At 41.8% G+C, this 144,179-nt stretch overlaps 4 protein-coding genes, 7 long non-coding RNA genes and 2 pseudogenes across 13 annotated transcripts; 4 read left to right on the top strand and 9 right to left on the bottom strand.

Moving 5' to 3' along the window:
- Positions 1-498: 498 nt before the first annotated feature.
- On the bottom strand, positions 499-6,334 carry LOC146696177 (uncharacterized). Of its 2 annotated transcripts, none has more exons than XM_085474270.1 (7): positions 6,148-6,334; positions 4,315-4,433; positions 4,044-4,232; positions 3,293-3,445; positions 1,697-1,855; positions 1,157-1,252; positions 499-1,078 (listed from the first exon to the last, which is right to left on the bottom strand). In XM_085474270.1, exons 4-7 carry the CDS (start codon positions 3,413-3,415, stop codon positions 758-760), a joined length of 699 nt encoding a protein of 232 aa, XP_085330396.1. In that variant the 5' UTR covers positions 3,416-3,445; positions 4,044-4,232; positions 4,315-4,433; positions 6,148-6,334; the 3' UTR covers positions 499-757. The 2 variants fall into 2 exon arrangements, with proteins under 2 accessions (XP_085330396.1, XP_085330398.1); XM_085474272.1 differs by lacking the exon at positions 6,148-6,334 and adding an exon at positions 5,426-5,725.
- Positions 6,335-8,740: 2,406 nt separating this feature from the next.
- LOC146696176 (ribosomal biogenesis protein LAS1L-like) lies at positions 8,741-10,890 on the bottom strand. The gene has a single exon (XM_085474269.1). It carries the CDS (start codon positions 10,690-10,692, stop codon positions 9,082-9,084), a length of 1,611 nt encoding a protein of 536 aa, XP_085330395.1. The 5' UTR covers positions 10,693-10,890; the 3' UTR covers positions 8,741-9,081.
- A 20,618-nt stretch (positions 10,891-31,508) lies between these two features.
- Positions 31,509-35,014, top strand: LOC146696175 (uncharacterized). The gene is made up of 3 exons (XR_014923176.1): positions 31,509-32,042; positions 32,900-33,027; positions 33,102-35,014. It is a non-coding gene; the product is annotated as an uncharacterized LOC146696175 (long non-coding RNA).
- A 9,446-nt stretch (positions 35,015-44,460) lies between these two features.
- Positions 44,461-45,346, bottom strand: LOC146696174 (uncharacterized). Its single transcript, XR_014923170.1, has 2 exons — positions 44,706-45,346; positions 44,461-44,623 (listed from the first exon to the last, which is right to left on the bottom strand). It is a non-coding gene; the product is annotated as an uncharacterized LOC146696174 (long non-coding RNA).
- A 7,069-nt stretch (positions 45,347-52,415) lies between these two features.
- LOC146696173 (uncharacterized) lies at positions 52,416-56,126 on the bottom strand. The gene is made up of 2 exons (XR_014923169.1): positions 55,885-56,126; positions 52,416-53,562 (listed from the first exon to the last, which is right to left on the bottom strand). It is a non-coding gene; the product is annotated as an uncharacterized LOC146696173 (long non-coding RNA).
- Positions 56,127-76,931: 20,805 nt separating this feature from the next.
- LOC146696172 (kelch-like protein 10) lies at positions 76,932-82,877 on the bottom strand. Its single transcript, XM_085474268.1, has 5 exons — positions 82,562-82,877; positions 81,146-81,632; positions 79,555-80,148; positions 77,514-77,663; positions 76,932-77,279 (listed from the first exon to the last, which is right to left on the bottom strand). The coding sequence occupies exons 1-5, from the start codon at positions 82,693-82,695 to the stop codon at positions 76,980-76,982; spliced, it is 1,665 nt and encodes a 554-aa protein (XP_085330394.1). The 5' UTR covers positions 82,696-82,877; the 3' UTR covers positions 76,932-76,979.
- Positions 82,878-88,712: 5,835 nt separating this feature from the next.
- LOC146696171 (uncharacterized) lies at positions 88,713-89,599 on the bottom strand. The gene is made up of 2 exons (XR_014923168.1): positions 88,958-89,599; positions 88,713-88,875 (listed from the first exon to the last, which is right to left on the bottom strand). It is a non-coding gene; the product is annotated as an uncharacterized LOC146696171 (long non-coding RNA).
- Positions 89,600-94,989: 5,390 nt separating this feature from the next.
- On the top strand, positions 94,990-97,065 carry LOC146696170 (uncharacterized). The gene is made up of 3 exons (XR_014923167.1): positions 94,990-95,642; positions 95,927-95,985; positions 96,165-97,065. It is a non-coding gene; the product is annotated as an uncharacterized LOC146696170 (long non-coding RNA).
- Positions 97,066-101,721: 4,656 nt separating this feature from the next.
- LOC146696169 (uncharacterized) lies at positions 101,722-106,524 on the top strand. The gene is made up of 2 exons (XR_014923166.1): positions 101,722-103,212; positions 106,199-106,524. It is a non-coding gene; the product is annotated as an uncharacterized LOC146696169 (long non-coding RNA).
- Positions 106,525-108,066: 1,542 nt separating this feature from the next.
- On the bottom strand, positions 108,067-110,075 carry LOC146696168 (fatty acid synthase-like). The gene is made up of 4 exons (XM_085474267.1): positions 109,854-110,075; positions 109,625-109,723; positions 108,933-109,184; positions 108,067-108,805 (listed from the first exon to the last, which is right to left on the bottom strand). Exons 1-4 carry the CDS (start codon positions 109,941-109,943, stop codon positions 108,668-108,670), a joined length of 579 nt encoding a protein of 192 aa, XP_085330393.1. The 5' UTR covers positions 109,944-110,075; the 3' UTR covers positions 108,067-108,667.
- Positions 110,076-114,638: 4,563 nt separating this feature from the next.
- Positions 114,639-119,367, bottom strand: LOC146696167 (uncharacterized). Its single transcript, XR_014923165.1, has 2 exons — positions 118,972-119,367; positions 114,639-116,338 (listed from the first exon to the last, which is right to left on the bottom strand). It is a non-coding gene; the product is annotated as an uncharacterized LOC146696167 (long non-coding RNA).
- Positions 119,368-121,269: 1,902 nt separating this feature from the next.
- On the bottom strand, positions 121,270-123,009 carry LOC146696166 (ribosomal biogenesis protein LAS1L-like; annotated as a pseudogene).
- Positions 123,010-126,707: 3,698 nt separating this feature from the next.
- LOC146696165 (glutathione hydrolase 5 proenzyme-like) lies at positions 126,708-140,792 on the top strand (annotated as a pseudogene). Its single transcript, XR_014923164.1, has 10 exons — positions 126,708-126,935; positions 127,010-127,117; positions 133,009-133,379; positions 133,608-133,754; positions 133,889-134,019; positions 134,897-135,072; positions 135,239-135,330; positions 138,490-138,596; positions 138,766-138,876; positions 138,963-140,792. The product of XR_014923164.1 is annotated as a glutathione hydrolase 5 proenzyme-like (transcript).
- The last annotated feature ends 3,387 nt before the right edge of the window (positions 140,793-144,179 follow it).

Below are 144,179 nucleotides of genomic sequence, written 5' to 3'. Positions count from 1 at the left end.
TTCAAATATACTGTTGTGATTGAAGAAGTTAAATAAAAATGTCAGTCATCAATTCATGCATCACCTCATGTCATCATAACAGAGGTCTGTCTTCCAGGAAAGAACAGTTTAAAATTAATGTAATATAGTATTGGCCATACTATATGATGTATTGCTTGTCTTTGTTTAATAATACAGAAGACAAAGACCTTAAAAAATAATCGCATATCGCATCGCAATATTGGGGCAAAAAAATTGCAATTAGATTATTTTCCATAATCGTTCAGCCCTAATAGATAGTCACTAACAAACAGATTCAAAACATCAGATGGCAGGATGTGAACAACTTCCTGGTTTCCATACAGCTAACAACTTTCAAACAAATTTTTCCACCACTTGTCTTTTAATAGTAATGGTATCAACACTCCAATTTCCTGTGAAGTTCAGTATCGCGCCACATTTGTTATAAAACTAATACAAATGTACCTAAAACCAGATTATAAAATTTTTTAAAACAGCTCAAGTTAGAATAAAACCTTTCAACATTTTATAATAACATGTTATACATGAAATCTGCAATCAGCCATGCAAGCTACATTAAGTAAAGTTAGAACAGAAGACATTGATTCAGAACTTTCTGCACCTTACCGTTTTCTTAAAGACAGAAATTAACTTTTTTCAGAGCAACTTGCCACGAAACCCAAAAACAGTAAATCAAAACAAATTGCCATTCTGTTTTACACAAGTTGCATTTGAGTTGAACATGTTGTCAAATAGGTTAGACTTTGGTTAAGAGCTTGGTTTTGAAGCTTCTTATCCTCTGGGAACAGGTAGATGTCAACTCCATAAAAATGTGTTGCACAGCTTCAAATGTGTACTTGAGTTCTTTGGGAAACTCCATGTTGAGCCCATAAAGTAGGCCAAACAAGTAGGCAAAGGCAGTGGGAAGGTCTGGCAGATCATCAAGAATAATGTCCTCTTCCAAAACAATGGCAGTGTTGACCACTGTGGACTGCGAGTTGGGTCCCACGTAGTCCTCCAGAACAGTGAGGATGCCCACCGTAACACCTCGGGTTGCCCTCTCAACTGGATCTGTATCCTATGCAAAATAAAAAACAACAGTACATATAAGTCTCTGAAAACCAAAACTGAAGATTGAGTAGATTTGCATACTCACCAGACATGTTAAGAAGAGTTTGGTCTCGTCGTCGCGAACAAATATCGGTAACCCTTCCAAACTGATGGTTCGTCGATGCTGGACTATGTTTGAGACCTAAAACAAGGAAATCAAATAAGACTCAGTCTCATTTATAAACCTACCATTTTGTTTTTAAAACACATTAAGTGTTGTTGCTCAAAATACAGCCTTAAGAAATAAGATGTTGAAATGAGTTATTACAGATAATTGGTCATGTTTTTGTCAGTTTTTTTTATTTATTTATTTTTTAAGTAATTTTGATGTGCAACAAATGTAGCACACTTATTACAACATTTATAACAAAAAGTGCCATGAGTGGGATGAGAGTTGAACTGTCTGTCATTACCTGCAATCTGCCAAACAGCGCTGCTTGTTAGCTTGTAATCCCATTCAGGACACACTTTTTGAAAACTAACAATTTTTACATCAATTTAGTAAATATTTAATAAAGTATCTTTCGTTACAGTGGGAACTTCAGGTTCCTCATAAACCAGACACAAATACATTTTTATATATTACCTGTTCATCAAACTTCTGCAACAGGGAATCCATGTCATTGCGGAAAGCAGCTTTTCTAATTCGATACAGCTTAATCAGCCGAAGTGAGTAAGTGTCGAGGGCAGTCATGAAGGTCCCCATGAGATCCTTGGTGGTAATGCGTGAGAATTCCGCACAAATCTACAAAGCAACAAAAAAAATATAGAAGAAAACTTTTAAAGGTACATTATATAAAAATCACATTGTTTTCAAATTTGGTTAAAAGAGCTTAATTTCAAAACATTTAGTTAGTCTCGGTTGATCTATTGGTCAGGCCTTGATTGGATTTTTTTTTTTCTTTTAGTGGTAGTGGTGGTACAAATTATAACTGACGTATTAAAAAAAAACAAAAAACAAGAAAAATCTGATCGGCAGATTTTACAGTAAGTCTATAGAATACCTAATCAAATGTTGATAAGACAAAATAATGGTTTCAATTGTTACAGGATGTATTGCAGAAAAGAAATAAATCAATAAATTGTATTTTAAATTCATTGAAAAAATTCCATTAATTTTATAGTTATGTAGAAATGAAGTAAGAATAACATCCTGTGGTCAAATTTGTATACTTTCATAACACGTAAGTGACTTTCTCAATCCTGTTCTGTGAGTTTCATGGCTGTTGCCCGCTAAGGGTCAGCACCAAAAGATTCTAGATGCCCAGTGAAGACAAGTCATTGCGGCGACCGTGGTTCAGGGGGTTGGGAAGCTCATCTGTAACCGGAAGGATGCTGGTTCTATCCCCAGCTCTCTCTGTCCTGGTCGTTGTGTCCTTGGGAAAGACCCTTTACCCCACCGCTTACTGGTGTTGGCCAGAGGGGCCAGTGGCGCGATATGGCAGCGTCACTTCTGTCAGTCTACCCCAGGGCAGCTGTGGCTACAACTGTGGTTTCCCTGCACCGATGTGTGAATGTGAGAGTGAGTGAGTGAGTAGTGGAATTATAAAGCGCTTTGGGTGCCCAGAGAAGAGCGAAATAAAAGCAATCCGTTATTATACACAGCAAGTTGACAAGTAAATAGATTTCACTTCAATAGAGTTCATATTTTTAGAGCCAAGTATTTTTTTATATTTTATTGTTCTGCATTGTTAGCTCAACGGTAGCCTTCAACCTTTTCTACAAGATATTGGAGTGATACAAACAGATGCTTCTCAAGGGCACAAGAAATGGAGCTCACGTTCATTTACTCACCCAGACAAGTTTCGAGGCATTTGGAGTTGTTCAGAAGGAATTGTAAAGGTCCTATATCATGTAAAATCAACTTTTTGGAGCTTTTAAACACATTTTAATGTTATTTCCTTAGATTAAAATCCCTCCAGAGTGGTTTTTGGCTTAATTCAGGCATTTCTTAGTTGTCTCAGTGAATCCTTTCCCCATAACCGTGGCTCAGCTCTCTCTTGCAAAACGACTGACTCGTAACATTGGGATTAAAATTTCTTTCTAACAACTCCAAATGCCTTGAAATTTTTCTGGGTGAATAAATGAACGTTTTCAATTTTAGAAATAAGACCACACTGGGGAAAAAGGGAAGAAGAAAAAAACGGAAGTTTTCCTTTAAATATTTAAGAGATTATCTTACCTGTTCTTTCAAGAAGAGAGCTGGCCATCTGAGCTGCATTTCCTTGACCAAGGGCTGCATCTCCACAACTTCTTTCCTCCTGAGAGAGAATGTGATGTCCATCTTTTGGGTGATGAGTGCCATGTTCTTATCCCTCTTCTTCACCTTTTGGTTCTGTTGAGATAATTAATGGGTTGGTTTTGAAAAGTGCATCATTTATATTTTTAATTACATCATCATCTGCCTCAATGTTCTGTTAAGCAAGCACCTGTTTGATTCTTTGAAATGAATGAACCTGAGAAAATTTTAAAATGTCACTAATTTCCTCAATAATTCTCTGCAAAGCACTTTTAGAAACATGTAACAATGTTTGCATGCATAGAAAAAGTCTAGCTATTTTATGTTCAAGACATTGGTAATCTACAAACTCATTGTCCTCTTTATCACTTGATGCTACACCTGAACCACTTGGTAATGTCTCTGGCTCCTGAGAGGTATTTAAGGATTTATCAGGGGAGCTACTTTCACTAGGACATGCATTTGCATGAGAAATCAGTCTAATACAGTTTTTTATATCTTTTGAGTTTTTGTGCTTTCTGCTTGTGTGTGACGTAAAGGTTGTTAAATTGTTGGTAGCATAGTCACATTTTTGGAAAGGACAGGATACAGTCTGATTTTTTTTAAGTGCCTTAAAATATGTGAAATAAATGTATGCTGTGAGCAGTTTTCCTTAAATTCACAAAAATCACAAAAAAATGTTGAGATCTCCTGCCTTTTCTTAGCCCTGTTGTGTGATCTGCTGAGGTGAGACTTCAATGCCCCTCGTGTCCTGAACGAACAGACGCAGTCACTGTAAACACAGGGCAAATGAAATCCTCTTCTATGTCGTAGCTGGTGATGTCTTAAGAGTACTTCTTGGCTTGAACAGACAAAAGAGCAGAACTGGCACTGCATACAAAAGCTATAATGAGAAGAGAGGAGAGGACAGTGTCAACAATTCAAAAGAAACCTGAATTAATCTCAAATTACCAAAGTTACATTACCTGATAATGTGTTTGGGGCGGGGGGCAGGCACTCCTGTTCTGATTCCTCTCCTTACCAACTCCTCATCAGTCCCTCATAAATCAGGACAAGCAGTGGTCTGGAGTTGGCTTTTAATTCTCTAAATAAATAAAAATAGCAATTAGTTTTAAAATAAAATACCAGCTTCCTGACATTACTTAAGAATTTTTTTGGCTCACTAAAGTGAGCTGATTCTGCCTTGTAAAATGCCATGTGAAACACAGTAAAACAAATAATTTACAAAACATACATTACATCAAATGTTTAATTTATTTAATTTATTATTAACAAATTGTATTCTACATGGAATGCACCAACAGTATACTGGGATGTATTATGTAAGCCAAGGATAATTTTGTGTGATTGGTTTTACAACTTAGAATGACAAACATTGGATTGAGAGTATGAGTGGGATAAAACTCCTGAAGCATCTGTTTAAATTATCAGTGCATTTATTAATGGTGCTCCATAAATAAACCAAAACAATGTTGTTTTGTGCATAACAAAAAGCTCACAATTGTGCAGTCAAAATGTAAAATAAAAGATGCTGAGCATAATAACAAAGACAGATTTTGCAGTTGCTCTGTTTCCAAGTTCTACTGCGCAACTGACAGCCTGGAGTTTGAAATTCTCTTTGTAACCGTGTCTCTTACAGGTGCCATTTATGGTCCTTACACGCATAATATGGTAATATTACGTTGAAGCAGAGTACGTATCACTCTGCGAGGCTCCTCGGTAGCCGTAATGCTCCAACAATCCATCAAGCAGTGCAGCTTCATAGCTTACCAAAGTCGTACCAAAACATTTTTTGACATATTTTTTTAAGCTGTGTACCACATAAAATTGGTTCGAGGTCAGTAAGCACAACCAGAATTCATACATAAGGCAGACTGTCGATTTTTGAGATGAAAGGATTTTAGGCCGTGCGTCAACGCGTTAGCCCGGTTAGCTCACTAACGCCACCCAGCCCCACGCACGGGGTGATCCGCGGTAACTAGTTAACGGAGATTTGCCCCGTTAATGCAGTTATGGCATTAACTTTACGCTGACAGCACTAAAATAGTCATCTTCAAATGTTTTCTTTTTACCGACCAGCTCCTCTTTGATAGCTGCCGTGTCCATCTTGTCGTTGCCTGCAGGTGAAGCGATGGGGGAGGGGGAGTTGTGTTCAGTGAAGGAGAGAGGCGGAGTAACACAGCGTAGAGACAAAAGTGGACGAAAGAGAGGCAAACTTGCGGCTCCACGAGTATAATGATAATGTAGACTATATCGATATAAACTATATTGTCACATCTCATATTTCATTTAGTGGAGCTCGCTGGCCATGAGGACTCCACCACCCCGTTCACACAGAAACTAAAGCACACATTTTATTGGCTAGATGTGATTCGAACAAATTAAATAACATGGCAGCAGGCGCCCCCGAACTTTATTTTATTTTATTTTATTTAAATAGCGGCGGGGGGTTGCTGCCGTTGGTCATGAGTGAGCCAGCCTATTTTGTTTCGTTCGGTGGTATGGCGGCCACAGACTGCACTTCATGAAATACGCATAGGGGGTGTCGCGGAGGCTTGTCAGATATGAGCGCGCCTCTTTAGTAGCGAAGTTTGTCGGATTTTCATTGGTTTGTGACATGGAATCTTAAATGATATAGTAAACACATACCCATAAGCCACAAGGCTTCTTAGCCAAGAAAGTAATGCTATGCTAAGTTTCAGAAAAATACGAAGAACTTCAGTTGTGATATTTCTAACAGACAAATTGAGACTGTTCAAACATATACTGTCTGATATAATAAAAGAAACATTACTTGCCTTTAGAAACTTGAGATGAACGATCTATCCAGCTCCTAGCCTCACGTTCTCATTAAGGCAGACGGGCAGGTGGCTTTCAGTCCTTGCAAAAGCGCAAAGTAGACCCCGTAGCATCCAAAAATATGAGATGCGCATGCGTACTCAGGCACAGAAAGGCGCCAACAGCTTCAACTCATGTAAAACTTGAATTCATTCATTTTGCCAGCAATAAATTTTATCTGAGACCAACTTTTGCTCCAAAACGTTAAATGATTAGTTGAAACCCTTAATGTATTTGAGTTTATGGGCCAACTGAACTTTTATTGTTGAATTGTGAAAGAAATGACTGTAAGCTCAACAACTGCAAGTTTGATTTTTTACAGTGGACAGTCATTCAATTAAAAAATAATATTAAATAAATAAAACTAATAAATAAAAAATACACACATCTTACTGATCTCTGCAGTCAGTAACATTACACATAAAGTGCAAACATAATAGCAATTGTATAAACACACACACAAACACGCCTTTAAAATTTAAAGGCGTGAAATTGGACGGTCTAGCCTTCTGATTAGCGTCACCGCTGTCTCGGTGGAGTTTAATAAACTCGGCCGTCTGCTTCTTGCTATCTAAAATATAACCAGACACTGGTGTAAATTCTCGACTGTCTCATACTTCTGTTTAATAAGTTTTCTGTTTGACGTTTAGTCAGCTGTGTGAAAACCAAGGAGGAACCCACCCGGGGGATTAATAAAGTTTTATTTTATCTAATCTAATAACTTTAATCTCAGCCAAACCGATTTACTCACGAACAAACAAAACACTGAAAAAAGCCCAACAATAACATTTTTAGGTTGTCTAAGTGACTTATATATTACGTTTAACCCGAGCAGCGAAACTCCGCGGTGATCTGAAAATGATGTGCCGGGAGTTGTGCCGTTCTCGGCCGCATCAGTAACCCTCGAGCTCCCGGCTAGCTGTCGAGCTGGTGGGTAGCAGACGCCTCTGAAAACGTTGAAGCACTTTTGCAAATATGGGATATCTTGATAAACCGAGCAGATATTTGATGTTTACACAACTACTTTCTCGCCTGAAAATATGTTAAAAGTTTATTTTGTGACCCAGAAAGATTAGTATGAGTAATTTTAAAACTTAGTAGCGGCCGCCATTGCTGGAAACTGGAGTTTGGCTGGGCCGCGCTATGAATTCTGGGATATGGTAGTAATTTGGACAGCCTTCGGCGCGTCGCTGTGACGTAATCGGTCTACAAATGCGGCCTCAGGAGGATGCAGCCCATGAATTGTATAATATAATCGCAGTATAATCGCAGCCTTTGCGGTTAGAAAATTGCACTTGATCATGTCGCGATATTATCGCAAATGCGATATATCGTTCAGCCCTAATCTAAATGCTCTTTATGTGTGTAAAGAGTTTATCTTCTAACCAGGATTCAGTTCATTTTAATCCTTCAACTTAAACATGAAAATAACAATGTCTGCCTCAGTTTTACCATATCTAAATCATCAAACACCCCAAAAGTCCTAAAATGATCCTAAACCCATTTCAACTTAAACCTTAAATCCCCCCTTTATTTTGACACATTTCATGTGTCAAAATAATGTACAAAACTAAAAATGCTCAGTTTTCCCCACTCATGATCCAATCTATGTCATGAAAATGAACTTAAAACAGAACAGTCATCAGTCATGTGCTTAGCCTTAGTCCAGTCTTTACCTCAGTGTCCAGTTGGTCCAACCTTAGTTCAGTTCGTCCGTCCAGTCACCGTCCATTCATACGTATTCACACCAGGTATTTCCTCTTTCTTGCCGAGACAACAAGAAACTGTTCCTCTTTCACAGTTGCGAGTAAACATAACTAACCTCTCACCTATAAATGATTCTCTCTAACTAAGTGTGTGTGTGTGTATATGTCGTCCTCAAATGCTCTCTCATCTCACCCGTTGCACTTCTGACCTTCCACCAGACCAGAGGCTCATCAAATAGCCTCGTCTAACCTGCTCCTCAGAATAACTTAGACTCTGCTTTCATTAATGCAAACTTTCTGCAACTTAGTCTTTCTGAAAGACACACACTGTTTAAACCTCTGAATGCAATATCAATGCTGCAGATTATATTATTAATGCAATGGTGACGATGACGATTATTTAACAATAGCAGTAAAATAATTTCCCTGCTCCACACTCCCTCTCTCGACCTCTGGTACACCAGAGGTCGCAATACATTGTGTCCTCGCTCTGACCCTCTCTTGTGGTCCATCCGGCCTCGGGCCTCCAGGATCCTCACCCCCTGTGGTCGCCGAGATCTTCTGCAAAGGAAACAAAACACCTTTTCCTGCATCTCCCTAACTTATCATAGTTGGGACTCTTTAATCAAAAGCCTTATCCTAATTATGTTCTTGACTTATAGACTTGTATTTATATATATTCTTCAACGTTACTCATCATTTTACCACTCTCTTAAAACGCTGACACTAACTTCATTTTAAAACCTCACATTTCCTATGTTATAACCTGTTTTTGATATAGCCTTTTATTTCATTTTGCTCCTTTTAATGTAACAATAAATTATAATTCTAGTTTATCAGACTTAATCAAAACCTATGCTTTCCTTCCTTTGGTCCTTCTTTAAATCAGAACATTTTGTCTTCTGAAAGTTTTATTTCTGCTTCTGCCAACATGTTTAGTTAACGAGCTCGACTGGACAGAAACAATCACAACTGCTGAACCTGCACTGTGCTCATGGTTAAAATTCCACAACATTTTGTCTTCTGAATATTGTATTTTTGCTTCAAAACTGCTTCTAGCACAACAAGAGTCAGCGGAGGCTGGAATGACAACAACAACAACAATCTTGTGCTTAACATAAAACAAAAAATAACACAAGTAACAAAAACAACACAAGTAACTTAAAAAAGCTTCAGTCCACATTTCAGTTAGTTGAGCTCGCTGTTGCTCCAGAGGAGGCCCTCAGCTGGCCGGGCTGGAGCCGAGGCCCCGGGGATGCTGCTACGTGTCGCGCTGCTCTCCAGCTCCACTGGCTGGTCAAACACAGTCATTATCGAATAATTGTCCACCATGAGGCACGACGGGTCGTCCGACTGTCCAGGAACTTTACCAAGGGTATAGTTCTTCCATGTGACATTATCAGTGCACACCTGCCACGGAGAACCTCTGAGGGCAAGTGCTCTTTCAGCCTGCACGTCTGCCCATTTGCGGTCCTCACTTCTCTCCGAGTCCATCGGTGAGGAGTGTTGCATCTGGTCCAGCAGCATACTCACAGTATATATGGGCTGCTGCTGCTGCAGAGGTGTGCTGGCCTCTGAGCGCTCTGTCTGTGTGTAGCTGGAGCAGAGCTGGAACAGCTTCTCTCTGGTTTCCTGAGGGGGGGGATGCTCCATGTCATTCAGGACTAGCTGGATCAGGTGAGGTGTGCTGATGCAGGGGGCATCCAGACATGCAGAGAGAAGCTGCTGCCACCTCAGCTTGATGCGGTCGATGAAAATCCTGTCCTTCATTCTGGCTTTCTTCTGCAACCTTGTCTCAAAATGATATTCAAATTTGTTGTTGTTGCAGAGGAAGACTTCTGAAATCCATGCAGAAATATAGAAACACCTGTGACCGTTGGGCTCTTTGCTGAGCAGCTTCAGTTCCACAAAGAGCTTCTCCAGGAAGAGGTGAATGAAAGACGAAGAGTTAAGCATCTTTAGCAGGGGCAGCCAAAAGCGCAGGAAGGTTTGTGGGACTCTGGGCTCAGTGGGACTGGCACTGTCAGATGTTGCACAGCCTAATGCTTCCAGCTGCTCCATGGTAGGAACAAGAAAACCGTCTTCCAGCAGCACATCAATCAACAGCTCCCTGGACCCCAGTGCAAACTGCTTGATCTCACCCAGCAACGAACTCATGTCTGCTAAGGGGGCCTGCCACAAGCTCTTCCCCTTGTCTTCAGGAGACCCATCATCAAAAGCTTGGTACTGGTCCTTCTGAAAAGAGATCAGCAGCTCCCGAGCGTTTCTGCAGGCATCCACTTCTTTCTGCCTGGCAACGAGCTGCTCATCGGGGCCTCCTCCCAGCTGTCTGGACCAAAACTCCTGCTGGAGCCACTCCAGGGCCACCTTACATCCCTTTCGGCACCATTTCAAAGAAGGAAGAGTCCCATGCATGATTTCGTGCCTCAGATCCACCACCCACTCGGGGATGTTCAAGTTTCCAGCCAGTTGCCTCAGCGGCCGGGCCTTTCTCCCCTGCTGGCGATCCGTGATAAGATTAACAAATCTTACCAGGGCCGTCCCGTACATCAGGGTCAAGTCATCTCCGGTAAGCTGTCCGGACCGGTCCCGCACCTGGCAGCGCACGAGGTCTGCTGTGCAGTCCACGCCCACGGGAAAACTATCAGCGCACCTGGCCCTCCAAGCCGATATCCTCTCTAACGCAAACCTCTGCAGAGAGGAGTCCATCGAGTAAAGGTAGTCCCGAACCTGATCCCACTCCGCTTTGTTAAGCCAGGCTACCACATGGCGTGTTTTCTCAGAGCCCTTTTTATTCATTGTGCGCGCTCCGGACCTCACGCTCAATCTCTCACTCACCGGGAAAAGCCGCTCGCCTCACGCAGAGACCACTCGCAGATTTATATGACAGAGGACCGCGTTCAGAGCTTCGAGTTTTACAGTTGCTTGTCGCACAGCAACCAGGAAATGACGCTAACGTTTTCTTCGGCTTCGTTTGTGGCTGACGTTCACCCTGCGGGCACGCTGACGCCACCTGCTGGATTGGAGGATGGAGCGATGGTTCTACAGAGCGCTTATTTACATGATGCTGGTCATAAACGAGCTTTCTTTGGCTATGGTCAATGGCGTGTCCAGCGGGGTGGCCTGGGGGGGCACAGGCCACCCCCCCAACCAGACTGGCCACCCCAGGTGCCACCCCAAAGGCAAAACAATAAAATTCAATCAAATATCAAATGTCCGATTATGTTTTCACGGTGACGCTCAGATATCCGAGTGTAAGTGAATGCAGCATCGGCTTCTGCGCTATGTGCATCACGTTAGCAAAGGTAGGAGAGCCAAGCACGAAAGACGTCACTGCAGGAAACAATTTTTCGGTGAAAGAAAATGAGGACAGAATAAATGTCCCGGTAAGTAATATTAAGTTTGTTGAGTTTAGTAAACTTCGGCGAAATTAGAATACCAAGGAAAAAATAACACTTAAAGAATTATTGCAGCCGTGGAATATTTCAGACAGTATGCTACAGAGGGGAGCTAACATAAGAGTTATGAGTTATAAGATGTAATCTAAGTCGTAACATTGCTGTATGGAGCTGCAGATTTGGTTGCAGGTTAACATAGCTGGACTGGCCATCGGGCTTATTTGACTTATTTTTTATTTATTTTTGTAACGGCATGAACAATGAGAGGTGGTGGATTGGCCAGATGCAGGTCGATGTGTAGAAATAACTCCGTTGTTTGGTGGTGGCTATGGCGGGGCTTCCACAGAGGCAGCAGGTGGATGAGGGAAGGGGAGGCAGGAGGAGAGCCCCGAGGCAGCCGCCAGTCCGAGTGTCAGGTGAACTGAACTTCAGGTAAGAAGTTATGACCTGCAGTCTATCTGGGTCAGATATGAACTAAGTTTAGGTGGAGTTTATTTTCGTTGTGCTGACTTTTTACTGTCAGTTGCAATAACTCATACTGCGTTCTAGCCAGCTTGGAGTTTTTATACAGCTGTTCGGTTGCTATGATGTTACTGATAGTGAACTTTATTTTATTCATAAGGTTAGTTAGTAGAGTTGCCAACGGCTCCTTAAAAAAATGGAATGGTCCCTCAATCAGAGAAAATATTACACGTTTCGTATTGAGCTGAGAAGAGACGCAGTTTGTCCCAAACTTCAGCTAGAATGGAAAAAGACACAAAGCTGGATTTATTCTGTCTTTACGCTGCACAGCTGCCTCTTCTCTCATCCTCCCTCTCCTGTTGCTACTTCAATCATGAAACTGATCGATGATCAGCTGATCGGCTTTTCTCTCTTGTTTGTTTATCACCCACTTTGCGCCAGAAAGACGAAACCAGCAGATGTCGCGCTAAACAACAGCAGCACGTTTAAGCTTGATCGGCTGTTGTTAGAATTTATTTAATATTAATTTCTAGTATCAGCTGATGTTTGCTGGAGCCACAGCTGTAAAGCTGCTGGTCATGATGTCGGTTTGGATATCTGGTGAGAGGGAAACGTGAAGACCACCCACCAGGATCCTTTTTTATGTAGCTGACAGCTGGTAACTGTGCAGGGGCGGGTCTAGCAAAGTTTTGCCAGGGGGCCAGGTAGGGCATTAACAGGGAAAGGGGGCACAAAGAAATACTTTTCTTTCCTATTCTCATTTAAAATATCTAGCTTTTATTAAATAATTATCTAAATCTTACAACCAAAGTTTTTATCTGACGTAAAATGTATAGAAATCATACATATACCAAAAAGACTGTACATCACTGTCACAACAGGGTTTGTTTTCATTCAAAGGCTTTATGGCTTTAATACCTGGTGGGTCGGTCTGTAGTCAAAATGCCCGATTTTCTGTCCCAGTCCAGCCCTGCAGGTTATACTGGCAGTGTCACCATGCCAGCTGAATGTATTTCATCATCAGCCAGTGTTGTTCTTTATCAATATTACCAAAGTTTACCATAAGGCAGCATAGAAAGTATTTACTTGCTTTCAGGTTTTATTCAAATATTAGTCTTTTCAGTTGTTTCTCCACTTTTTTCCTGTTTCAAAATCAAACACCAGTTTGTGAGAAGATTATCTTCTTTTTTTAACAGGCAGAGAAAGTTTTGCATTGGAATGGCTAATTTGTCAATTGTTTGCTACAAATGTTCGTATTTTAATATTCAAAAATGTTTTTGCCCAAAACATATGTGCACTACATGTCAGTAAAAATACTATGCAAATATTGCTGTCCTTGAATGCTGAGTAAACACTGACAAAGCACTGATTGTATCTCTTGTACTTTATCAACGCAGTATCTAAAAACTTTGCACCGTAGTGGTTAAAATCTCATTCTAATAAGAGTTAAAAGTGCATTTGGTTATTAGGTTTATAGGATTATTGAATTATGGTTAAGGGTTGGTAGAATTTTTTTTTTAAAAAACATTATCTGCCAATTAAATCTGCCACCCTTCTCCAAATCTGTGCCCCTACCTGGCCCCCCCAACAAAAATTTTCTAGACACGCCACTGTACCTGTGTAGTTGGTGCACTGTCCCACAACATCACTCATGTTCAAGATTTACACAGGGCCAGATACCTACATTCAAGCTACCTTCTCGTAACAGCACAGTGATACAGAATTTTAGGATTTGTTTTAATAATGCACAAAAGTATTACAACTTAACTCTTAAAAATGTTAATCAAGAAACTGGGTTTTATGACGTGCAGCATGTCATAGCACGTAAAGCACGTGCAGTGCTTTAATTTGCTTCTCTTGCTATCTATGCATTTTTTCTCAGTAGCCGATTTCTGATACCTTCACAGGTGTTGAATAAACAAATGTTTGACCCTCACACAGAGCGGCTGTGCACGTCAAATAATGAGAAGTGCCACAACTTCCAATGTGTTAATAATGGACTGGATTTATATAGCGCTTTTCAAGGCACCCAAAGCGCTTTACAATGCCACTATTCAGTCACTGGTGAAGGCAACTACGGTTGTAGCCACAGCTGCCCTGGGGCAGACTGACAGAAGCGAGGCTGCCATATCGCGCCATCACCAGTAGGCGGTAGGGTAAAGTGTCTTGCCCAAGGACACAACGACCAGGACAGAGAGCCCAGGGATCGAACCGGCAACCTTCCGGTTACAGATGTGCTTCCCAACTCCCTGAGCCACAGTTGCCCTCAACTTCACTTGCAGCACAGGTGGTGGACTTTAAAGAAGGGTAACAAGATTGAATACACGGTTGTGCAACAATGCTGATGAAGTGAAGAAGCTTCTCGGATGAGAGGTGAAACGTCTTCAAGCAACTTAAAGAAGTCCAGACGCTTTTCTTTACAAGCTCCTTTGACTACGATGACCTGAATGACTGAGAACCTTCACAGACAACAATGCTGATTCTGTAGTTTATTGTATGACACCGTTATGTTTCCTTTACATGAACTGTGGGCAGTAGTAGCACTGATGTTGGTCGCTATGGTATTTGTAACTGTGGGTGTTCCTGTAGGGCTACGCGTGAGAATTCACAAATGTGCTGTTGCAACTTCCTCAAAAGCTGCAGTTGCTGCAGCCTCTGAGAAATGCTCACAGATTGATAGGTATGTTATGGAGCCTCGCAAGGCACATTGAAGAAAAAAAATTTGAACATGTATTTTGCGAGATGAAGATAGTGCTCAGTGGCAGGGGAAACACTCGTGGCTAGGTGTACTTTGATCTGGTGGTCTTTGTTGCATTCATTAACAACCAGCTGCAGTACTCTGTACAGCTTTACAGATACTGATGGAAGCATGATAAATGCAAAGAAAAAAACTCTCAAGATCTTGCGAAACATTTGTGGGATCTTGCAAAAGTAAGTTTTGACAGAATTTGTTCTGTTTAGTGTGGTGCACAATAGCAATTTTCTAAGATCACACTTTAGCAATAAATTGACTTTGTGAAGTCCTTTATCATTCTTATTGTCATGGGCATATCCTATTATCTTTTTTCTATACATTAGATTTTATTTGTTGTCCCGTATACCAATTTGTCATTCTTTGTGAAATGCAGATGCATAAAACAATTCTATGCAAAACATGCATGCTACTTTCATGCTGCACATTCTACAACAAACACTTATTTTGTCGTGAATAAAACTTATAACTAAAAAATTAAAAAACAACCCTCTTAAGGTAAGGAAATCACAAAAAGTTTAATCTATGCCTCTGGACATACATATTGTCAGTGGAAGAAACTCATCCATCCTCCTGACCCGCTTCTTGAAGATGGGAATCACCACCTCGGTCCGCCAATCCAGAGGTACCCCTAATCTCCATGCAACATTGTAGAAACGTGTCAACCAGGACAGCCCTATAACATCCAGAGCCTTCAGTTACTCAGGGCAAACCTTTTCCACCCCAAGGAGTTGTAGTTTATTACAATAAAAACAGTCAAAACAGCACTGGTCAGAAGGCAACAAGAATTAAAATATTACAATATAAAAATAAATGCTAAAAATAAAATTCTAGAAAGAATTCATGATGCACGAGAATGTGTGAGAATACAGATGGGGACCTCTGCCAGGCGCTCCAAGTGCACCCTCACGTTTAGGCACCCCAGATCTGTCCAACATCCTTTCCTACGACCTGATCCAACGCACCACCAGGTGTTCATCAGTTGACAGCTCAGCATCTCTCTTCACCCAACTCTCCAGAACATACAGCCACAGATCTGATGATATGATTACAAATTCAATGACTGTTCTCGCCTCTATGCAGATGCTCCATGTTTATCTCTGTAAGAAAGTTGTGGAGGAGAATCTGTTCCTGTGTGGTGTGTGATCGTAAGCTCTGGATTTTCCTGTCGAACTTACCTTTACAATGGAGATTCACCCTATAGCTGTCAGTGATCATGGTCCTGTATCTTTAACACTAATGCACAAGAATAATACTACGCCAAGAAAAAACTGGAGATTTAATATATCACTACTTAAAGATGAAGACTTTATTAAATATTTTAAAAAAGAGTGGACTTCATATTTGGACTATAATGACACTCCCGAAACATCAGCTTCTGTTCTATGGGAAGCAGGGAAAGCTGTGATGAGAGGTAAAATAATTTCTTTCTCATCACATAAAAAGAAAAAAGAAAACAAAAATATTCAGGAAAAAAACATCAAATCACTAGAAGAAGCCTACGCGTCCCACCAAGATCAGGAAACATTGAACAAAATACGCAAAACAAAACTAGAATTAAATGAGATAATTGATAAAAATAAAAATAAATTCTTAGTACAAAGACTACACCTACAAAATTATGAACATGGTAATAAATCCGGTCAATTTCTAGCAAACCAGCTAAAAATAAATAAAGAAAAAACAACTATATGTGCTGTTCAAGATTCATCTGGGAACACAATATATGAACCGATACAAATAAACAGCATTTTCAGGGATTTCTATAAAATGTTGTATTCACCACAAATAAACCCATCTAAAAAAGAAATTGATCAGTTTTTGGACAACATAGCTCTTCCAAAATTATTGGACACTCAAGCAATGGCACTGGATTCACCACTGACACCAGGTGAACTCCAGGAAGTCCTGATAAGTATGCCCAATAATAAGGCTCCAGGTCCAGACGGCTTTCCTGCAGAATTCTACAAAGAATTCTGGTCGATTCTAGCACCAGTTTTCTACAGAACGTTGTTGGAAATTAAAGAAAAGGGCAGACTTCCATCAAATATGAATTCTGCAAACATTAATCTCCTGCTAAAACCAGGCAAAGACCCTGTATATCCCTCAAGCTATCGTCCAATATCCCTTATAAACTTAGACCTTAAAATAATCTGCAAAGCTCTCTCAAAGAGACTGGAGAAAATAACCCCCCTCTTAATTCATCCTGACCAAACTGGTTTCATAAAAGGTAGGCACTCATCAACAAATACACGTAGATTACTTAATTTGATAGACTACTCATACAGTAAAAACCTAGAAACTACAATATTCTCTTTAGACGCAGAAAAAGCATTTGACAGAGTTAACTGGAAATTTCTATTTGCAACTTTACACAAATTTGGTTTTGGATCCTCTTTCATAAACTGGTTAAAATATTATATAATTCCCCAACAGCTTGTGTTAGAACAAATGACCAGACATCCTCCAGCTTCTGTCTCTTGAGGGGCACCAGGCAGGGATGCCCACTCTCCCCTTCACTGATTGCAATTTTTATTGAACCACTAGCAGCAGCAATTAGACAGAATTCAGTAATTAAGGGCATAAAATGCAAGAACGTGGAACATAAAATCAGCCTTTATGCGGATGATGTGTTACTCTTTCTCCAAAATTCACAAACCAATATCTCTGGGGTGATTGAATTGATAAACTCTTTTGCAAGAATATCAGATTACTCAATTAAATGGTCAAAATCTACAGTCCTACCGATTAATTGCTCCCTCCATAATTCCTCTTCTACACCACTGCAATCAGGAAATATAAAATATTTAGGTATTAATGTTTCTCCCAAGCTTGCAGATCTAACTAAATTAAACCATATCCCACTTTTAAAGAAGGTAGAAGATGATCTGGCTAGATGGAAATGTCTACCCATATCACTCATGGGAAGGGTTGCCGCTATAAAAATGATGGTCTTACCAAAAATAAATTATTTATTCTCAATGATCCCAACTAAACCGCCACAAGATCAGGTTCAGATCTCTAGATTCATGTATGTCCAAATTCCTTTGGAAAAATAAACCCCCACGTATAAGCTTAAAAACACTACAAAAGACCAAGGATAAAGGAGGAATAGAACTGCCTAACTTTCAGCTCTACTTCTTAGCCAACAGGCTTCAGTTTATCTCAGGATGGCTAAAACATACCCTCTTAGATGAACCTTGGCTAGATGTAGAACAAGCACTTTGCAATAATCTAGAGATCTCAGACCTACCATTTATCAGCTCAAACATCCAACGACATGAATGCTTTAAAAGCATCAACATCAGCTCTTCTCTGACACCATGGTGGGAGTTTCTAACATTGACGGCGTCTTCATTAATCCCATGCAAACGTACACCTATCTGGAACAACCCTGACATATTACAAAACAATAATATGATAAACTTTTCAGATTGGAGTGGTAAAGGAATCAAATATTTAGAACATATACTAGAAGGAACAGAATTTATTTCATTTGACAGACTAGTTACACAATATGGGATCAACAAGAAAAGATTTTTAGAATATCAACAAATTAAATCCATAGTAAAAAAGAAATTTAAACCGGGTCAAGTTGAACTACAAACACCACCAAGTGTGGTTCAATTTCTTACTCTTAAAACCCCCAAATTACTATCCAAAATATACAGAATGCTTTCTAAAACAGATGAATCAATATCACTTCCTATTGCAAAATGGGAAGCGGATTTATCAGTTAACTTAGACCTAAACTTCTGGTCTCAGATTTGCTTAAAAACCTTTCATCTAATTAGAAATCCCAGTCTTCAATTAATTCAATACAAAATATTACATAGAGTGCACTATACAGGTCATCGGATGTTCAAGATGGGCTTTACGTCTACCAACAACTGCTCACACTGCCAAACCAATTCACCGGACAATTATATCCACGCTCTTTGGTTCTGTCCACCAGTTCAGAAGTTTTGGCGCGAGATATGTGAAGACTTATCGAAGTGTCTGAAATGTAACATTCCAACTTCCCCCTTAGTGTGTTTGTTGGGCAGCTTAGATAATGTCACTTCAGAAAAGAATATCGCCCATATGGTTTTCACTACCCTATGCATAGCCAAGAAAACGGTCCTCATGAACTGGAAAAATAAAAATAATCTTAATTCTAACCAATATAGAAATTATCTATTAGATTACATTAGTCTTGATACAGCCTCTGCCACCACATCAGATCAATTGCTCTGGGCTCCATCACCTAGTGGGGGTGGGGGGGGTCATAGTTTGGTCCCGCCTTCACTGTTGTGATTGGTGTGGGGGTAGGGACAGGCTTAGGGCGTCGGGGGGTTCCCCGGAGGCATCTTCCTTGGGGGGCTCAACCCGGGGTAGCGGTCATGTCCGGTTAGGGGCTCTGTTGGCTCTCAGGTGACTGTTTCCTCGCGGCTGCGTGCAGCGGGGCTAGGGGAGGGTCTGTGCTGACGGACGTGGGTTACTGACCTGGTAGCCTGGCTGCCCCTGGGTGGGTCCGGGATGGGCGTGAGGTTCTGGAGGCGCTCCGTCTCTGGGCTGGGGCCCGGGCCGGGCCTCGGGGGCTTGAGTCCTGGTTGGTGTGTTGCCGGGGTTGTTGGCGGGTGGGTGCATGGGGGCCCATCCCTGGAGCAGGGTGCCGCCGGTGCATCGAGCCACCTGGGGGGCTCTTCAAGTGGTGGGGGAGATTGTCACATCTTGCAGGAGCTTTCCTCTCTTCAGGAACTCTCTCTGCAGGAGGGGGAGATACAGGAGAGGTGGAGGAAGATCTCAGCCTGTGTGTTTATTGTCTTATGTAGTCTGGAAGATGAGTGGATGGTGGGGTGGGTGCAGTTTTCTCTGTGGTGGGGTTGGGTGGACTGTCCCGGGCTCTGTGGGGCCGGGCGGCGCTGCTGCACTGGGCCCCGGTCTGGATGGGCCTGGGCCCCCTTTCCCTGGCGGGTCGCGGAGTATGGGGGTGCCTACTGGGGTCAGCGGGGGAGCTGGCCCCAGGGAGGGGTCACTTGCCCCTCCCTTCCTTCCCTCCCCATCTCCAGCTGCCTCCCTCTTCCCGCTCCACCACAACCACCCACACATGCAGGACCTTGGAGTAGGGGTATGTCACCAGGGTGCAGAGGAGGCTACCCCCCCCCCCCCCCTCTGTCCCCTTCTGGCTGCCTCTGCCTCAATTTTATCCCACAACTTAGACATTCACATTACTCACACTCTCATTACACATACATATAGGATCTTGGGGGTGGGCACGATACACGGAATCCAAATTACCATCAGGGTGTACACCTCACCCCTGGCGTTGTTGCCCACCTCTCAATTTTAAATACACGTAGACATTGAGGGCTAGCAGGAGGGACTATGCGCTTACCTGCTGCTCTCTGGCAGGTAGCTCCATGCCCTCCTGGGTTTTAAATGCACCTTAGAACACACATGCATCAACACTACAATGAGCGGGTGGAGGGAGGTTTGGAGTCGTCTCTCACCCCCGTTCTCTGCGGCCTGCTGGAGCGGGGGGGCTAGGTGGAGGAGTTGGCCTTCCGACTGCGGTCTGGAGTGTGGGGCCTTCCTGCTGCTGCGGAGTCGGGGCGGTCTGCCTCCCCCCACCGCAGGGAAAAGGGTAACACCACCTGGGTCTGGGTGCAGTTCCCCCCTCCAGGGGCAAGGGTACCTAGACCCGGTTCGTAGAGTACGCTTGGGGAGTGTGATCGTGTGTACAGCGTCTCTTCATGTCTGTCTCCACGTTGGTTGAGTGTGGAGTAAGTGCATATGAGAGCATGAGGGTGGGAATGGATGTTTGTTTATTTTATTTATTTTTATTTTATTTAAGTATTTATTGTCATTGTCAGAGAACAATGAAATTGCGTTTGGGGCTTCCGTACAACCCGTAAATAAAATAATGAAGAAAATAATAAATACCCCTTAAAACCCAAGTGTAAATATTTAACCCAGTGTGACTCCAGTGCAATAAGACAATCCTTAGCAACAACATAAGAACATGACAAGTAATGTTCATAAGAAATTCAGACAAAGACCTGAGAAACATGACAAAGTACAACAATGCAACCCATTCAATATTATTGTACTGTGAGATATGATGTCAGATATAATAGTTATCTATTTAAGAAAGAGGCAGGAGGGGGAAAGAGAATAAAGATATGATGCACCAGACCAGTTCAGTGCTATTAAGAAGTTGGATATGGTTATTGTCCGTGAGAGGGGGGCAGAGAGTTCAGGAGCCTCACAGCCTGTGGATACAGGCTGTTGGCCAGGTAAAAAAAAACAACAACAACTAAACTGTATCAGAAGTTTTAGGCCGAAGCCCATCATGTGCAATCCTGACTGTAAACAGCACAGTAATTAATTTACAAACAGGACGTAAACAACACTGGAGTAGCATCAAGTGAGGGTTAGATGTGTTTATTTTTATATATGGTGTATCTGTGTGTGCCTGTATGTCTGTGTCTATATGTCAGGTTGGGTGTCAGACGCCACCTCTCTGAGGACATCTCAGGCCCTCCAAGGTTTGGAGGCCTATCTCCTGTAACATGGTAGACTAATGTGCCTGTGTTAATTCAGCTCCATATTATTGTGTGAAGTTGCACTGGGTTGGGAGTGGTTTTGTGTGTGTGTCACATTTTTGGTGAGCCAATGGCTGGAATGGGGTTGGACTAATTAGACGCAGGTGTACTTGATTGCACTGATACACTGGTCTACTTATAGCCCACACTACAAACACTGCTGTGTCGTTTTGTCTCTCTGTGCAGGTATGTAATGTGATGAAATCAGATATGTTTGGGATGGATGGATTTTGTGCTATGAATTCTATAGTGAAAGTATCGTTTTGTCTCTCTGTGCAGGCCAGGGCCTATTATATGCCACAGCCTAAAGGTAGCAGAGTTGCAGAGGCTGGAGTGACCACTGGCTATATGCTTGCAGGGTGGTGGGTCTCCAAGGACAACTTCTAACCCTGTTACAGGCAACACGTGGAGTGCAACTGGCCGTGTGGCATAGCTGGCTCTAGCCTTGGGACTGTGTGTTTTTTATACAATTCATAAATGGGACACTGGACTGTTTTATCTTTTATCTCTTGATATATTTTTTTGTCAATAAATTATCTTTTAGAATTTTATTGACTGTCATCTTTTTGCCCACGACAGAGATGGTTGGTCAGACCTAGAATCTTTCTTTGGGTGTGTTACATCTCCCCCCCCCACCACCACTTCCCCTGCCGGTGGCGGACTCCCTCAGACATCGGTGCGTTGGTGGTTCTTTGTGTCCGGGGATGGGCGTCCGGGTACACACCGGCTCACTCCTTGGCAGCCGCTTATCGGGGCCTGGAGCCTGGGGCTCGCTCGGGCCACTTCGGAGGTGGGGTGCCCCCGGCCTCTCGGCCTGGGGCTCGGTCACTCAGGCACGGCTGGCTGCCAACTCCCCCTGGCTTCTGCTCCGCGGCTGCTGAGTGAGCCCTCATCTGGGACTCTCCTCAGCTCTTTCTGGGACAGTGGCGCGGCTGCCCCTCTGTTGGTCTTCCTTGGTCTCTTGTATTCTGGGGGCCTCTGGATGTCTGGAGTTTTGATCTCCTCCATACCTGCTTCATGCCCTGGAGGACGGGGCTGTGGCCCCCCCCACACCCTCTAGCAGATCATTACATGAAGGAACCTTTTAAAAAACAAAAAACAAGCGCGTCCATGCTCACAGGTGTACACACGGGTGATCACACCCACGAACTACACCCTTTTTGGCTCCTACCTCAAAGCACACTGTGTTCTGTTGATCTTATGTGCTGCACAATAATGTTTAATATTTAGTATTTACTGTCATATTCCCATATATCATTGTGATGTTGTTTATTCTATTACTCTTGTTCTCTTCTGCTTGTTTTCTTTTTCTTTCTCAGCAGGTGAGCCAGGTGATTGATATATGCATTTTTTTCTTTTTTTTTTTTTTTTCCTGCTCATTCTGTTGGTTTTTGTTTTTTGCCCTTCTCCCCCGTCCCTCTTCTCAGCTGTTTTTCTTTCCCTCTTTCTTTCTCCCCTTCTTTCCCCCAGTCAAGTCTGTCCCGTATTCAGTAAGTGAAAATAAAATAAACAATAAAAGGTGAATCAAATGGACCATTACGGCAAGGCTGGGATGGTCAATTTGGTAAAGTAAATCCGTTGGGCATCTTTCTTTGCCTTTAGACAACAATTCTGATGACAAAAGAGCCAAACGGGACAGGCAAAAAACAAAAAAAACAATGGACTTTGCAAACAAATACTGTAGATTTTCCTTGCTTAAAGATTTTGTAAATAGCTATTTTTTCATATGCACTGTAATTGAGCCTGCCCCCACTGTAAATGAGATCTAGTCAGGTTTCAGAACTCACAGCACAGAAACGGCTTTAGTGAAGGTTACAAATGTTTCCTCTTACAGTGGACTCGGTGTGTACTTGTCCTGCTAGACCTCAGTGCAGCTTTCGATACTGTCGACCATAATATTTTATTAGTACGATTAGAGCGTGCTGTAGGGATTACAGGTACTGCGCTGCAGTGGTTTGTATCACATCTACAATATATTTATGTAAATGAAGAGTCCTCTTCACACACTAGGGTTTATTATGGCATTCCACAGGGTTCTGTGCCAATTCTGTTTACATTATACACGCTTCCCTTAGGCAGTATAATCAAAAGGCATATCATATATTTTCACTGCTATGCAGATGACACACAATTTTATGAATCCATGAAGCCAGATAACACACAGCAATTGTTTAAACTGCAGGAATGTCTTAAAGACATAAATACCTGGAAGACCTCTAACTTTCTGCTTCTAAATGCAAATAAAACTGAGGTTATTGTACTTGGCCCAGAAAATCTTAGAAATATGGTATCTAACCAGATTCTTACTCTGGATGGCATTACCTTGGCCTCCAGTAACACTGTGAGGAACCTTGGAGTCATTTTTGACCAGGAAATGCCCTTCAATATTTCTCCTATATTGGCTTCCTTCATTGGCTCCCTGTTAAATCCAGAATTGGATTCAAAATCCTGCTCCTCACATACAAGGTCTTAAACAATCAGACCCCATCTTATTTCAATAACCTTATAGTACCATATCACCCCATTAGAGCACTTCCTTCTTGCACTGCAGGCTTACTTGTTGTTCCTAAAGTATTTAAAAGTAGAATGGGAGGCAGAGCCTTCAGTTTTCAGGTCCCTCTTCTGTGGAACCAGCTTGGTCAGGTGACCCTGAATCCTTGATTAGTTATGCTGCAGAGCAATACTGGAATAGCACATGGAAAAAGACACAACACATAACAACAATGTCCAGTGGCTAGTGGAGATAAGAGCACATTACAGCGACCTCCCTGAACTAGCTCCAGTGACCATGACAGTGACAGACATCCAAGAAAGAGCCTCGAGCATGAAGTGTTAGACAGCACCAGGCCCTGGTATGATTTCTGCCCAGTGGCTAAAGAAGCTAACTGCACTCCATGAGCACCTGGCTGCACAAATAAACCTGCTGCTGTTGGATGACACACAAGGGCAGACAGGCCTGATCCCCAATCCGATTGTTCAGTCTGACGTTACTAGCCGTGTCTGGGTTTAAACTCCGCTGCAGGTCCATATATCAAACGATCACTATGGCATTACTGAGAGTTGAAAAACTGTCTAAAGTCTTTCATCTTTAATAAAATGATCAGCGTTCTGCTCTACCAGGTGTAACAATTGAGTTTAACATCCAGGCATCCATGAAAACGGAATTTATGACATTTAACGGAGTTAGAAGTTAGCAGGGAGTTAGCTCGCTAGCTTCTATCTAAATACAATATAGCATGTCCTGACTGCGGGGTTTTGGAAACAAATTAAAACGTACAGCTCTGCTATCACTTCCTGTCGTGGTCTGGGTGGTTTTCCACAGCATCGGCTCCTCCCCACTGGGTGGAGTCTTTGTTGTTCCTCACCTGATGGCAATCGTACCAGCAGTATTTATGACCGGCGCACTCAACTGGTCTTCGCCAGATTATCTGCCAACTTTAGTCAGTTCTCGGCCTCATATCCGTTCCTTGGTGACTCATCGTGTGTATTAACCGTATCTCTGTTTTTCTCGTCAGCCTGTGAAACCCACCTACCAAGTTCTCCTGGATACCAGTTTGCTGCCGCCGGTAATCCCTCTCCGTTTTGGAACTGCCATTCTCTCCTGCCTGCCTCCCTGCATTGCATACAGCACCCACCTGGACCTCTCCTGCCTCCCCCCTCCACGCAACCCCACCTGCAAGCTTGTAAGACAGCTCTGTGTACTATCCTTAGATTCACTCGCAACCCTCTGTGGGATTCCCCTGACTGCTCTCTCCTCTGTTTCAGTGCCCTGGCCCGCCACAGTTTCCCCTGCCCAGTACCTGCACCCAGTTATCCCTGCCATCTAGTTATCATCACAGTATTTTCTCTCGCCTCAGACATCTAGTTTATGTTCATTGATTCTAGTCTGCACTTTCTGTTAGCCTCTGAGCATTGTAAAATAAAATCTCTTTTCGTTACACCTCACCCCTGGCCTCCGGTTTTGAATCTGCACTTGAGTCCATCCCATTTCCACGGGCCACTGTGCCATGACAGTGGCCAGATTATACTGGATTACACTTCCAGCATAAATGAAGACAGAAAACTAAACAGCAGTGACGTTTGTAGGATTACTGAAGTTGGGCTAGCTGGTATATAATGATGTGCTACGTGACCGCTAGCGACACAGCTATGTTAGCATAATATAAACAAGCTAACTTTTTTTCCACTCGATAAAAGTTAACATGAGTGTTCTCGGTGGTCAGGAACAAATGTAATCGCATGGCAGGATGCTGTAAAAGGACCAAACTTCAGCCAGGAGAACAACTGAGATAATCCATCCACATATGAGGTTAGTCATTCATATACTGCTGCATGGGATGGGCTGTAGTTACATCCTAAGGTTTTAAAAACTGAGCTTAAATGAATGATTAGTGGTAATAAAAGCCGAGGGAGGTCAACAGTGATCACTGATTGTTTTAGGAGCTTTTTGAGATCAAATAGAAGAAAATACATAACGTTAAACATGTTAACAACACAAAAGCCATATTAAACGCAGACTACTTTAGACCCGGAAGTAGGATTCGTCGCGTCATCACTGAACAACCGGATAATCTCCAGAAGGAATTGGTCCCATCCAGCATCCAGGCAATAACTTGCCTCAGTACAGCTGGAAGCTACTATTAAGTATCATTGCAGTTAAGATGCACACATGAAAACATTACTGTTGGCCACATGTCAACAGAGTTATGTGACATTAGTGATGTTTGTACTTTCAACGTTCACTTTGTTTTAAAGCCTTTACTTTAAAATATACGCCGCTCAATAGTTGATCTTAATCTTACAGAGAATGTGACATTTTATGGATAATTAAAGTCAGTCATATATCCACAAACAAAACAAGCTGAAAGTCAGTGATGCTGCTCGGTTTGCAGTCCTGAATATCACAGCACAAGCAGGATTCACTGCACTGTTAATGTTAGCTATGTTATATTGCTGCCTCTGTTCGCTGGTGTCGAGCCAAAGGGACTTTAACGTGTGTTTGAACGAGCTGACGGTTCACTCGTTAAGCTGAAAGAAAGATGCTTTAATCACAGCAGTCACACGTGTGTCCACTGTACCATCTGGAACTCTTCTTGTTTAGCACTCGTAATAACACAAACACTAAATCCTCCTTCTCTTGTGCTGTTTTGTAGCAGTGTGTACACCTGAGACTGCCACCTGTCTGTCTGTCCTGCACTCTCTCTCTGTTTCTTTCTCTCTGATCGTGGAATAAAAGTATGAACATGTATTTATAAGTTACACTTGTGTTTGAATCCTGCAGCTTATCACACATTTGATTTCCATGTGTGACAACTGCAAGTGTCCAGAGTGAGGACAGACTGAGGGACCCACTGCTGCACATCATCTGTGAGGCTTTGCACCCATGATGATCCACCAGGACAAACTCAGCAGTGTGTGAGGAAGAGGAGGAGGAAGAGCCAGCAGCAGCTGACAGATGGAGAGAATAGACAGACTGTTCCCTGTTTGTGAAGGACTGCTAGAAAAGTTTAAAATCACTAATTGTCTGTCCTGAATCAGTCTTATTAGGTAATGTTCAAATAATGTTATCATCCCAGTGTTTTCAGTGTGGGAGAAAGTACTCAGGGCCTTCAAGTTACACACTATGAAAGGCAGAAACAAGTTTGATATTCAGAAACCTAAAGTGTTTATCATAAATGTCCATGTTTGTTTCAGTTCTATGAAGCTTTGAGTATTTTGGATTAGTAGTACTGCTGTGTTTGTTGCATCATATTGCTGTAATTGATAAATATGCTTTATATATCCTGAGGTAAGTTGATCTATAGTGTTACATCATATTCTATAAGGATGTTATGTGTTTGTTTACTTTCTGCTCAGTTTGACCCATTTAGCAGAAGTCAGCCTGTTTAAGGCTCTGATATCTATTCTGTATGACTTAAAGCAGTTATGACATGGTATGATTTTCTCACCCAATAAAGGAATATTTAATATATCAGTCTACTCTTCATTCTATCAGAAACGGTTATCACAGCTCATAAATTTGCTTTTTACACATATATAAGCATTGAGCCAAATTTAGTAATGCCAACATATTAAAAGAACAATATTTGCCTCTTATAATACATCTATAGATACACTGTCAAAGATACTTGTCTTTGAGTGAAGATTTAAGGTAATAGGACATATAAATAAATGCAACTTGAATCTTTACTGAAGCTCAGTGTTTGACAAGGAGTTCAAACTCACTGCTGTAATAACTAATCATGATTAATATAATAACTATAATATTGGCCATATTATATTTACATTATCACAGTGAGACTTTAAACTCATGAACAACATGAGCTAATTGTTATTTACTAGCTAATCTTAAATGACTGCTCAGTACAGAAATGAAGCCCAACAATCATGTTTTACAGTCCTGTGGTCTCAGCCTCAGATACTTATTAAATCACACAGAGGTCATATAGAAACGAATGTACAAAATATGTTCTCCTTCATTTCTGTCAAACAAAGCTGTATGAAACATTTCCAGCTTTTAGTGTCATGGTTGCTAGGCAACCTGGGCAGCGCGACAGAGGCTTTAACAAGCCTACAAGCCTCTCACTTGAGGACCGTTAAGGCTGCGTACTTTAAGGCTGCAGAACCTGAATTTGGATACAGCCAGAGTAAGGCAATAGCTGAGGAGTCAGCAAATTAGGAAGAACTAGACCCAGGTAATCAACATCTATGCCCTGCCCGCGATCAGATACCCTTTTGAGAGAATAAGCTGGCCAAAAAATGAGACAGAAGCCAGTGACATCCAAACAAGAAATTTATCTACCATGCATCAAAGGGTTTCAATCCAAATCCAGCACCCTGAGACTTTACACTAAGGAGAAGGAAGTAGGCCGAGGACTAGTGAGTGTCAAAAACATTGTCCAAGATGAAACAACAGGGATCATATGTTGCATATATATATATTAGAGATGGCATGATACCACTTTTTTATGTCCGATACCAATATCATAAATTTGGATATCTCAGATGTCCGATACCAATATGAATCCGATATAGTGTGTTTTAATCAATAAAACTGTTTTTTAAATATCTTGCTGCATTTTGTATAAGTTCATACTCAAGTTTAAATAAACAACAACACTAAAGCTATTCTGTTATACTTGTATGTAAAAAATTCACTGCACCCAAAATATTTCATAGCAATACTGATCAATCTAATATACTCGATCCTTCCTATTCTGGTATTTTAAAGAGTATTAAGCAACCTAACTAATAGACTTGCAAACTCCCAGCAAAAAAAAGTAGGGAACCACCCCCCACCCTCCACCTCATGATGCTTAATCGACGTAATCAACTTTAATTTGATGCAGTGTGGGGGAAAAAATGCACAGAAATAAATTATTTTTCAAGAATAATTAAATAGATTCAACATCTTTCTTCAACAGAACTGCAGACTGCAGAGATGGTACCTTCCCAAAGGAAAAAGTAGTATAGCTTACTAGGGCAGCGGTCCCCAACCCCCAGGCCTCGGACAGGTACCGGTCCGTGAGTCGTTTGGTACCGGGCCGCGAGAGTTGAGGTTCAGGTGTGAAATGTATAGTTTTCAGGGTTTTTATTGGTTTTCAGCGTTATTTTGTTATAGTTTTTATCGTTTACTCGGTCTTCCTGGGTCTTTTCATGTGTGTTATGAATAAATTGTCTTTTTTTCGGTACCGGTACTAGTTTTATTTTGTTGTATTTATCCGCGACACCTTAAAGGCCGGTCCATGAAAATATTGTCGGGCATAAACCGGTCGGTGGCGCAAAAAAGGTTGGGGACCGCTGTACTAGCGTATATTAGACTTAACAGTTACCATATACAGTAATGGACTTCTATATATTTTACATAAGATTAAAACATTGGGTGTAAGATTCAGATAATTATTTATTAAAAGCTAGACATTTTAAATGAGAATAAGAAAGAAAAGTATGTTTTTGTGCCCCCTTTTCCCTGTTCATGCCCTATCAGCCCCCCTGGCTACACTTTGCTAGATCCGCCCCTGCACAGTTACCAGCCGTCAGCTACGTAGAAAAAGATCCTGGTGTAGAAAGTAATATTAAATACATTCTAACAACAGCTGATCAAGCTTAAACGTGCTGCTGTTGTTCAGCCGCTGGTTTCCTCTTTCTGGAGCGAAGTGGGCCAAAAACAAACAAGAGAGACGGACTCCGACAGAAAAGCCGATCAGCTGATCATTAATCAGTTTCATGATTGAAGTAGCAGCAAGGAGAGGCACTCGCTCCATATATCGGTTGTTAAGCTTAACGTGGGAATGCTTTACAAACATTCAGAGATGAACTTACACACTTGCTTTACTTCTCTCTGAGATAACTTCATCCCAGATGAAATGCTGGTTTGGTAGCGAGGCTACAAATACACTCAGCCGCTCTATCACGTGAGCATCTCCAATATCCGATTCAGTATTTTACGTCAGTATTGGACCGATACCGTATCGGTCCGAACTTTTCTTGTCCATCTTCCATTGGTTTTAATTTTGCACTCCAGTATGAACACAAATCCCCCAACCCAAGGATCACCACAACATAACCTAACAGACCTACACCTTAGTTCACAGATTCACTTTGTCTAGGGTTCATTTCTGAGATTTCACACAACCCAGGATTCAAATCATGAACACATAATGGGCTTGGATTTACAACATTATGAATGAAATGTGCTCTATTTGGAAGCAGCCGGCCCCCTCCCCTTTCGATGGGTGTGTGTGAGACTTTAAATCATCAAACTGTAAATTTTAAATTGTTATTGATCCCTTTACCCCTGGTCCTAAAGTGTATATTTATTTTCTTACTCTTCTTATATATATTGTTTGTTTACTTGCACTGCTGTAACAGGAGCCTCGTTGTCTCGTCTCTCTATATACTGGACTTTTCTCTCTATATCTCCTACCCTTGGGTCTATTTTCAGGAAACATGGGATTTCTTTCCACTGCTACGCCGATGACTCCCAGATTTATTTCCCACTTAAAAAGATAAATGGCTTCTCAGTAGACCCGCTGCTCAGATGCCTTGATGAAATAAGGACTTGGATGGCTTTGAACTTTTTACATTTTAATGAACAGAAAACAGAAGTGATGGTTTTTGGTGGCGCTTCTGAGGCCACTATTATAGATCTTGGTTCACTGGCACAGTATGTTAAACCAGTCATCACTAATCTGGGAGTTAAAATAGAGGCAAATCTTAAACTTGAAAGCCAGGTCAGAGCTGTTGTAAGATCTAGCTTTTTTCATTTGAGGGAATTAGCCAAAATAAAGCCTATCTTATCGAAACAGCATTTTCAGACAGTAATCCATGCCTTTGTTACTTCTAGGCTGGATTATTGTAACGCACTTTATTTTGGGGTTAGTGATGCGACCATTAGGCGCCTGCAGGTTGTGCAAAATGCTGCAGCACGTCTTTTAACTGGAACAAAAAAGTTTGAGCACATTACCCCTATTTTAATTTCACTCCACTGGCTACCTGTACATTTTAGGATTGTTTTTAAAATTCTCTTATTTGCTTTTAAATCTCTTAATGGCCTGCCCCCCCCCCCCCCCCCACCTCTCGGAGCTACTACAACCATATACACCTGCCCGTTCCCTTAGGTCCGCCAATCAGCAGCTCCTTAAGGTACCGAAAACTAAGTATAAATTTAAAGGTGATCGTGCTTTTGCTGTAGCTGCTCCAAAGTTGTGGAATGATCTGCCCTTGCATGTTAGGCAGGCCTCTTCTCTCTCTGAATTTAAAAGTCTTCTTAAAACATATTTATTCGCTGAAGCCTTTGGCATTGATTAGAGGGGTTGACTCAATTTGTTTTAACATGTTTCAATTTATTGTATCTATTTTATCTCATTTTAATTTTCTTTACGTATGCTATTAACATGTACAGCACTTTGTGAAACTCTGGTTTTATGTTAAAGTGCTTTAGAAATAAAGTTGGTATGGTATAAAGTTTACTTTGACTTCAGCAGCTTTGACTTTGACTTTGACTCGGTGCGCCTGAATTTCGGAAAAACATGCAAATTATAAATCTGTATTATAATGTTTGGTGTTTTCGTGTTTGTTGGTTTGTTTTTATTTAGTTTTATTTTGGTTGGTTATTAGATGCTGCTCCAGCCAGCCAGACACTTCCCCGCCGCCCCGCCCTCTCCTCTCTGCGCCGCAAGCAGCAGGCTCACCTCGCAAACGAAGGGCGTCCTTATTCCCAGGAAATGGGCGATAGAAAACCGATCGGTGCCTGTGCCATTCCCAATATGCGCTGGCTGATGTCGGGGCAGCATGAGTACGACCATTCTTTTTTTATTTTTTTTGCCGATGCCCGTGATGCCGCCCCGGGCAACCGCCCGTGTCGCCCGTATCAAAAACCGCTACTGGCTACCGGACCCCTCTCTGTGTGGAGTGGCCAGAGAGAGAGAAGCAGCGTCAAACGACGTAGCAGATACCTCTGCTTACCAATGAACACGTCTGCGCCACGCTGCGCCTATCAGTGCCCACACAGCGGAAATATGTGCGCAACACGTAGCTGTGCTGTCTGGGGAATCATCAACAAGCGGTAAACTTTCAGAGGAAGTGAACTACTGACGGTTACGCAGAGAAGAAAACAGCGATGTCTGAGTCAGACGAGGAGCGTGGTACTTTCCGCACCAGCAAGAACACTGAGGGGGCAAATACGACTCCTAATAGCCCCAAGGGGGTTATGGTGACACTACCTTGCTTCTCTTGGTGTCCCAAAATATGCAGCCCAAACGGTCACGCCATCTTCTGGATTTGTTTTTTTTTTTTTTTTGGTTGTGCAATAGTTGGTGGTATTTGGTTAGGGGTATGGTTATGTAAAAGTAAAGGTCAGGTTGCCCCGTCGGACGACGAGGACCCTAATTGCCGTTTCTCAAAAGCTGCAGTGGCCGCAGACTCCGAGAATTGTTCGGAGATTGGAAAGTGAGTAACATTTGAAACTTCTGATACATTTTTTTTTCACATTACACATACGATTATGCACTGATCCAAATGCAAACGCTAAAAAATCTCCAAGAACTGCGAACATATGGGCTCAAATTGTGGTCATAAATATTTTGTACTTGTAAATCAGGATTTGTATGTGTAAAAAGAATTTGTGTGTGCCTTAGTGATGTGTCAGTTGTGAACGAAATGGCTCTTAGAGCCGGGTCTTTGACGTGAACGACGCAAGCCGGCTCCTTATCGCGAGCCTCCCAGTCCTACTGCCAGTTTCTGGAAGACACCTTCTTCAAGCAGTGGTACAGGAAGAAGTCTGCATCCTTCAAGAAAAACATGATTTTCATGCAGGACAATGCTCCATCACACGAGTCCAAGTACTCCACAGCGTGGCTGGCAAGAAAGGGTATAAAAGAAGAAAAACTAATGACATAATGACATGGCCACCTTTTTCTTTCTCTCACCCTCTCTCCCTCTTGCACTTTTTTTTTGCTTCATTCCGCATTTGAGCTTTGCGCTGGGATGAGGGGGGAGGGGCGGTAGTTACACTGGCAGTAGCACAGGAACAGAGCAGGAGGGAGAGAGAGAGAAAGAGAGCCAGGGACAACAACGTCAGATTAGAAAGGTATAGTAATCATCCACAACTATTTTCAGTTGCGGATGATAAAGGATTCAGAAAGTTTATTCATGCAGGTCCATATGACAGAGAGTATGCATGTTCTTTTTGTTCTGTCATGACAATTTAATTGTGGGGCATTACAATTTTGATGAAGATTAAAATTAAATTAATTGTGCACACATGATAACAATAACACTAAAGTGATAACGATGAACTCTTTCAGGGACATTCTTCGGAAAAATGGCTCTGCAGTAGATGCTGCCATTGCTGCGCTGCTGTGCACCTCCATCATGAACCCACAGTGCATGGGGATTGGAGGCGGGGTCATATTCACTGTGATGGACAGCTCCGGTAACAAGACACCCTCGCTACTCTTTGCTCAGCTCTGCTGTGGATTAATGTAGTAATATGTCATCTTTTCAAAGGTAAAGTGAAAATCATCACCTCCAGAGAGACTGTCCCCAGCAACGTGACCTCTGACCTGCTTAAGTCGTGTCCTAACACCACAGAGTGGACCGTGGAGTGGCCGCACGGTGGGCTGTTTATCTGGCATAATGCTAATATTTATAAGGTTTTAGTCTAATCTGCTCTTGGACTCACCTTTATGACACAGCTAATTTATTCTGTACAGGTCACTGCTAATGCACACTGTGAGTCATTCCTCATTCAGCTTTCCTCAAAAAAGCAAAACTGGGATACTATAAAAAGAAAAGAAAAAAGATAAAGCAAACCACTACAGAGGGTTTGGCTGTCAGCAGATATTAAAGACAATGAGTCGGTGTCGTATATGACACTATCAGAATAATCTAGCATAAACACCATGAAATACATGCTCCTTAGTTTCAGAAACAACCAGAGAGATTGAAGTAGTCAGGTTTTTCTCCAAACTGGTCTTAACAGGTCTTTCTCCAAATGATACACAAGATGTAACACAAAGGTTTTAAAGGTGTAGTCAGTTATCTGTAGAGATATATTTTAAATTCTGCACCTTAATCTGCAAGTCAAACTCAAGATATGAAGGATCATACCTTTGTTTTATCACCTGAGAGGGTTCTTGTCATCAAAGAAGCGGAGGAAAGAGACAGCATGATTGGTGTCTTGTTAAAATGTCATCCTCCTCCTCACCTCTAACCTCATCTACTGAATTAAAGTCAAGACTCTAATACACTAAAGAGTGCACAACTATTCTTATTTAATTATTGAAAATAATAATTATTGGAAAAAAATAATAATAATAAAGTCAGCAACAAAAACCTAAATGATCTTATACCTCTTCAAAGAAATATATAACAAGACCAGAGAAATTCAAATACTGGGTCAAAAAACCCACATTTTTGTTTGCCAAAGGATAGCTGCTCCACAGTCCTGGGTCCTTTTTGTCATATATGTCATTTCATGATGCACTCGATGTGTTTTTTCTTGGTCAAAGGTTTGAACTGCAGGCAGGCCATTTTAACACCCAGGTACTTCTTCTGTGAAGCCATGCTATTGTAATAGATGCAGCATGCGGTTTAGCGTGGTCTTGCTGAAATAGATGTCAACTCGATGGCAGCACAAGTTGCCTGTGTACACCTTTCAGCACTGGTGCATTGCCAGATGTGCAAGCAGCCAATTCTATAGGCAGTAAAATAATTACATACCTTCAGAGGTTTTGAATTGAGTGTTGATAACAAGCTGCAAAAACAGCAGCACTTAACAACGTTAAAGCCCTTTACTCTTTAGCCCAGAATGCAGGATCCACATTTTCTAAAAAAAAATTTCACTACATATCGTACTGTGTATGACTGTGTACGTGACAAATAAAAATTTGAATTTGAATTTGGTCCATGTGAATCTGAAGAAGAAACACTCAGTGCATCATGGGAATCCCTTAGCAGCCTACACCTATTGCAGCATAACTAAGGGAGGATTCAGGGTCACCTGATCCAGCTCTAACTATATGCTTCAGAAAGGAAAGTTTTAAGACTAATCTTAAAATAGAGATAGTGTCTGTCTCCCAAATCCAAACTGGAAGCTGGTTCCATGGAAGAGGGGCCTGAAAACTGAAGAACTCTCCCTCCCATTCTACTTTTAAATACTCTAGGAACAAAAAGTAAGCTTGCAATGCGAGAGGGAAGTGTTCTAATGGGGTGATTCGGTACTATAAGGTCATTAAGATAAGATGGGGCCTTATTATTTAAGACCTTGTATGCAAAAAGCAGGATTTTGAATTCAATTCTGGATTTAACAGGGAGTCAATGGAGGGAAGCCAATATCGGAGAAATTTGCTCTCTCTTTCTAGTCCCTGCCAGTACTCTTGCTGCAGCATTTTGGATTAACTGAAGGCTTGTCAGGGAGTTTTAGGACATCCTGATAATAATGAATTACAGTCGTCCAGCCTAGAAGTAATAAATGCATGAACTATGTAACCCACCTAAAATTGCATCATGAAATTAACTGTAGTTCCCAAAGAGTGTCAGTAGGTGGCACTCTGAGATTGTGTAGTGCTTGTGAACTTGAATCGTTATCGCGAAGGAGAACAACGTTAAGGCTACAAATGCTGGTCGGAGCAACTCACCAGGAATTTTTCCCTATTTCTTGTAAAAAAAAAAGGATTTTACTCTTCCGCTTGTTGGGAAATGCGGACATTTTTGGTTGATGCCGATGTACCTCTTTTATGATCCCTGTTCATTTCCGGTGAGTTGACTCACTACGTTAGCATAGCAAGCTAATCGTTAGTTAAGTGTAGTGTAAATTCTATGTGTTTTTTAAGTGCTGTATTATCTTTGATACTCTAAGCCAATCGGAGATGTTTTTTTCTGAAAGCTAGGAAGTAAGTTTTATTTCCTGTAAGGAGATGATAATCAATCAATGATAATCAATGATATAAGTGACCATTTACCAGTCTTTGCATCTTATAATTGCCATTATAAAATTAACAGAAATGAACACAAGATTATTTACAAAAGAATTCGAACAGAGAAGACATTTAACTGTCTTAAAAATTAACTTTTAAAGCAAGAAACTTCTTCATGTTCATGTTTATGAACACGAAGAAGTTAATAAACCTTATGAAGCATTTTTAAGAACACATTAAACACACATTAGTAACACATTACTTGGTAAAAAACTGCCAGGTGATTGAAATCAACAGGAAACACAACTATGCAGGAAGACCATGGATGACTAAAGGACTGCAAAATGCCAGGAAAAAAAGAACACCCTATATCTTATATATATATATAATATTTTATTAAAAGGTTAGAACACAATAAAGAAAACACAAAAGGTATATGGAATGTCATAAACAGTACAATCAAAAATGAATCAAGGAACAATGATTACCCTGGGTACTTTATAGAAGGGACAAAAAGCATTAACAAAATGAAAGAGAAAGCAAATGGTTTTAATGAATTCTTCGTAAATATGGGGCCAAAACTGGCAGAGGAAATAAAGGCCGATGGAATAGAAAGGAACACTGGTGAAAATATTGAAAGGAATAGAAGCTCAGTGTTTCTAAGAGCAGTGGAAGAGAATGAAATATATGACATCGTTAGAGGACTTAAGAACAAAACCAGTACAGATTGGAATGACATTGATGTTGTAACAGTAAGAGAGTTGCTGATTATTTATGGTATTGGAAAACCGTTAAAATACGTTTTCAACTTGTCTTTTCAAAAAGGTTTTTTTCCTGAAAAAATGAAAGTTGTTCAAGTTATTCCAATTTACAAAACAGGTAAAAAGCATCACTTTGCAAATTATAGACCAGTGACTATTTATAAAAAGTTTATAAAAATTTATAAAAAGATTTGACAGTTTTGTGGACAAATGTGAATTGCCTACATAATAAGAAGTACACACTTGGAGTTTTTTTAAATTAAAAAAACTGTTCAATACCAGGGCTGCCACGATTAGTCGACTAGTCACGATTACATCGACTATCAAAATCGTCGAAGACTAATTTAATAGTCGACGCGTCGTTTGAAGCTTTGTAAGATCCCAAAAGACACAGGAATAAGTAGTAGGATTTAAGAGTGTAATAACGGACTGAAACAGAAGATTCCAAAAATGGCAGCAGCTAGTTAGTTTTAATATTACTCTTATTATTCTTTCTGGGTCACAAAATAAATGTTTAACATATTTCAGGAGAGAATGTAGCTGTGTAAACTTCAAATATGTGCTCAGTTTATCAAGACACCACATATTTTCAAAAGCGCCCCGACATTTTCGGAGACGTCTGTTACCCACTAGCTCGATAGCTAGCCGGGGTTCAAGGCTCGCTAGAGCCGGTGAGAACACCAGACTCCTGGCAAACCATTTTCAAACCCACCGCCGTCTTTCGCTACTCAGGTTAAACATGATATCCAAGTCACTTAGATAACTTAAAAATGTTATTGTTTGGCTTTTTTCAGTATTTTATTTGTTCCTGAGTAAATTGGTTTGGCTGAGATTAAAGTTATAGTTTTTACACAGCTGAATAAACGTCAAGCAGACAGCTGATCATCAGAAGTGTGAGATGCTTGAGAATTTACTCCGGTGCCCTGTTATATTTTAGATAGCAAGGAGCAGACGGCTGAGTTTATTAAACTTCACCGAAACAATCTGCAAATTTAATTAAAATTTAATAAACTATCATCTTGTCTTTATTTTTTAGTTAGCACATACACTTAAAGCTGTAAGCTAATGATAGTTATATTAGAGCAGATGCATGCTGGTGCAGTAAGCTCTATGTTGCATGATCTGATTAGTGGACTAATCGCAAAAATAATCGGTGACTAGTCGACTATCAAAATAAACGTTTGTGGCAGCCCTATTCGATACTGTCAGTCATGAAATTCTAATAAAAAAAATGGAAAGTATGGGTTTAGGGGAGTGGTTTTGGGCTGATAAAAAGCTATGTAGTGAATATGCAACAATATGTACAAATAAATGAGTAGGAATCTAAATTGATGGATGTTGCTTGTGACATACCTCAAAGATCAGTATTAGGTCCAAAAGAATTCATGGATTCTTTATTGTCATTCGCATCACATGTTTACATGAGGTGTAACGAAAATTACGTGCACGTGGTCCCGGAGCGAAAGAAACAGAGTAACGAAGAAACAGAATAAAAAGAAAACAGAATAACAAGTAATAAGTATTTCAAATAAATTAAGTGCAGCAACCTGAGTATTATAAATGCAAGTATTAAAATAATACAAATAAAATAAATAGAGTGCAACAACCTGAGTACCAGTATGGAGTATAGATATAGAAATGTAGGTATAAATACTTTAGCAGCAAATGGCATGATGTCTAGCATTGATAAAGTGACGATGTCAGTAGTGATTAGGTGCTACAATAACAGTTCTTGTCCATTATTGACTGAGAAGTCTCACAGTTTCTGGAATGAAGCTGTTTCTCTGTCTGGTGGTTTTGCATTTAATGCTCCTGAGCCTCCTGCCTGGGGGGCAGAAGGTTTATTATGTGTAAAAATTATATTTGCCAAGTATCGAAGATTCTAAAGTTTGTAATATTTGCAGATGACACAAATATATTTTGTTCAGGTGTGGAATTGCCACAGGTTTTGGAGGTGATCACACAGGGATTAAAGATATTAAAGAAGTGGTTTGATATAAATAAATTATCATTAAATCTAGATAAAAGCAAATTTATGTTATTTGGAAACCATAAGAAAAATATCGAAGTAGAAATATGTGTTGACAATGTATATTTAGAAAGAGTAAATGAAATAAAATTTCTTGGTGTGATCATTGACCACCATCATTGTTAGGGGGAAATTGGAAAGGAGGCATTGCCGTTCTGGGGAAAACAAAGCAAATCTTGGATCAGAAAGCACTTCACATATTATACTGTGCTTCACTACTACCATATATGAGCTATTGTGTAGAGGTCTGGGGAAACACATGCAGAAGTAATACACAAACAATAACTATAATGCAGAAAAGGGCCATTAGAATAATAAATAATGCAGGGTACAGGGAACATACAAATGCACTCTTTATCAAAATGCATGAAATTCCAAGACTTGGTGAAGTTTGAAACAACGCAAATAATATATAAAGCAAGAAATAAAATGCTTCCAAAAGACATCTGTAAATTGTTTATAGAAAGAGAAGGGGGGTATAACTTAAGAGGAAAATGGAATTTAAAAATACAAAGTCCTAGAACGACAAAGTATGTCTATCTCAATAGCGGGAGTTAAATTACGGAACAGTCAGAACAGAACAAATAAAAGAAAGTAACAACATAAACTAGGGCTGGGCGATATGGCCTAAAATTCATATCGCGATATAATTTGAAGCATGTGCAGTAACGATATATATCGCGATATATTCTTTTCTTCTGTATAACGTATTTTCCGCACTATAAGGCACTTAAAATCCTTTAATTTTCTCAAAAATCGAGAGTGTGCCTTATGTATGAATTCTGGTTGTGCTTACGGACCTCGAACCGATTTTGGCGTGCAGAAATCTGTTAAAAAATGTTTTAGTACAACTTTGGTAAGCAGCACTGCTTGATGGATTGTCAGAGCATTACAGCTGCCGTAGTGAGGAGCCTCGCGGAGTAATCTGGGTCCAAAACTCCGTCTGCTTCAGGTCCCAAAGTCAAACGAACACTGAGAGTTAAAAACGGTCTAAATTCTTTCATCTTTAATAAAATTATCAGCGTTGCTGCTTTATCAGGTGTAACAATTAAGTTTAACATCCATGCGTCCATGAAAACAGAAGTTATTACATTTAACGGAGTTAGAAGTTAACAGGAAGTTAGCTCGCTAGTTTACACCTAAACATGACATACCATGTTCTGACTGAGAGATTTTTGAAACTAATTCAAACGTACAGCTCTGCTACCACTTCCAACATAAATGAAAACAGGAAACTAAACAGCAGTGGCGTTTGTAGGGTTACTGAAGTTGGACTACCTGGTATATAATGTTGTGCTACGTGATTGCTAGCGACACAGCTATTTAAGCATAACATTAGCACAGTGAAGGATGAAGGATGAACGCCAACTTTTTTTTATCACTCATTAAAACTTAACGTGAGGGATTCTGGTGGTCAGGGACAAATGCAATCGCATAGCAGGATGCTATACACGGGCCAAACTTCAGTCAGGAGAACAACTAAGATTATTCATCCACAATACGAGGTTAGTTATTAATATACTGCAACAACATGAGAATAGAACAGCTGCGAGAGAATTCAACATTAATGAATCAATGTTACGGAAGTGGAGGAAGCGCAGTTTTTGGCTTTCCCCATATTTCAAAAGTGCTTCATCTCTTTGCTATGACTGTCGCCCAGCATAATTTGCAGATGATAATGGTTGTAGCCGCTGCGATGCTTTCAACCAAAACAGGCGCAGTTTGATGACATCATCAACATGCGCCATCGCGATAGAGTGATACAGTCAAAATCTCTATCGTTGGCCAAAATTATATCGTTTATATCACCCACCCCTAACATAAACCAGTTTAAAATAAAATATAAAAAACAAATCTTAAACAAATATAAGAATGAAGAAAACGGGGTAAACCCAGGACCGTAATTGAAGTGATGTTTTGGTTTGTTTGTTTCATTATTTGTGAATCTAATTTACATATTCTGTCTTTATTTATATGAAAGAAATGATATTGTCATTTTTTTGTTTGTTTTGCTGTTGTTTCATTTGTTTGTTTGTTTAATTTAAGACTAAAAGAAAATTAAATGAATGAGATGTAAAATTTGAGGGGGTAGGGGCAAATAAGTGTATACTTCTGCCTACTCCTTTTCAAACAAAAGAATTGAATGATATTATGTAATGATGGTGAATGTACATGTTTGAAATAAAAATGAACTGAAGTGAAATAAATATGACCAGTCTTTGAATAAATAGTACTGCGACCACGTTTTGTACTTCTCTCGTGCATCGATGAGGTGCATTCTCACAATTCAGTAAGCGCTGGATTATTGTTACTGCTGTTCACAAAAGAGGAGATGTGAGTTAATTTTGTGTGATAAGTGCCTATGGAAACCGTTTTAAGGTTCTTTAATTCTGTTATTATCGATTGCATTAAGTTGTCATTTACGAAAATGAGAGGTGTATGGTCACTAGTGTTGATTAAGTTGTTTTATAATATTAATGCAAAATGTGTTCACTGCCCTGTGCAGGTTGGTCTTTTTGTTGGAGTGTGAAATTGTGCGAGTGAGACCAGTAAATTCACCTGCAGCGAGCCAGGATTCAGGATCCCAGCTGCGATGGAGGAAGGTTTGCAGCCTACTTAGAAGTGACAGACGCGTTACTTCCTGACAGATAAGCTTATGAGATCTCAAAACAATACACTGCCTGGGTAGTACTACTAACATTAACACTATCCACACACACTTCACACACCTGAACAGAAAAGACTGAAAAGAACTCTGAACTGAGTACACAGGCTGACAAACATGGACTATTGGAATTTTCTCATTGTGAATTGTTGAATGACTATTTATGGTTTTGTTTAAATAAATGTTAACTGTTCTTTTAGCTGTGTGTCACGTGCTCCTTAGTCGATTTCTAGAGAACATAAACCCAAGATCCTAACTTCCTCTACGTTCTGTAGTGGTAAAGTATCATGTGTTACAACTAGGTTTTTAGCGTCACGTTGAGACAGGATATTCCTCATTTCAGAGATATTGCACAAATGGAAGAAAGCAGTCCTACATATTTGTTTAATATGTGCATTGAAGGACATATCCTGGTCAAAAATTACTCCAAAATTACTTTCCTGCAACCAGGAAAGAAATTACTAGCCAGGGAGACGTGGCTAGTCGTTGCTCCATTATTTATTCCAATTCAAGCTCATGCAGTCTTTTGTTACTTTATAGTAGTACAACTGTGTATTTACTTTTTCCAAAAATAGCTCACATTATGATGATGAAGCTTTATTTGTCACTTGCAGTTGCCTGCAGCAAAATTGGACCCCTTCTGACCATACATACATTACACAAACATCACATTGGGGAGACAGGTCAGAACAGGGAGCTTACAGAAAAACAGTGAAATGTACAACACAATAGGGGAGTGGAGGAGGAAAAAAGAGAACTCTACTCAGACTGAGCTCCTGGTAGGGGATCAGTATGAGAACAGAAAACAAAAATTCCTCAGCACAAAAAGCACATGAATCTTCACACTGTAACACCATGAAAACACATGACAAGCAACAGGGATGGGTAAATGGGGTGAGAGGTTGCCAGTGTAGACAGCAGCATGATTCCACGCTGGCCCGGTCAATCGCTGTCTGCATCGGGTGGGTGCAACCATTGGAGGCGTTTGGAGGGGGGAGAGGGGTGAGTGTACATCTGCGTCAGTGTACGTGTGTGTGTCCTGTTCAACTTGAGAGAGAGTGTCCTTTTACCTGGTTAAGCAAAGTCAACAGTCCTGATCCGACGCAGGTGTCCTTGAAGGATACGATCAGAGAGAATTTCTTGTTCAGGAGCCAAATGAGTGAAGGAGATGATTGTTTGGGTTAATGTGAACAACTGCATGCAATTTCACAGTTGGTCTAATGTCCATCACTGGTCACTTGATCTGTCAATTTCCCATTGCAGAGCCGTGAGCTTCTCTAAGATCTTATCCATATTGCGTTCAATAAACGCAGTGTGAGTACTCAGAGACTGCCCATCGTCAATCACGTCGGCCAGCCTTGTGGGACCGCTTTCTTTGTTTTCGATAAGCCAGGTTCAAGCCAGCTCCGATCAGCCAGAACTCTGTTATCATGGTTCCAAATGGGTAGATCTCGTTCAACGTCCTCTATTGAGAGTGTCGCCAGACACACGACGCAACCGACCATCAAGTATCCGGCAGCAAGGGGCTCTGCAGGACAATCAGGCTCTCCCGAGCCCAGGCTTCTCATCAAAAATAGGGTGTCAATTTCGTTAAGGGACCAGTTGATCAAATTCATAATTCTTTAGGTCTTAGAGAACAAGACTGAGAGACTCTCTGAGGGTTAGAAAGTTACACGAGAATACACAAGGACATGAGAAGCCAAGCAGGAAAGATAAGGGAAGGGAGAGGGAAAAGATGCAACTGCTTCCGTCAAGAGCGAGAAAGGATTTCACATATTCTCAATACGTGTTCCGTTATCAGATAGACAAAGAGAATGAACATATTCCACTGTCATAGACAAAGCCGATTTTCTTATGAAACTCGCTTCAAAATGAATGCTAAAAAGATAATCCATGCATTTCGAAAGATTCCGAAAGAATGGTGTAATCACTACCATCTTGATATGTGCACTGAATTTAAGTAAATACTTTATGGCAGAAAACAAACAACTAAAACAACACACTATAAAGGTGGAGCCGATCAGTAACATTACAGAACGTTGAATTTACTAGACTAAACAATGTTTCTGTGCTTTCAGTTTCTGACCTTAATAACTAATCTATGCAATATATCGGGTGTGACTGCTTTTATTTTCTATTTCTGGTACAATACTAGCCTGCAAGCAGGAAAGAAATGATAAGGCAGGGAGTACATGTAACATTATGAGAAAACAGTGCTGAGCATGCTTCTGACTACTAACAACAGGCCAAACCATGGTCTCACACTGCCACCTACTGGTACAAAAATGGAGCATCAGCTACAAATATCCCAGACTAGTTACCAGGTCTATAGTTAAAACTAGTTAATTTAGAGGATTTTCAAAAGAAAATATCACTTACATTTAAAGTAAAATAGCTGAAATATAAGTTAATTCACATAAGTGTGATTAGACGTTAGTGGCTATCACACACACACGTTCATACTGTTGCTCTTTGATTAGATAACTCTATGGCTGCTGTCAATATACAGGCGAAGCTTACGGGTTATGCAGCCAACTTTGTAAGTTGGAACATTAAGTCTATGAATCACCCTGTTAAGCACAAAAAGGTGCTTACACAACTGAAAAAATCTGATATGTCTTTTCCACAGGGGACTCACCTTTGTATAGCAGACCGATATAGATTGAAGACTGGTTGGGTTGGCCAAATAGTCCATTCCAACTTTAACTCTAAGACAGAGGGGTGGCCATCCTTATGGGTAAAAACGTCCCATTTCCTGTATCAACCATTTTATCTGATCCTATGGGTCCTTATTATGGGTCCGTATTACTGTGGTTGGCCAACATTATGGACTTTATGGACAACTTTATGAACTGATTTAAGCCAACATTTATGCCCCCAAATGGGATGATGAAACCTTAATTGTCTATTAATTCTCGTGAATTCTGGATATGACAACACACAATCTCATTTTAGCTGGAGGTACAAGCTGTGTGCTCTCTAACCTAGAAAGAAGCTCTAATAAGGATACTCATCCAGGGCATGCTCCGACTATATTCCTGTCCACAAAATGTTCTATTGGATAAATTCATTTGTCACTGATAAATGTCCTCTTCCACTTATTGAAACTTGCAATTATCAATCTATTGTTATTTCAGATCATACCCCCCTATTGATGAGATGGGGGTTGGATGCCTCACAGCCCTCCGCCTCTGGCAGTGGCCCTTTCTACTAAGGAGGCAAGAGTTCTGCATGTCCTGGTGACCCTCCACCTGTTTCACAGGTGGGTGCAGCCTGATCTATCTAGTGAAAGTCTAGACAGACCAGACCAGCTCAACCACACAGACACTTCCTACCCGATTTGAGGACAAAAGCAGAGTATGCAATATGTGGGACAAACAAACACACACACACACACAAATGGCAAATGTGAGATCATGGGAATCTAAGCAGCTTGAACCGAAAGTGACTAAAAATTGTCAAGGCTGAGCAGGACTCAAGCGCAGACTACGAATCACAATAAACATTTTTTTTATTTACATGACACAGAGTGCACTATATACAAGTGGGGAGAAGGGGTCCAGCGAATCCAGAGGTCCATGGAGGGTGGGGGGCTCCACAGGCTCACTGCAACTGCCACACTCACGAACAGGGTCTCAAGGCGGGGCACGGAAAATCTATATACAAGGACAAAATGTTAAATGCCAAGCAAAGCACAAAGAGAAATCAAAATATTTCCAAAGCTAGAATTGCACTAACGAATGTTACACAGTAGTCCAGCGACAAAGGGCTCCAAGCAACTGCCTTCAGAAGTGGCTGGTAAACAGGATGATGAACCTCAGGTGAGAAATTGCTTGCAGGTGTGAGGACAGCAACCGGGAGCCCATGATTAGGTCCGCCCAGGCATCGCGTTGTGAGCAGGGAAGCAAGAAAGAAAGTGAGAGAAACAAAAACAAATACATATACATGTAGCGTAACTGGACCATGACAGTAATATTTCAGTTTGATCAACCATCTCAACAAGTTCAATTACTTTCTTTCAAGCTGCTTACACTACATTGACTTTTGTTTTTACACAATCTCAGAAGAGGAGAGCCACTGAGGGAACGCCTTCCGCCCTCGGACGCCTCCACCGTGACCTCCACTTCTGAGAGGAATTGCCCACAGATCAAGCATGGAGTGTGCCTGAATGGACATACAGAACTCCAAGGTTCGGCCCAGTGTTGAGGGTTTTCCCAAAGGAGAGGGCCCGGCGGGCGGTGCCTCACAGCCCTCTGCCTCTGGGAGTGGCCCCTTTCTACTAAGGAGGCAAGAGGTGGCCAGGAGTCTGTCAGCGAGTTCTGCATGTCCTGGTGACCCTCCACCTGTTTCACAGGTGGGTGCAGCCTGATCTATCTAGTGAAAGTCTAGACAGACCAGACCAGCTCAACCACACAGACACTTCCTACCTGATTTGAGGACAAAAGCAGAGTATGCAATATGTGGGACACACACACACACACACACACACACACTCACAGATCAGTTGAAAGGGACAGAAGAAATGGCACAAGTGAGAATATCTCACACACACACAACAGAGGGGGAAGAGATAGAGAAATTGGCAAATGTGAGATCATGCTAAGCAGCTTGAACTGAAAGTGACTGGAAATGTTTACGTTTGATCAGCCACCCATCCATTCTCTGCTGTGTTTCTTTTCCAGTGTCACAGGGCAGCTCGAGCCTATCCCAGCTATCTTAGGGCGAGAAGCAGGGTGCACCCTCGACAGGTCACCAGTCTGTTACAGGGCTAACACATAGACGCAGAAAACCATTCGCACCTATCACCAATTTACACTCTTCGATTACCTATTGCCACTAACTGCAGGTCGTTGGACTGTGGCAGGAAGCCGAAGTACTAGGAAAGAACCCACGCAAAAACAGGAAGAACATGCAAACTCCACACAGAGCGACGGTAGAGCTGAACTCAAGACCTTCTTCCTGTGCGGTAACGGTGCTAACCACTGTGCCGCCCGCGTGTGAGCAACCGTCTCCCAGAAATTTAAAAAAGTTCATTTACTTTCTTTCAAGCTGCTTACACTACATTGACTTTTGTTTTTACAGAATCTCAGAAGAGGAGAGCCACTGAGGGAACGCCTTCCGCCCTCCGACGCCTCCACCGTGACCTCCACTTCTGAGAGGAATTGCCCACAGATCAAGCATGGAGTGTGCCTGAATGGACATACAGAACTCCAAGGTTCGGCCCAGTGTTGAGGGTTTTCCCAAAGGAGAGGGCCCGGCGGGCGGTGCCTCACAGCCCTCTGCCTCTGGGAGTGGCCCCTTTCTACTAAGGAGGCAAGAGGTGGCCAGGAGTCTGTCAGCGAGTTCTGCATGTCCTGGTGACCCTCCACCTGTTTCACAGGTGGGTGCAGCCTGATCTATCTAGTGAAAGTCTAGACAGACCAGACCAGCTCAACCACACAGACACTTCCTACCTGATTTGAGGACAAAAGCAGAGTATGCAATATGTGGGACAAACACACACACACACACACACACACACACACACACACACACACACACAGATCAGTTGAAAGGGACAGAAGAAATGGCAAAAGTGAGAATATCTCACACACACACACAACAGAGGGGGAAGAGATAGAGAAATTGGCAAATGTGAGATCATGCTAAGCAGCTTGAACTGAAAGTGACTGGAAATGTTTACGTTTGATCAGCCACCCATCCATTCTCTGCTGTGTTTCTTTTCCAGTGTCACAGGGCAGCTCGAGCCTATCCCAGCTATCTTAGGGCGAGAAGCAGGGTGCACCCTCGACAGGTCACCAGTCTGTTACAGGGCTAACACATAGACGCAGAAAACCATTCGCACCTATCGCCAATTTACACTCTTCGATTACCTATTGCCACTAACTGCAGGTCGTTGGACTGTGGCAGGAAGCCGGAGTACTAGGAAAGAACCCACGCAAAAGCAGGAAGAACATGCAAACTCCACACAGAGCGACGGTAGAGCTGAACTCAAGACCTTCTTCCTGTGCGGTAACGGTGCTAACCACTGTGCCGCCCGCGTGTGAGCAACCGTCTCCCAGAAATTTGAAAAAGTTCAGTTACTTTCTTTCAAGCTGCTTACACTACATTGACTTTTGTTTTTACACAATCTCAGAAGAGGAGAGCCACTGAGGGAACGCCTTCCGCCCTCGGACGCCTCCACCGTGACCTCCACTTCTGAGAGGAATTGCCCACAGATCAAGCATGGAGTGTGCCTGAATGGACATACAGAACTCCAAGGTTCGGCCCAGTGTTGAGGGTTTTCCCAAAGGAGAGGGCCCGGCGGGCGGTGCCTCACAGCCCTCTGCCTCTGGGAGTGGCCCCTTTCTACTAAGGAGGCAAGAGGTGGCCAGGAGTCTGTCAGCAAGTTCTGCATGTCCTGGTGACCCTCCACCTGTTTCACAGGTGGGTGCAGCCTGATCTATCTAGTGAAAGTCTAGACAGACCAGACCAGCTCAACCACACAGACACTTCCTACATGATTTGAGGACAAAAGCAGAGTATGCAATATGTGGGACACACACACACACACACACACACACACACACACACAGATCAGTTGAAAGGGACAGAAGAAATGGCAAAAGTGAGAATATCTCACACACACACAACAGAGGGGGAAGAGATAGAGAAATTGGCAAATGTGAGATCATGCTAAGCAGCTTGAACTGAAAGTGACTGGAAATGTTTACGTTTGATCAGCCACCCATCCATTCTCTGCTGTGTTTCTTTTCCAGTGTCACAGGGCAGCTCGAGCCTATCCCAGCTATCTTAGGGCGAGAAGCAGGGTGCACCCTCGACAGGTCACCAGTCTGTTACAGGGCTAACACATAGACGCAGAAAACCATTCGCACCTATCGCCAATTTACACTCTTCGATTACCTATTGCCACTAACTGCAGGTCGTTGGACTGTGGCAGGAAGCCGAAGTACTAGGAAAGAACCCACGCAAAAGCAGGAAGAACATGCAAACTCCACACAGAGCGACGGTAGAGCTGAACTCAAGACCTTCTTCCTGTGCGGTAACGGTGCTAACCACTGTGCCGCCCGCGTGTGAGCAACCGTCTCCCAGAAATTTAAAAAAGTTCAATTACTTTCTTTCAAGCTGCTTACACTACATTGACTTTTGTTTTTACACAATCTCAGAAGAGGAGAGCCACTGAGGGAACGCCTTCCGCCCTCGGACGCCTCCACCGTGACCTCCACTTCTGAGAGGAATTGCCCACAGATCAAGCATGGAGTGTGCCTGAATGGACATACAGAACTCCAAGGTTCGGCCCAGTGTTGAGGGTTTTCCCAAAGGAGAGGGCCCGGCGGGCGGTGCCTCACAGCCCTCTGCCTCTGGGAGTGGCCCCTTTCTACTAAGGAGGCAAGAGGTGGCCAGGAGTCTGTCAGCAAGTTCTGCATGTCCTGGTGACCCTCCACCTGTTTCACAGGTGGGTGCAGCCTGATCTATCTAGTGAAAGTCTAGACAGACCAGACCAGCTCAACCACACAGACACTTCCTACCTGATTTGAGGACAAAAGCAGAGTATGCAATATGTGGGACAAACACACACACACACACACACACACACACACACACACACACACACACACACACACTCACAGATCAGTTGAAAGGGACAGAAGAAATGGCAAAAGTGAGAATATCTCACACACACACAACAGAGGGGGAAGAGATAGAGAAATTGGCAAATGTGAGATCATGCTAAGCAGCTTGAACTGAAAGTGACTGGAAATGTTTACGTTAGATCAGCCACCCATCCATTCTCTGCTGTGTTTCTTTTCCAGTGTCACAGGGCAGCTCGAGCCTATCCCAGCTATCTTAGGGCGAGAAGCAGGGTGCACCCTCGACAGGTCACCAGTCTGTTACAGGGCTAACACAGATACAGACAACCCTAGACACTTAAGAGCATTTCAGAGTTTCTCCACAAACTAGGATTTTGGAAAGAGGCCGGAGCACGTGGAGTGAACCCCCACAAACACTTTGAGAACATGAGAAATCCATACAGAAAGACCTCAGCCTGATAGTGGAGTTGAACTCAGGACCTTCTTGCTGTGCGGGCAACTATATTAACCACTGTGCCACCGTGTTGCCCTTGTTTGTTCACCCGTCAATGAATTCATTTACTTCATTACTAAGCTTCTTACCTTTACACATGCACCCACACACAGGGGAAAGAGCTAGAGGAAATGGCAAATGTTAGATGATAATCTCTCTCTCACTCACACACACAAGACAAGGGGAGAGAGAAAGAAGAAATGACAAATGTGAGATCATCGCACACACACACACACACACACACACACACACACACGCACACACACACACACTCACAAACACACAAGCACACAAACAGACACACACAGGGGATAGAGATAGAGGAAATGGCAAATGTGAGATCAAGCTAAGCAGGTTGAATCAAAAGTGACTGGACATATTTACGTTTGATCAACGGTCTCCAAAATGTGAGTGAAGTTGGCCCCCCCACCTTCTTCAAATCCAACAAAAGTGGTATCAAACGTTTGTGCTACGTTTGTGCTGCAAAAATTTTCGTTTGTGCCGCTATCATTTTAAAAATATTAATAAAACAACGTCTTGATGCGTGCTTAATCATCCGGGTAAGTAAATTCCAAAAGGTTGATTCTGTTCATCCGGACACTTTCAGTGGGAGAAACGTTTCGTCACTCATCCAAGTGACTTCTTCAGTCTCAGCTGACTGCAGTTTTCCCCAATCTTATAAACAGTACATTTGACCTTTACATTTTCATTAATGTCTTTGAAAACAGAAGCAGCACAAACGACAACTTTAGCAGCACAAACCAGCACAAACATAGCACAACTGATTGACACCAATTTTGTTTGATTCCATTAATATGAGGGGGCTGGTTGACCTCTGATGACCTCTAGAAATTTTTATTAATATCTTTAAAATGATAGCAGCACAAACGAAAATTTTTGCAGCACAAACGCAGCACAAACGTTTGATACCACTTTTGTTGGATTTGAAGAGTGAGTGAAGTTGGCCCCCCCGCTCACGTCTCCAAGACATTTAAATGGATGTGCTGCAGGGATTGTCATAACATAACCTGATTAACATGTTATCTGCTGACTGTTAGGGGTCGACAAGCAAAACGAGCTCCTGGTACAAAATGCCTTACTGTTTCCCATTAACACAAATGATGCAAAGGTTGCTCTCCACAAATGTGGGCATAGTGTGCTATGAGTGCGACATAAAACTGTAGAGATAGAGCTTATGTGAGATGTTTGTGTGATGCTATAACAGAGCCGCAACAAATTTTTTGAAGTGATCAGCAATAGCTGTGAAGCTATTCATTACTGAGTTCATGTTTGGAACTTTGATTTCTGTTTATTTTTCTGTTTGTCTTCAATAAATTGGATGCTCAAAAAATGCTTTTGTCCAATTTCTGCTTGTTGCATGTTGAAGCTCTACTTGGAACCTTGTTAAGATTCAACCATGCAAAATATGACTTTTTTATTTTTTTGTTGCAATTTTTCAAGAGGTCTTAAACTTTTGATCGGGACTGTATCTCTATTCAGACCAGCTTGATTGTGACATCACAGAACAGAACCTCCCTGCAGTCTGTTGTTTTTATTGTGTGTGTGTTTTTTTTTAAATCTGCCATTGCTTTAGATATTTCAACCTTTTTGAAAATTATTTTCTTTTGCAGTTAGGATCCTTATTTGCTTTAAATCCATCACAGTACAGCAAACTAACCTTTTTAAACACAACCGAGTATTTTCCTGCAGCCTTTAAGTAACACAGTCTACCTAAGTTTGATTTGTAGCACGTTTCACACTATGTAAAAAACATAATGTTACCTGTACAGACCCAGTATGTGATTTAAAAACACGAGGACTTACACGTGATCTTTAAATGAGGAGTCCTTACCTTTAAATGTAACGTCTCTTCTTCCTCTCCTGTCTTGTCTTTCTAAACCTTCTTCTTGTCTCAGCTTGATTTCTTGTTTCTTCGTGTCAAACACCGCAGCCGGCGATTTGGCTACCAACGCACTGTGCTACACACTACACACAGTTTGTGTGTGCTGACATTTGTTGAGCTGATAGAAACGCTGCATTTGAAATTATCTGCCAATTAAAAAAAAAAAAGTCACTCCCTTTATGCGTCTTCCTCTTCGGATAGGTAGATCCCAACGTACCGAAGCCGCAACTTAGGGACACATGCCGTTTTTCCGGTCTTGTGGCAAAAAGAAAAAGAAAAAAAGAAGAAAAAACCCCAAGTGTCCCACTCTTAACTCCTGACCTTTTCAAATGTCCACAAAGTCCGCATTGACTCTACAACTTCCTTTATCTTCGTTCCCATGGTAACGAAGGTATACACATATTTATAAAGGAGAATGCGCTTCTATCTGATTCTATCTGAAAAACCGTTGAGAAGTGCTGTGGTTTTTAGCCCCACTTATTTGCGCTCTTCCTCTCCTTCATCGGGTGCAGCTTCACCTAGGGATGGACACACACACACACACCCACTGCTCCACCCCTCCCCTGATGCTGCTCAGCCACAAACCACACCCCGCCACAGGCACGTGCAGAGGGGGGGCTAGAGGGGCTTGAGCACCCGCCCCTTTCCTGATGGGTGCCCAAAGTGCCCTTTTGTTGAGGCAACTTTTTAAAAAAAAATTATTTATTTTTTTATGTGTGTGTGTGTGCGTGCGGAGTCTTGTCTGTGCCCATCAACAATAATATTTAACTATAACATTAAAGTGAGCATGTGCTACACACCTCCTGCATGAATCAATAAATTCAGATATATTTAATCAGTGATGCAAAATCTTACAAAACATGCTTTGGTTTTGTCGAGTGGACTCTTGCTGCCTTTAGCAGAGAGTGCTAATTCTGGGACTGGTGGATGCTTACAGCACACAGTATATGAAGAAAACTATAAAGATGTTTACATACAGCCTATAAACATGGAGTGATGGTAATACAACCACAAATTTGTTTCACAGCTGAAATTAATCAGATAAAAATAAAAACCCATTATTTTTTAATGCTGTGCCACTGGTATTCTATTTGTACTTGTCTAGATTTATACTCCTCTACACCTCTTTAGATGCTGTATTGCTTTAAAACATTGATGTGAAGATACCAGTGCCCATTCTGCTGGTTAAAAAAATAAGAAGGTAATCTTTAAATACACCAAATGTTCAGGTACATCCTGAAGGGTGCAATATTCCACACAGGCAGGAGGGGTCACTGTTTGAAAACAGTTGCAGGTCAGCTAAAGTACATACGATGGCATAACACTGCAAACCAGGGATACTGGTTAAATGACCATAGGGAGATTTTAAATGGAAAAAACTAACAAAAGATCAAAATACATATGTACATATTACTCACAAATCATATCAAGTTTGAACTCTTTTTTTTTTTAGGGAACAGAAGTCAAATTAACCATGGGTTCAATCTGGTTACAAAAAGCTTTCTTCACATTAATAAATACATTACTCATACGTCACCTGCATGTGGGTAAATCCTAGAGTCATACAGGAAGCAGCGGAGCCAGCTTCCTAGGCCTATACTGATATGTGTGTGAGCACATGGCTCCTGACAGTTATTTTGTATCCGTAATCATAATGCAACAATCAAAAAGAGAGGTGTTTGGATAAACTGTTATTTATTTTCAGGCTGTTTTTTCAAGATCCAGTGCATTTAACAGTGCATTGAAACATTTGATGCTGTGACGCAAAATTACCTAAACACCAATGAAAGGGTAATCAGAAACTTACAAAGTAGCCAGTAATCCTGGTGATGACTCGTGTGAACTTAAATCTTCTAGAAAAATATATGTGACCCTAGGACTTGTCATAGGATGCCAATTTAGCCTGCAGCCTGAAAATAGAGCATAAAATGTAAATCATGGATGGAAGGTTACATCGGACACCAAAAAGCATGTATTCATGCACCGCAGACGAGCTTTTCTACACTTCACCCAGACAAGCTGTATTTAAAACCACTAATGTCAGAACCAGTCATAACGTACTGCATGTAATGTGCCTAACACAGATCATCTCCTGTCTTTTGCCATGTGTGTGAAAGGGCCACAATGTCTAGCGTTCATGACAGAAAATGGAATCACACCAATCTTATATTTACCAAATTACATTCAAGCTATAATTTTTGAGAAGGTTCATGACATGTAGGTAAAATATTTTCCTCTACAAAACTCTAAATGTCCTTTGGCATCTTTGCTTTTTTTAAAAAATTAGCATACATCTTTAAATTAAATCAAAAGTAAGAAATATATGAAACTGATGTTAACGAGGCAGCTAGTGACTAGCTGAATAAAAAAAGTGCTGATGAGTCTTTGCGGTCACATGAGGCTCAGCTGAAGGAGATGGTGAGGAAAAGGTAACGGAAGGAGAGATGATGCAGAAAGGCACAGAGTAGGTTTCCTCCATTGTGTCTTCACTCCTGCAGTTTGAACTGGAAAGAACTGGTGCTCCATTTGGGTGTGTCACAGTCAAGCATGGTGCGCTCTGTGAAGATCACATTCCCTTCTGCATCTATCAGGATAATTGTATTGGTTCTGAATGGATAACAATACAGAGAAGAAAACAATTGTAAATTTAATATCTAATAAGTATGACAGTGGTTATGAAAAGTCACTTTTCAGACACTGTTTGCCGCTGCCCTGCTAAATGATGTTTTGATAGCTTTGGAAAGGACTAACCCTCTGACCTTTTGGCTACAAGAGAGTGTCTGTACCCAATAATCCAGTGTTTCATTGCTGTGGAGGATTGATTACACTGGGGATTTTTTGTGTGTGCCAAGAGTTCACTGTTCTGTGATATTGCTGTCTAGCACAGTAGTGTAGGTGGAGTTTGGGTGCCCCCTCGAATCCAAGAAATATATTATTATTTGAGGTCTGTCAATTCAAAGCTGCTTTTTACCTGTCCATTTGGAGACAGTAAAAACTAATATTCTTAAAATTCTATTCCTAAAATTAAAATCACAATTCAATTTCAAGTTAATAATATACAATCTTTTGATTTGACTAAAGCAGAACAATATTTAAAGAAATTTAAAAGGCCTTCTGGGTTTTGTTTGTTTGTTTGTTTGTTTTTTTTGCTGTATTATGCTTTTAAAAACATCAAAATCCACAGTCAGATTACAACAAAAACAAACAAGAAGCACTCTGAGAGCGCAAATTGTATTCAATTCAATTCAATTTTATTTATATAGCGCCAAATCACAACAAAAGTCGCCTCAAGGTGCTTCATAGATATAGAGAAAACCCCAACAATCATATGACCCCCTATGAGCAAGCACTTTGGCGACAGTGGGAAGGAAAAACTCCCTTTTAACAGGAAGAAACCTCTGACAGAACCAGGCTCAGGGAGGGGCGGGGCCATCTGCTGCGACCGGTTGGGCTGAGAGAAGGAAGACAGGATAAAAGATTGTATTTTATCTCTATTAATATTCATTGCAGATGCAGATATGGAAAGCTGGAGTCTGTGTCGGGATCGCCAAGTAGCTGTTCCTGGTTCTTGGTTCTCCGGCTGTTGTACCTGTGTAGTTGGTGCACTGTCCCACAACATCACTCATGCTCAAGATTTACACAGGGCCAGATACCTACATTCAAGCTACCTTCTCGTAACAGCACAGTGATACAGAATTTTAGGATTTGTTTTAATAATGCACAAAAGTATTACAACTTAACTCTTAAAAATGTTAATCAAGAAACTGGGTTTTATGACGTGCAGCATGTCATAGCACGTAAAGCACGTGCAGTGCTTTAATTTGCTTCTCTTGCTATCTATGCATTTTTTCTGATACCTTCACAGGTGTTGAATAAACAAATGTTTGACCCTCACACAGAGCAGCTGTGCACGTCAAATAATGAGAAGTGCCACAACTTTCAATGTGTTAATGCATCAACTTCACTTGCAGCACAGGTAGTGGACTTTAAAGAAGGGTAACAAGATTGAATACACGGTTGTGCAACAATGCTGATGAAGTGAAGAAGCTTCTCGGATGAGAGGTGAAACGTCTTCAAGCAACTTAAAGAAGTCCAGACGCTTTTCTTTACAAGCTCCTTTGACTACGATGACCTGAATGACTGAGAACCTTCACAGACAACAATGCTGATTCTGTAGTTTATTGTATGACACCGTTATGTTTCCTTTACATGAACTGTGGGCAGTAGTAGCACTGATGTTGGTCGCTATGGTATTTGTAACTGTGGGTGTTCCTGTAGGGCTACGCGTGAGAATTCACAAATGTGCTGTTGCAACTCCCTCAAAAGCTGCAGTTGCTGCAGCCTCTGAGAAATGCTCACAGATTGATAGGTATGTTATGGAGCCTCGCAAGGCACATTGAAGAAAAAAAATTTGAACATGTATTTTGCGAGATGAAGATAGTGCTCAGTGGAAGGGGAAACACTCGTGGCTAGGTGTACTTTGATCTGGTGGTCTTTGTTGCATTCATTAACAACCAGCTGCAGTACTCTGTACAGCTTTACAGGTATTGATGGAAGCATGATAAATGCAAAGAAAAAAACTCTCAAGATCTTGCAAAACATTTGTGGGATCTTGCAAAAGTAAGTTTTGACAGAATTTGTTCTGTTTAGTGTGGTGCACAATAGCAATTTTCTAAGATCACACTTTAGCAATAAATTGACTTTGTGAAGTCCTTTATCATTCTTATTGTCATGGGCATATCCTATTATCTTTTTTCTATACATTAGATTTTATTTGTTGTCCCGTATACCAATTTGTCATTCTTTGTGAAATGCAGATGCATAAAACAGTTCTATGCAAAACATGCAGGCTACTTTCATGCTGCACATTCTACAACAAACACTTATTTTGTGTGCATTTGTCTCTTTCAAACAGGTGCCGGTCCTCACCTCTGCAGTGCTGCCGTCTCCTGTAGCGCTGCATGGTTCTAAGCTAAGTTTCCTTTCCTTTTTCTGTTCTCTTAGATTTGTCCTCAGGTTTGAAGTGTCTGTGTTGTGCAGCTGGTCTGGTCTGTCGCTATAACGCGGCCTCGCTGTTTCGCACATTTTTTTTGTGCAAGTTTGCATGCTTTTTTTTTTTTTGCGCACAGCGCTTTGTGTTCTGCGTCCTGATTGGCTTCAGACTATTGTTGATCTCCTCCATGCCGTCTCTCCTGTGCAGTACAGAATCGCTGATTCATTGATTCATTAATGATTCATTGATGTTGAATTATCTCTCAGCTGCTCTGTTCTCATGTGCTGGACCTGAAAACACGGTTTGATCTTTGGTTTCTGTAATACTGGACTTATTTGTCTACGAAGGTTTGAGCTTTGAGAGCTTAAACAGGAGAGAAACGTGTGAAAATGTTCATGTCGGTCTGAGTGTATAAAGTGTGTAGTGACGGGTTTTACAGCCTTAAAACATTGATAATAACTGTGAAAAATAAAGTTGGCTACTTCAGATTTCACCAATCGCAGGTTATTTTTAGAACGTAACTCCCGCGATAAACGAGGGAGCGCTGTTTACAGATACTGAGAAGTATAAAATCTGAATCCTTTCTCTCGTTTGCTCTGAGGCGCGGGGGGGAAATATCGACAAGTCGATCAACATCATCTACAGATACATTCGACATCTCGAAAAATGTAAATTGCCACTTGATTCGTCCATTTGGTTGAAAAACCCGACCGTGAACAAGGAGCGAATATCACACCGGAAACTAAGCGCTATGCGCCGGAAGTAGCATATGCTAAGGCGCACACAGGTCTAAGTTATAGGTCTAAGTTCCCCATAATGCACTGGGTGTTTCTTCTTCACTCAACATGTGTTAGTAGACCTCTCTGCATTCAGCCCGTCTGCCCCTCATCTATCGATGGATGTTTGTTAGAGGCTTTGGTTCCCACTGTCGCTCACAGACGGTCACCTAATGTTTCCCTGTGTAACTGCAGGGTCTTTGCCTTATAACATAGAAGTAGCTTGAGGTAACTGTTGTTATGATTTGATGCTGTGTGTGTGTAATAAAGCTCCCTTACTGACAGTGGGTCACCACAGCTTGTAGCTCCATGTATTTGATGTGGCACGTTTGCCCTCGCTGACACAACCCTAAAGGGATTTGTGTGTATGAATAAAGTTTATTGTTCATACAGTTCATTGCCGTATGTCTATGAAAGGCTGAATGAGGGTTGTAGCTCCCTCAGCAGCTGTGGAGCGATGGCTCGTGGTCACCTGATTCAGCCCTGGAGATGTGGTTGGTTAGACACGCTGCTTTAGTTGGACACTACAAACCACACTCACCTGTTTACACAAACACATACACACCTTTTGTGTTACAACCACCTTGTTACACTCAAACACCAGATGATGCATCTGAGCCAACTAAGGATTCACTGAGACTGAAGCTCGAGATCATAAGAATTTGAGGCTCAGCTGATACAGTATCATAGGACAATCCAACCATTGTATGTCAAGAGACTATAGGCAGTAAAAGCTCCATCTGGAGGAGGAACGACGTGGTTCAGAGCGTTGCCTCCTGCAGCTGGTGACATGTTCAGATTTCAGCTCTGTCGGTTAGAAAGTCTGTTTTTGTTTTTCATCTGTGTGTTGCTCTTTCATCCTTTTGTTCTTCCTCTTTCTTGCATCAAGCTGGCTGACTTCACCACTGATGAGGTAACCATGAGCAGTAAGCCTCGTGTCGCTCACAGTTACATTTAACATAGTGCGATAAACACACTCAGTCATTATAAGGTACATCCTCTAAAGGTTCACATAACAGACAAACAGGATAATAAAAATAATCTGGTTCTCTGCAGCGTCCTCAGATGAACAACACACAACATTATTAGACGTCTCAGTATTTGTTACACTGAACACAAATATAAACACAACACTTTTGTTTCCATGAGCTGAACCGGATCCTGACTGGTTTTGCGACATGTATCATTGTGCTACACATGTACGGCATATTTCAGAGTGGCCTTTTATTGTGGGCAGTCTCAGACACACCTGTGCAATATTCATGCTGTCTAATCAGCACCTTGACATGCCACACCTCACAGGTGTGGCATGTTAGACTACTTTTAATTAACTGCTTCAGCCCACTTACAATGAAAATGTAACAAAAAATCTTGTTCCTGACCTGTGCAGTATGTTAACACTATTGGAAGTAAAAATAACTCTAATTTTGAAAACACAACTTTCTTTCTTTCTTTTTTTTTAATAAAGCTCTGACTTGTATTATGAGTCTGTGGTCTGGGAGAGAGTCTGTAACTCTGTCTGCAAAATACAGGATATAATGACCAATGTTGGGCAATTAATTATATAGTTACTTCTTCAAAAAAGTAACTGAGTTATGCAAACAAAGTTTTTTGCAGCTGTTTACCTAAAAATGTAGCCAAGGCGTTTTTTAATTAAACATTTCAAACTATTTACAGAACAATCAGCTGTTCTGCATCAAATCTGATGCCACACAAATTATTTGTGCCACTCCAAAAAATAATTTGTGTCCACTATGAGATGAAGGAGAACAACAGCCTGATACCTGCAGGACAACAGCAGATGTATCACTGCTGTAACACCTGTAACATTCAGCAGTCGCCTCATTGTTCTGACACACACAACAAAACTGCTGACTACACTACACACTCACTACATAAGATTTGCGCTAAACGTCGCAAATCTCTCACATCTCCTATGGAACGCCAGGACTGCCATAATGAATTAATTAAATACACCATTAAATAATTAATTAAATGTGGCAATAATTAATTAAAATTGGAATTAATTAATTAAATAAATAGTTATGACACATGTAATTAATTAATTATTGACACATTTAATTAATTATTTATGTATTTCACATTTTAATTAATTATTGACACATTTCATTAATTATTGACACATTTAATTAATTATTTAATGATATATTTATTTATTTCATTTTGGCAGTCCTGGCGCCTGGCTCTCGTCATGAAATAATTTTATCTGTCAGCCTCACCCATCAAACTCAGGGGGCGGGGTTAACGCTGCCCATGCAGCTTCTCTAACATTTGATTGGTTGCCGTGCAAAGTAAGTCAAAACAGGTCGATCCTAGATAATCGATTGCTTGTGTAGACTTGGGGCAGCCAGGTATCCCAGAATGCAGATCAAATCACAGGCAGCAATGGTGGTGGTGTAGTTTTAAAATACCCCGTTTTTCTGTCACCAGCTACACTTTTAACAGTGTTTTAGCCGCGAATGTCGCGACGTATGTCTGGTCAGGTTGTCAACATAGAACATGTTTGCAAAAGTGCTCAGATGTTTTCAGAGATTTCACTAGCTCTGCTAACAGTTAGCATGCAGAGTGCACCCAGGGGGTTACGTTAACCGGTTTGTTTACATATTCCACTCTCCGTGTTCTACATGTTGCATTCGCAGATTCTCATTTTCACCGAACGATCGTCTCTTTCCGCCTGGTCTTGTGTCTCTGTGCTTCTGTAACATAAAGAACGAGCTGACATTTTTCTCACGAAACCAGCGATCAGCTCAACAGACCCTCAGTTTACCTGCATGCATCCTCCTCCTCATCTGTCAGCTGTTTAACACCTGCTGCTAATTCAAGAAACACGCCTAGTTACCTGGTGATAGTCACAGTTTAACTGGGCAGCCGGTGCTCGATATAAAGCAATGTCAGCGCATTTTTCTGCACAAGATAAGTAAATATAGTGTTTTCCCCGAGCGCAGAGCTGCTGGAGCTTGTTTCCATACAGAGCACTTTATAGGCGAACAGCTTCATCAGCGGCTGATGTCCAATCACCGGCACACAGCTTTGAAACCTCAGCTGAGTTTTAGCTCTCAGTGGTTAAACGCTGGACTTCATTCACTCAGGTTCTGTCTGTCGGGTCACGTTTACTTCGCTGTTTTATTTACAACTGAGCAAATCGGTTTGGCTGAGGTTAAAGTTACGTTTCATAACTGCATAGTTTCACAGACGTTTAATGGTTCACTGGCACATGTGTTAGACTGAACTATCATCTAAATATCATCTGTTTTTTAATAGTTATTCAACTGTATTCTAAGCACCAGCTGTCTGTTAGAATGTGATTTTTTTTCTCTCTCTGTTGGCAGAGGTATAAAAATGCGCAGGAAAATCTGACGTGCATGGCGAACTTCACCGACAATATTTAGGGAGGAATAAACAGACATCAAACATAAATGAACCATTTGTCTGTCTCCATAATTGAGAGCATTTTCTCTTCTTATGTCAACACTCTCTCTCTCTTTTTTTTTTTTTTTTTTTTCTTTTTTGGTCATGTTATGTTTACCTGTCAAAGGCTTGTTACAAACTATGAAACACATCGTGCAGACTTCTGGATGTTAGAAGAAAACTAATACTGCTCATGAATGAGACTAAAGGCAGGAAGGTGTCCTTTAAAACTAAACATGTCAATAGGACCTCCCTGTTTATATCATAGTTTATGATATAGCACGTGTATTTCAGTAATAGCCTGCTGATTTCAGTGTAGTGGTGACCAGTCACACAGCTCACATAGGGGTTATCTGTGATACTCCTTAACTATAATTTATCCAAGTTAACTTCAGTTAACCATTCAGACGGTTCTTTTGCAATGAAAAACATAAACACCCATGCTGCCGGTAGGTTTCCTCAGTGCCAGCTGTTAACATTATAGCTGCTTATGCAGTAACCATGGTAACCACGGACTCTGAGCGGCTGGATCGACGGAGGTCAGACGACAATTTTACATGTATGATCTTAAAACAGGACACAGCCACTATACGTGCTGGCCTCATATCAAATGTGAAGGCAGACTGAGTCTATGTTTGACGTTTTTTATATCTAATCTTCCTTTTCAAACATTTAAACAGCAGCGAGTCTGCAGCTGAGGGAATACAAACTCAAATTGTCGGAACAGGTTTGCTCGTTTCTTGGATTCATTTGGTGATTTATTAAATGTATAACTGTTATTCTAATCTGCTGCTGAGTCTCTTACACTTTTCTTTATGCTGTATATTTTCACGTCTCTGGAATAATTGGCAGTTAGATAGTCAGCTGGGAAACTCTGTGTTAACTCATGGAGCTGAGGATATCGTGGATATGCTGACCTCGCTGCGTGGTGTACAGAGCGAGGTCAGCATGATTAATATTCACTATAAAAATATTAGCCGAACATCATGAAGTCTGTATGTGTTTCATAGTGTCGAACAACCTTTGTACAGTTAAAGCCAGCAGTTACTACATGACGGAAACACCAACGTTATCTCTTTTATGCGTTTATACACAGGTCACACTGATTACTGAACAAAAACCCAAAGATCAGATGTTAAACAGATTTATTTGCTCTCTCTCCTCCTTAAACATGTTTTTAATGTTAGTTATAATTCAGAATTGGCGACTGAAACACGTAGGACACATAAGAACATCAGGAAATAAAACATCGATAAATATAACCTCAGTAAAAGAAGTCAGCGGGGGTTACTACAGCTGTGTACCGGGGCCTGCGCTTTGTCGGTGGGATTGCTTGCGAGGCGAGCGGGTCTATCCCACGCTTTGCCGTGAGACTGGGCAGACATCTCCGACATCATCGAAGCACTTTTGCAAAGAGGCTGTATCTTGACAAACTGACCAGACACATGAAGATTAAACCACTACATTCTCAGCTAAAAAAAATATTAAAACGGTATTTGGTGACACACAAAGAGGGTTTTTCAAAGTCCGTTCTGTTAGCTTCCACATGCCGGTTGTTGTGTGCTAGAAACAATGGCCACCAGGCCAAAGCAATGGTTTTGACTCGATCAGCGTTAACCCCGCCCCCTGAGTTTGATGGGTGAGGCTGACAGATAAAATTATTTCATGATGAGAGCCAGGCGTCAGGACTGCCAAAATGAAATAAATAAATATATCATTAAATAATTAATTAAATGTGTCAATAATTAATTAAATGTGTCAATAATTAATTAAAATGTGAAATACATAAATAATTAATTTAATGTGTCAATAATTAATTAATTACATGTGTCATAACTATTTATTTAATTAATTAATTCCAATTTTAATTAATTATTGACACATTTAATTAATTATTTAATGGTGTATTTAATTAATTCATTATGGCAGTCCTGGCGTTCCATAAACTAGCAAACATCATCATAGCTACATGCGGCTGTCTTCTTGTTTGATGGCAGATGCTCCCTTCACCCTGGCCAAAAAGGCTAAAATGACCAAAGAAAAAGTGGAAAACAGTTAAACATGAGAGATTTTTGGACAAAGTTTGTGTTTTTTCCATTGTTTAAGCACTGCTTCCAGCCAAGAGTGATACCATATATGCCCCATAGCTGCAGAAAAGGCTAACATTGTTATCTTTTTACAAAAAACAGCTGAACATGAGAGGTTTTTGGACCAATTTTGTGTTCTCTATTCTTTAAGCACCGGTTTGAGCACCGTTTGAGCACCGGCACCGTTTCAAAAGTACCGATTTGGCACCGGTATCGGATAAAACCTAAACGATACCCATCCCTAGCAGTTACTGTTACTGGCATGTCAGTATCAACAAAGCTAGATCTCACACACTGTTAGAGCCAAATAGAAATGTCAGTTTTTTTTATCTGAATATTCTAAGTCACATTTAAATGCTTTTCAATATTAGTTTTGTTTTTCCTTCAGTTTGCATATTAAGATTTTTTTGCACAGTTCATCCTGTTATTGTTTTGCTGTTATAAAGTGTAGGTAATTCTGCTGATGTGCTCAGGGTTAAAGTTAATCAGAAAAGGAGTTTGAAAAGCAACAGTTTTCTTTTTATAGCTGTTTAATGTGTTTTATTGACAGGAATAGATAACCCGGACTTGAACTGAAAATGTTTTATTTTCAAACTGACAGTTTTGTGTACAATAAATTCCTTTCTTCAGTGTTTAATGTCTGCCTTGTTTTCATTATTGGATTACATTTAAGCTGCCTTTTGGAAATCACGAGTCAGAAACTTTATGTTCTGCAGAAGAGACAGAAGCTTATAGAAAACAATTGCTTTCAAAACACACGGGTCATGTGACTGTGACAAAATCTGAAGTTTTGGTGCACTTCACCCCAGTTCCAACACGTGGCGTACCTGCTGCTTCAAGGTACTGCCAGGCGCCAGAATTCACATTTTTGTCAACCGGAGTGATTTGTAATAAAGATTTGTTTTAGATAGTACCGCTTTAATTTATTAAATGTGCATGTGTAAAAGAAAACAATACCCTCTCTCTGACCTGGATTTAAAGTGTAATCAAATAAATATTATATAGATAAATATTCTACTCGAATAATTACTGGCATAGAGATGTGAGAAGGCAAGATACTGCTGGGTGAGCTCATATATGCACTTGTATAAGCAGAGAGAGAGTGGCACACAGAGCTGCAAACTCTTAAAAATATCTCATTAAAAATATCTTCCTCACTACAACCGTATATTCACATACTGTGATCAAAAAATAAAGCAGACCGAGCTCAAAACCAACTGTAAACCTGTGTGGCTATTATAGTAAATGTAGTAATGTTACCCAGAGATATATTTGAGGGCTCACTTGTGACCCATCCCATGTCCATCCAAGAGAGGTGGGTTAGTGCAGCTCGGACAAGCCATTGTATCTCTGCCCAGAAAGCCAGTTAGCGGCTAGCTGACTAAGCTATCAGAGTTAGCTCCAACGACGGACACAAGTTATAGCAAGGACTGCATGGGACATAACACTTTAGACAGGCGAGGCTGCTTGTGACATTATCCACCAAATTTCCCCTTGTGGGACAATTAAAGGATTATTCTATTCTATCCACTCTGCCATAGCCTGGTTATAGACTCAGCACCCGAGTGCCTTCATTGCTATGTATGGGTGACTTCAACCATGTCAGCTTTGACTATACTGCTAACTTTCACACAGGGAGAGAATTGTAGACCTACTGTATGCTAATGTTAAGGATGCATACAGTTCCTCCTTCGTCCCCCGACTGGTACACCATGTCCCAGTGGCCCCCAGAATTACAGGCCTGTGACTTACACGTCATGAAGACACTGGAAAAATTCATCCAGCTCCAGCCTATTGTCATGCCACAACAGGATCCCCTTCAGTTCCCCCACCAGCCCCGCCTCGGAGCTGAGGACGCCATCATGTACCTGCTCAATCATGTCTACGCCCATCTGGACCAGCTCTCTACCCTCTACACCACAGACTTCATCCACTGCACAGAGACCTGCCATCTTCAGAAGTTTTCTGATGACTCTGTGGTGGTTGGATACATGGGTGATGAGAGTGAGGCTGTGAGTAAGTCCTTTGTCACATGGTGCAAGCAGAATCCTTTGCAGCTCAATGTGACAAAGACCAAAGAATTGATTGTAGGGGTCCTCAGGAAGCACAAACTGGACTCCAACCTGCTGCTGACCTTCTACTGCTCGTCTATTGAGAGCCAGCTGACATACTGCATCACAGCATGTTATGACAGTTGCACTAAGGTGGATAGAGGAGTAGTCAAGGCAACACATATGATGACCTGTGGCCCTTTCCCCTCCCTGATGGACATCTATTCCTTCTGCTGCCTCAACAGAGCAACAAACATCAAGGACAGCTCCCACCCTGGTTTTGACCTGTTCAACCTGCTTCCCTCAAGAAAGTGCTACAGGTGCATCGGCACAAAGACTGACAGACTCAAAAATAGTTTCTTCCCAAAAAGCTATAACCACCCAGAACTCACACGTTCACTGACTTCTTCTCTTTGGCTCTAACGGAGGCGGTTGCATCTCTCTCCCTCTCCCTCATCTTATCTTTCCTGCTTGGTTTCTTATGTCCTTGTCTAGTTTTGTCTAACTTTAACCCTCAGAGAGTCTCTCAGTCATGTTCTATAAAACCTAAAGATGGGCTCTGAGTACCCAGACTGTTCTTATTGAACACAGATCATTGACGGACATTTAGATCTGCTGTAAAATTGGATGCAGCTCGATCGCACTAAACCCAAACAACCACCATTTCTCTCATCTAACTACCCAAGTTACTGCTAGAAGGACCTCAAGGCCGAGGGTGGCTGAAAACAACAAATTCTTCTCCCTTATAACGAGACTGTGTTATGGCTCTCTGCGCTACACCCTTCAAGGCGCAGAGAGCCTAAAAGGTTGGCTGTAGGACTGTTTACTTCTGCCCAACCGGGTGAAGGGACACTCTCTCAGCTGAACACAGGATACACATGCGCACACACACACGTATACAGACACAGACATACCCTCATCCCCCTCCTCCCTCCAAACACCTCAGATACTTGCCTCCAGCGCAGAGATGCTGCAGGACTGGATGCTGCTGTCTACACCGGGAAACTCTTACCCCATACCCACCACATGGTTTTTTTGTTTTCTGTTCTCATACTGATCTCCTACTAGAAGCTCAGTCTGAGATAAGTTCTCTTTTTCTCTCCTCCATGGATATTTTAAAAAAAAAATACTGTCCATATGTATATAGCGCAGCAGAAACTTATAATCATAAAACTGGATATTTATAATTGAGCTATTTGTACATATTACATCTATTTCTTATATTTTGTAAACTTTGTACTAAATTAAAAAACAACATATGCAGTCTGTTACTGTTCTCATTGTCTTGGAGCAACTGTAACCTTATAATTTCCTTAGGATTTGATAAAGTATTCTCATTCATTAGAATCAGAATTTAGATTTGAACATTTTTATTTTTATGTACAAATATTATTTTAATATTATTATTGTGTGTGAGGGTGAAAAGCCCAAAGTTTTGGAAGAGGCATACAGGCACTGTGGAAAAAGTAAAAATGTGTGTGAGTTCTCTAAAACCGTTTTTGTGAACACTTTTCTAAGTACCGTATGTTTTAAAATGTGAAACATGATTTTATTGACATGATCATCAAAGAACATGATTTTTACAGGGAGTGCAGAATTATTAGGCAAATGAGTATTTTGTCCACATCATCCTCTTCATGCATGTTGTCTTACTCCAAGCTGTATAGGCTCGAAAGCCTACTACCAATTAAGCATATTAGGTGATGTGCATCTCTGTAATGAGAAGGGGTGTGGTCTAATGACATCAACACCCTATATCAGGTGTGCATAATTATTAGGCAACGTCCTTTCCTTTGGCAAAATGGGTCAAAAGAAGGACTTGACAGGCTCAGAAAAGTCAAAAATAGTGAGATATCTTGCAGAGGGATGCAGCAGTCTCAAAATTGCAAAGCTTCTGAAGCGTGATCATCGAACAATCAAGCGTTTCATTCAAAATAGTCAACAGGGTCGCAAGAAGCATGTGGAAAAACCAAGGCGCAAAATAACTGCCCATGAACTGAGAAAAGTCAAGCGTGCAGCTGCCAAGATGCCACTTGCCACCAGTTTGGCCATATTTCAGAGCTGCAACATCACTGGAGTGCCCAAAAGCACAAGGTGTGCAATACTCAGAGACATGGCCAAGGTAAGAAAGGCTGAAAGACGACCACCACTGAACAAGACACACAAGCTGAAATGTCAAGACTGGGCCAAGAAATATCTCAAGACTGGTTTTTCTAAGGTTTTATGGACTGATGAAATGAGAGTGAGTCTTGATGGGCCAGATGGATGGGCCCGTGGCTGGATTGGTAAAGGGCAGAGAGCTCCAGTCCGACTCAGACGCCAGCAAGGTGGAGGTGGAGTACTGGTTTGGGCTGGTATCATCAAAGATGAGCTTGTGGGGCTTTTTCGGGTTGAGGATGGAGTCAAGCTCAACTCCCAGTCCTACTGCCAGTTTCTGGAAGACACCTTCTTCAAGCAGTGGTACAGGAAGAAGACTGCATCCTTCAAGAAAAACATGATTTTCATGCAGGACAATGCTCCATCACACGCGTCCAAGTACTCCACAGCGTGGCTGGCAAGATATATATATATATATATACATACATATATATATATATATATATATATATATATATATATATATATATATATATATATATATATATATATATATATTTTTTTTTTTTTTTTTTTTTTTTTTTTTTATCTTATTCTTTCCCAGTTAAATTTACCCTTCATTCTAATTTGTGTTGTACAGTTATTTCATTTTTAACCTTAATTTATATTTTATTCCTTCCTAGTTAAATTTACCCTTTTTAATTTTTCATATTTATTTCCTGTCTTATTCATAGCCTTTTCCTTTTTTGTTTTCTTTAGGTCACGAGCAGTTGTCCAAGCATTTCACTACATATCGTACTGTGTATGACTGTGTACGTGACAAATAAAATTTGAATTTGAAAGGGTATAAAAGAAGAAAAACTAATGACATGGCCTCCTTGTTCACCTGATCTGAACCCCATTGAGAACCTGTGGTCCATCATCAAATGTGAGATTTACAAGGAGGGAAAACAGTACACCTCTCTGAACAGTGTCTGGGAGGCTGTGGTTGCTGCTGCACGCAATGTTGATGGTGAACAGATCAAAACACTGACAGAATCCATGGATGGCAGGCTTTTGAGTGTCCTTGCAAAGAAAGGTGGCTATATTGGTCGCTGATTTGTTTTTGTTTTGTTTTTGAATGTCAGAAATGTCTATTTGTGAATGTGGAGATGTTATATTGGTGTCACTGGTAAAAATAAATAATTGAAATGGGTATATATTTGTTTTTTGTTAAGTTGCCTAATAATTATGCACAGTTATAGTCACCTGCACACACAGATATCCCCCTAAAATAGCTAAAACTAAAAACAAACTAAAAACTACTTCCAAAAACATTCAGCTTTGATATTAATGAGTTTTTTGGGTTCATTGAGAACATGGTTGTTGTTCAATAATAAAATTATTCCTCAAAAATACAACTTGCCTAATAATTCTGCACTCCCTGTATAAAACTTTTATTCTTATGCTTTGAATAAACATGTCAGATTTTCATAAAACATTCATTTGTATGTTATAATGTTTTTCTACACCATGTGTAATTTTTATAGAACCTTTCTTTATTCTATGTATAATCATGTATCTGTTTGTTCATGTTGGAGTTTGTGGCTGCAAGCTGGAAAGCTGCAGCCAGTGTGTGAACGACAAGCGTGAATAAAGTGCATGCTGAAAAGCATGGAAACATGGTCGGGTCTGCCGTAGATTAATTACAGCCACATATAAACTGATAAAAACAGATGGCTGAAAGAAATGTTTGATGGAAAAAGGAAAAAGAGTGTTGTGCTGCTAAACTTTGAGGTTCTAAGTCACCAATGTTTAAATAAGAAAATGCCAAGAGGAGACTAGCAGCCCTGAGTCTGCATGCAAAACATGAAAACTCCATAGCAGTGATACTTGTTCTTACATAAGTGCAAACATAGGTGGTATTGTTCAAGTGAAACAAGAACATATCATTTTACAGTACATTTTTGCCATCCTGTGATCTCATTTGCCACATTCTCCTAACATCTTAGAGCTATTTCCAAACAAGAATGTTTATGTTAGATTCTGTTTTAACATGTCACCAATTATAATTCTGACTTTGAAGTAAAGACACTTTTTGTTTTGGCTGTTTTTAATCAGTTCCAGTCGTGTTCAACCCCCATTTAGATTTACTTTCCCAAACTTTGTGGCACTAATGATTCTGTGTCCAGGTTTAAAACACCTGCTCTCTGAATTTGTACAGAAATTCTAGTGTAAGTCTGAGTTTTGGGCTGCTTTGGAGTATTAGTTGTTTTATATTACCCGAGTCCTGAGTAAAGTGTGGTATAAATGCAGGCATGGTCTCAGTGTTTTCTTCAGTGTTCTGGCTGATGTTGTTGAAGCCACAGTGAGCATTTTTGTCCGTTCACCAGTGTGGCGGTATTTGAAAAATATACATCACGGGTGAAATGAAGATGGTTAAACTGTTACATCGCAGCTTTAATTTGAATTAACGTGTTTGTCTGTCTGCAGGCTTCTCAGCCAGACGAGCTGACCATCGAGGAGCAGGAAATCTTGGAGGTCATCGATGATGGCGACATGGAGGACTGGGTCAAGGTACAAAAATAACACAAACACAGTTATGTAGCAGAAGCACTCTCATGTTTGAGGGTTGGTTGTTTTGTGTATTAGTTCACCCTCTGGCTCTTAGACTGTTTGACAAACATTTAGTTTCAGTTTTTATAAGACCTCGCACCGGTACGGACTATCTACTAGACGTTTTAGTGTTTCTCTGGGATCAGCTGGACTGATGTGGCTTCAGGAATTAGAATAATTCAACTAAAATGCGTGCGGTGCATTGGGGCAGGTCAGGTTGGCCTGGGTGGTAGAAGCTCTGCTGAACATAAAGACAAATCAAAAAATGTACAAATACACAGTTCTCTGCTTCTTTTTTTGGCCCCGCAGCTGTAAAGGGCTGATGGGAGATTCTCGTCACCCAGCCGGGCAGGCAGGTGGGCGGGCATGGCTGAGAGTCTGACAGGGGTCAAGTGGTGGAACGACACTTGACCCCCGACTTGAACGACACGTCTCCCTCATGCATGAGCAGTGTTGGTCAAGTTACTTGAAAAAAGTAATCAGTAACTAATTACTGATTACTCCCCCAAAAAAGTAATCCCGTTACTTTACTGATTACTTATTTTCAAAAGTAATTAATTACTTAGTTACTTAGTTACTTTTTAAAAACACGATTTACAACCTGAAGAGATGATAAAGTGATAGATCTTTCAGCCCAATTCTACTTTTTCTACATAATCCATCATACAAAATGTAATCAAATGGAAAAGTCTCTTTTTAAAACTTGTTTTATCAGTTTTAATCTTTTAACTTTATGCATCAAGCAAAACATTTAATTATATGCAACATTCTCTGACTTGAATAAATTAGTTTAACATTTAAACCTATTTTCTACACATTCCAGCACATAAAATAAAATATTTTTTGTGTTTTCACTCACTCTTTCAAACAGATGCAAGTAAAACACAGCAGAAAATAAATAAAGTCAAAGACTCAGCGGTCCTTTTGCTCTATTTTCACCTGTAAAGCAGGAGCAGGGTAGGCGGAGGGTTACCCTGGTGCAGGTGTGCTGCGGTCAGTTGAAGAATCCGCACGAGTTTCTCTGTGAATTTCCCATTACGTCGTAGCTACTCGGTGCTTGCTCGGAAGTTTAGGGGTTTTTTTCGCTGTAAAAAGAAGTTTTCTTCCCACGCACGATGGACGCTAATGTTTTTGTCACTTTTTATGGAATCAAACTCAAAGTAAGGTCAGTACTTCCACACTTTAAACGCTGCACGCTCATACTCTCTCTGCACTCGATATATGATCCATTGTTGATCTGCACACAGCTGCTGTCACCAACGTCGCACTTGCTTACGTCACTGTCATGAGACATTCTCGCAAAAAAAATCACGGTTTTAGTAACGCAGTAACGCAGCGTTCCTACGGGAAAGTAACGGTAATCTAATTACCGATTTTGCAATAGTAATCCCTTACTTTACTCGTTACTTGAAAAAAGTAATCAGATTACAGTAACGCGTTACAAGTAACGCGTTACTGCCCATCTCTGTGCATGAGTAACACGAAGAACTTTGCCTACTTGGTGTTCAATGCTTTTGCTGTGTAATTATATTGTCTTCAACGTTCCAGCGAATAGGTTCAAGCTACAAACCTATCATTAATTGGTCCTTCGAGAGCCGGAGCCCTGGAGTCGACATTCACCGAGGGGAGAAGAGACACGCTGAAAGACTGAGGTCAGCCAGGAAGTTCCTGTAGTAAAGTCCCGAGACGTGAGAATTTGTCATCGGGCAGGTGGATTAGCTGTCTGTTTTCTCTCCTCGATGAATGACGATCGGCGGGATTCGAGGCTGATATTACATGCTAAGCAACACCAAGTAAGTTTAAGTCTTTGCCACTGTGTGCAGCAAAGCACGCAACCACTGTGTGAGTTTGCGTTGAAATTCTTTATCACTGTGTGCGATAAAGTGCATGATCATTGCGTTGTAAGTCTTTGCCACTGTGTGCGGCAAAGCACGCAGTCACTGTGTGAAAACTGCGTTGTAATGGATGATGGAGAAGCTGAATTGAATATGAAAGTGCAAGTCTATGCCACTGTGGGCAAAGCACGCAACCACTGTGTGAGGTTGCGTTGCGGTCTCTTCTGAGCTGATGAGCAAGCTACACATTATCAGATCGAGAGCTGGCTGAGAACTCCTCAAAGAGAGGGAAACAGAACTGTGATAACTGTGATAACTGGAGTGTGCAGCGTTTCCGTGAGCAGTTTTTCTGCATCTTGACTCATGTGTGTAGAGTGTTCATAGCATCAGCATCATGTTTTTGTTATTTGTTTTGTTGGGTTGAAAAATAAATAAACTTGTGATCATACTCATGGATCACCATGGCACATATCACCAGCCATGTGATTTATTTATGCACATGAAAAAAGTGAGTGTGAATGTGTCTGACGTCACAGTGTTTTTGTGCGCTGTGTAAAAGTAATTGCCTCCAATTGTGAGAGCGGTGATTCTGCAGGTCACCAGCTATTGTAAAGAAAAAAAAGAGTGAAAAAGAGACAAAATTTACATTGTAGATGAAAAATAATCATAGGAAAAAGGTTTTGTGTTGATCAGCCAAGAACAACTACAATTTCATTTTCTGCTTTTAAGAAAGGAAACATGCAGGCCAAGTTTCTGGCTGACTTATTTACGGTGCCATGTGTTTCTCAAACTCACAAGCGAGCTCTCACTCCTCCCTGAAGACAAGGAATGCAGCTCCAAAGAGCAATAACATGGCAGATAAAGAGACAGCAGCAAAGTCCTGAGCAAAGAGTCCCAGCAAGCAGCAGCAGTGTGGACGAACAGCATCAGAGAAGAAGAGCAAACCCATCACCCTGCCTGATTGGATGAATGGTACTGTGTTTCCAACAAGCTGCAACTTCACTGTGCATGTGACAAGAACATTTGAGGAGAACTGAGGAGACTGTAGGAGTTTGACATTTGCCACTGTCGCGGTTCGAATTTTTGAGGAAGAGACATAGGACAGAAAGTCCATAGTGGGTCAACACAAATGATTTTATTAAAATACATATGTGGTGAAGATGGGCTCTGCAAAACATCAGGCTCAATCTCCCGCCTGACAATAGGTGGGTGTGATATTTATACTTATGATGACCAGTAACTCCAGTGAGGACATATTCTAAAAAAGGAACCGCTACTTCCTCTGTTCCTCCAGATGCTTCCTGTTATTCTACTCTCTGCACTTCAGAACAGAGCATGAGCATACCGTTTACAAGCAACACAAGTCTGTGTGCAGGCAGACTTATGTCTGTATTTTAACCTCAGTACATGACCTCACTCAACAAACAAAGACATTTTAGAAGTATACTTCCTGACTCCGTTTGAGTCATCTGTTACCAGGCAAACTCCAATGCAGCAGGCTGCTGAATGCACACAGGCAATATGTAGTAAATTATACTGTAAACATGTAGGCAACCTTTCAATAGCTGAACTTTGCTCCATTGATCGGCCAGACATCGCGCTGCCCGTAGCTTCAAACCATTAATTAACTTGACCAAGCTTCAACCCTTTAATTATGCAATATGTGTATAACATGATTACAGTTGCACCTGCAATGAAAGATTATTATGTGCTTATGCTAACACCTGAAATACAGACTTTAATATAACATCATCAGTTTCAATAAATGTGTCAATGAAATGACAATAATGATAAATCATAAATGATGCAACAGTAATAATAAGGATTATGAATAGTAACATAGATTATGAATGTAAAATAATATTTCATCTCTATACTCCTCCTCTTTGGCCTCGAAAAGGCCAACACTCCTCTTATTGTCTCACTCCTCGGGCCACGCAGCCACCTCCTCTTTGAGTGAAATGATGCTCTGCGATCCTTCTCTTCTTTCTTCAACTTCCCAGGTAGACTACTGGTTAGTCGTTGCACGGGTCAGAGGGTTTATTCTGCCTCTGTTTTGCCACCCGTGTTATTTGGAGATGAGCTTGTCTCCACCAAACTCTCATCTGCTACTGCACATTGAGACCAATGGAACTAGGTCCCGCCTGTCCCCTTCAACTGGACTGCTGTTGTGGTACGAGCCGTCACTTTTGGAGCTTGGCACGCTCCCTTCATCCCTCAGGTTCTCATGTTCCAACGCTGCTGAAGATTTAAGGCAGAGCACGTCGTACACCTTAGTTGTCTTCCTCAATGTCCACGATGAATCTCTCATTTTATTTAAAACGTTGCTGTGGGAAGACTCCTCTCAATCTCCTGCAAGCTCAGTAGCACAGCTGCCTGTACTATTTCTGCCATTCCTCAAGATGATCACTGATCCTCCTCAAGCCTCTATCCTGGCCTCCGCTTCCATCCTGTAGGCGCCCTTCCTCACTCACTTCTCGTCATGGCACCTCACGACACCTACAAATTAAAATGACCCTCCTCTTGCACCTGGCTTCCGCCATGTGTCAACTCCCTACTGAGACCTGTACAAGAATGTTACACATTCTCTCTAAAACAATCTCCCGCCAACCTGTAACCCTGTGTAAAAACATTAGTCAGCAGTTACATGTTAAGCTCATTTAACTTCATCTGCTTCTCTCACCCCAACCGGTCGCAGCAGATGGCCGCCCCTCCCTGAGCCTGGTTCTGCCGGAGGTTTCTTCCTGTTAAAAGGGAGTTTTTCCTTCCCACTGTCGCCAAAGTGCTTGCTCATAGGGGGTCATATGATTGTTGGGTTTTTCTCTGTATCTATGAAGCGCCTTGAGGCGACTTTTGTTGTGATTTGGCGCTATATAAATAAAATTGAATTGAATTGAATTGAATTAACTCCCAGCTCCACCTGGAACCTGTATCCTGGAAAACAAATCTGTTAAATCAAACATCTTATTTACAACCAACTATAAATCATGAAAGCGATAAAGTATTCAGCATAACAGACAAGTATCATGTTCAGGATTTCTCAAATCATTAAATCACTATTAGTGCCACAATTTATTTTATCCACAATTTAATCAGTGACTTCCTTAAGCAATGTCACTCCACTTGTTTTATCACTATGAGCCCCCTATTAAACTGTTCCATAAAAACTGCATCTCTTATTTGTTTTCTCATGTCCCTTGTCTGTTTTGTACCGAATCCTCCACATGCACTCTTAACAAAAGCAAAACAAACATTAGCAACACATTGACCATCTCGGGTTAGGCGTCAGCCCTCCACATTCCAGAGGTGCTATAAAAAGATTTCCTGTAAAAAGAATCACACTGTTTTCAAGACCGGATGTGTCTCCCCCCATATTCACTCCCCTGTAGTATTCAACATTTTCCCAAGAACACAGTTTAATAGCATCACCAACTCATAACCTATAAACACAGTTTCTTCACACATAAGCCCAGAAATCCTGTAGTAGGAAAACATTATTAGAAAACATTAACTATTTGTCCAGTTATAAATCACATATTCAAAGCACATTAAGAACTGTAATGCTGTAGAGAAGAAAATGCAAATGTTAACGCTGCACAGGTGTATACACCCTTTCTCACAGTAATCTCTGTGAGCAACACAAACCCCTGAACAACACACCTGTTAGATTCACAAACACAGAAAGTGGCATTTAAAAGTTAAATCGTCATGCAACCTCAGATGTTGCTGTCATCCTTCTGCTCCTGTAAAAAGAAACACACATAAATTCATCCACCCTTTTGGCCTATCTAGGTGGAGGTTAACCTTGAGTCGTGGTCAAGTCTTGTCAGCTTTTACCAGTCAGTCAGTTTGTTTTTATTTCCAGTCTTTCATTCATTCATTCATCCATTCTTTGCTGATAGTGGAAACCATCGCCGCATTTAGATTTCCGCGCTCAGCAAAATGACGTCATTTCAAAAAGAAAAACTCATGACTCATAAAGTCACAAACATGCTGCCAGCTGCTGTTTGCAGTAAAGTCAAGCTGTGTGTCTAGTATATTTGTCATGTGACTCCAGACCTTTATTATAAACATGTAAGTGACTAAACTGGGAAGAAAGTCAGTGTATTTCACCTGTATCTGTGTCACAGATACTAAAAACTTTCTGGTTTCTCAGCAAAAGTAAAGGAATATATTAAATTTCAATTCTATTTAATTTATATAGCAACAAATCACAACAACAGTCACCCCAAGGTGCTTTATATCATAAGGCAAAAACCCAATAATAATACAGACAAAATCCCACCAATTAGATGACCCCCCCCCCCCCCCTTCCTTAGAGCAAGCACTTAGTGACAGTGGGGAGGAAGAACTCCCTTTTAACAGGAATAACACTCCAGGAGTTCCAGGCTCAGGGAGAGACAGCGATCTGCTGTGACTGGTTTGGGGTGAGGGGAGGAAGACGGGAAAAAAGACACACTGTGGAAAAGAGCCAAAGATTAATAATAAATAATGATTAAAAGCAGAGTGGAGCATAAGAAAATAAATCCAATAAAACCACATCATGGGAAGCCTCCGGCAGGCTAGACCTATTGTAGTGTAACTAAGGGAGGATTCAGTCACCTGATCCAGCCCAACTATATGCTTTATGAAAAAAAAACCCCAAAAGGTTTAAGCCTTAACAGTAGAGTGTGTCTGACTCTGGTTGCACAGAAGAGGGCCCCGAAAGCTGAAGGCTCTGCCTCCCTTTCTACTTTTAAAAATCCCTCAGAACCAAAAGTATATTTGATGACTTTATGGTGTACATTTGTGAGTTATACCAGGGAGTCCATTAGCTCTAAATTTGAGGAGCACAGTATGCAGACTTGAACGCACTGAAGATGTAACACTATTAACAAGATAATCAACCTCTGTGGGAGTAGCGTTTAGGTAGCTCCCCTGCACTGTGTTGGCACATGGTTCATTGAAAGCATCAACTTTCCCTCACTGTGATGCACAACAGTTTAACAGTAAGACTTTATGCCTAAAACCAGGACTTTGAAACTTCATTTAACATTTTAGGTGAATTTCTTGTTTAAAAACAGTTGCTTCTGTAGTGTTATAACAACATTTTTGTAAGGACACTGTTTTCATTTCCCCTCCCTTTAGGACCCTGTCATCAAGATACCATTCAGCAATGTGTACCAGCATGTGTGCACATACCGGGACCTGTACTATAAAACATTTGAGCTTCCTGCCTGCCCACCTGGTGTAGACCCGATCGTCACCTACCCTGTGGCTTTGAGTTGCCACTGCGGTCGCTGTGCCATGGACACATCTGACTGCACCTTTGAGAGCCTGCAACCTGACTTCTGCATGAATGACATCCCTTTCTACTACTAAAAGAAGCTCAATCATATTTAAACACATTATACAGAGTATACGGAAGCTGCCCTGTTGTTTAGAATCAACCAGTAATTACAAAAAAAAAAAAAAATGTTTCTGCTATCGAAATAAACACATGATGAATATTTCTCTCAAACAGTGTCTTAAAAAAAGATAAAAGGTAATTGACGCCTGACGTCTGAAAGTTGACGCCACAGCTGGAGTAACTTTAACTTTCCTCATATCTTAAGGCCAGCAGAGATTCAAAATGACATCTGTGTAAAATTTACATGGAAAAAAGTTCTTTCTGTAAAGTGATATATAACCTAATTCAACAGTTTATGAAGAATTTATGTCCCATTGCTAGTTTCAAGTCTTACTGATGTGACACGATGCATTCACTTCATAAACTGTGGATCCGATTACAGTCAGCCTTAGTAACTCTAATTTGTGACTCTAATTGGATTTCATCTACTTTAATTGGACATTAAAGTAGGCAAGAAAACTACATTGAAGATGGTTGAGCTGGCTAAACGCTGGTGGTAGAGATGAAGATGGCGGCTTGAATGGATCACCTATTAGTGAAGAAACGATTTGACTTTTACCAATGGGATCTTAATATCATAGCTGTTAACCTCCCTTGTGGCCATAAAATGTGGAAGCTGCAATGCCCATCATGTTGAAAAGAAAGTTCAAGTTCTCTGTTCAGCTAAAAGAGACTTTTTCACTGGGATGTCAGACCTCAGGATCTTAAGCAGAGAAACAGCCAGTTTTTTATTGATGAAAAATGTATTTCTTTATTTCTTTATGTGAAATAATTATGGAAGATAAGCAGTCAGATCGGGGTGTCGCTTCAGAACGCAACAACTGACAGCACCTTGGGTCATCCCTTTGTCGCTGACAATGTACCACCTGTTGGTCTTTTCATCATAGCACTCCAGATTGCAGAATAAGCCGCCATTGTAGAAACCTCCAACCACATACAGCTGGTCCTCCAGCACTGCAATGCCGAAGTTTTTACGAGGGTGTAACATGGGAGCAACGTTGCGCCAGCGTCTTGTTCTTGGGTCATATGCGATGACACTACGCAACTGAGTGATACCGTTAAAGCCACCAACCTGTGCAGACAAAGGACTTGTTACAGTCTGTAACGTAAAAATGTTCTATTGTAAAAAAGTAAATAGGTCTCCAGATTCCAAAATATCTGATTCTAGGGTAATTATAGAAATCACATTCCAATAACCCAGTACATGGTACTTGGAAAATAATACAGACTCCCAAATACAGGTACAGTAAACATTCCATGTTTGAATTTCTGTCCGTAATAAGAGTATGTTTTAAGCTCTTCTTACTACAAAGATTTCGTTATTGTAGGCGACCACGGCTCCCCCAGTCCTCCCGGTTTCCATGGGTGTGATCAGTGTCCACTGGTTGGTGTCAGGGTTGTAGGACTCAGCACATGACAGAGGTTCATCTTCAGTAAGACCACCACAAATGTACACCTAGAAATTAAAATCAAGTTTAAGTCAAAATTACTAGTTAGTTTGTTTGCTTGCTTGTTTTAATCAATTTTAAATCATGCCTTTTATCTGTTTTTGTTTCTAATGTCTCTGTAAAGCACTTTGAATCACCTTGTTGTTGAATTATGCTATACAAATAAATTTGCCTTGCCTTGCCTTGCCTTACTAGAATTAAATGTTTCAGCTTCCAGAAAAAACTTACAAACACTAAAAATGTCTGTGAAGGTTCTCAGTCATCCAGGTCATCGTATTCTAAGGAGCTTGGAAAGAAAAGCATCTGGACTTCTTTAAGTTGCTTGAAGACTTTTCACCTCTCATCCGAGAAGCTTCTTCAGATCTAAGAGTCAAATGGTGGAGAGTCCCAGATTTAAGCCCTGTGGGAGTTTCCCCCCAAGAGGGACAAAGGACCCCCTGATGATCCTCTACCTAATTACATGAGCCAAGGTGTGGGTCACAATCAGCCAGGGTTTCAGGTGAGCTCATTGTGAAACCTGGCCCCACCTTATCAAGCGAATTCCTGAGATCAGATGGCCCAGGATGTGAGTGGGCGTTAAGACGTCTGGGAAGGGAACTCAAAACTAGATTATAGATGGCAGACAGCTGGTGTCGTAAGCCACCGCCTCTGTTCAAAGATGGTCGCTCACAGTGGTCATAAATGGCTTCTTTCACTCCTCTTTCAAACAATCTGTCCTCCCTGTCCATAATGTGAACATTGGCATCCTCGAAAGAGTGACCTTTGTCCTTTAGATGCAGATGGACTGCTGAGTCTTGTCCCGTGGAGGTGGCTCTTCGATGTTGTGCCATGCGCTTGTGAAAAACTAAAAATGTTTTCATCAGATTTCTGTGTAGCTACTTTGCATAATAGTAGTAAAAATCTAAAAATGATGGTGTTATCCTAAAACATTTAGTTTTAGCAGAGGTTTGCTGCATTTATTTTCTGTATTTTGCAGACTTAAAAAATATGGATGCAGAAATTATAAAATTGCTATTTTTCACGATGTGAGGGTGAAGTAACCATAACCTTCTCCCTGAGCTGTTGGATTAATGGTAATAGAAATATTTAGCTTAAAAATAAAATATTATAAAACTGATACAATTCATAAACTATTCATATTTTCCACAGAAAGGTCCAGTGATGATTAAGCCCTCAAGCTGAAAAGTACATTTGCAAATCAGTGCCATGTTAAGCAAAACAAATAAAACAGGAATAAAGAAATTGCCAAACCATAATATTCTTTTTAAAAAAACATATGTTTACTGAGATTAAATTAACAAAGAGATCCCAACCGAACCAAAAAAAACCAAAACAATCCTTTGCAGGATTGTTATAAGTTTGCAAGAAAAAAAGTACCAACCAAGGAAAGAATGTCTTTCTCAATACTCATGACATAAATCTAAAAAAAATAAATAAATATTCACTTTTTAAAAATTACTCCCATTGGCCAGCTTTATAAGACTATTAAAAAATGTTTTTTGCACAGAAACTCACAGAAAAGTAATATTTTACTGTGCTCTCATGTTCCAGTGCATAAATGCGTTGGTTGGCTGGCTCCAAAAGATAATAAATCCCCATATGTTGTAAATCCAACTACATAGCCTTAAAAATCATTTTTACAGCCAGACACAAAAGGCCAAAAAAAACCTAATCCATATGGATAGTGTCCTGGCTACAATTTGGGTTTGTGACTGCTTTGGGACGTGTACTGACAGATTAAGGCAGTGGCAGGTGCATTTCTAATGGAATTATGTGACTGTACATTTTATTGACGCAGCTTGTTAACCAAGGTTGTTAGCATTACCAGTTAACTTTGTCCACCACTTTCTCCACAAAACCAACATGGCAGAGATCTTCCACTACCTCAATTCCACTTACCTTGCCGTGTAGTGTTGCAGCACCAGCTTCTGCCCTGCGCTTGTGCATCGATGCAATCATAGTCCACTGGTTGGTGTCAGGCTCATATCGTTCTGCAGTTTTCAGTTTCTTTTGGTTTTGGCACCCGCCCATAGCATATATGCAGCCATTCAGTGTGGCCACACTGAGAAAGCCCCGCTCTTCATGCATCGGCCCCACCTCTGTCCAGGTTTGGTTGGTGAGGCTGAACCTTCTCACATGACGTGAATAGCTTATGAAATCAAAACCTCCGATGCAATAGACACATCCATTGAGGTAAGCACAACCGTAGAATCCCAGAGAAGCATACCGTGTCCAGCTCAGCGGCACCCAGTGGTCAGCTCGGACATTGTACAACTCAATCTTGACACTTGGGAAATGACTCACCCATCCACCAACGGCCAATAAGACTTCAGACGGCAGGCGTGTTTGGGGCATAGGTCTCTCCACAATGGACTCATTTAGCATCTTCATGGCAGTGGTTACCATATCCATGCATGCCGGACTACTACTCACCACATCATTTCTGCTCACAGTGCCAACCAAGTACTCAGTGGGTATTAATAGTAGGCGGACCTGGATGAAAACAAGAATCATAAGGGGAAAAGGCAAGAAATACAACATTAGACTGTATATAAGAGTTGGATGTAGCCACCATGCCACCACCCATTAGTGAAGTATAGCACTATCCCTATAATCAAAATGTCATGGAATCACCCAGATAGCTATGGTAGCTCCTGGCATTGCCTCCAATCAGCTGTGGCATTGCCCTTAAAGACCCTAACATTACCTGTAAAGAGCCACAGCATCACCTGCCAAACAGCAATGGCAGGTCATGGCATTACCTCCAAACAAGCAGTGGTGCCACAGTCAAGCTTCAATGCCATTATCTGAGCACTGAGTAACCTCCTGCTGTAGAAACAGGTCCCACAATGAGGGTGTGTCCTGTTGTAAATGCCTAAGGTCCAGTCAGTAAGTTCTGGCAGAACACGATGGGCATAGTCAACTTTTCTGTCAGAAAAGCTAAAGTGCAGTTCAGACACATTATCAATAATGCACTTCTGAAAGTACAAAACAACGGCCAGTTTTATCTGGACGCAAGTGTAAATAATACTTTTACAATTTATTAAGGACTAAATGATGAGCACCTTCTGATGCACACTCCCAAGTGAATTAGAAACAGCCCCCCCACCCCCACCCCCAATGTGATTAAGAATGAAGAAGAATGATTCCCCTACATTAACTCTATTACCAAGCCTTAAGTTTGAGTAATTCTGCCATTGCAATTTTAGCTTTTTACACGTCAGCCATAAAAGGCTGATGGGCGAGCAGGTGGGCGGCCTGGACACCCAACTCTGTAAACACAATAGTGTACAATCAAACTTCTTTTTTTTTTTTTTGCATCAGGCATCAAGCTTATGTTTTATTTTTTATTCCCAATTCAAATTGCTACAGCGGAAGTTGCTTTCTATACTTTCAAACTGTACCATTCATTCAACAGCCCCTCACTGAGTAATAAACAAAATAAATGCACTTAGAGGTGCAATTAAATTGATATCCCATTTTCAGTTACCTGCTTGAGCAGTGCGGGCATGTCACACCCACGTTCCACAGGGGAATAGTTGATCCATCTGAGAATGGCCTCAAACACAGTGCTCTCCTGCTTCACATTGAGCTCATCATTCTCGATAAGATCTGATAGTTGCTGCACAGAGAGCTGAAGGAACTCCAAGGAGAGTGCACCAACCTCTTCAAAGTGATGGAGGATGTAGAGAAAGGCCTTTCCCCTGAGGTCAGGACAGTTGTGTAAGTGTGCCAGATTGTAGATACTGACGCAGTTATTTACACAAAGCTTCCTCTCCAGGAAGTCGCAGCAGGCTTGAATGACGCCAGTCACGATAAAGTGGTCTGCTTCCGCCAACAGCTCCAGTACATTGTCCTCCGTCACCACAACAGATTGGGTGTAGGCATATTCCAAAATGAGGCTCATTGCTTTTGGAGACACAGTGGGGAAGTTGTAGATCTTGTTTGATGGTAGTGGTTTGTAGCAGAAGAGATCCCTGTGCAGATTCAGATCAGCATTTTCACATTGTCTCTCTGTCATGGAACTTAAAAAGTACCTGATGTCGTGCAGCTCATAGTTAAATAGAATTTGTATAATTTTTCAGCTGCATGCTTACTTGAGCAAACTGTGATCAAAGAGATATGAAATTAAAGTAACAAAAATCTAAAATGACTTGATTTCAAATGGGCAATCTCCTATTTAAGGTCATCTATTCAGACGTGCAGAAAAACATTCAGCATTGCTGCTATGTTTAGACAGACAGAAAGATATAGAGTTGTCTAGGCATTGTAGCAAATATTCCTATACAGTAACAGGGTTAGGGCGACAGGGGACAGCAGGCATTAAATAGCTGCAAATATAATAACTGAATTTCACATTATCAAATTTACTGACTAGACAGAATTGGAAAGAGCAGACATGTCCCAATGCAACAGAAATGGCATATCATTGGCCACCTCTCAGTCTGGCCCCAAATTGATTACCTGCCTATTTAGACATACAATTTCAGCTAAACTGGTGAAGGCACAGCTAATATCACCACTGATGTGGTCCTTTTGGTGCAGGCCAGTTTGTGCACAAATTTATTAGAACTGCTGCTGCTGTTGTCGTGCTGATGAAATATAATCAGAAAGCCAGTTTATAGCGTCTGTAATCTTTCAAACTACCTCTTAACGGCTCATTGTGGAGTCAAACACAAACCTACACTATATATGTATCCCAACAAACCTCCCAAAATAAATAACTAAATAAAAATACAGGACTGATTTTTTCCCCCCTAAAAATTGCTCCAGAACATTTCTAGTGGTCAAAAAGTACAGTGTAACATTGAAACCTCCCAATACCTGCTGCACTGTGTTACATGAAAACTTTGAAGTAGGATAAATGCAGAACCAAACCACAGCCAAACAACACAGGCCTGCTCACCTGAAGTATGCACTGCAGTTACAGAGGATGATCCTGTGAATTTTAAACTCAACATCTCCAGCTCGGATCACAGAGTCACAAACCTCTCCATCCAGAAAAAGCTCCCTAAAGACGGTACTACGGGCGCTGGTCATTATTCAGATGTTACTCAAGATGTTTAAACTTCTAAAAAATCTCCTGTTTAGTGTTTTCCTTTAGAGATCTGCCTACAGTTTGTGAGGTACTTTGTCTAAATTACTGATTACGTTAACTTATGCTGCCTGGAAAGTGTCACTACTCTGTTTATATTTGAAAATCATAGTGTATCATTCCGTTAATTGACTGTGTGCACGTTAGCATATGCTACTTCCGGTGCGGAAACGCCTTTGGGGAGCTTTGTTTCCGGTGTCCTATTCGCACCTGGTTTATGGTCCAAAACAAGTTAAGCAAATGAATGAATCAAGCGGCAATTTACATTTCTATAGATGTCTTGGGCATTTACCCAATATATCTGTAAATGATGTTCATCGACTTGTTGATATTTTTTCCCTGCACCTCAGGGCAAAAGAGAAAAGGGATTCAAATGTTATATTTCTCAGCTGTCCCTCGTTTATCGCGGGTGTTATGTTCTAAAAATAACCAGCGATAGGTGAAATCAAGTTGCCAATTTTATTTTTTGACGGTGCAAAACGTTTCGTGGACATCGTGGACATACAGTACTGCACTTCAGAGTCACACTGCAGCGATTCTGTACTGTACAGGAGAGACGTCACGGAGGAGATCGTCTGCAGCGATCAGGACACAATGTGACATAAAAAAAAATAAGCATGCAAACTTGCACTAAAAAAATCTGCGAAACAGCGAGGTGAAAGGTGAACCGCGTTATTAGCGAGGGACCGCTGTAATTTTGAAGGTAAGTCACAACATACTCTTCGTAAATACTAATGTATAGAAACCGTTACCAGCAATCATTCATTTTTTGTGTGGCTTTTTTCAGGGTTTGTTAACATGCTGTGTAGGTGTGTACTTGACTAGCTGATCTCGACATAACGGGGAAACATCTGGTTTGACTATTCTTCACCTGTAGTTTGAATGCTGAACATCTGCCTGTTTAAATCACGAGACCAGTCACTATACAGAGATGTGCTTCTGAATGTGGACGAGGTGTCTTCTGCTGCAGTGATGCAGTTCTGCTTGTGTTGAGTGATGTAAACAACTGATCGATCTAAACTCTTTAAACGTAAAAATTGATCATTAGATTTTTTATGACACAACAGTGGTGAGTGTTCCCACCTTCTGCTCTTTGTAACTTAACGCGATCTTTCCGTTTTCGAGTTTTGGACATGATTTTGGAGTATATCTTCGCAGTAGCGATTGACCGCAAAGTAAAGCTACCGGAAATGTACAACCCCACATCCGGTCTCAAACCAGGAATTTAGCATTTTCTCGTACACAGGGTCAATTTGGTTCCACACATTTGTGAGAGCAAACATTCTCTGTCATGAACTTAAACAAGAACCGATTGAGCTCAAGGATGAGTGACTCCCACTTGCGTGATATTTTATGCATCTCAACCACTTCCCTCAAAGCAGACCTAATTGCTTTACTAAACTCTAGATCTCAGTATCACCCCTCTCATTAGTCCAGGGATGCCCAAATTCTGTACTGGAGAGCTGCTATGCATGTTTTAGTTCTTTCTGGTTTAGCACAGTTGAATCAAATGAAGAGCAGGCCTCCAGGAGTGACATCCCTGCATTACTCATGTGTTTCTGAACAGTAAAAAGCATAAAGCATGCTAATGCAATACACAAAAGGAAACGTATTTTGTTAAACTCTTAAGATTTGGTTTTAACTGTTGATGTTATGCTCTTAATTCATAGTTGAGTGTGTTGTGTACATATTGTGTAAATTTACAAATGTGTTTATTTCTTGCAGCAAGTGAACTTCCAGTTGTGCAATCTTCCAGTATGTGAAAAACTTTGGCTTCCTGAAAGGTCTTGTAAAAGTCAAAGGGCGAAATTCACTTTAAAAAAAACTTTATTGATAACAGAACACTTTTCATTACTTATAAGGCCTGTTTAAATGTTCATTAGGCAAAGATATTGCAAACTCATGGAAATGTAGGGTATTCTATACAGTTTGTTCAATGTTGTCTGACTCTCCAGATATAAATGAAAGGTGGAATTGTGTCTTTAGAGTTGTAAATGCTTGCCTGAGTGTCTTTTATTTAGGTACATTTCTATTTTAAAAATAACGGGTAATTGTGACTATTAAAATTGTTCTTCATTATATTTTCATGTAACTTTGTTATGAAAAAAAAAGTCAAAAGGAACCATTGGCCCCCAGGCATCTTCACTTTATAAAATTTGGCCCTCTTTGCAAAAAGTTTGGACACCCCTGGCCTACATAATAAGAAGTACACACTTGGAGTTTTTTTTTTAAATTAAAAAAACTGTTCGATCGTGGCTCAAGAGTTGGGAGTTCGCCTTGTAATCGGAAGGTTGCCGGTTCGAGTCCCGGCTTGGACAGTCTCGGTCGTTGTGTCCTTGGGCAAGACACTTCACCCGTTGCCTACTGGTGGTGGTCAGAGGGCCAGGTGGCGCTAGTGTCCGGCAGCCTCGCCTCTGTCAGTGCGCCCCAGGGTGGCTGTGGCTACAATGTAGCTTGCCATCACCAGTGTGTGAATGTGTGTGTGAATGGGTGGATGACTGGATATGTAAAGCGCTTTGGGGTCCTTAGGGACTAGTAAAGCGCTATATAAATACAGGCCATTTACCATTTACTAGGGCTGCCACGATTAGTCGACTAGTCACGATTACGTCGACTATCAAAATCGTCGAAGACTAATTTAATAGTCGACGTGTCGTTTGAAGCTTTGTACGGAGCCCCGCAGGGGACATGGGAGAAAAAAAAATTAAGACAGACTTTTGCGAGATCTCGCAAAAGTTGAATTCCAACAATGGCGGCAGCTACTTTGTTGTAATATTACTCTTTCTGGGTCACAAAATACACTTTTAAGATATTTTGAGGCGTGAATGTAGTTGTGTAAACGTCAGATACCTGCTCGGTTTACAAGACATCACATATTTGCAAAAGTGCTCCGACGTTTTTGGAGATCTGACACCCACTAGCTCGAAGCTAACGGGAGGTCGAGACCTACTACAGCCGGGAGGAACACCGCTTTCCCGGCACATCGTGCCTCGACCTCCCGGTCGGCTTCGAGCTGGCGGCCTCCGAAGAATGCGGCTAAAACTTTTGCGAGATCTCGCAAAAGTCTGTCTTAATTTTTTTTTCTCCCATGTCCCCTGCGGGGCTCCGTAGCTTTGTAAGATCCCAAAAGACACATGAATAAGTAGTAGGATTTGAGAGTGTAATAACAGACTGAAACAGAAGATGGCAGCACTGCATGTACAAGGACGCCAGCTGCAGTGTTGCCAACTTAGCGACTTTGTCGCTATATTTAACGAGTTTTCAGACCCCCTTAGCGACTTTTTTTCTAAAAAGCGACTAGCGACAAATCTGGCGACTTTTTCTGGTATTATTGGAGACTTATTTATGACGACTTTTTGACGTGAAAACGCATATCGCTCTTACTCGCAACAGGCAGCGGTGATACCTTGGGCACCTCACCCATGCCAAAGCGCTCACAGGCGGAGGATAGTCCTCCCCCAGCTGCTATCAGGGCAGGAGACCTGTGATATCATGAGACAACACCTGTGCGTCCAAACGGCAAATGAATCGCGCATGAGCGAAGCCGCTGCTCCCGCACTGACTGTAACGCAGTCAGTTCTTCTTTTATCGTTATGCTGTTTTGTGGATCACAAGGTTTAAAACTACTTATCTCTCACACTAGAGCAAGAGCACTAGCTCGATAGCTAGCTGGGGTTCAAGGCTCGCTAGAGCCGGTGAGAACACCGGACTCCCGGCAAATCGTTTTCAAACCCACCGCCGTCTTTCGCTACTCAGGTTAAACATGATATCTAAGTCACTTAGATAACTTAAAAATGTTATTGTTTGGGTTTTTTCATTTGTTCCTGAGTAAATCGGTTTGGCTGAGATTAAAGTTATAATTTATACAGTCATTGGTTTTTACACAGCTGAATAAACATCAAGCAGACAGCTGATCATCAGAAGTGTGAGATGCTCGAGAATATACTCTGGTGTCCTGTTATATTTTAGATAGCAAGGAGCAGACGGCTGAGTTTATTAAACTTCACCGAAACAATCTGCAAATTTAATTAAAATTTAATAAACTATCATCTTGTCTTTATTTTTTAGTTAGCACATACACTTAAAGCTGTAAGCTAATGATAGTTATATTAGAGCAGATGCATGCTGGTGCAGTAAGCTCTATGTTGCATGATCTGATTAGTGGACTAATCGCAAAAATAATCGGTGACTAGTCGACTATCAAAATAAACGTTTGTGGCAGCCCTATTCGATACTGTCAGTCATGAAATTCTAATAAAAAAAATGGAAAGTATGGGTTTAGGGGAGTGGTTTTGGGCTGATAAAAAGCTATGTAGTGAATATGCAACAATATGTACAAATAAATGAGTAGGAATCTAAATTGATGGATGTTGCTTGTGACATACCTCAAAGATCAGTATTAGGTCCAAAAGAATTCATGGATTCTTTATTGTCATTCGCATCACATGTTTACATGAGGTGTAACGAAAATTACGTGCACGTGGTCCCGGAGCGAAAGAAACAGAGTAACGAAGAAACAGAATAAAAAGAAAACAGAATAACAAGTAATAAGTATTTCAAATAAATCTATGCAATATATCGGGTGTGACTGCTTTTATTTTCTATTTCTGGTACAATACTAGCCTGCAAGCAGGAAAGAAATGATAAGGCAGGGAGTACATGTAACATTATGAGAAAACAGTGCTGAGCATGCTTCTGACTACTAACAACAGGCCAAACCATGGTCTCACACTGCCACCTACTGGTACAAAAATGGAGCATCAGCTACAAATATCCCAGACTAGTTACCAGGTCTATAGTTAAAACTAGTTAATTTAGAGGATTTTCAAAAGAAAATATCACTTACATTTAAAGTAAAATAGCTGAAATATAAGTTAATTCACATAAGTGTGATTAGACGTTAGTGGCTATCACACACACACACGTTCATACTGTTGCTCTTTGATTAGATAACTCTATGGCTGCTGTCAATATACAGGCGAAGCTTACGGGTTATGCAGCCAACTTTGTAAGTTGGATCATTAAGTCTATGAATCACCCTGTTAAGCACAAAAAGGTGCTTACACAACTGAAAAAATCTGATATGTCTTTTCCACAGGGGACTCACCTTTGTATAGCAGACCGATATAGATTGAAGACTGGTTGGGTTGGCCAAATAGTCCATTCCAACTTTAACTCTAAGACAGAGGGGTGGCCATCCTTATGGGTAAAAACGTCCCATTTCCTGTATCAACCATTTTATCTGATCCTATGGGTCCTTATTATGGGTCCGTATTACTGTGGTTGGCCAACATTATGGACTTTATGGACAACTTTATGAACTGATTTAAGCCAACATTTACGCCCCCAAATGGGATGATGAAACCTTAATTGTCTATTAATTCTCGTGAATTCTGGATATGACAACACACAATCTCATTTTAGCCGGAGGTACAAGCTGTGTGCTCTCTAACCTAGAAAGAAGCTCTAATAAGGATACTCATCCAGGGCATGCTCCGACTATATTCCTGTCCACAAAATGTTCTATTGGATAAATTCATTTGTCACTGATAAATGTCCTCTTCCACTTATTGAAACTTGCAATTATCAATCTATTGTTATTTCAGATCATACCCCCCTATTGATGAGATGGGGGTTGGATGCCTCACAGCCCTCCGCCTCTGGCAGTGGCCCTTTCTACTAAGGAGGCAAGAGTTCTGCATGTCCTGGTGACCCTCCACCTGTTTCACAGGTGGGTGCAGCCTGATCTATCTAGTGAAAGTCTAGACAGACCAGACCAGCTCAACCACACAGACACTTCCTACCTGATTTGAGGACAAAAGCAGAGTATGCAATATGTGGGACAAACAAACACACACACACACACAAATGGCAAATGTGAGATCATGGGAATCTAAGCAGCTTGAACCGAAAGTGACTAAAAATTGTCAAGGCTGAGCAGGACTCAAGCGCAGACTACGAATCACAATAAACATTTTTTTTATTTACATGACACAGAGTGCACTATATACAAGTGGGGAGAAGGGGTCCAGCGAATCCAGAGGTCCATGGAGGGTGGGGGGCTCCAAAGGCTCACTGCAACTGCCACACTCACGAACAGGGTCTCAAGGCGGGGCACGGAAAATCTATATACAAGGACAAAATGTTAAATGCCAAGCAAAGCACAAAGAGAAATCAAAATATTTCCAAAGCTAGAATTGCACTAACGAATGTTACACAGTAGTCCAGCGACAAAGGGCTCCAAGCAACTGCCTTCAGAAGTGGCTGGTAAACAGGATGATGAACCTCAGGTGAGAAATTGCTTGCAGGTGTGAGGACAGCAACCGGGAGCCCATGATTAGGTCCACCCAGGCATCGCGTTGTGAGCAGGGAAGCAAGAAAGAAAGTGAGAGAAACAAAAACAAATACATATACATGTAGCGTAACTGGACCATGACAGTAATATTTCAGTTTGATCAACCATCTCAACAAGTTCAATTACTTTCTTTTCAAGCTGCTTACACTACATTGACTTTTGTTTTTACACAATCTCAGAAGAGGAGAGCCACTGAGGGAACGCCTTCCGCCCTCCAACGCCTCCACCGTGACCTCCACTTCTGAGAGGAATTGCCTACAGATCAAGCATGGAGTGTGCCTGAATGGACATACAGAACTCCAAGGTTCGGCCCAGTGTTGAGGGTTTTCCCAAAGGAGAGGGCCCGGCGGGCGGTGCCTCACAGCCCTCTGCCTCTGGGAGTGGCCCCTTTCTACTAAGGAGGCAAGAGGTGGCCAGGAGTCTGTCAGCGAGTTCTGCATGTCCTGGTGACCCTCCACCTGTTTCACAGGTGGGTGCAGCCTGATCTATCTAGTGAAAGTCTAGACAGACCAGACCAGCTCAACCACACAGACACTTCCTACCTGATTTGAGGACAAAAGCAGAGTATGCAATATGTGGGACACACACACACACACACACACACACACTCACAGATCAGTTGAAAGGGACAGAAGAAATGGCAAAAGTGAGAATATCTCACACACACACACAACAGAGGGGGAAGAGATAGAGAAATTGGCAAATGTGAGATCATGCTAAGCAGCTTGAACTGAAAGTGACTGGAAATGTTTACGTTAGATCAGCCACCCATCCATTCTCTGCTGTGTTTCTTTTCCAGTGTCACAGGGCAGCTCGAGCCTATCCCAGCTATCTTAGGGCGAGAAGCAGGGTACACCCTCGACAGGTCACCAGTCTGTTACAGGGCTAACACATAGACGCAGAAAACCATTCGCACCTATCGCCAATTTACACTCTTCGATTACCTATTGCCACTAACTGCAGGTCGTTGGACTGTGGCAGGAAGCCGGAGTACAAGGAAAGAACCCACGCAAAAACAGGAAGAACATGCAAACTCCACACAGAGCGACGGTAGAGCTGAACTCAAGACCTTCTTCCTGTGCGGTAACGGTGCTAACCACTGTGCCGCCCGCGTGTGAGCAACCGTCTCCCAGAAATTTAAAAAAGTTCAGTTACTTTCTTTCAAGCTGCTTACACTACATTGACTTTTGTTTTTACACAATCTCAGAAGAGGAGAGCCACTGAGGGAACGCCTTCCGCCCTCCGACGCCTCCACCGTGACCTCCACTTCTGAGAGGAATTGCCCACAGATCAAGCATGGAGTGTGCCTGAATGGACATGCAGAACTCCAAGGTTCGGCCCAGTGTTGAGGGTTTTCCCAAAGGAGAGGGCCCGGCGGGCGGTGCCTCACAGCCCTCTGCCTCTGGGAGTGGCCCCTTTCTACTAAGGAAGCAAGAGGTGGCCAGGAGTCTGTCAGCGAGTTCTGCATGTCCTGGTGACCCTCCACCTGTTTCACAGGTGGGTGCAGCCTGATCTATCTAGTGAAAGTCTAGACAGACCAGACCAGCTCAACCACACAGACAAATCCTACCTGATTTGAGGACAAAAGCAGAGTATGCAATATGTGGGACACACACACACACACACACACACACACACACACACACTCACTCACAGATCAGTTGAAAGGCACAGAAGAAATGGCAAAAGTGAGAATATCTCACACACACACACAACAGAGGGGGAAGAGATAGAGAAATTGGCAAATGTGAGATCATGCTAAGCAGCTCGAACTGAAAGTGACTGGAAATATTTACGTTTGATCAGCCACCCATCCATTCTCTGCTGTGTTTCTTTTCCAGTGTCACAGGGCAGCTCGAGCCTATCCCAGCTATCTTAGGGCGAGAAGCAGGGTGCACCCTCGACAGGTCACCAGTCTGTTACAGGGCTAACACAGATACAGACAACCCTAGACACTTAAGAGCATTTCAGAGTTTCTCCACAAACTAGGATTTTGGAAAGAGGCCGGAGCACGTGGAGTGAACCCCCACAAACACTTTGAGAACATGAGAAATCCATACAGAAAGACCTCAGCCTGATAGTGGAGTTGAACTCAGGACCTTCTTGCTGTGCGGGCAACTATATTAACCACTGTGCCACCGTGTTGCCCTTGTTTGTTCACCCGTCAATGAATTCATTTACTTCATTACTAAGCTTCTTACCTTTACACATGCACCCACACACAGGGGAAAGAGCTAGAGGAAATGGCAAATGTTAGATGATAATCTCTCTCTCACTCACACACACAAGACAAGGGGAGAGAGAAAGAAGAAATGACAAATGTGAGATCATCGCACGCACACACACACACACCCACTGCTCCACCCCTCCCCTGATGCTGCTCAGCCACAAACCACACCCCGCCACAGGCACGTGCAGAGGGGGGGCTAGAGGGGCTTGAGCACCCGCCCCTTTCCTGATGGGTGCCCAAAGTGCCCTTTTGTTGAGGCAACTTTTTAAAAAAAATTATTATTTTTTTTATGTGTGTGTGTGTGCGTGCGGAGTCTTGTCTGTGCCCATCAACAATAATATTTAACTATTAATCACAGTTTTGCTAAATAAAAGGATCTGGCTTGCATCAGTCACATGATCACATTTAACCAATGATCGCCCTTGACGGCAGAACGCGCTGGTTACGAGCCGGGAACGAGCTCACAAAGAGCACGCGCATTTGTTGCGGTCCGGAGCTGTAGGAGAAACACAAGTTAACTCAGAGACACAGACTGATGCGACAAACCCAGTAAGTAGGTGCACAGCGTGCACTGTAGTGTATAGCACCCAGGAGTATTAGCTTATTACGTACACGTTGGTAAGTTGTCTTGTGGCAACTGACGAACTGAAACAAACGAGCGTGCTGTGTGTGCAACAGCGCGACAAACATTACCTGTCCTTTTATTAACTGCACAAGCAGTGCTGGTCACAGCTGCTGGCTACCTGTGTAAGGCTGTCATGGATCTGTAGCTCTGTCACCGTTTTAGGGAACATATTTAGTTTTAAAGTAAGTTTCCGGGCTTTTCCTGCCTTTCTGGAGGGATTATATTTCACTAAAAAACGATCTAATATGCATGTCCACATAATAATTATTATAATTATAATATATTAAAAACACACGCTGTATTTTAAAGAACATACATTAAGAAGCAGATTATATTAGATTTATATTTTAAATAAGACAAAAGTTGGATTTTACAGCAGTAAAATTATTGTATCTCTGCAGTTTAAAAATGTAATAAGCTTTGCCCCTGCACAGAGTGGATAGTGAAACAAATGGAATCATCATAAATACATTATTTCATATTTATTACTTCCCCCTCCTCATTGCGTTATTATTGTAGCTCTAGTAATAAATAATAATGTAAGGATTATGGATCAGCACCGTGATGCCCATAGTATATACAGTATTCTGAAGAAGGTCTAAAATGTCACTGTGTGTGCGTGCATGTGTGTGTTTTATTTAGATGGATTTTTAAAAAAAATATTACTCATGATATAACATTGTCCAGACATGCCTGGTAAGGACATGAGGAGGAAACAGCAGGAGCTGTGTGAGGCTACTAAAGGCAGTGCTATAACATTTTTCTGTCATCATTTTATTATAGATTAAGTGCAAGAGTTGTTAGGTGTGGATAATTAGATTATAGTTTATTGCAATAGCAAGTTGTGCCTTCAAAGGAGCTTGCAAAGACTACGATGACCGGGATGACTGAGAACATTCACAGACAAGTTGTGCCTTGTTCTCACATAGCAAGTGGAGAGTGATATATGAAATGATGGGATGGAAGGAAGAAGAGAAGCAAAGAGTGATTCACAGGCAGAGCCTAATTTATTTCTCACAGTTTTTTGTTGCCTTATGGTTCCAAGCGCTGTCACCAATCTTTGCATTTTGTTATTATCTCATGACACTTGTTTAATCAGCTACCATCTCTCCTATGGACTTTTTAATGTCTACAGTCTCAGATCAACACAGCCCTTCTCTTCCCATATTAGATTCTTGATGAATGTGTGTTGTTGTTATTCAACCTGGTTCAATGTGCCCCTTTTTAACTTTGAGCACCCGTCCCTTTAAACCTCTCTGCACGGCCCTGCCCCGCCACAGTGCTTTTCAGATTTTTAAAATGTAGTTAATGAATTATTCAGTGTGTTTCAAACTAAACTGTTTATAAAACCAACAAAACCCCTAAAAATTAATCTTAACTACGTGTTTTGTCAGTTACTCAAAACATTTTTCTAAATGAGATAATATGTGGTTTGTGGCTCAGCTGCAGGGAGGGCTTTGGCTGGTGGGTTCAGGGTGTGGTGTCAGGGGATGCTGACCCACACGGCTGTTCTGCATCATCTGATCATGTTGGGACTGTGTGCTGCACGGGAAGAAGGTGGCTGGAAAACTGCACAAGCAGAAGAAACCAACGACAAACTGTAAATAAAAGCATCTACGTGCTTGTAACATGCATGCTTTACACCCTAACTGTTTATTAAGCATAACAAGGTTTTAATAAAATAGACATTGATTTCCTTAAACAATTTAGAAGAAAAAATAGCAGTCATCATAAAGCTAACAAAAAAAAACACGGAAAAAATGCCTGAATAGCACAAGTGATTAATGCCATCAAGCTAATGCTAAAGAAGCAGCAGACAATGACAGGTCAACATAAAATAACTAAATCTTAAGGAATGAGTAATAACATAATGTATGATTAACTATATTTCACATTTATGAATGAATTACATTTTTCAGGTTTATTATCATTATGATTCAGACATAATGCAGCTGTAAAGATCACATTTAGTAGCAAATTTCTCATCAATAGAACCCAACTGTCATGGTCCGGGTGAGCACGGGGTTTTTCCACTCCGCTGGGTTCTACCTTCAGGCAGAGACTCCAATCAGCTTCCACACCTGGTTCCAATCAAGTCACCTGCATATAAGACCAGCATTCACAACAGACCTCTGCCAGATCTTCTGCTAACCCATGTCAGTGCTAGGCTGCGAACCCCTTGTGAGAACCCTCAACTACTGCTTTTCCCTCACCGTGTTTTTCTTTGTCATAGGACCCACCTGGCAGTCACGTTTCCCGAACTACTCTCATCTCCGCCTGGACGCTGGTTCTGTCATCTGGTTTCTTCCTCTCCACCATCGGACTACACCTGCCTGCCTCCCTGCCAAGTCCCTCACTCCACGCATATTCTGGATCCTCTCTGGACACTCCTCACCCGGAACCCCCTGGACACCCCTTCCTCGCATGACACTTTAAACCTGCAACGCGTAAGCCCTAACCTCCATAGCCTAATCCTGCAGCTGTGATTCACTGGACTGCCACTGACTACTTGTCTCTTCTCATTATAGTGACTGCGTACCTCCATCCAAGCCGCTGCCCCTTTTTCCATCCGTGAAATCCAGCACCTAGCCATAGCACTCAGTTTCATGTTCACAGTTTGGCCTCACAGTTCACAGTTCATAGCATTTCATAATTCATAGCATTCATAGTCTCCTGTTGTGTAATTTCACTAGACACTTGTAAATAAAGCACTGTGTTCACGCCCGTTTGCCTCCCTCTGTGTCTGCATTTGAGTCCACACCCACAGCCGGGCCCTCTCGGCCGTAACACCAACACTAATTATATTTGATTTGGAGAGAATTAGAGAGATAGAGAATTATAAAAAGGGAATTAAAAAACACAGCATGGTACATTATTACAAATAAGGCACTCCCACATCAAAAGTAAAACTTGGAAGCTTTGTGTCTCTGTCATTATTTCTTCTGCCATACAGCTACACCGCTGGAGCATGGTACACAGAAGTCGCTTTAAAAAAATACATTTAATATAGCTCTTCAGGCATAGAAAACATAACTTTACCTTACATCGAGGACAAACAACAAATTTACAATTCCACTTGCTGTACTCAACCAGGAGGTGAGACAGGGACGGATAGAAGGACATCCGTGGACTTCCTCCAATGAACCAAAGGTTATCTGGGCAGGTTTGTAGTGTTTTTAGTGATTTTCACAGCAGTCTTTCCAAGGCCGTGGACTCTCCCATTCCCTCAAACACTGCAAGCAGAATTCAAACGGCTGTCCATTTACTGCTGTGCACACTTTACAGAGGACATTCAAATCTGATCCATTCTCTCTTATCACAATGGATCTGCATTCGGGACACTACAGGGAGACCTCCCTTATGGGGATGCTGCTGACATATTATAAATTGTTATATCTATATTTAGCCTAATGGTAAGGAGAAATATTACTTTTTTCCACCGTCGAGATCCTTTGAGATCAAAGTGGATCAACAGCTTCACCAAATGAAGCACTATAAAAACTGCACAGGAAAAATATCCCTAACTTCACCTGTGATCACACAGTAGTTTTCTGTTGCAAAGGGAACAAAGAGAAAGACTTCACTGAGTGAAAAAGGATGAAGATACAAGCTGGTGATGATCCAGTGCACCTGGTCTCAGGACGTGAAGAAAAAGCCTGATCACCTTCTCCACAAAAACAAGGTGAGCTTAATGTTATGATTGATTTTAGCTTTTCAAGTTATGTATGTTACTTTCATAATAGTCACAGATTATATTGCAAACGCAGTGATTGCTGTTATGTGTATGATGACCAAAACTCTCTAAAAAACTGTTATTTCTTGCTGGCTTTCAATGGAAGATTATACCCATCCATTCAATTGAATTTGTTTTGAAGTCTTTTTCTGCTTTGATTGAGCTTGAAAGTCAAAAACACCACCAACAAAAAACTTTTAAAACTGCTTTTTGTTTCCTTTTTTCCTTTGAAGAAATCCTGAGCAGGAGGAACCAAACAGCTAAGAGCATCTTGACCACAGTGGGGGAAAAGGTGTGCACTGAGGATGATTTTGAAATATTAACTTTGTTGTCACTGCTAAGGAGTTTTGGACACAGGAGTGTGTTTAAAATGTGTGCATCTTCAGTGGTGTTCAGGGAACCTGACATAATAGTTTTTGACATGTTTAAATATTTTGTGAGGTTCATCTCTGTCCTCTGTTGTGTGTGTAGGATATCTTATGGCTGAAGTCCGGCTGACTGTCGCTGGGAAGCTATTGGTGAACGACTCTGCATCTCTATCTGAATATGGGCTCAAGCCCTCGTGCGTGGTGCAGATGGTGGTGAAGGTCCACAGAGGCTGACAGAGACCAGCAATATGATACATCCAAAGGACAAAATGCATCATCTTTGCTAACTGGCACTGAACTGTGTCGTCTTTGATCTTTGGTTTTCTTCTACACTTAAACATACAGCTCAATGAAGCATTAAATGTAAGCGACTGTATAACTTACTTGTTATAATAGTCTTACAGAGTAGGCCTTGAGATGGAGAGGATAGATGCAGCTTCAGTAAAAGACATTTTCAGGGAAAGAACATTTTCCAGTTCCTCTTTGGAAATTTGAATATTGTGAAAAATGACTTGAAAAAACATGTTTTTAATAAGGCTTTGAGCTAAATGTGGAAAAATGTTGCTACTAATTCCAGCATCATTCAGTTTACAAACGGCGTCCCATTGAATAACTGGAATCCCCCCTCCCCCATTTTCACATAATGTGAAGCCATCCAGTGGGATGGTTCACATTTTTGAAACTCCTGATATTGCGTGAAATCCCTTTATGCACACTTTGACTACAAGGGGTAGCCGACAAGCATTAAAAAAGGATAATGTTTTTAAAAATGGGAAGAGCAACCAAATTATAACATAACATTAAAGTGAGCATGTGCTACACACCTCCTGCATGAATCAATAAATTCAGATATATTTAATCAGTGATGCAAAATCTTACAAAACATGCTTTGGTTTTGTCGAGTGGACTCTTGCTGCCTTTAGCAGAGAGTGCTAATTCTGGGACTGGTGGATGCTTACAGCACACAGTATATGAAGAAAACTATAAAGATGTTTACATACAGCCTATAAACATGGAGTGATGGTACTACAACCACAAATTTGTTTCACAGCTGAAATTAATCAGATAAAAAAAAACCCATTATTTTTTAATGCTGTGCCACTGGTATTCTATTTGTACTTGTCTAGATTTATACTCCTCTACACCTCTTTAGATGCTGTATTGCTTTAAAACATTGATGTGAAGATACCAGTGCCCATTCTGCTGGTTAAAAAAATAAGAAGGTAATCTTTAAATACACCAAATGTTCAGGTACATCCTGAAGGGTGCAATATTCCACACAGGCAGGAGGGGTCACTGTTTGAAAACAGTTGCAGGTCAGCTAAAGTACATACAATGGCATAACACTGCAAACCAGGGATACTGGTTAAATGACCATAGGGAGATTTTAAATGGAAAAAACTAACAAAAGATCAAAATACGTATGTACATATTACTCACAAATCATATCAAGTTTGAACTCTTTTTTTAGGGAACAGAAGTCAAATTAACCATGGGTTCAATCTGGTTACAAAAAGCTTTCTTCACATTAATAAATACATTACTCATATGTCACCTGCATGTGGGTAAATCCTAGAGTCATACAGGAAGCAGCGGAGCCAGCTTCCTAGGCCTATACTGATATGTGTGTGAGCACATGGTTCCTGACAGTTATTTTGTATCCGTAATCATAATGCAACAATCAAAAAGAGAGGTGTTTGGATAAACTGTTATTTATTTTCAGGCTGTTTTTTCAAGATCCAGTGCATTTAACAGTGCATTGAAACATTTGATGCTGTGACGCAAAATTACCTAAACACCAATGAAAGGGTAATCAGAAACTTACAAAGTAGCCAGTAATCCTGGTGATGACTTGTGTGAACTTAAATCTTCTAGAAAAATATATGTGACCCTAGGACTTGTCATAGGATGCCAATTTAGCCTGCAGCCTGAAAATAGAGCATAAAATGTAAATCATGGATGGAAGGTTACATCGGACACCAAAAAGCATGTATTCATGCACCGCAGACGAGCTTTTCTACACTTCACCCAGACAAGCTGTATTTAAAACCACTAATGTCAGAACCAGTCATAACGTACTGCATGTAATGTGCCTAACACAGATCATCTCCTGTCTTTTGCCATGTGTGTGAAAGGGCCACAATGTCTAGCGTTCATGACAGAAAATGGCATCACACCAATCTTATATTTACCAAATTACATTCAAGCTATAATTTTTGAGAAGGTTCATGACATGTAGGTAAAATATTTTCCTCTACAAAACTCTAAATGTCCTTTGGCATCTTTACTTTTTTTTAAAAATTAGCATACATCTTTAAATTAAATCAAAAGTAAGAAATATATGAAACTGATGTTAACGAGGCAGCTAGTGACTAGCTGAATAAAAAAGTGCTGATGAGTCTTTGCGGTCACATGAGGCTCAGCTGAAGGAGATGGTGAGGAAAAGGTAACGGAAGGAGAGATGATGCAGAAAGGCACAGAGTAGGTTTCCTCCATTGTGTCTTCACTCCTGCAGTTTGAACTGGAAAGAACTGGTGCTCCATTTGGTTGTGTCACAGTCAAGCATGGTGCGCTCTGTGAAGATCACATTCCCTTCTGCATCTATCAGGATAATTGTATTGGTTCTGAATGGATAACAATACAGAGAAGAAAACAATTGTAAATTTAATATCTAATAAGTATGACAGTGGTTATGAAAAGTCACTTTTCAGACACTGTTTGCCGCTGCCCTGCTAAATGATGTTTTGATAGCTTTGGAAAGGACTAACCCTCTGACCTTTTGGCTACAAGAGAGTGTCTGTACCCAATAATCCAGTGTTTCATTGCTGTGGAGGATTGATTACACTGGGGATTTTTTGTGTGTGCCAAGAGTTCACTGTTCTGTGATATTGCTGTCTAGCACAGTAGTGTAGGTGGAGTTTGGGTGCCCCCTCGAATCCAAGAAATATATTATTATTTGAGGTCTGTCAATTCAAAGCTGCTTTTTACCTGTCCATTTGGAGACAGTAAAAACTAATATTCTTAAAATTCTATTCCTAAAATTAAAATCACAATTCAATTTCAAGTTAATAATATACAATCTTTTGATTTGACTAAAGCAGAACAATATTTAAAGAAATTTAAAAGGCCTTCTGGGTTTTGTTTGTTTGTTTGTTTGTTTTTTTGCTGTATTATGCTTTTAAAAACATCAAAATCCACAGTCAGATTACAACAAAAACAAACAAGAAGCACTCTGAGAGCGCAAATTGTATTCAATTCAATTCAATTTTATTTATATAGCGCCAAATCTGCTGCGACCGGTTGGGCTGAGAGAAGGAAGACAGGATAAAAGATTGTATTTTATCTCTATTAATATTCATTGCAGATGCAGATATGGAAAGCTGGAGTCTGTGTCGGGATCGCCAAGTAGCTGTTCCTGGTTCTTGGTTCTCCGGCTGTTGTACCTGTGTAGTTGGTGCACTGTCCCACAACATCACTCATGCTCAAGATTTACACAGGGCCAGATACCTACATTCAAGCTACCTTCTCGTAACAGCACAGTGATACAGAATTTTAGGATTTGTTTTAATAATGCACAAAAGTATTACAACTTAACTCTTAAAAATGTTAATCAAGAAACTGGGTTTTATGACGTGCAGCATGTCATAGCACGTAAAGCACGTGCAGTGCTTTAATTTGCTTCTCTTGCTATCTATGCATTTTTTCTGATACCTTCACAGGTGTTGAATAAACAAATGTTTGACCCTCACACAGAGCAGCTGTGCACGTCAAATAATGAGAAGTGCCACAACTTTCAATGTGTTAATGCATCAACTTCACTTGCAGCACAGGTGGTGGACTTTAAAGAAGGGTAACAAGATTGAATTGTGCAACAATGCTGATGAAGTGAAGAAGCTTCTCGGATGAGAGGTGAAACGTCTTCAAGCAACTTAAAGAAGTCCAGACGCTTTTCTTTACAAGCTCCTTTGACTACGATGACCTGAATGACTGAGAACCTTCACAGACAACAATGCTGATTCTGTAGTTTATTGTATGACACCGTTATGTTTCCTTTACATGAACTGTGGGCAGTAGTAGCACTGATGTTGGTCGCTATGGTATTTGTAACTGTGGGTGTTCCTGTAGGGCTACGCGTGAGAATTCACAAATGTGCTGTTGCAACTTCCTCAAAAGCTGCAGTTGCTGCAGCCTCTGAGAAATGCTCACAGATTGATAGGTATGTTATGGAGCCTCGCAAGGCACATTGAAGAAAAAAAATTTGAACATGTATTTTGCGAGATGAAGATAGTGCTCAGTGGAAGGGGAAACACTCGTGGCTAGGTGTACTTTGATCTGGTGGTCTTTGTTGCATTCATTAACAACCAGCTGCAGTACTCTGTACAGCTTTACAGGTATTGATGGAAGCATGATAAATGCAAAGAAAAAAACTCTCAAGATCTTGCAAAACATTTGTGGGATCTTGCAAAAGTAAGTTTTGACAGAATTTGTTCTGTTTAGTGTGGTGCACAATAGCAATTTTCTAAGATCACACTTTAGCAATAAATTGACTTTGTGAAGTCCTTTATCATTCTTATTGTCATGGGCATATCCTATTATCTTTTTTCTATACATTAGATTTTATTTGTTGTCCCGTATACCAATTTGTCATTCTTTGTGAAATGCAGATGCATAAAACAGTTCTATGCAAAACATGCATGCTACTTTCATGCTGCACATTCTACAACAAACACTTATTTTGTGTGCATTTGTCTCTTTCAAACAGGTGCCGGTCCTCACCTCTGCAGTGCTGCCGTCTCCTGTAGCGCTGCATGGTTCTAAGCTAAGTTTCCTTTCCTTTTTCTGTTCTCTTAGATTTGTCCTCAGGTTGGAAGTGTCTGTGTTGTGCAGCTGGTCTGGTCTGTCTCTAGACAGTTCAGGCTGCACCCACTAGTTAAATGGTGGAGGCTCACAGCGACATACTCAACACACAAGTTTCTGAACTCTGCATGAGGGTTTCTCCGACGAAGTGAGGGCCGTGAGGCACAGCTCCCCGTCCCCCGGTGACCCTGCTAGGTCCACCTTCTTAGGGAAACCCTCTGCAGAGGAGCTGACAGAGCCAGGAACTTGTGAGTTGTGTGTGTCCACTCAGGCATCATTCATGCTTGTTCTGTAGGCAGTTCCTGTCAGAAGGAGGAGGCGCAGCAGGAGCATCGGGGGGCGGAAGACGGTGCCTCAGTGCCTCTCTCCTTCTGACATTGTTAAAGAAAACACAACAAACTTATAATTATTTAGATATTTACATGTAGGTAATGTCCTCAAGTTCTGTATAACCACTTTTTCCTCTCTCTGTGTTTGTTTCTCGTTCGTTGTTGTGTGTGTTTGTGTGCATTTGTCTCTTTCAAACAGGTGCCGGTCCTCACCTCTGCAGTGCTGCCGTCTCCTGTAGCGCTGCATGGTTCTAAGCTAAGTTTCCTTTCCTTTTTCTGTTCTCTTAGATTTGTCCTCAGGTTTGAAGTGTCTGTGTTGTGCAGCTGGTCTGGTCTGTCGCTATAACGCGGCCTCGCTGTTTCGCACATTTTTTTTGTGCAAGTTTGCATGCTTTTTTTTTTTTGCGCACAGCGCTTTGTGTTCTGCGTCCTGATTGGCTTCAGACTATTGTTGATCTCCTCCATGCCGTCTCTCCTGTGCAGTACAGAATCGCTGATTCATTGATTCATTAATGATTCATTGATGTTGAATTATCTCTCAGCTGCTCTGTTCTCATGTGCTGGACCTGAAAACACGGTTTGATCTTTGGTTTCTGTAATACTGGACTTATTTGTCTACGAAGGTTTGAGCTTTGAGAGCTTAAACAGGAGAGAAACGTGTGAAAATGTTCATGTCGGTCTGAGTGTATAAAGTGTGTAGTGACGGGTTTTACAGCCTTAAAACATTGATAATAACTGTGAAAAATAAAGTTGGCTACTTCAGATTTCACCAATCGCAGGTTATTTTTAGAACGTAACTCCCGCGATAAACGAGGGAGCGCTGTTTACAGATACTGAGAAGTATAAAATCTGAATCCTTTCTCTCGTTTGCTCTGAGGCGCGGGGGGGAAATATCGACAAGTCGATCAACATCATCTACAGATACATTCGACATCTCGAAAAATGTAAATTGCCACTTGATTCGTCCATTTGGTTGAAAAACCCGACCGTGAACAAGGAGCGAATATCACACCGGAAACTAAGCGCTATGCGCCGGAAGTAGCATATGCTAAGGCGCACACAGGTCTAAGTTATAGGTCTAAGTTCCCCATAATGCACTGGGTGTTTCTTCTTCACTCAACATGTGTTAGTAGACCTCTCTGCATTCAGCCCGTCTGCCCCTCATCTATCGATGGATGTTTGTTAGAGGCTTTGGTTCCCACTGTCGCTCACAGACGGTCACCTAATGTTTCCCTGTGTAACTGCAGGGTCTTTGCCTTATAACATAGAAGTAGCTTGAGGTAACTGTTGTTATGATTTGATGCTGTGTGTGTGTAATAAAGCTCCCTTACTGACAGTGGGTCACCACAGCTTGTAGCTCCATGTATTTGATGTGGCACGTTTGCCCTCGCTGACACAACCCTAAAGGGATTTGTGTGTATGAATAAAGTTTATTGTTCATACAGTTCATTGCCGTATGTCTATGAAAGGCTGAATGAGGGTTGTAGCTCCCTCAGCAGCTGTGGAGCGATGGCTCGTGGTCACCTGATTCAGCCCTGGAGATGTGGTTGGTTAGACACGCTGCTTTAGTTGGACACTACAAACCACACTCACCTGTTTACACAAACACATACACACCTTTTGTGTTACAACCACCTTGTTACACTCAAACACCAGATGATGCATCTGAGCCAACTAAGGATTCACTGAGACTGAAGCTCGAGATCATAAGAATTTGAGGCTCAGCTGATACAGTATCATAGGACAATCCAACCATTGTATGTCAAGAGACTATAGGCAGTAAAAGCTCCATCTGGAGGAGGAACGACGTGGTTCAGAGCGTTGCCTCCTGCAGCTGGTGACATGTTCAGATTTCAGCTCTGTCGGTTAGAAAGTCTGTTTTTGTTTTTCATCTGTGTGTTGCTCTTTCATCCTTTTGTTCTTCCTCTTTCTTGCATCAAGCTGGCTGACTTCACCACTGATGAGGTAACCATGAGCAGTAAGCCTCGTGTCGCTCACAGTTACATTTAACATAGTGCGATAAACACACTCAGTCTTTATAAGGTACATCCTCTAAAGGTTCACATAACAGACAAACAGGATAATAAAAATAATCTGGTTCTCTGCAGCGTCCTCAGATGAACAACACACAACATTATTAGACGTCTCAGTATTTGTTACACTGAACACAAATATAAACACAACACTTTTGTTTCCATGAGCTGAACCGGATCCTGACTGGTTTTGCGACATGTGTGTCATTGTGCTACACATGTACGGCATATTTCAGAGTGGCCTTTTATTGTGGGCAGTCTCAGACACACCTGTGCAATATTCATGCTGTCTAATCAGCACCTTGACATGCCACACCTGTGAGGTGTGGCATGTTAGACTACTTTTAATTAACTGCTTCAGCCCACTTACAATGAAAATGTAACAAAAAATCTTGTTCCTGACCTGTGCAGTATGTTAACACTATTGGAAGTAAAAATAACTCTAATTTTGAAAACACAACTTTCTTTCTTTCTTTTTTTTTTAATAAAGCTCTGACTTGTATTATGAGTCTGTGGTCTGGGAGAGAGTCTGTAACTCTGTCTGCAAAATACAGGATATAATGACCAATGTTGGGCAATTAATTATATAGTTACTTCTTCAAAAAAGTAACCGAGTTATGCAAACAAAGTTTTTTGCAGCTGTTTACCTAAAAATGTAGCCAAGGCGTTTTTTAATTAAACATTTCAAACTATTTACAGAACAATCAGCTGTTCTGCATCAAATCTGATGCCACACAAATTATTTGTGCCACTCCAAAAAATAATTTGTGTCCACTATGAGATGAAGGAGAACAACAGCCTGATACCTGCAGGACAACAGCAGATGTATCACTGCTGTAACACCTGTAACATTCAGCAGTCGCCTCATTGTTCTGACACACACAACAAAACTGCTGACTACACTACACACTCACTACATAAGATTTGCGCTAAACGTCGCAAATCTCTCACATCTCCAAGCACCGCCGTCACTCCTAAAACTTCCTCCCGTTTCTAACCCTTGCCATATAATTTTTGATTGGTCCACATGGTACATTTTTCCACCAATAGGAAAGGGTGGTGGGGTGTTGTTTTTGCTCACAGGCTTTCGAGCGTTTTCCTTATAAAACGGCGTTTTCACCGTTTCTTCCCGCAGTAAATATAAACAACGACAGTATTCAGGAAGAAAACCAAACATTGCAGATATTTTTATCATAACTCTGGTTGTACGCGGCCGATCAACACAATTTAAAAACTGGTATAAAGTCCACACTTTTCCCGTCAGTTGTTCCGTCGGTCCTGCTCACATCTCCAATGGTTGTACACGTTGTCATTAACGTGGCTTCACTCCACATCAGCCGCTTTGCTAAAACACCGGTGTCGGCGCATAAGGACGCGTCAGAGCCTGACAGCGACGTTGATTAGCTGCGTATATACGAATGTGAATCGCGTGATTGGCTGGACTACGGGATAAGGTGGCCTCGTTCTAATCCTATACGGGAGCAGCCAGTCACTGACTAACACTGCAAAACAGGATTGTTAAAGTTTTCATTTTAATTTCAATTCAGGTGAATTTTTTTTTTTTTTTTTTTTTTTTTTGTGCGCGCAACGCAGATTTTCTGTGCAGAGACCGTGCCAGCAGTGCGCAATTGTGTACGCGCGCAGCTTAGAGGGAACATTGCTTGCGAGTGTCGGGTCTTTTGTGTTTGTAGAAAATGTTTCATATCTCTGAGTTCAGCTCATGGAAAACAGGAGCAAAAGCAAAAGTGTTGCGTTTATATTTTTGTTCAGTGTAAATGATAAAACATCAGGTTTGACCCAGAATACAGTTTGGTCCACATGGTGGCGCTGTGAAAAGTGCGCGCTGTACTGGTGGCACCAGTGTCCCCAGCCCACAGACCAGTGCTGCCACTAATCGAGTTTCATTAGCAGCATCTAAATGCTGTTTAAAGGTGGACTTCATCTGTCACACAGGAGCAGTTTGGCTTCGCTTTGCTTAAATAATGACCTGGTGTATTTCTGTATACACACCTGCTAAGGATCAGGTGACTTTTATAATAAAAGGTTAATACGTGAAACCTTAAAAATAAAAAGGGCTGTTTTTAGCAGTATTTAGGCTGCAGTCTGTGTATTATGTCCATGATATTCTACATTACAGTAAAAACAGTAATTATATAAAGAACAGATGGATCAGGATCCTGTCTGTGTCTTTACTATGATCTCAGCTGATAATGAGGCTTGAAAGAGACATGTTTGAACTTTTGCATTGATCAGACAAATAAGCCTGCATGTTTGCATGAGCTTTACCTTTAACTGTAAAACATGAAGCCTTTATTATTAAAAAAACAAAACCCTTTTGGTGTCATACAGGTAAGAAAGCAGCGAAGCGTTTTTCTCTCTAACAGACCTTTCATCTGTTTTCTCTGCCGTTGCTCTGATGGGACCTGCAGGGTGTTTTTGGTGACGTGGAGGTTTGCACAGTTGCTGCCTGTGGTGTGTGTAGAAATGTTCATGTTCTAGTCCCACTGTGAAGCACATAGACGTGTCCTGACTTCCTGTCTGTCCCACACTCTGTTGTCTCTGTTTGTTGCTGCCAACAGTACAAGTCATCTTTGCAGATTTTACTGAATTAACAAAAACATTTTTACTGAAAGACTTATTCAGTAAACACGTTTGTTACACTGAGACTGAAAAAGAGATCCCTGTTTATGCTCATAGAAAACGAGCCTCTGTTTTACTTTATTGAAATCATTTCTAATCACAGACAGGATCAGCAGCGTGCAGCTGCAGTGAGGTGTTAGTAGAGGAGCTGTGTTTGTGAGCTGTAGTCTGGATCAGGTCTCTGTGGGAGACTCGGGTTACAGTACTTCTGAATATCACACAGCACATTTCTTCAGAATCGGTTGCTGTTTGCTAACATTTGACCTTTGCCCTTTTAGGCTGCCCTTCTGGCGCCCGTCGATGAGGACTTGGGATCTGACAAGAAGCAAACTGGGGGAAGCAGCAGAGTACCAGACTTCCCTCCTCCAGCAGGCCGGGAGATCTTGTTGCGCACCTGTGTGCCGCGACCAGCAGCGTACTCCAAGGCGCTGCCTCAGCGGCTCTTCTGTGTCCTGATGAGGGAGGAGTTTAGGTTGGCCGGAGCCTTTTCCACAGACACGTCCTTCTTTTAAGTCCTGTGAACAATTCACACCTGGGATAAAGATAAGTGAAGGACACAGGATGGAGACTTTCACATAAAACAATAAAGCTGAATTGAACTAAAGTGAATAATTTGAAAATGACTCAGTGTTTTATCAGCGACACGTTACCGCAGCCTTTTAAGATCACTGAACCTGTTACTTCAAAAAACAACATGTAATGTTGAAGGGGACAAAGAGTTAGTTCATGTTTGACACTGATGTTAATCAAAACTTCCAAGATCCAGGTTGAATAAAACAGCATTAGGTGTGTGATTTCACTCTGCTCCACACACCTGCGTGCTCCAATCAGAGACACCAGAGGAACAGGTGATGAATGTGATGGGGAAGCATACGCAGGTGTGACATACAGAGCCGTGGGAATTACAGGACATTATTACTGTTGATATATTCTCAGCGATCAGCTGTTAGTGAAGAGCATGAAAACCTTACTGCACGTCGGTCAGCTCAACTTAGCTCGCTGGATAATTTACTTGTCAGCTTGAAAACATTTAACTTTAACAAAATGTTCACCAACACGGGTCAGTGTAGGTCACTGAGTCATCCTGCACACTAGCCCTGCCCCGCCCACCTGTGTTTATACACCTCTGCAGCCCCTCCTCCTTCAGCCGGGACATTTGTTCTAGCCTTCATTCATAAACTCGGCTTTCTAACATGCAGCTAAAGTTCAGTCTGCATGCTCGACCCACATACTCCTGGTAGCTGAAGTGAAATACTGCTGTGCGTAAGGGTCGGGCGGGTGACCACGTCACCTGGTCATGGGGTAAATGCTGCGGCCGGGTTCAACTCTGACCTGAGGCCCTTTATTTCTCCCTCCCTGCTTTGCTGTCTGGTCTTCATTGTGCTATTAAATACAGACAAAAAAGTTTGTTCTCCTCCTTCCATCACCACCTTTGTTGCATGTAGAAAAGTGTCATATAGAACCAGTCGTTACTTTAATGGTCTGAACTAAACGGTCGGGTGGCGCCAACAGCGACTAAGAATTTTTTGGGCCAACAGGATTTGTGTTTCAGTCCCTGATAAACTGACCCATCCTCTAAAAAACAAAACCCAAAAACTATATTTACAAGATAAATGATCAGAAATAGTAACGACAACAAAAGCACAGGAATCATAGATCCAACGGGACAGGCTCGTTACAATGAAGGAAAACACTGAGCGACTGTTGAGGCCCTTATTAGTCCTACAAAACATAACAGAAATGTTACAATAAAACACAGAGGCCTTTATTGTCATGTCCATCGTACTGTGACTCCTCAGCACATTCATCTCCAATCAGCAGCTTCCTTCACTGACCCAATCACAGGTCTCAGGCCAGCTGTTGTACTCAGGTTTGGATTATTTGCTGAGGTTTTAGATCTCTGGACCAAAGCCTTTAAAAGGAAACAGTTTCTCAGAGGTTACATCAGTAAATATGATCTCACTGTTACAGTGATCATTCACATCTCTGATTAACCTCTGAAGAGACACATTTGGTCCTTAGCGACGCCTCTGTCACAGGCGTCTGTCAGAACAACAGCGTGTGTTTGACACAGTCCATCATGAAGAGAAGCAGTTTTTCTTCTGAATTAGTGAAATAACTGGTCTGTAAATTACAGTAACACGAGTGTCATTGTTAAAACACAGTTTATGAAACACTTAATTTGTTGTGAACTTATTGACAACGTAAACATTTGCTGGTTGCCACTGTAACTGATGACTGTGTGGTCACATGACTGAAAAGTAAACAAATATCACAAAATAAAGAAATGCCTCCAACTTGTGTTACGAGTAGTTAGTGTGCAGAAACACGGCTGCAGGGTCAGCCCTCCCTCCACAGTCGCTCATCAGGCTGGTCGCAGCGCGTTTGCCTGTCTACTGATGTCTGCATGAGCAGAAACACCAATTTGAGTGATGTTATGTAATTCAGGATTCAATCAATGTGTCAGTGTTTGTTACTTTGTTACATTAATTTTTTAACCACGTTATTTTGTTGTGGGATGAACTTCTGCAAACAACAACATATGGCAACAAAAAACAAAACTTGCAGTTGGAATCGATGGAGCTGTGAGATGATGGGATGTCGACTGGTTCACTAACCATTAACATTTGGGATATTAGGATAACAGTAGCGTGTAAACATAAGCAGTGCAAACACTTCCTATAACGACACATTTACAGTCTAGTTTGGGGAAAGCTGAGGAATTAGGGTGAAGAGACGGTGGATGTTTAACCCTCCCTTGGTTTGACAGCTCGCTCAGCCAGCGAGTTATGAATGATGTTCTTGATAGACTCCGCCCCCGCGCCTTCTAGGAAAGTGTGGTGATCTCCCTTGATGACGTGGACCGACACCTCGCCATCACAGACCTGAAGAAAGACGCAGTACACAGTTTGAACATTGGAAGGCTCAGACAGAGTTTATAGAAACACACACAAGCGCACACACGCACAGTGAAGATAAGTACTACAGACTGATGTAAATGTGCATCGGTACCTCGCTGAGCTTATAGTCAGCTCCCAGGTTTTGCTCATATTCGCTGCTGGTTTCGGCGCGCAGCAGCTTCACGCTGCCGTGGTATTTTGCAGTAGGTACATATGCATCAGCAGCCTTTAGCTTGTAGTAGAAGGCGGAGGCTGCAAAGTGCAGTGAGTCTCGGTCGATGTCCTTGTGAGCGGAGGTGATTAGGTCCACGGCCACACTGACGCGTGCATTCAGGTCTGACAGCGGGAGCAGAGTCTCCAAAAGCTGTAGGATGTAACCATGGAGACGACTGTAAGTTCATAGCAAACGTTACCGCGTGCTCGCGGAGATATTGTTGTTTTCAGAAAAGTAAGTGACACATAATTAATGAACATCACAGATCTTATGTATATGAAAATGCAAAATGAAGATGTTTTGATATTCAGGAGTTACAAATGTCAGCTTTCAGTGAGAAACTGTACGAAGGTTTGATTTAACCGCATGTTTTACTTTAGTCTCCATAACAGCTCCAAACATCACATCATTGTTGAGTCAAACCTGCACCACACACAGACTGTGCTGGAACAGCAGCTCCAGACTGTGTTACAGTCACCATCTTTACCTTACAGGCGCCGTGAGGCAAAAGCTCAGGTTGTGTGGCCTTTAACGCTGATGCCACATAAAGGAATACTTGTGTGTGAACCTGTGGGTCAGAGACAGTATACCTTGTTGTATTCAATGCCAGTGAACTGCTGGATGAAGGCACACAAGGCTTCAGTCTCAGCCTCAGACTCGTTGCCGGGTGTTAGCTTGGCTCTGTAGCTCTGCAAATCAAAAACACAGTTAAACCTGTTCACATGCAGATCATGTGACCAGAGCTCATCCTTCAAAACCAACATCACACACGCTATACAGCATATACATGAAATAAAGATGCGCGAGTGTTTCTCTGACCTGTGTGTACGCTGCCACATATGAATGTGAGCCATCAAAGAGAAACAGGAACTCCACAGGCTGATTCTGGGTCTGCAGCTGAGAGCACATTTCAAATGCTACACAGGCACCAGAAGAATATCCAGCGACTCTGTACGGGCCGTCCGGCTGCACCTGCCTGACGCAGCTCACGTAGTAGGCAGCCAGGGACTCAATGCTATCCAGAGGAGCAGCTGCAAAGGAAACACATGAGGGGAGTTAGTTTGGCTGCACAGTGACATAAACAGCTGATGCACAACATGTGAGTGACAAAGGTCTGAGAACAGAACCACAAACTTTTAAACTGTGAAACAAAGAAAACATGAAATCACATCAGGTCTTTGGTTTTCCTCAGGCCATTATGGAGGGAGCTGTATATGTACAAGTGTTTGTAGTTTCACCTTTGAACAGTCAGACTTTCAGCTTTAACACATTTTGCTGTTTAACAGTTACACACGTTTTGATACACATGATTGTGACACCTGGTGAGGACGCACACTCATCATTTGATGACAAGTAAGGACACGTAGTTTCCACGATGGTTCAAAGTGTTGATTTTGTGTTTTAAAGTTTTTCTCTGTGACTGTAAAGTCATTTTAATATGAGCCCCATTATGCTGACAAACCCACGCAGACGATGCACACAGCTCAGCAACACCAACAAGCCTGAAACTCAAATGACATGAAAAGTTATCCATGAGGCGCCAAAACACAACAACAGCTGCAGCAAAGGCTCTTTGTACTGTAAGATGAAGATCCTACAAAAGTAGAAGCCTCACAAACCACATGTAGACTGGTTGTGCAAACTCCCACAGACCCTGCAGTCGAGAGGATAACAAGCTGCTCCAGTGATCATGACCAGGACACAAACTGCTTCCTCCTGAATCAGAGGCCTGACTGACAGACACACCCTGGCATAGAGGAGGCTGAGGAGTGTGACAGTTGGAGCACACGCTCAGGTCTAGGTCTTTAAACAGGGGAACCACCACCCCAGTGTGCCAGTCCAGAGGCAGCATCCCAGAGCTTCACGCAGCGCCGTGTCAGCCAGGACGGCCCTGCAACACCCAGATCCTTCTCATCAGCCTCAGGTCTGTCCTAAATCCTAGCAGGAGCTACCACGACGCGTACCACAAAATGCATCGCACTGGTTCTTCCCAGTAGTTGGAACTGGTTGTCTGCTTGCCAATGAATCCTGCTTATTGGTTCCACTTGTGCTACAATCAGGACGAATTGTAGTGGGTTAGGGTTAGCTGGATATGTGCTGGATATGTGGTGGAGGGTAACTGCAGGAGAAGAAGCTAGTGGGGGAGTAGAGCAGGGGAGGATGTGGGTCCCCGGGGCCTGCTGGAGGGCAAGGGCCACACCCGATGTGAGTAGCAGCAGGGCCAGTGCGCCCAGGAGCACATCTTTTTCGACCGTAAGGGAGACAGGAGGCCGACTCACTGCCTCGGCTAAATGGAGAGGGAATTTCAGAAGGGCCAGGGCACAAGCATGGACCTTTTTCAGCTGTAAGGGAGACAAGAGCAAGGTGTGACGTAGGTCCCCGGGGCCTGCTGGAGGTCCAGGTCCACGCTCGATTTGAGTAGCAGCAATGGCCAGTGCACCAGGAGCACATCTTTTTCGACTATAAAGGAGACAGGAGGCCGAACAGGTCTCTGACCCTTCAGCATAGACAGGTGGCTGAATGGGCCCCTTGGGCCCTCCAGCCGAGACAGACAGCTCAAACGGGTTCCTCTGACCCTTCAGCGGAGACAGACACCGAACCAGCATGTGTGGAGACCTCTGGCAGTGTGGACACTGGCTGGAGCTTAGTGGCACATTGGCTTGGCTCAGGCAGTGGTATGCAGTCCTCAGAGGGCTGAAAGTGTTCTCCAACACATCCAGCAGAGGACAGAGGACTCTACTAAAAAATCCGACTCTACTAACCTATCAGAGGCTGCTTAAGATCAGAATGCAATCATCTGCAGTTTTCTTCTTAATTAACAATAAACTTAGTGTATATGTACTCCTAAATTTGATGAAAGTGATAAATAATAGACAGCTCTCTCTCTCTCTATATTCTGACATTTAACTAATTCAAAAGATATTTCAATATTTATTTATCTAAAACAAAACAAGTTAGAATAGCCTTTATTGTCATTGTACAGAGTACAACGAAATTGGAGTGCCACTCCCTTGGTGCAAGTTTCAATAATAAATATAAATGTAAAATATAAAAAGTACAAAAAAACAATCGTAAGTACTCAAACAATAGTTTGTACAATATATACAGGATAGCAGCATTAATATAATGACAGTATGAATAGCAGCATAATATAATGACAGTGACGGTATGGAATAGGTTCAATTGTTTTTGTTCTTATTTACTACGGTGATAGCTCTGGGAAAGAAGCTATCCCTGAATCTGTTTGTCCTGGTTTTATGTGACCTGTACCGTCGGCCTGACGGTAATAGTTCAAACAGTTGGTTGCTGGGGTGAGAGTAGTCCTTGATGATATTGCCAGCTCTGCTGAGGTACCGAGAGTTTGCAGTGACCTCCATGCTGGGCAGAGAGCAGCCAGTGATCTTCTAGTTGCAAGTTCACTCTAAATTGATGTTTAACAGAAAAAAAAATGTTTTTATGTTTTTTCCCTAAAGTGTATGTAAATATCTGGTTTCAGCTGTGAATATACTGCTGTGTATTGAAATTCCTCTTGTTTTGCATAGAAATATACTGAACAACATACAAAGCATAATATATAAAATAAAATCTACCTGAGTTTTTTCTTTGAAAGAAGCCACTTATGTCAATTGTTGTGTTCATCAGTACATAACTGAAACCGATTACAGTGCTTTGTTTAGCCGTGGAGGGAAACAACTGAAAATATGAAATAAACACACATGTAAGCTAAGACTCTCTAAAAAAACATCATTGTTGTTGTTCGGATTTTCATTTCCCCATTTGTTGATTCACTCCAAGAGCAAGTAACGTAATATGGGTCAAGTGATCAGTTTGATATCAATCTTTTGTGATACACCGTCATATTTACATTATTTGTACAGTATGAATGATTTGCTTTGGTACCTGGTCAAACTTAAGCTCTCCTCTGTCTGCCTGTCTACGCTTCTCCTGCAGCAGTTTCTCCCCCCTCGCTCACATGCGTAAGTGCTATGCTCAGTCACCCAGTGCCTGAGCTCAGATCATACCAAAATTAGGGTGAATTTACGACTGTGCGCTATGTGCTTCGAATATTGTGTGTAGTTTTTTGTTTTATACAGTTGGCAGTCAGGCATCAGTAACAAAATCACCAGGCTCACAGTAGACAGATTCACAAGAAATTCATTTGGGCTTAGAAGGAATAAAACAAACAGAATCCTTAATTAAGCTTGCGTTAGATTGCAAAATGGTCCCAGATGAAACAGTCTTAACAACACGAAATGCACAGTTCTTTTGTAAAGGTTCTTTTTATTTGGAAGGAAAAATAAGCACAGACAGAGTCCCCAGAAGTGTCCAAAAAGTGATTTATTAAACACACACAGTTATACAGTGTGGGAAGCCGGTCTTCGATCTTCTCTGCTCGTTACAGAAAGCTTTATAGCCTAATATGACGTCAGAACATTTCCTAGAACTCAGCTTCTCAGAAACCTAACACTTTCTCAGGCTTTATGTTCCCAGATATGGATGAGGGAAAACATCTGGTCTAAACAATTGTGTGTCCGAGTGTGCAGTTTGTGAGATTGTCTGTCCAGGCCAACAAAAGGTCGCTGTCCTCATCTGACTTTACTTTGGGCCGCCTGGAGCCACAGAGATGCTGGTGGTTTTTGCATAATAGAATATTACAGAGGAATGTGTCTTATTCTGCGTGCTCTGGAATACAAGATTAAGCAGATTTACTAAATGATAAATGATACATGATAATGGTGATGATCAACTGATACTAAGTGATGCAGACTAATGAAATAATAATGAAATAATGGCAGTGAAATTACATGTTTTTCTTGACAACTCCTCCTCTTGGGCTCGCTTGCGAGCCCAACTTACACCAGGATTTGTCTCACTCCTCCGTCCAGCCTACAATCTCCCTCAAAGGCATCATGGACTCCGGCGCAGCTGAACCTGCTGAGCCTGAGCTCAGGGCTCTCTCCAGCATCTTTACTAAAAGCCGCCGGACCAGAGGGATGAGACAACATCCAATCATCAATATGACAAGAAAAACAACAAAAGAAAACATGGCAGACATAACAACACTCTTCCATTGCCCAAAGACAGACGTGAACCAGTCTCCCGGTCCAGTGTTCACACCTGATTGCTCATGCATGGTTTTAGATAACATTTTCAGACTCTCAAGCGCCCTAGTAACCGTACCGTCTGGTGCAGTATTGTTGGGTATGAACGTGCAACACATGTCCCCAAACATGGCACAGACACCACCTTTCTCAGCCAACAACATGTCCAGGGCCATTCGATTCTGGATTCCCATTAACGACGTCGGGCCTAATTGTTCCGCAAGGCCTTCTACCGCGTCCCTAGTGAGATTAGAGAGTCTCAACACATTATAATGGACATAGTTAATGCGATCGACATTTTTATTCGGAGTTATCCATAGAAACACACTTTCAAAGCCGGCCGCTATCTGATTAACTAACTTATACTCATCTGGAACTCCCCTGGGAACTCCTATTGAGTCAATCCAGGTTGGCGAGTCCCATCTTGGGTCATATTTGTGCATACTGTTGCGAAATCGATCAACTTCAGACCAGACAAAAAACAACGGAGGCTCCGGAAAAGTGCAATCAAACGATGAGTTTTATTATCACAGGAGAACAACCAACCGTCAGCATACAGAATGGGTTGCTCTGACAAAAATACACTGGGTTCTGGTTTTATAGGATAACATATCACACCTACGTCAATACAGTTCAAAAATACAGGGTGACAGATGGACAAAAGTTCAATTCGTGCAAACAAGGGTACATCACATTATATTATATTATAATATGTTATATTATATCCCCTTTCACATTAGAGCCACAACAGGACCCACTAGAACATGGGAACAAGTAAAAGTGAAATATAAGAATATTCTACAGAATGGTAATATTTATCACTTATATTGCTTGTCGTCTCTTGGAAAGAGACCCTGGAATACTCTGTTTGTTTGTTCATAACAGCAACCAAGAAAAGGGCAGAGCAAAAAAAAAGACAGGTGGTGGTCCTGCACCCCCTCGTCAACAAGTTGGTTAAGTAAATAATACCCTCACGGGAATATCGATATCTCTCTATGAGCACACTGTCGCGCTGAGCTAAAGGATCCTGTCTGTCCCGCAATATACGCTGAATTCTGAGGACTCTCCTTATCAATCTTGCACCTTCCGCAATGGGTTGCTCGCGTAAACGGACAGGATATGACTGCGACAGACTTCCCAAATCCACCTTCGCTTTTATAGCCGTGGTCTCTCATCTTGATTACACGAAGTAATTTACAATTACTACTCTGAAATATGAATTACATCTGTAATAATCACATACATGTAATAGAATGTTAATAGTACATTTCCCTTTTTTAGGGAATGACCTGTATGTATCTGTGTGAAATCAATAAAAGGATCAAGTGCTGCATTATCTTTAGTTACATTGATGTTATTTATTTATGGTGAAACAGTGGTGGAATATCGCTGTTGCTTTCGTATGAATGACGCGGACATACCTGCGTGGCCGCGATCTAATCCTGTTTACATAAAGTAAACCTGCTCCCCAGCAGGTTTACGCTTACGGCTCTGTTGCTATGACAGCAAGTCCCGGATGGGCTTCGGGGAACCGAACGATCCAGGATCACACGAAATCGTCAACAATCTCATCCAGCTAACTCACTTAGCGCGGTACGAAGAACAGGCCCCTGAGTGCTCATGCATGGTTTTAGACAAAGTTTTCAGGCCCTGCAGAGCTCGGGTTACTGAGCCACCTGGGGCAGTATTATTGGGGATATACGTGCAGCACATATCTCCAAACATCGAGCACACACCTCCCCTCTCTGCCAATAACATGTCAAGCGCCATCCTATTTTGAACTCCCATCAGAGAACTTGGACCCAATTGTTCTGCGAACCCCATCATGGCGTCCCTGGTTAGGTTAGAAAGTCTCAGCAGATTGTAATGAACATAGTTAATGCGGTCAACATTCTTATTAGGTGTTACCCAACTCCCCTAGGCGAGTTCAGGCGAGGATCATAAGCATGTGTACCTTGGGTCCCTCTTTTGACCAAAACATGTCTCAGACGTCTGGCGGCCCCGTCTCTGGGCTGGGGCCCGGGCCGGGCCTCGGGGGCTTGGGTCCTGGTTGGTGTGCTGCCGGGGTTGTGGGCAGGTGGGTGCATGGGGGCCCGGCCCTGGAGCAGGGTGCCGCCGGTGCGTCGAGCCGCCTGGGGGGCTCTTCAACTGGTGGGGGGGATGGTCACATCTTGCAGGAGCTTTCTTCTCTTCAGGAACTCTCTGCAGGAGGGGGAGATACAGGAGAGGTGGAGGAAGATCTCAGCCTGGGCGTTTACCGTCTTATGTAGTCTGGAAGATGTGTGGATGGTGGGGTGGGTGCAGTTTTCTCTGTGGTGGGGTTGGGTGGACTGTCCAGGGCTCTGTGGAGCCGGAGGGCGCTACTGCACTGGGCCCCGGTCTGATGGGCCTGGGCCCCCCTTCCCTGGCGGGTCGCGGAGGGTGGGAGTGCCTACTGGGGTCAGCGGGGGAGCTGGCCCCAGGGAGGGGTTACCTGCCCCTCCCTTCCTTCCCTCCCCATCTCCAGCTGCCTCCCTCTTCCCGCTCCACCACAACCACCCACACATGCAGGGCCTTGGAGTGGGGGTATGTCACCAGGGTGCAGAGGAGGCTACCCCCCCCCCCCCCGTCCCCTTCTGGCTGCCTCTGCCTCAATTTTATCCCACAACTTAGACATTCACATTATTCACACTCTCATTACACATACATATAGGATCTTGGGGGTGGGCACAATCACGGAGTCCAAATTACCATCAGGGTGTACACCTCACCCCTGACGTCGTTGCCCACCTCTCAATTTTAAATACACTTAGTCATTGAAGGCTAGCAGGAGGGACTATGCGCTTACCTGCTGCTCCTTGGCAGGTAGCTCCATGCCCTCCTGGGTTTTAATTGCACCTTAGAACACATATGCATCAACACTACAATGAGCGGGTGGAGGGAGGTTTGGAGTCTTCTCCCACTCCCATTCTCTGCGGCCTGCTGGAGCGGGAGGGCTAGTAGGAGGAGTTGGCCGTCCGACTGCGGTCTGGGGTGTGGGGCCTCCCTGCTGCTGCGGAGTCGGGGTGGTCTGCCTCCCCCCACCGCAGGGAAAAGGGTAACACCACCTGGGTCTGGGTGCAATTCCCCCCTCCAGGGGCAAGGGTACCTAGACCCGGTTTGTAGAGTACGCTTGGGGAGTGTGATTGTGTGTACAGCGTCTCTTTATGTCTGTCTCCACGTTGGTTGAGTGTGGAGTGAGTGCATATGAGAGCATGAGGGTGGGAATGGATGTTTGTGTCTGTGTGTGCCTGTATGTCTGTGTCTATATGTCAGGTTGGGTATCAGACGCCACCTCTCTGGGGACACCTCAGGCCCTCCAAGGTTTGGAGGCCTATCTCCACCCACCACCACTTCCCCTGCCGGTGGCGGACTCCCTCAGGTGTCGGTGTGTTGGTGGTTCTTTGTGTCTGGGGGTGGGCGTCCGGGTACACACCGGCTCACTCCTTGGCGGCCGCTTGTCGGGGCCTGGGGCTCGCTCGGGCCCCTTTGGAGGTGGGGTGCCCCCGGCCTCTCGGCCTGGGGCTCGGTCACTCAGGCACAGCTGGGGGCCGGCGGAGCTCACGGGCGCGTCACTGCAACTCCCCCTGACTTCTGCTCCGCGGCTGCTGGGCGAGCCCTCATCTGGGACTCTCCTCAGCTCTTACTGGAACAGTGGCGCGGCTGCCCCTCTGTTGGTCTTCCATGGTCTCTTGTGTTCTGGGGGCCTCTGGATGTCTGGAGTTTTGATCTCCTCCATACCCGCTTCACACCCTGGAGGACGGGGCTGTGGCCCCCCCACACTCCCTAGCAGATCATTACATGGAGAAACCTTTGGAATACAAGCATGCTGATCCACACAGGTATGCACACATGGGTATTCACAGACGCGGACTAAAGCTTTCTTGGCTGCTGCCTCAAAGCACACTGTGCGCTGTCTATCTTGCGTGCTGCACAATATCGTTTATTATTTAGTAAATATTGATATCTATGACTAGCTAGTTTATTGTGATGGTGCTTTGTTTTCTCTATTATTATGTTGCTCTTTGTTGTTTGCTGTCTCCTCTGTTTGTTTTTTTTGTTTGTTTGTTTTTTTTTTCTCCATACAGGTGACCCAGGAGTTCTTTTTTTTTTTTTTTTCTCTCTCTTCCCCCCCCCTCTCACCGTCTCTTCTCCCCTTTGGTTTTCTTTCTTTCTCTCCCCCTCTTTCTCTCATTCATTCCCCCTGTCCTATTTATAAAAAAAAAAAAAAAAAAATGACAAAGGATGAACTGAAGCTCTGCCATCACGTAATGTCGCATACTGCTGTTTCTGATGTCATTTATAAAAAAAATAAAAAAATAAAAAAATAAAAAAAAAAGACGTCTGGCGGCTAGAGTACGTGTGTTGCGTTGTGGAATAGCCTTTACCTGATTCCCAATCAGCATGAGTGGAGCTCCTAATCGCACCATCGCACATGTCCCTACGCTTCCTATAGGAACATGAACCAACAGAGTATTTTCCCCACAATAATAATAGAGCCCACTTCCTGCCCAGGTTCCAATTACCGTGCTAGGGCCGCTTACATTGTTGGTGGTTCGTCCCTGAAGTGTGACGGCACACCAAGTTGGATCGATCTCTCCCACCTTGTACTTTTCATTATCAGTAGAGAACTTAAAACATGCATAGTTATCTTGTTTTGGCATAAATGGTCCCACTGTTGTCTGACACTTTCCATCTACTACTGGCTCCTGTACATTTAATGACGTCACACAAATCTAACATGAATGAGCTGGTAGACCCTTTAACATAGTTCAACTCTATGCCATTATTTCTGCTGAGACATTCATCACCTTTACCTGACCCCTCGCGCTTTTGTCTTTCTAGCGATCCTGTTTTAGGACCTACAGTCTCAGGAACTGCTGGGCTGGACTGGCCTCCGTGTTCAGACAAGGGGTCCGGAGTGCCTTGCAAAATACAGACAAAAGACAACAGAGCCATGGTTACTATTATCGCATATAATACACATGTAGTTGTAAGGAACATTTTAATACGTTTCTTCCCATTACGTGTCTCTGATTCGGTTGTTTGCATCATGTTATATAAACTTTGTATTCTAGACTTGTTATATAGATTTTAGATTCTGGACTGAAACTCCCCTCTTTGTGGACCCTTTAACTTATCACTGCCCCTTTCTGATGGCGTGACGACCTTCTCCGCTGCTGCTCTTCTTTCTTCAGCCTTCCAGGTGGACTACTGAATGACCTGTTGCACAGGTGAGAGGGTTTATTCTGCCTCTGTTTGTTGACACCTGTGTTGGTTGAAGCCTCTTCCTCAACCAAGCTCTCATGTGCTGGTGCACACTGCGACCAGTGATACCAGGTGTCGCCCTTCCCTTTCAGTTGGACTGCTGTAGTTGTCCTGGCAACGACCTCGTATGGACCAGTCCAGCGTGGCTCCTTCCACTTGCGTTTGAGCACCTTCAGCCACACCACCTTTGCCTCCGGGGTCGCCCTGTCCACAGCGTGTAATCCAGATGTGACCTGTTTGCGAAACTGGAGATTCTTGCCACCCCTGTGGTCGCTGTGTTACTGGAATGTTCTCCTGTAAAGGATAGAAAACAAAAAGCCTCTCTCTGGTACACCTCACTAATCTACTGTGTTCATCTAATGTTCCCTTAATTATTCAAAGTTGGTTCAAGATATCATGTTCTGGGCTCTATCCTTTATATTAACTTTACTTAATCTAAATGCTCTTTATGTGTGTAAAGAGTTTATCTTCTAACCAGGATTCAGTTCATTTTAATCCTTCAACTTAAACATGAAAATAACAATGTCTGCCTCAGTTTTACCATATCTAAATCATCAAACACCCCAAAAGTCCTAAAATGATCCTAAACCCATTTCAACTTAAACCTTAAATCCCCCCTTTATTTTGACACATTTCATGTGTCAAAATAATGTACAAAACTAAAAATGCTCAGTTTTCCCCACTCATGATCCAATCTATGTCATGAAAATGAACTTAAAACAGAACAGTCATCAGTCATGTGCTTAGCCTTAGTCCAGTCTTTACCTCAGTGTCCAGTTGGTCCAACCTTAGTTCAGTTCGTCCGTCCAGTCACCGTCCATTCATACGTATTCACACCAGGTATTTCCTCTTTCTTGCCGAGACAACAAGAAACTGTTCCTCTTTCACAGTTGCGAGTAAACATAACTAACCTCTCACCTATAAATGATTCTCTCTAACTAAGTGTGTGTGTGTATATGTCGTCCTCAAATGCTCTCTCATCTCACCCGTTGCACTTCTGACCTTCCACCAGACCAGAGGCTCATCAAATAGCCTCGTCTAACCTGCTCCTCAGAATAACTTAGACTCTGCTTTCATTAATGCAAACTTTCTGCAACTTAGTCTTTCTGAAAGACACACACTGTTTAAACCTCTGAATGCAATATCAATGCTGCAGATTATATTATTAATGCAATGGTGACGATGACGACGATTGGTACACCAGAGGTCGCAATACATTGTGTCCTCGCTCTGACCCTCTCTTGTGGTCCATCCGGCCTCGGGCCTCCAGGATCCTCACCCCCTGTGGTCGCCGAGATCTTCTGCAAAGGAAACAAAACACCTTTTCCTGCATCTCCCTAACTTATCATAGTTGGGACTCTTTAATCAAAAGCCTTATCCTAATTATGTTCTTGACTTATAGACTTGTATTTATATATATTCTTCAACGTTACTCATCATTTTACCACTCTCTTAAAACGCTGACACTAACTTCATTTTAAAACCTCACATTTCCTATGTTATAACCTGTTTTTGATATAGCCTTTTTATTTCATTTTGCTCCTTTTAATGTAACAATACCTTATAATTCTAGTTTATCAGACTTAATCAAAACCTATGCTTTCCTTCCTTTGGTCCTTCTTTAAATCAGAACATTTTGTCTTCTGAAAGTTTTATTTCTGCTTCTGCCAACATGTTTAGTTAACGAGCTCGACTGGACAGAAACAATCACAACTGCTGAACCTGCACTGTGCTCATGGTTAAAATTCCACAACATTTTGTCTTCTGAATATTGTATTTTTGCTTCAAAACTGCTTCTAGCACAACAAGAGTCAGCGGAGGCTGGAATGACAACAACAACAACAATCTTGTGCTTAACATAAAACATTTACCATTTAACATAAAACAAAAAATAACACAAGTAACAAAAATAACACAAGTAACTTAAAAAAGCTTCAGTCCACATTTCAGTTTGTTGAGCTCGCTGTTGCTCCAGAGGAGGCCCTCAGCTGGCCGGGCTGGAGCCGAGGCCCCGGGGATGCTGCTACGTGTCTGAGGGCAAGTGCTCTTTCAGCCTGCACGTCTGCCCATTTGCGCTCCTCACTTCTCTCCGAGTCCATCGGTGAGGAGTGTTGCATCTGGTCCAGCAGCATACTCACAGTATATATGGGCTGCTGCTGCTGCAGAGGTGTGCTGGCCTCTGAGCGCTCTGTCTGTGTGTAGATGGAGCAGAGCTGGAACAGCTTCTCTCTGGTTTCCTGAGGGGGGGGATGCTCCATGTCATCCAGGACTAGCTGGATCAGGTGAGGTGTGCTGATGCAGGGGGCATCCAGACATGCAGAGAGAAGCTGCTGCCACCTCAGCTTGATGCGGTCGATGAAAATCCTGTCCTTCATTCTGGCTTTCTTCTGCAACCTTGTCTCAAAATGATATTCAAATTTGTTGTTGTTGCAGAGGAAGACTTCTGAAATCCATGCAGAAATATAGAAACACCTGTGACCGTTGGGCTCTTTGCTGAGCAGCTTCAGTTCCACAAAGAGCTTCTCCAGGAAGAGGTGAATGAAAGACGAAGAGTTAAGCATCTTTAGCAGGGGCAGCCAAAAGCGCAGGAAGGTTTGTGGGACTCTGGGCTCAGTGGGACTGGCACTGTCAGATGTTGCACAGCCTAATGCTTCCAGCTGCTCCATGGTAGGAACAAGAAAACCGTCTTCCAGCAGCACATCAATCAACAGCTCCCTGGACCCCAGTGCAAACTGCTTGATCTCACCCAGCAACGAACTCATGTCTGCTAAGGGGGCCTGCCACAAGCTCTTCCCCTTGTCTTCAGGAGACCCATCATCAAAAGCTTGGTACTGGTCCTTCTGAAAAGAGATCAGCAGCTCCCGAGCGTTTCTGCAGGCATCCACTTCTTTCTGCCTGGCAACGAGCTGCTCATCGGGGCCTCCTCCCAGCTGTCTGGACCAAAACTCCTGCTGGAGCCACTCCAGGGCCACCTTACATCCCTTTCGGCACCATTTCAAAGAAGGAAGAGTCCCACGCATGATTTCGTGCCTCAGATCCACCACCCACTCGGGGATGTTCAAGTTTCCAGCCAGTTGCCTCAGCGGCTGGGCCTTTCTCCCCTGCTGGCGATCCGTGATAAGATTAACAAATCTTACCAGGGCCGTCCCGTACATCAGGGTCAAGTCATCTCCGGTAAGCTGTCCGGACCGGTCCCGCACCTGGCAGCGCACGAGGTCTGCTGTGCAGTCCACGGCCACGGGAAAACTATCAGCGCACCTGGCCCTCCAAGCCGATATCCTCTCTAACGCAAACCTCTGCAGAGAGGAGTCCATCGAGTAAAGGTAGTCCCGAACCTGATCCCACTCCGCTTTGTTAAGCCAGGCTACCACATGGCGTGTTTTCTCAGAGCCCTTTTTATTCATTGTGCGCGCTCCGGACCTCACGCTCAATCTCTCACTCACCGGGAAAAGCCGCTCGCCTCACGCAGAGACCACTCGCAGATTTATATGACAGAGGACCGCGTTCAGAGCTTCGAGTTTTACAGTTGCTTGTCGCACAGCAACCAGGAAATGACGCTAACGTTTTCTTCGGCTTCGTTTGTGGCTGACGTTCACCCTGCGGGCACGCTGACGCCACCTGCTGGATTGGAGGATGGAGCGATGGTTCTACAGAGCGCTTATTTACATGATGCTGGTCATAAACGAGCTTTCTTTGGCTATGGTCAATGGCGTGTCCAGCGGGGTGGCCTGGGGGGGCACAGGCCACCCCCCCAACCAGACTGGCCACCCCAGGTGCCACCCCAAAGGCAAAACAATAAAATTCAATCAAATATCAAATGTCCGATTATGTTTTCACGGTGACGCTCAGATATCCGAGTGTAAGTGAATGCAGCATCGGCTTCTGCGCTATGTGCATCACGTTAGCAAAGGTAGGAGAGCCAAGCACGAAAGACGTCACTGCAGGAAACAATTTTTCGGTGAAAGAAAATGAGGACAGAATAAATGTCCCGGTAAGTAATATTAAGTTTGTTGAGTTTAGTAAACTTCGGCGAAATTAGAATACCAAGGAAAAAATAACACTTAAAGAATTATTGCAGCCGTGGAATATTTCAGACAGTATGCTACAGAGGGGAGCTAACATAAGAGTTATGAGTTATAAGATGTAATCTAAGTCGTAACATTGCTGTATGGAGCTGCAGATTTGGTTGCAGGTTAACATAGCTGGACTGGCCATCGGGCTTATTTGACTTATTTTTTATTTTTTTTGTAACGGCATGAACAATGAGAGGTGGTGGATTGGCCAGATGCAGGTCGATGTGTAGAAATAACTCCGTTGTTTGGTGGTGGCTATGGCGGGGCTTCCACAGAGGCAGCAGGTGGATGAGGGAAGGGGAGGCAGGAGGAGAGCCCCGAGGCAGCCGCCAGTCCGAGTGTCAGGTGAACTGAACTTCAGGTAAGAAGTTATGACCTGCAGTCTATCTGGGTCAGATATGAACTAAGTTTAGGTGGAGTTTATTTTCGTTGTGCTGACTTTTTACTGTCAGTTGCAATAACTCATACTGCGTTCTAGCCAGCTTGGAGTTTTTATACAGCTGTTCGGTTGCTATGATGTTACTGATAGTGAACTTTATTTTATTCATAAGGTTAGTTAGTAGAGTTGCCAACGGCTCCTTAAAAAAATGGAATGGTCCCTCAATCAGAGAAAATATTACACGTTTCGTGTTGAGCTGAGAAGAGACGCAGTTTGTCCCGAACTTCAGCTAGAATGGAAAAAGACACAAAGCTGGATTTATTCTGTCTTTACGCTGCACAGCTGCCTCTTCTCTCATCCTCCCTCTCCTGTTGCTACTTCAATCATGAAACTGATCGATGATCAGCTGATCGGCTTTTCTCTCTTGTTTGTTTATCGCCCACTTTGCGCCAGAAAGACGAAACCAGCAGATGTCGCGCTAAACAACAGCAGCACGTTTAAGCTTGATCGGCTGTTGTTAGAATTTATTTAATATTAATTTCTAGTATCAGCTGATGTTTGCTGGAGCCACAGCTGTAAAGCTGCTGGTCATGATGTCGGTTTGGATATCTGGTGAGAGGGAAACGTGAAGACCACCCACCAGGATCCTTTTTTATGTAGCTGACAGCTGGTAACTGTGCAGGGGCGGGTCTAGCAAAGTTTTGCCAGGGGGCCAGGTAGGGCATTAACAGGGAAAGGGGGCACAAAGAAATACTTTTCTTTCCTATTCTCATTTAAAATATCTAGCTTTTATTAAATAATTATCTAAATCTTACAACCAAAGTTTTTATCTGACGTAAAATGTATAGAAATCATACATATACCAAAAAGACTGTACATCACTGTCACAACAGGGTTTGTTTTCATTCAAAGGCTTTATGGCTTTAATACCTGGTGGGTCGGTCTGTAGTCAAAATGCCCGATTTTCTGTCCCAGTCCAGCCCTGCAGGTTATACTGGCAGTGTCACCATGCCAGCTGAATGTATTTCATCATCAGCCAGTGTTGTTCTTTATCAATATTACCAAAGTTTACCATAAGGCAGCATAGAAAGTATTTACTTGCTTTCAGGTTTTATTCAAATATTAGTCTTTTCAGTTGTTTCTCCACTTTTTTCCTGTTTCAAAATCAAACACCAGTTTGTGAGAAGATTATCTTCTTTTTTTAACAGGCAGAGAAAGTTTTGCATTGGAATGGCTAATTTGTCAATTGTTTGCTACAAATGTTCGTATTTTAATATTCAAAAATGTTTTTGCCCAAAACATATGTGCAGTATATGTCAGTAAAAATACTATGCAAATATTGCTGTCCTTGAATGCTGAGTAAACACTGACAAAGCACTGATTGTATCTCTTGTACTTTATCAACGCAGTATCTAAAAACTTTGCACCGTAGTGGTTAAAATCTCATTCTAATAAGAGTTAAAAGTGCATTTGGATATTAGGTTTATAGGATTATTGAATTATGGTTAAGGGTTGGTAGAATTTTTTTTTAAAACATTATCTGCCAATTAAATCTGCCACCCTTCTCCAAATCTGTGCCCCTACCTGGCCCCCCCAACAAAAATTTTCTAGACACGCCACTGCGCCTATCAGTGCCCACACAGCGGAAATATGTGCGCAACACGTAGCTGTGCTGTCTGGGGAATCATCAACAAGCGGTAAACTTTCAGAGGAAGTGAACTACTGACGGTTACGCAGAGAAGAAAACAGCGATGTCTGAGTCAGACGAGGAGCGTGGTACTTTCCGCACCAGCAAGAACACTGAGGGGGCAAATACGACTCCTAATAGCCCCAAGGGGGTTATGGTGACACTACCTTGCTTCTCTTGGTGTCCCAAAATATGCAGCCCAAACGGTCACGCCATCTTCTGGATTTGTTTTTTTTTTTTTTTGGTTGTGCAATAGTTGGTGGTATTTGGTTAGGGGTATGGTTATGTAAAAGTAAAGGTCAGGTTGCCCCGTCGGACGACGAGGACCCTAATTGCCGTTTCTCAAAAGCTGCAGTGGCCGCAGACTCCCAGAATTGTTCGGAGATTGGAAAGTGAGTAACATTTGAAACTTCTGATACATTTTTTTTTCACATTACACATACGATTATGCACTGATCCAAATGCAAACGCTAAAAAATCTCCAAGAACTGCGAACATATGGGCTCAAATTGTGGTCATAAATATTTTGTACTTGTAAATCAGGATTTGTATGTGTAAAAAGAATTTGTGTGTGCCTTAGTGATGTGTCAGTTGTGAACGAAATGGCTCTTAGAGCCGGGTCTTTGACGTGAACGACGCAAGCCGGCTCCTTATCGCGAGCCTCCCAGTCCTACTGCCAGTTTCTGGAAGACACCTTCTTCAAGCAGTGGTACAGGAAGAAGTCTGCATCCTTCAAGAAAAACATGATTTTCATGCAGGACAATGCTCCATCACACGAGTCCAAGTACTCCACAGCGTGACTGGCAAGAAAGGGTATAAAAGAAGAAAAACTAATGACATAATGACATGGCCACCTTTTTCTTTCTCTCACCCTCTCTCCCTCTTGCACTTTTTTTTTTGCTTCATTCCGCATTTGAGCTTTGCGCTGGGATGAGGGGGGAGGGTAGTTACACTGGCAGTAGCACAGGAACAGAGCAGGAGGGAGAGAGAGAGAAAGAGAGCCAGGGACAACAACGTCAGATTAGAAAGGTATAGTAATCATCCACAACTATTTTCAGTTGCGGATGATAAAGGATTCAGAAAGTTTATTCATGCAGGTCCATATGACAGAGAGTATGCATGTTCTTTTTGTTCTGTCATGACAATTTAATTGTGGGACATTACAATTTTGATGAAGATTAAAATTAAATTAATTGTGCACACATGATAACAATAACACTAAAGTGATAACGATGAACTCTTTCAGGGACATTCTTCGGAAAAATGGCTCTGCAGTAGATGCTGCCATTGCTGCGCTGCTGTGCACCTCCATCATGAACCCACAGTGCATGGGGATTGGAGGCGGGGTCATATTCACTGTGATGGACAGCTCCGGTAACAAGACACCCTCGCTACTCTTTGCTCAGCTCTGCTGTGGATTAATGTAGTAATATGTCATCTTTTCAAAGGTAAAGTGAAAATCATCACCTCCAGAGAGACTGTCCCCAGCAACGTGACCTCTGACCTGCTTAAGTCGTGTCCTAACACCACAGAGTGGACCGTGGAGTGGCCGCACGGTGGGCTGTTTATCTGGCATAATGCTAATATTTATAAGGTTTTAGTCTAATCTGCTCTTGGACTCACCTTTATGACACAGCTAATTTATTCTGTACAGGTCACTGCTAATGCACACTGTGAGTCATTCCTCATTCAGCTTTCCTCAAAAAAGCAAAACTGGGATACTATAAAAAGAAAAGAAAAAAGATAAAGCAAACCACTACAGAGGGTTTGGCTGTCAGCAGATATTAAAGACAATGAGTCGGTGTCATATATGACACTATCAGAATAATCTAGCATAAACACCATGAAATACATGCTCCTTAGTTTCAGAAACAACCAGAGAGATTGAAGTAGTCAGGTTTTTCTCCAAACTGGTCTTAACAGGTCTTTCTCTAAATGATACACAAGATGTAACACAAAGGTTTTAAAGGTGTAGTCAGTTATCTGTAGAGATATATTTTAAATTCTGCACCTTAATCTGCAAGTCAAACTCAAGATATGAAGGATCATACCTTTGTTTTATCACCTGAGAGGGTTCTTGTCATCAAAGAAGCGGAGGAAAGAGACAGCATGATTGGTGTCTTGTTAAAATGTCATCCTCCTCCTCACCTCTAACCTCATCTACTGAATTAAAGTCAAGACTCTAATACACTAAAGAGTGCACAACTATTCTTATTTAATTATTGAAAATAATAATTATTGGAAAAAAATAATAATAATAAAGTCAGCAACAAAAACCTAAATGATCTTATACCTCTTCAAAGAAATATATAACAAGACCAGAGAAATTCAAATACTGGGTCAAAAAACCCACATTTTTGTTTGCCAAAGGATAGCTGCTCCACAGTCCTGGGTCCTTTTTGTCATATATGTCATTTCATGATGCACTCGATGTGTTTTTTCTTGGTCAAAGGTTTGAACTGCAGGCAGGCCATTTTAACACCCAGGTACTTCTTCTGTGAAGCCATGCTATTGTAATAGATGCAGCATGCGGTTTAGCGTGGTCTTGCTGAAATAGATGTCAACTCGATGGGAGCACAAGTTGCCTGTGTACACCTTTCAGCACTGGTGCATTGCCAGATGTGCAAGCAGCCAATTCTATAGGCAGTAAAATAATTACATACCTTCAGAGGTTTTGAATTGAGTGTTGATAACAAGCTGCAAAAACAGCAGCACTTAACAACGTTAAAGCCCTTTACTCTTTAGCCCAGAATGCAGGATCCACATTTTCTAAAAAAAAATTTGATTTGTCTGACATTAGAACAGTTTTCCACTTTGCCTCAGTCCTTGTTGAATGAGCTTTGGCCCATTCAACATGTTTATGTTTAAAATGCAACACCGCCACCTAGGGGAATTTCCAATATTAAAATGCCTTTATTAAATGCATTTGTTAAAAGACAAAAAAGGATTAATAAGCAATTGCAGCCCAGAGAATAATGAAAGGTGACTGTGGTACAGCCAACTCTAATAGACTCTAATCGAGTCTGCAGAGAATGTCCACACATAAGGTCTTCATACAGTATTAGTCCTTTATTTTATCCAGGTAAAAAATCTCATTGAGATTAAAAATTTCATTTCCAAGAGAGCCATGGCATCATGGCAACAAAAGTCAAAATAGACGTACCACATAAGTATATAACATTTAAAAAAATACAATATCCTGTACAAACGTGAGAAATATACAATAACAGATCTAATTAAGAGCGACATTAAATACAATGACACTGAGTAAAAGAGTTATTCTCTCGTTCCTTTAAGACAGACTTAAACTCCCCCAAGGTAACCAATTCTGATCATTTCAGTTCCTCCTGCAGATTATTCCAGGAAGCAGGGGCAGCGTAATTAAAAGCCTTTTTCTCCAATTCTGTTCTGATTTTTGGGCCAATCAATTGTATGATATTGTGCGAATGAAGGCTGTATTGGTTGTGGTTTTTACACATATAAACACATAAATAAGATGGAACCAGCCCAAGGAGAGGTTTATAGATAAACATCAACCAATGGGAGAGTCTACAAATATGGAAAGATGGACATTTAGCAGCAGCATACAAAGAACAATGATGTACACAATTTCCATAACCAGTAATAAAAAGTAAAGCACAATGGTACACAGTATCCAACCTCGTTAGGTAGTGAGCAGGTGCATTAAAAAATAAAAAGCAGGTCACCAAAATCCATTAAAGGTAAAGAAGTTGCATGAATCAAGTGTTTTCTCATTTGGAGGGAGAAACAGGATTGATTTCTAAAAAAGAAACTTAGTTTTAGTTTTAACTTCGACACAAGCCTTTGAATTTGAGTTTTAAATGACAAATTCTGATCTATAATGATCCCTAGATACTTGTAAGATGTGACCATTTCAATTTCAGTTCCTTGAATTGTTGTAATCTTAGGAGATGTAGCTAACAACTCTTTGCCATTTGAGGATAACACGAACTTGTATTTCTATCGATTTAACACCAACTTAAGTTGGGTTAAATGGGACTGAAAAACATCAAAGGCAGACTGCAGAAATTGCAGGGTTGGTGAAGGAGATGAACAATAGATAATTGTATCATCTGCATAAAGATGAAATGCAGCATTTGACAAATTATCACAAAGGTTGTTTATGTAAAGAGAAAAGAACAATGGCTCTAATATGGAGCCCTGTGGAACTTCTTTGGATACTTGGATACTGGGAGAAAAGAGGAAGTTTGCAGTCCATTGAATCAATGATGTCATTAACCACTTAAATAGCAGCAGTTAGTGTGCTGTGTTGTTTTCTGAATCCTGACTGATGTTGGAAAGAACTGAATTTTTGTCAAAAAAGTCTTTCAGTTGTTCACTAATGAACAGCTAAACTCTGAATCTAGAACTTTTGCTAGAACACACAATTTAGATATGGGCCTGTAGTTATTAACATCTGAAGGATCACCTCTTTTCAGCAAAGGGAGAACACAGGCAGATTTCTGTATTACAGGGATCTCACTTTCGAGAGGCTAAGATTAAAAATGTAAGTTAGTGGTTCTGCTATAAAATCTGCAGCCAACTTAAGACAATAAGGATCAAGTTGATCTGGTCCTGCAGATTTATTTAGATCCAACAGATTTAAAGCCCTGTGGACCTCAAAAACATTTAGTGGAGAAAAACTGAAGGGTTGGACCAAAGATTCAGTTTGAGTGGTTGCAGAGAGAGCCTCCTGTTGATTAAGCTGTTTTAAATCTGGATATAAAGATTCAAATAGAGATCCTGAAGAATGAAAAAGCTCATTAAAGCAGTTTAGAATATCACATTTCTCCATTAAGGTGCAGGAGTCTTTTACGACAAAGGCTGGCATCTCATTTGTAGTTATGTCTCCATAAGAAGATTTTATTATTTTCCAGAATTTCTTAGGATCGTTCAGATGTTTAGTAGTTTTTGAAAGATAGAATTCTGATTTGGCCTTTTAAATTAAGGAAGTTGAACGGTTTCTGAGCTGTCTAAAAATCAGCCAGTCCGCTTCAGATTTGGTTTTTCTGGCATCCCTTTTTTTGAGTAGACTGGAGAGCTGATGTCATGGTCTGGCTGGCAGACCGTGGGGATGTGGGGAAAGGAGGACCCAAAACGCAGACTCTGCGATGCAAACAGTGCTCTTTATTTACAGTGAAAAGCTGTAAACACAATAACTCCCCGTTGCTCCCTTGAACCCCGTGTGCATGCTTCCCTCCGACGTCTGTGTTCGTGCTCCCTGCTGTTGTGTTTCCGCACACCCCGTGCGTGCTGCCTTTCTGGACCACTCTTCCTTCTGCAGGGAAACCATAGAAGCAGCCGTCAACACTAACCCTCGGCAGGTATATACGAACAGCACTGACATATACTGACACACACTAACTTGGTACGATAACTCAATGATCCCACGCCAGTGGGAGCTCCAACATTCTCCTAAGTAGCTCCCCCGACGAGCCCTGGGCCCTATTTCAGGAAGCCGGTTTAGTGCAAACTCTGAGTAAGTATACCCTGAGTTAACGAAAACTCTGGGTTTTCGGTTTCACAAAGCGAGTTTAGATTAATTAACCCTAACCCTAAGACAACCAGTCCCAGTTGAAATCTCCAGCCAGCACAATTTCATTAAAATCTAAAGTAGATCGTTTTTCACTAAGTGAAACTAAAGCCTCACTACTAGCTGAGGGGGGTCTATAACAGCCCACAATGGTAATAAAATAGCCCTTCAAAAGTTAGAGCTTGAGGGCAAGAAGTTCAAACTGTTTACAAACAGATACTGATGATTGGACAGTAACATGGAATTTGTTTTTTACGTAAATTGCAACACCGCCACCCTTTCTGGTGCGGTCGCAACAGAAAAGATTATAGCGCGTTATTGCAATGTCTTTGTCAGTAACCGATTTTGTAAGCCACTTTGCTGATAATGTAAGAATATCAGTATATAACTCTTTCATCCAAATTTTCATGAAATCAAGTTTGGGAAGAAGACTTCTGACATTTAAATGAGTGATACCAAGACCCGTTCAAGCTTTAAAATCACAAGGAGTACTCAAGCATTTGCAATCTGGACCAGGATTAGGTTGTATTTCCAGATAAAAGAAGCAGAAGAACAAAAACATTTTCTTTTCACAGATTTTTTTTGTAGTTTAACAGACTGATTTCTCTTACAGCTCAATCTCTTTGGGTGGTGAGAGAATTGGGAAATAAACCAGTGATATGGAATAAATAAATCAGTTAAATCAGATGGAATGAGATCTCTGCTGATGATCACATTTGAGAAGCTTCTAAAAGATGTAAAATCCCACCTTGTTCCCTTTGAGAGGAGTAAGAAGTATGATTTCCCTTGTTCTGCAGACTGTTCCTGCACCTCATGTAGACAAAAAGCTGTCAATAAAATCAATAAAGGAAAAAAGGCTACTGAGGATAACATGCTGACTAACAGGGAAAAAAAAGGTAGACCCAGTAGACCTGTGGTAGAGCCTGGTTGTGGCCAGATATAGATATAATCGTCGCATTAAACAGCTTCTAAGAGCAAGATCAGTTACTGAATGGGCTGTTCAACAATAGACAGCTTGCCAGAATGCTGTCCCATCTTTCCCATTTTCTGGTCTTCAATTAATGTAAATTCCTCCCCAGGACAAATCTTAACTCTCCTCACAAGTCCATCTTTATCAGTCATTGTTTCTAATTTGGCTAATCTCCACTCGTTCCCTGGCAGATTATCTGTCTGTGGAGGTGAAGCTGGAAATGTTGTGAGATGCTAAAGTGGGGCCAGAGACACAGGCTGCTGTGGATGCACATGTCCCTGTCCCATATGTTCCTGTCAGCAGAGTACAAATGACCTTCATGCATTACTCCCTGATTGTCTATAGTGTGTTGACTTTGAAGGGAAGCTGTGGATCCATATGTAGAATCAGCATAGTCTCTGTTAAGAAGCGTCTTTTGACAGCATTTGAGTATGGGATGGACAGCAATAAGAACTGGGAGTAGTTGGAGCAGTTCACTTGTGGCAGACATTAAAAAATAAAGAAATTAGACATTAGAATATGTGTGAGAAAGATGAATCAAGGAAAGAAAGGGGGCTACAGACACTATTTATTTATGGGGCCCAGAGTTCTGTGCTACACTCCTGCACACAGGCTGCATAAACAGTAAGAAAAGTAAATATAAGATATGCTAAATGCTTCTTTGAGCCAGAAATAGTGTAAATATAGTGAAATAAACTTAAAATAACTGTAAGATGCAAAATGTTATCTCTAACATAATCAGTTACAAACACACACATTTCCCTCTGAAATGGAGCAGAATAGAATAGAGTATTTACAAAGCACCAAATTATAACAGACATCATCTCAGATCATTAAAGGTCAGGACCTTACAGTTTACTCAAAACACGAGCAAATGTATGTGGGACTTTCCAGCACTGACTATCCATTATCTATCTAACCAGGTAGCAAATGGATTGGGGTTCCTGGGGAAATTCGAGGTTATGAAGCGGCACACCGGCTTTATGGGAAGTTGCCGTGGGCCGACCTCTTTCAGCCGACCATCAAATTAGCCAGAGAAGGATTCCCTATTCCTTACTACCAAGGTCAACACATCCCACGCATTGGTAACACGTCACTACGGTATGAAATACACCCACAATGTGATTTCAAAAATACAAAGAGCAAACAATGAATGGGAACCTGCTTAAGACCGGTGATACTGTGAAATTTGAGAAACTGGCTGACACTTTGGAGATGATCGCAAACGAGGGACCAGATGTGTTTTACAACGGAACAATAGCAAAGAATTTAATCAGTGACATACAGAATGCAGGTATTATCAGACGGGTTTCATCCTGCTCTCTTTCTGACCGTTTTCTATGTCTGCCAGGCACAATGTTCTAATTACAAATTACAAAAATCTATTGGTTTTGGAAAACTGTAACATGATCCCTCACAGGCTACACTGTGATCTGTCTCGATCCATTCAAAGTCTTGATTATGAAATTCATTGTGTTCATTTGTACTCAGCAGAATCATTTGTTTCACTGTTCTTGCTCAGGAGGAAACCTCACACTGGAGGACTTGGAATTGTATGAAGCTAAAGTGACTGATGCGTGGAATATTTCTTTGGGAGAGTATAAGCTGTACTTCCCTCCGCCCCCTGCAGGAGGAGCCATCCTCAGCCTCATCCTCAACATCATGAAAGGTTCCTGATTGTTGCTTCTAGCATGTAGAGTTTGATTCATATAGGAAAATGATCCTTATCAATCTTTACAAATGTGATACACTAAGAATTGATGTTTTCAATCCAAAAAATAATTTTTTTAAAAATATTTTTAGGATACAAAATGGAATCAGAACCTAAGACGACTGATGAAAAGATTTTGTTTTATCACCGTTATATTGAAGCTTTAAAATTTGCCAATGAATTAAAGACAAATATCAGCGATCCAAACTTCAGCTCAGATGAAGTAAGTATCTCAAAATCCTACAGATTTGCACCTGCTTTGTTGCATAAAGAATGATTCTATTTAAGTGACTAAACAATTAAAAGTAACAATACCACATCACAAAACACAAAACAAACCGCCCCTTGCCTGCAGCTCATCCACAAACTACACCCCACCACAGTCAGTTTATGCACACTGATAATGAGTTGAGGTTTTTTTGTAATATCTCTGAGTTTTGCACAGTTGGACTTTAGGTTAATTTGTTGGGTTGAGATTGTGACTTTGTGTTAACAAAGTGCTTTTACAGAAGTGTTCACCTTTGTTAATGATCAATCAGGGGCATTTGATTATCAGTACCTGGCTGCTACTTACAATTAAAGTTCTTATAGAAGCACTAAGGGTGTAGAAAACCAGTAGAGTGCTGTAAGAATTTCTTTGAGTCTCAGCATTTTCATTTCAGCATCATTCTGAGCAGTGATGTAGCTTTTAAAACATATACATATAAATACAAGTTTTAAAAGCACATAAACCTAAATTGGCTTAATATTTGTCTTTAATTTAGTATGTATATATTATTGTTATTATTATCTTAGTATTTAAATATAAGTATAATTTTGTGTAATGTGATGTTTTCAGATACTCTGTAGTTCACACAGATGACTGAATTTCAGAGACTCTATCTTTGGCAGTCATATGTTGAGCTTGATCACTAACCAATATTATAACCTCTAGTATTCATTCATTCATTCATCTTACATCAGTGATGGATCAATGATCAAAATTCTGTTAACATTTGGCTCCAATTTTATAAATTTCTTGACAGCAATGTATTTTCTGTAATGTGCATATTTATTTAGTTTTATTAATTCATTTTATTAATTCTCTGTATTTCACACAGATGGCAAAGAAACTGACACAGGATAGCTTTGCAGACAGCAAACGAAGCTTGATCAGCAGCGACAAGACTCGTGATCCTGGCATCAACTTGTATCTGGACAGCATCGGCACCACACATGTATCTGTGCTGGCTGAAGATGGATCTGCTGTGTCTGTCACCAGCAGCATCAACGACGAGTCAGTACCTGCATCATTCTGTTTCACTGCTAGAAACCAGCTATCAGATATTTTTCTTTCTTGAAACTGAAGATTTAAGAGATTATGGAGGAACTTATTTTTAGACTATTTCTATACTACAAAGAGTGTCTTGGCTTTGTAGTTAATTTAGTTTTTTTGTTTACAGATTCGGCTCCGGGGTCCTCTCTCCAAGCACTGGAATCATTCTCAACAACCAGCTGTCTGACTTCTGTGGTAGAGCTAATAGCTTCTCTCCTGGTAAGAGATCAGTAGGATGCTTTTTATGAAATACAAGTAATTAGACGAGGAAGGTGGATTATTTCAAAACTAATACCACAAAGAGTTAAATTTTTTTCCTGAAATTATTTTCCTGACAGGACATATTTCTTTAAGTAATTTGTAATAATGGCAAAATAGTGCCATTGAGGAAATGAGAGGAGAAAATGGCATTTCATAATTCATTGTGACGCATCATATTTTGTTGATCATGGAAAAACTAAACTTGTTGATCATTTCCACGATGTTTTGCCAAACTGAAACACATCATGTGAATTTGGACTAAAATTGCATTTTCTGTTTAATACCATAGCCTGCTAAAATGTTTGAATGTTCAAGAACAGGCACAGTTTTACTACTGCTGTAGTAAAATCTGTTTCCATGTCAACGTGTTGTTGTGTGAAGTTTTTCCTTCACACTGTCACCAAGTACTTGCTCATAAGGGGCTCTTCTTATTGTTGGGGGTTTCTCTCTACTGAAGTGGGTTAACCTTATGATATAAATGTACCATTGTGATTTGACGGTATATGGATATTTATATTCATTTAAAATTATATAGAGGACAGCACACTGGCACGGTGTTGCCTTATAGCATAGGTGTCAAACTCTGGCCCGCGGGCCAAATTTGGCCCGGAGCCTAATTACATTTGGCCCGCAAAGCCATACCAAATTACTATTAGAGCTGGCCTACTGGTATTATACAGCTAATAGATATATTGTTTAGTATTAAGCTTTGCTTGTTCCATATTCAGTTTTTCAGCAAAACGTGTTTGAGTCCATAAGAAAAGATTCATTCTTATATCTGGAGGAATAAATATATTTCAATAAATATTAATGTTAGCCCGCGACTTTGTTCCAGTTTTGAATTTTGGCCCACTGTGTATTTGAGTTTGACACCCCTGCCTTATAGCAAGAAGGCCCTGAGTTTGATCCCACTTGTGTGGAGCTTGCATGTTCTCCCCATGTTTGTGTGAGTTCTCTCTGGGTACTGCAGCATCCTCCCACAGTCCAAAGACATGCAGTTAGTAGGGTTAGGCTAATTGGTGAATCTAAATTGCCCATAGGTGTGAATGCGAGTGTCTCTCTGTGTTAGCGCTGCATCCGGCTAGCGACCTGACCTCGGTTTACCCTGCCTCTCGCCCTATGGTAGCTAGGATTGGCTCCACCACCCCTGCAACCCTGAGAAGGATAAGCTGAAGATAATCGATGGATGAATCTATATATAGATCTATAATATTGATTCAAGTGTGTTCAAGGTTCTGTATAATTCAGTTTGGACATAGCATCATTCAAACATTAATCTAACACACTGACAGAGTCTCAGTAATAGCTGCACTTTGAAAGACATTTCACTTTAGTTTGATACAGATTCAGTAGAGATAACTCACTTGTTGTGTGTGCACTTTCATCATTTGTTGATAAGCATGGGCGGATGCAATTCTAAACTTGTTTGTAGAGCACAGGTGTCGAACTCCAGGCTTTGAGGGCCAGTGTCCTGCAGATTTTACATGTGTCCTTGATCAAACACAGATAAATTACCTCCTCAGCGGCTGTATCCCAATTCAGGGTCTGCAGCCTTAAAGTACGCAGCCTTAACGGTCCACAAGGGCCGCGTAATCAAAGACCGCTGAGGCCGGAAGTGCGAGGCTTGTGAAATGGGACGGTCTAGCCTCCGTCGCGCTGCCCAGGTTGCCTAGCAACCATGATACTAACAGCTGGAAACGTTTCATACAGCTTTGTTTGACAGGAATGAAGGAGAAACCTTTTTGTTCATTTGTTTGTTTGTTTCTACATGAGCTTTGATCATTCTCTGTAAGATTAAGCTCAGCTATTGAACGGCGTATATTTTAAAGTAAAGGCTTTAAAACCAAGTTAGCACAAACGTCACTAATGTCACATAACTTTGCCGACATGTGGCCAACAGTAATGTTTAATGTTCTTCGTTATTAAACATTTGCACATAAATAAGTGACATAATATTCAGTACTTACTTAAAGTTTACTCTTCGGGCGCCCCCATCCGCCGTTTTTTTTTTTTTTTTTTTTTGGCAAAATTATCGACACCCACCGCCATGCTATGCATTATGGGATATGTTGGGCCACGAAGTCTACACTGCCACATCCTTAAAATTCAGGGAAATGAAGGACGCATTTGAGGGCAGCATTTCGAGCAGCCTTTGAATTGGGACAGCCTTCGTCGCGTCGCTGTGACGTAATCTGTTGGGTCTAAACTCAGACCCTGCTGTATCCAGGACTTATTCCCGTGAAAGAAAAACAAGGCAACAGCGATCAATCGATTTACTTGCAAGGGAGGCCTCGTCGGTATCTCAGAAACGCACTTCGAATCTCCTTACGAGTGACCCCGATGATGGCCTCCTCTCGCTGCCTTTTATTGAAAACGTTCACACAATAAACAATAGTTTACAAACACCTCCCCTCATAACCCCCCTTGGTTACAAAGACAAGGCACTGTATGTGTGTGTTCTCCTGCTGACCAAAAAGGGTCATAAAAGCATAAAAGCAGGAGCAACATCCTTGGTCATAAAGAGGGTAGTCTCCCCCACACCCAATTCATGGTTCACCCTAGATAACAAAGTGAAGCCATACAAAGGGGAGGAAGTTTACCAACATCAAACAGACCTTCACAAGGATGTGCCTGTGATAAAACACTACAGCCCCCACCCAGAACCTCGAGAATCTGGGGAGGGGGGACAGAAGAATTTCTTTCATCACAGAGTTAAAACAATGTAGAGATGGTAAGCATAAAAATGACAAACATTTAACAATTCACTTTAACATAATCGGCCTTGAAATGCGGCCTTTAAGGCTGCAGACCCTGAATTGGGATACAGCCAACATGTCTTGGAGTTCTCCAGAAGCCTGGTAATGAACTAATCATTTGATTCAGGTGTGTTCTCCCAGAGTCTTATCTAAAACCTGCAGGACACTGGCCTTCGAGGCCGGGAGTTTGACACCCCTGTTGTAGAGTATAAAAAATTCAGGTATGAAAATACTGCATGAAAATACAGTCACTGATTCGTGTATGAAACATTTGTGTAAATAATTTATGCACAGATATGTGTGTACAGACTGATTTCTGTTTTCTAGTTTTGTCATTCAAGGTCTTTGTTGTATTTCTCAGGGGAGCGGCCTCCCTCCAATATGGCCCCTTCTGTGCTGAAGTCTCCGTCGAAGACGCTGGTGATTGGAGGGTCTGGTTCTGAAACGATTCCACCGGCTGTGGCCTCGGTATGTATGCATGGTACACACAAAGGTGCCGTTACATATTAAATAAAATAAATTGATGTGGACTGATGCTGGTCTTTGCTGTTAAAGCTTGCATCATAGTAACAAGATTCTTCACCCTAATTTATCCTGTAATCATCACTTTCTCATCTCATTTTTTTTTCTCTCCAAGGCGCTCATGAACCACCTTTGGTTTGGAAAGAGCCTTAAGGAGGCAATTATTACGCCTGTTGTTCTTGTAGACTCTAAAAGTGAAGTAAAACCTGAACCCAAGCTTGAAAAGGTAATTTATTCAATGTATTTAAATGATAAATTAATAAGTTCTACTTCTCTTGTTCCATCTGAGTCTCTCTCCTCTTTGCCCTGCAGGATGTAGTTGATGGTCTTGAAGCTCTGGGACATAAAATAGCAAAATTCTACAACACAGTTAACGCTGTGGAAAAGGCGGGCAGCTGTATCTCTGCATGGTCTGATGAAAGGAAAAAAGGCAAAGCTGCTGGTTACTGAGACCAAGAGTCAGTGATGTCAGTTATACAGCATGGTCTTAAGGTTATGGACACTGCTGTAGCTACAACATTGGTAAATCTATATTCGTCTGTTAACTGATAGATCATTCATGCTTTGCTCATGTGTCTAAAAAGTTTGTAATATTGAAAATGTAATGCAACGATCACGATAAATCACAAATTTCATGCAAAAATGTGCAGAGATAGCACTGTAAAAACTAGAAATGTAATTTTTTTAAAAAGTAGGGATTGCTGTTGATCTCCGCCTCAATTTTTTTACAATCAATATGACCTTCTAAATATTTGTTTATTTTGGGTTTTGATACATATAGAATTGACTAAACAAGGAAACAGCTTTCAGGTCAAAATGTGAAGCCCATGCCTGTTTCTTTGACCTGCATTCTTTCTAAAAAGCAGGCCAGCAGGTTGAGACTGACTGCAGAAATCTTTGGTTATAGTAAACAATTCATATTTTCAAGTCTCATCAAATTCATGTTTACTTTGTAGATTTTAGCCCACTGGATAGTCCAGAAGGGAGATAAAGTAGGGTACACTTTAGGGCAGACCTAAGTTATCTATCAATTGATTTGTAGTTTAACCCCCCAGCCCCCACCCAATGTTTTTTATTATTATGTTTTTATATTTAGTTTTCATATTAAGATTTTGAGCTTCATTAATCCTGCTATGTTTTTGCTCTTATAAAGTGTGGGTAATTCTGCTGATGTGCTCAGGGTAAAAGTTAATCTGACAAGCAGTTTGTGAGGCAGGTTTTCTTTTTACCTCGGTATCTGTCTGAGCTCCTGTCTGTTTATGATTAATAAAGTATTCTGATTCTGATTGTTTCAGGATGACCTGCCATTATTCAATGACACATCTGCTTACCTGCATCTTTTGCTCGTTTCTCCTCCTCTTCTTTTCTCTTTTTTCTAAACTGAGGACCTGATGGCTTTGAACTTTTCTTGTCCATCTTCCATTGGTTTTAATTTTGCACTCCAATATGAACACCCATCCCCCAACCCAAGGATCACCACAACATGATCTAACACACCTACACCTTAGTTCACAGATTCACTTTGTCTAGGGTGCATTTCTGAGATTTCACACAACCCAGGATTCAAATCATGAACACATAATGGGCTTGGATTTACAACATTATAAATGAAATGTGCTCTATTTGGAAGCAGCCGGCCCCCCTCCCCTTTCGACGGCTTGTGTGTGAGACTTTAAATCATCAAACTATAAATTTTAAACTGTTATTGATCCCTTTACCCCTGGTCCTAAAGTCTACATTTGTTTTCTTACTCTTCTTATATATATTGTTTGTTTACTTGCACTGCTGTAACTGGAGCCTTGTCGTCTCGTCTCTCTATATACTGGACTGTATGTAGCGGAGATGACAATAAAGTTTACTTTGACTTCAGCAGCGAGCAGGCGCAAATTATAAATCTGTATCATGATGTCTGGTGTGTTTGTGTTTGTTGGTTTGTTTTTATTTTGTTTTACTTTGCGAGATGGTTATTAGATGCTGCTCCAGCCGGTCAGAAAATCCCCCGCCGCCCCGCCCTCTCCTCTCTGCGCCGCAAGCAGCAGGCGCACCTCGCAAACGAAGGGCGCCCTTACTCCCAGCAAATGGGCGATAGAAAACCGATCGGTGCCTGTACCATTCCCAATATGCGCTGGCTGACGTCGGGGCAGCATGAGTACGAGAATTTTTTTTTTTTTTTTTGCCGATGCCCGTGATGCCGCCCCCCACCACGATGCCGCCCCGGGCAACTGCCCGTGTCGCTCCTTATCTAAAACCGCTACTGATTGTAACTGACTGTAAAAAGTCAGCACAACGAAAATAAACAACATCTAAACTTGGATTATATCTGACCCAGATAGACTGCAGTTCATAACTTCTTACCTGAAGTTCAGTTCACCGCCTTGGGTCTCTCCTCCTCCTGTATATCCTGAGTTATTTTTACACATCGACCAGCATCTGGCCAATCCACCACCTTTCATTGTTTATACCGTTACAAAAAAATAAAAAATAAAAAATCATCGGCCCATAAAAATTAAATATCACATCGGCCCACCAGGCAAATAAATGCCCGCTGGCCAGTCCAGCTATGGTCGTGCTATCAGTTAACCCAGCCGTGGCATGTGTGCCCAGGCTTGCCGACCCCTGTAGTAGAGCAATCTCAAGATGATGGGCCGAGGAGGATCACTTTGTTTGGGACGTTGGCGATTCACTCGTCGATACACGTTGTGCTCGATCGATAAGTAGCTTCTCCTGGAGAGGTAGCGCCTCCGCCAAAAGTTGTGAAACAAACTCCCTCTGTGCCCTCTGGTATTCCCACGATTCTTACATTATTCCTCCTGGAGCGTGCCTCAAGATCTTCACATTTCTCATCTAACTTCTTTAACTCTGTAGACAAACGCTCCACAGTGGCCTTGAGAGTGGCGATGGTGTCAGAGTGGTTTGAGGCACAGGCCTGCAGTTCAGTTAAAGTGTTATCATGCCTGGCCACATCGCTTTTTATGTCCGAAATTGAGGCCTGGATGCTCTGGTTCAAGGATGATATCTCGCCTCTTATGGTGGTAGAAATCTCTAATATGCGAGTGTCCAGTGTAGCGCACAATTCAGACTTGATGGAATTTATCTCTGAACGTAAGCTAGTTATAGCGGTTAGTAACGCTTTATTCGACGGCTCGCATTCATCCTTTTCCAGTGCAGGCGGGGGGGCGCACCAGACCAGAGTCTGAAGAGGCTTCGAGGCCTACATCGCTCGCGTCGTTCTTCTTAAGTTTGGGCTTCACCATTGTCGAGAGGCTCCATGAAATATATCCACAGTAATCAATGGAAATGTGCTATATAAATAAATTTGACCTTGAACTTTTTAGTTGTTTTATGTGTTTTACTGATAGGAATAGATAACCTGGACTTAAACTGGATATGTTTTGTTTTGAAACTGTCAGCTTTGTGTACAATAAATTCTTTTCTTCAGTTTTTAATGTCTGCCTTGTTTTTATTGTTGGATTGCATCCAAATTTCCCTTATGGAAATCACAAGTCGGAAACTACGGAGCCCCGCAGGGGACATGGGAGAAAAAAAAATTAAGACGGACTTTTGCGAGATCTCGCAAAACAAACTCCGGCGAGATCTCGCAAAACTTTTAGCCGCATTCTTCGGACGCCGGCTCGAAGCCAACCGGGAGGTCGAGGCACGATGTGCCAGGAAAGCGGTGTTCCACCCGGCTGTAGTAGGTCTCGACCTACTACAGCCTTTTAGAATGCGGCTAAAAGTTTTGCGAGATCCCGAGTTTGTTTTGCGAGATCTCGCAAAAGTCCGTCTTAATTTTTTTTTCTCCCATGTCCCCTGCGGGGCTCCGTAGGAAACTTTATGAAGCGGCAGAAGCTTATAGAAAAGAATGCCTTTCAAAACACACAGATCACATGATCACAACTAAATCCAACGCTTTGGTGCGCTTCACCCCAGTTTTAACTGATGAAACAGTTTTTCAGATAATTGTCTACATAGAATCACTGTCTGATGGATTAAAAACCTTACATCCTCTGTGGGTTTGCTGTGTAGGACGACATGTTGATAGCAGGTTGAAAAGCAAAAGATGCACAACATGGTCTACAGGTACTCCCAAATGGAAGGACCTGCTATCCATGTATGGATGGGGGCTCATCTCTGTTTATGCACCAAAGAAACCTCAAGAATTGTTTGTCTTTGGAGAGTAGGCACACCTGGTGAAACATGCCCCTACATCACTGATGCTGTGCTCCTTGAAGCGCACTCCAACCGGGGAAGGACTCAAGACAGGCAATAGAGTCTTGTTCAAATTAAGTTCCTTGTAATGAAAGGAGCAGTTCAAGACCATTCTATTTTTGCCATTGCGCTGGACCATGTGATGAAGTATTTACCATCTCTCTTTGCTCTTGGGAGGTAACATCCGGTTGCAGTTTGGCTACAACACCACAGCTTACCAGTTTTTCAATTTCTGCATTGTTTGCAGCACCCTTTGCTTAGATGTTTCTCTATACTCTTATAGTTTGGCAATATTGCCTCTTGGGTTGCTTGGAAAAATGGCATATCCTTTCTCCTCAACAAGGGTTTGGCATACCGGTACAGTATCTAAAGGGCTTTCTGATCCTCCTTGGACATTGTTACCTCCTTTTCACTTTTTTATGGTAGAATGTCAACTTGCCACTGTTTTTCAACACGCCTCTGAAGCTCAACAGATAGGGGGCTGCAGGAGGCACAGTTGCAGCTCTAGCTGTGACTCAAGAGTCTTTGCTGTGTCTTGCAGTGTCCAACCCTTGCAGCTGTCCCCCCTAGTGATTCAAAGTGCACAGGTTCTGCAGGGTTTATAAGGTGCAGCTGCGAAACTTGGCTGAAGGTTTGTAGGCGTAAATACTCGAGAAGTCTGTAGATTGCTTGAGGAAAGTAGCTGGATATGAATGTTGAGCTAAATCAAAACGCTAAGTAGTGAAGGCATGAAATATTTGCTAGTTCTCATGGAAAGGTCCTCAGGAGTGCCTGTTAATCCTAGCTGCTAAGCTGAAGATGAACGTAGCATGGTGCAGTCAGAGCCATCATGCAAGACAGCATAAGTGTCCAGTGTCATGTCTCCATGTTTCAGTAGGACTTTGATCACTTTAAGCAGAACACAGGAGAGGTCTGAAGGTTTGTCTAGTTGGAGGACTTCGGTGGCAGAGCTCACCAGGAAAGTACCTTCCTTCACACTCTTGATGTTGACCTCCTGTAGGATCCCGAGATGTTTGACTTGATGTATGGTGCACACTTTCTTCAGGTTGCACTGTACTGCTAGATGTGATCTTTCACATCACCAGCAATGTTGGTTTGTCTTAACCCAGTCTATGATTTGAACCTTATCAAAGGATTTGAATGTTAGTCCTCTGTATTGCAGTATGGACAGTAGGCTTTCAGTGGGCCTTTCTTGCTCTGAGCAGACGATTTGCAGTTCAGTAGCTCAATAGACTGCTTTGCCAGCAGATTCTCTGTGCCATGGAGTATAGTGGCTGTGCGTGTTACTGGCTTTGACTCTTTCAGGTGCTGATTTCTGGA

The sequence above is a fragment of the Copadichromis virginalis genome, linkage group LG12, assembly GCF_057382275.1.
Source record: "Copadichromis virginalis isolate Kocher_CV1m ecotype Utaka linkage group LG12, C_Virginalis_male_GT1.1, whole genome shotgun sequence".
In the NCBI taxonomy this organism is placed as follows: domain Eukaryota; kingdom Metazoa; phylum Chordata; class Actinopteri; order Cichliformes; family Cichlidae; genus Copadichromis; species Copadichromis virginalis.
Note: the sequence above shows the minus strand (reverse complement) of the source record. Positions and strands in the feature narration are given on the sequence as shown.

Excerpts from the sequence above, each read along its gene's own strand:
- LOC146696168 (XM_085474267.1), bottom strand. The coding sequence starts at position 109,943 with ATGTGCTCTCAGCTGCAGACCCAGAATCAGCCTGTGGAGTTCCTGTTT. Across the intron at positions 109,185-109,624 it reads CTGGCATTGAATACAACAAG|CTTTTGGAGACTCTGCTCCC; the intron begins GTATACTGTCTC and ends TACATCCTACAG. Across the intron at positions 108,806-108,932 it reads CTGACTATAAGCTCAGCGAG|GTCTGTGATGGCGAGGTGTC; the intron begins GTACCGATGCAC and ends GTCTTTCTTCAG.
- LOC146696177 (XM_085474270.1), bottom strand. The coding sequence starts at position 3,415 with ATGGCACTCATCACCCAAAAGATGGACATCACATTCTCTCTCAGGAGG. Across the intron at positions 1,253-1,696 it reads TGCAGAAGTTTGATGAACAG|GTCTCAAACATAGTCCAGCA; the intron begins GTAATATATAAA and ends TCCTTGTTTTAG. Across the intron at positions 1,079-1,156 it reads AACTCTTCTTAACATGTCTG|GATACAGATCCAGTTGAGAG; the intron begins GTGAGTATGCAA and ends TATTTTGCATAG.
- LOC146696172 (XM_085474268.1), bottom strand. The coding sequence starts at position 82,695 with ATGACCAGCGCCCGTAGTACCGTCTTTAGGGAGCTTTTTCTGGATGGA. Across the intron at positions 81,633-82,561 it reads AACTGCAGTGCATACTTCAG|GGATCTCTTCTGCTACAAAC; the intron begins GTGAGCAGGCCT and ends GAATCTGCACAG. Across the intron at positions 77,280-77,513 it reads ACAATAACGAAATCTTTGTA|GTTGGTGGCTTTAACGGTAT; the intron begins GTAAGAAGAGCT and ends TTGTCTGCACAG.
- LOC146696176 (XM_085474269.1), bottom strand. The coding sequence starts at position 10,692 with ATGAATAAAAAGGGCTCTGAGAAAACACGCCATGTGGTAGCCTGGCTT.